We start from the raw sequence: 144,179 nt of genomic DNA, 5'->3' as shown, positions 1-144,179 counted from the left end.
TGTTCTATGTTTAGTTCTGACGGTCAACTTCTCCTTTCCCTGATGAGAGTCGCGGTTTCCGGCCGGAACTGTGGCTCATTTGGTAAGCGGTGGAGGTTGGGGGGATTTGTCTGTCAGGTTAGGATTATAAATTGGGGTATTTTTTTTTTTCTTTTTTTTTTTTTTTTTTGTATGTTTTATTATTACTCTTGTTTTGAGCGGTTTTGTGTTTATTGTGAGAACGGTAGTCAGCCTTTGTTGGTCCGTTAGGGGTCCAGTGAATGAAGTAAGGTTTCTTGTTTAGTTAGACATTTAAAATTTATTATATGGCTAGGTTTCTTGTTTAGATCAGCCATTTAAACTTTTATTATATAAATATGGTTTCTCGTTTAGTTAGACGTTCACATTTTCTTGGTTATATGATTTGGGTGGGACTAGGGATAGCCCCAAATGGGGGAATGTTGGGGAAAATGTGTATGGGGTGGACTAGTTTAATATAGGTCAACTAGCAGTGCTGAAAGACGGTCTGGCTGACGTTCTTAAAACAACTTGGACAGAGGGACATTTCAGTACGGCACGTTGTGTGCTGGTAATCTCGGACATCGTATCGCTTTCATATCTTGTTCTTTTCTCTCTTTCATACATACACAGCACACACACACAGACACAGCACACACACACAGACACACGGACACACACATACACAGCACACACACACAGACACAGCACACACACACAGACACACAGACACACACAGTCACACAGACACACACACACACACACACAGACACACACAGTCGCACAGACATACACACCGACACACACACACACACACATTCCCTGTGACACAATACACACATACAATACACATACGTCTGTACGCAGACGCACACACACACAGACACACACACACATACACACACACACACACACACACACACATCTCACTCTCTCTTCAATGTTCTTAAATGTTTTACATCATATCGTGTGTGTACATCATATCTTGTTTATCTCTCTTCATGTTCTTAATGTTCTTATCTCTCTCCGATGTTAAATCTACGTATCATCTTAATGTACGTCATGTCAGATCTGACATGATATGATACGTCATCATATCTGTCATGGGGGGGCAGGACTGAGAGGGGATTTAGGGGACAGGCAGAGGGATTGAGGGTGGAGTGTTTTTTGTTCAAGCTGTGGTGATCCTCTGCTCGACCCATAGCTCTTGCTGTTAAGAACTTCTTTTCTTAAATAAATTACCTACTTGTTACAATTGGAAATATCGTCTCCTGCTGTGTTAAACAACCTTCAGCCACAACAGTACCTTTACATACCAACATCCGTCTGGCCACACCCCCATCTGCTACCTACATAAGCAGGGGTGGGGCCCCACACTCATCTCCTTCTCAATCATATCACCACAAGGTAAGATCAAGGGCCGCAGTGGCGTCTAGACGCTGAGCGTCACTAATACTCATAGAAATCGTTCTATATCGTATTAGCTGCCGCTCAGCGTCAACTGCACAACGGGAGCTGAGCGGGAGCTGAAGCTCGAGCAACTCAACGCACAGGGTGAGCAGACCGTGGCTTGACCCCACGACTATGAACACGCACAACCCGCATGCCACCAGGGAACGAACGGAAGGAACAAACCTCGTTACCGCCCCCAAAATCACGAGGTCAAGAGCAAACTCAACCCGTGGCAAGGCCGTAGCAGCGGAGCGCGAAGGAAGACCCAGACCCAGAAGGGACTGGATCCCCCCGGAAAAAGGGGGCCCGGAGAGGCCAATGACGCCACAGCATTAAGACCTCACCAGGCGGTCACTAGTGACACTGCCCCCCACATCGCCTGCGTATTCGGACAGGGCCCATCCAAGAGCAGGCCCTTCCCCCCACTAACACGCCGCCTGGCACACTGACCCTGGCATACTCAGGCAGTCAGCATGGCTGTAACTCGAAGCACTCAAGAGGCTACACTACAGCGGGAGCAGGCAGCGCACCGGGGAGATGACCTCCAGAAGAGGCCGATCCCTCAATCCAGGCAGCAGGCACTTGACCCGAGCCTGGAGCACTGCGGACGAGACAGGCGCCAAAGGGGTCAACTGAAAACAGCACCCCGGCGGAAGGGGCGTATGCTGGCATTGTTGAGCACCATGTCAAAGCCTCCACCAAAAAATCCACAACGCTCTAGAGGGGCTGAGGCAGAAAAGGCTGACACGATTAGCAGACGTCATGAACGTGCAGGGGCACACTCAACCGGGTAACCCGGGAGTTGACTCCGCTCCAACACACCAGGGAATCAACCACCCTCTTGGTTCAACATGCGGTGGTTGTTCCTATAACCCCTCAGGAAAAAACTCCAAAACACACCTGCGGGTATACACTGGCTATACCGCAGTACAAGTGTTTCAGTTTTCAAAAAGGGGGTTATCCCAGGTGTTACGAAGGATCAGATTAAACCGAATATATATATTTATTGATTGATATATATTGCATAATATTTGTATATCGTTTGATATCCCTTGTGTATTCCTTGTACATATACACGGAATATCCCTTTAGCCTAGTACAGACCATAATATTTCACTCTCCTATTGGACAGCGGTCCACCAGGCGCCATAGCCATACCTCCAAGGTCTGGTTCAAAGTCACCGCCGGGGACTTGCCTGGACATGAACGGTTCTGCGCAAGGATATGAGACAGGAATAAAGCTGGTACTAGTTTGTTCACCTAACGTATAAATACGGCGCAGGTGAATACAGAAGCACTTAGTCAGAAGTCTAGAGTTACCCAATAAGTTGAAGCCTCACCCACGATACAACGTGCGGTGAAGTATGGCCTGTTTGGCCCCAAATAGAGCATTGAGACCGCGTGCGAATTAATAACTGAAGTATCAGAGTTTAACGCTGTACCGTCGAGTTCGACCTATTCTATTAAGTCAGTAATAGTCTATTTGTGTATAGTGTATCGTGCGGCTAAAGTTCTACAGTGACCAGCATCACCAACGTTTCCTCGTATCAGCTAGAGTGCTTATCCAGGCTGGGCTGCTTACCCTGGTGCTTTCACCCGAGGGGCCCTAGACGAGGACCGTGTGGATCATGTACACTGGATAACCTACCGACGACTGCATAGCCCTTTTCGGCTGGATTATATTTGCTTTTGGTCCTGTAATTGATGGAGCGGAGAATCGCCGACACCCACAATTGTGTGGGATTTACCCTGTGAGGAGCCACGTCGAGCCCGCCTCTCAGAAGTCTGAGGCCGGCTAGCTTTCTTCCATGCGGAGCTGCATGCTACGGAGAACAGCTGTATTCGTCTGCGGATCAAGATCTTATTGCACTGTCTCCTGTACTTGGAGTCTCTTTATCGTCGTTGACCCAGACTCTACTACCGACAAATCCTCTACCCTTGCTGGCTTACGACCGGAGGGACCCTACCAGTATCTCCCGCTATATTACTAGTGTACCATAGATATAATTCCTAAGATTCAGGTTGTATTATTATCTCCTGCGTAATATGAGAATGGACATACGTTATTGATTTGCCTACGCACATTCCTTTGCCTTATAAGCGCATCCAAAGTAAAGTATATTATGTACTATCATTGCTGCTAATAAATACTTAAATCCAGATTTGTGTGGAACCGAGTCATTGTGGGAAGTGTTCATCATTAGATACCTGTGTACTGTATGGCCAGTAGGAATGTACATAAGACGGTAGTGGTTGAATGATACCATACTTATCAATACAGTCAGGGAATTGTAACCCTCAGTTACAATTGGTCCTTCGAGCCGGATGGTAACTAGCGTAATATTAATATAGTGGTATTAATATTGACATGGCCAATGATGAACACTCCACAAAACGGTTCTCCTAAAATAGATCGCCCGCAGCGTAGACGGCAGACACCTCAGTACTTAGAGGATTACGTTGCCAGTATACCACCTAGCTTTCTACAGACGGTAAACGCGGAAAAAGTAGATAGTAAAATTATGTCCGACCCTACCGACCAGGCTACCCCGCCAGTAGAGACCCTAGTGGGTTCTAACGTAACTGACCAAGCTCACGGTGGGGACCAGGAGGGACCTGACATGACTTTACCCCCCGCCAAGACCGAAGAAGTAGTCCCCGGAGAGCTCCAGGACAAAGAAAGCCCTCCAGAGATGGAACTCGACCCACTACAAGAAGGGACGAGCACCCCGGAGATGGATCTCCTCGATACGTCACAGGAGAACGGATCTCCAACGAGTACTACCAGGAGCGGATCACCTCAACCAGCGTCCTCCCCCAGCGAGGCGGACAAGATGCTGGCGCAGGCCTTCCTCGCCAGCCTGGCAGCCTCAACCGAGCGCGATCGACTCCAAGCACAGACGCTTAGTGAGCGCGAACATTCTTCCATGGAAAGAGAACGCCTTCAAGCGCAGCAACGGAGTGACGAAGACCGCATACGCCTAGAGATTAGACGCCTCCAGACGGAAGAGAATATGGGAAGAGACCGCGCCGAAGCCCAGCGCGCCGCCGCCGAAGCCCAGCGCGCCGCTGCCGGTGCCCAAAGAGAAGCAGAGCGCGACCTCGCTCTCACCAAGCGCGAAGCCGAGCGCGACCGATTACAAGCGCAGATAATGGAGCAGCTGATTACCAGGGCAACCCCCCCTCCCTCCGCACGGGGCTCCAGGGCCTCGTCAAGACAAGGGTCAAGGGCACCCTCCCCTACCCGATCAAGCGACCCTGAGCCCGACCACCAGAGAGAGCCTATACCCCTCTCCGAACCCCTTCCCCGACCGGTCCAAGTGAGACCCAGCTACAGGGAAGAACCGGTCTATACCGCGGAGAGGCTAAATAGACGACTACAGGATCTAGATGACCTGCCAGAGGAAGAAGAAGAGGGAGAGGAGGAGAGTCAAGCCCAACAGCAGCACAGTACTCCACAGGACCAGGAGGTCCAGTACAGCCCAGGCTTTACCCCCGCGGCTCTGCGCTACAGACCCCCGACTCAATTCACAGGTGAGCTTGACGCACAACCAGCCCCGAGGAACAGCACCTGGGTACGCGGCCCAGCAGGTACCAGCCCACCACGACACGTAAGAGGAGACTCGCCTAGGAGGCCTCTCCTCCAACGCTCACCGATGTGCCAGCCATCCATGGCATCGTACCTTGGCACACCGACGTTCCCGGACTTCACACACGAGAACAGAGCACAGTACACAGAGCTACGAATGTGCTTAGAGACAATGATGTCCGATGTAGCTGATGAACCATACAAATATGCTATCCTACTCAAGCACCTCAAGGTGCCCCGAGCGCACAATATAGCGCTGGCATATTCCACCTCTACTACCCCATACACCGCGGCTCTAGCAGCACTCGACCAAAGATATGGACGCATATGGGACTACGTAATACAAGAGATAAGGAATATTGACCATCTACCCCCAGCCACAGACAATCGCTCACTAGATGACCTGTCTATCAAGGTACAATCCCTGGTAGGGATGCTAGGGGCGCAAAAGGAAAAGGGTATGTACGAACTGCACGCAAACTCTAATGTCGAGAGGATTTTAGAGAAGCTTCCGCCCGCCCGACAAGAGCGCTTCAGGCGGCAAAGAGACCACCGTGATCCTAACAGTCCCGAGCCATCCCTCCTAGACCTAGCCGACTTCCTGGCGAGAGAAGTCAACAGCCTACGGTTGGATACGTTCGTGCGGAGCACACCAAGCTCCAGAGAGGGATTTAGGAGAGCAAACGATGGCCGCAGATTGGTGACCGTCATGCACCAAGCAGAATCAGTACCGAGCAACAAGAACCACAGTACCCCCTCGATGAAAGAGAAGTGGAAGATGGTGTGCCCGTACTGCGAAAAGGAACACTGGCTGTCACACTGTGACACGTTCAAGAAGATGACCGCCGACGAGGTGAGTCAATGGATAAAGTCCAACCGACGCTGTTACCGATGTGCACGCAGTCACATGGCAGCCGATTGCCGCTTAAAGAAGAGGTGTAGTCGGTGTGACGGAGCCCACTTGGACGTCCTACATGACAGTAACAGAAGAAAGCCTGCACCCTCAAGCAGCACAAAGGCAAGTGTTATGTACATTGACCCCGCCAGCAGCGGGGGCGCCCGGGTGCTCTTGAAGGTGGTCCGCGTAACATTGAGTTACCAAGACAAGGTCATGGACACCTACGCCGTCCTTGACGACGGGTCAGAGAAGACCCTTCTACTCGCGTCCGCTGCGGCCCAGCTGGGGCTGCTGGGGAGCGAAGAAACGATGACGATTCGGACAATAAGAAGAGACCTAAAGACGATAAAGGGCGAGAATGTCTCCTTCACTATCGCAGCAAGCGGGCAGCCAGAGAGACGGTATAGGATCACTAACGCTTTCACCAGCCAAGACATAGGCCTGTCGCAGTACACCTACCCCATCGCCAAGCTGATGGATAAATATGTGCACCTGCGTCAACTACCTATACCGCAACAGGAAGATGGCGGCGTAGAGGAAGGACATAGTGGAACGGGCTCCTACACAAAAATCCTGAAAAACCTGATGTATCGAACATACTCCGCCTTACTTCAGTTTATGTTAACCCACGCTTATTAAGCACATAACCAACAAAGAAATGCCACCCAAAAGGACCGAACCGAGCAGGAAGACGGTGACATCGCCCACGTTAGCAATAGTGCTTGCGAGACCGCAAGGAGCTAACGCACCGGCTAACGGGGAAGCTAATGCAGCTAACGTCGAAGCTAACGATGAAACACCGCCGATATGGTTTACAGGGGAACTGGAGAAAGTATTCGACAGAATTCAAGCCATGATGGAACTTAAGATGAACTCTCTAAGCATCTCGGTGGAAAGACTTATCAGTGACAACCAGGCACTGGGGCAACGTGTTAAGGAAATGGAGGGAGTGCAAGCTAGCTTCGGTGATAGCCTCGACTACCTACAACAAGACCTCAGCGATCATAGGAAAGACACAGAGGAGGAGATCTGCGGTCTGAGGGAAAAGCTGGACGAATTGGAAAACAGAGGGAGAAGAAAGAATCTGCGACTGGTGGGATTCCCAGAAGGTGTGGAGGGGAAAAGCTCTATCGATTTCCTACAGGAATGGCCCCCAAAATACTGGAGCTGGACACCGGGCAAACCATTGAGATAGAGCGGGCTCACCGTACGCTCCAACGCCGTCCCGAAGAAGGCAGCCTCCCCCGAGCCATAGTGATCCAGCTACTCCGTTTCACCGATGTGACGAGAATCCTGGACGCGGCGTGGAAAAAGAAATCACTGGCATACGGTAATTCTACTATCAAGATCTTCAAGGATATGTCCACGGCCCTCTACAAGAAGAGAAAAGCTTTCATGCCGCTGAAGAAGAAGCTACACGAGAACAACGTATCCTTCAAGCTGCTCCATCCCACTAACTTGAGCGTGGAGCTACCGGAGGGCAGACGTACTTTTACTTCTCCGGGGTCGGCAGAGACGTATCTGAGTAAGCACCACCCGGCTATGCTGAAGTGATCCAGCGGTCGTCACTCAACCATAAAGGAGCGGTAAATAAAGACACATACCAGGCAATAAGCCTCATACTCTAATTACTTTTTGAAATGTTAACCGCCGGGTAATACATGTCGTTATTGGCGACACTGGACTTGAGATGTTGTTAAGCCTCACGGGACCTTTTGCTGTGAGTTCATATTACTAAGTTTAATTTCAAGACGGTTATGTGCTAATGGGTATATGTAGGTGTACATGTTTATTCATACATGTGTGCACATTACATTTATGCATTTTAAGCGTTGATATTACCCCTGGGAAAAAAAGATATTTAAAAAAAAAAAAAGAAGGGTGTGTATATATATATATACATGTTTTGAAATGCTTAAAGGAGATGTTCGTACCCACACCTTTAATTACTTAACCTAAACCTGGTAGGGAGCCCGGCTCCGCTTGGTAGGATAGGGTATGGTACTACGCAAGATTACGGGAGGATTTATAGGCCAGGGGGATTTTTTATTTATTTTTTTGGGAAGGGGGGGGGGGGGGGGGGGGGGCATTAAGGGGAAAAGGGAGGGGTTCAGACAGGACTGTTTTTGTGAATTGGTTTATAATGTTTACACATCTAGGTATTGTACACCATGTTTTCAGGTATCCCAGTGTCCTACTAAACAGCTATACCAACCACATGGGTGAATGACATACTCGTTTCTGAGTTGGAATATTAATGGTCTTAACCGGCAAGTTAAACGCCGTAAAGTGCTTAGCTTCATCAGAAGACATCAAATAGACGTGGCCTTCCTGCAAGAGTCTCACTTGGATGACGCAGAGCACAGTAAACTGGGGAAACAATGGCAAGGGCAAATATTTTTCTCCTCATTCACATCGTCAGCAAGGGGGGTGGCTATTCTGGTAAGAAGAGGGATCCCCTTCCAACCGAACCTAGTTGAAAAGGATAAAGGGGGAAGATATATTTTAGTCAGGGGATATATGGGAGACCAACTGGTCACTATGCTGAATGTATATGGTCCGAACCACGATGACCCTAACTTCTATGTGAACCTTTTTCTTAAAGTGACATGCGCCCCTTCAGAACTTATAATTGGTGGTGACTTTAACCTGGTATTAGACCCTGCTATGGACAGATCCTCCCCTACCCCTAAACCTTTGACCTCAGCGGCCAAGGCTCTTAAAAAAGAACTTATGGATCTTAATTTGTTGGATACATGGCGGGAGGGGCATGCATCTCGAAGGGAATACAGCTTCTACTCACACATGCACAATAGCTACTCTAGGATTGATACGTTCTTTATACATACAGCAAAACTCCATCTTGTTTCGTCCTGCGAATACTTAGCCATGACACACTCAGACCACGCCCCCCTTTTGACTAAAATAGCCTTAAGCGACTCTCACACAAACTCCAAACGCTGGAGGTTTCCTAATTTTCTAAATAACGATGAGGATTTTGTCAAATTAATTAACAAACAGTTGGACTGGTATTTATTGAGTAATAGGGGCTCGGCCTCACCAGCTATAGTCTGGGAGACCCTTAAAGCTTACATAAGAGGCTACATTATTAGTTATTCTTCCTGGAAAAAGAAACAATATCAAACCAAATTACGTTCACTAGAGTCTGATATAAAAGCGCTTGAAAATCAACACTCCCTATTACAATCACAGACCTTATTGGTTCAGATAACGGCAAAAAAGGCAGAATATAACACTATCACCTCGCGAGAGGTAGAAAACGCTATGTCAAGGTTGAAACATCGCTACTATGAGCAGGGTGACAAGGCAGGGAAACTACTAGCGTGGCAAATTAGAAGGGAGGATGCCGCTAGGTGTATTCCGGCCATTAGGGTAAGCGACAAAGGGGAGTTGACCCGGAACCCACTGCTCATAAATCGGGCCTTCTCAGACTTCTACAAGTCTCTCTACTCCTCGCAGGGGGAGAAGAGACAGGAGATGTGTGAGTTCTTGGACAACCTAGACATACCTACGATAACAAAAGGCACAAGGGGGGTCCTTGACGAGGCGATAACTAAGCAAGAAATACTAGATGCCTTATCAAAACTGACGCCAGGGAAAGCTCCAGGGCCGGACGGCTTCTCCATAGACTTCTACAAGGCATTTATTAGCAAATTGATAGACCCTCTCCTAGAAATGTTCAACTACTCTACTGAGAATGACCAACTACCTGATACCCTTGAGCAAGCTCTTATTATAGTCCTGCCAAAACCAGGGAAGGACCCTACCTTATGCGGGTCGTACAGACCAATTTCGATCCTTTCCAACGAATATAAAATATTTACTAAAATCATAGCCACTCGACTTGAGAGAGTAACCTCCTCACTTATTAATACGGACCAGACCGGTTTCATACAAAATCGCTCATTAATAGACAACGTGAGAAGATTTCTTAACTTGACGCATTGTGCCAAATCCATAGAAGACCCAGTCATAGCGATCTCGTTGGACGCGGAGAAGGCATTTGACCGAGTAGAGTGGCACTTTCTCTTCGCTGTTCTACAAAAAATGAACTTTGGCCCAAATATGCTAAGAATGATCCATATGCTGTACCTTAACCCTACAGCCAGGATACAGACCAACTCAGAGATTTCACCTTCTTTCCCTCTAAGGCGCGGTACTAGGCAGGGTTGCCCTCTTTCCCCGACACTTTTTGCGCTGGTAATCGAACCCCTGGCTATAGCAATAAGGTCACATAAAGCTATTAGTGGGATCAAGGTGGGTCCTGAGAGCCATGTCATCTCTTTATACGCGGACGACATAGTCCTGTTTCTAACCAATCTCGACTCATCCATGCCTGCCCTTATGGAAACACTGTCAAAGTATAATGTAATCTCAGGCTACAAGATTAATGCACAAAAAAGCGTGGCCATGCCACTTAACTCACTAGCCGAAAAAATGCCAAGGTCCAATTTCCCCTTCCAGTGGAACTCACAATTTGTAACATATTTGGGTCTAAAAATCCCGAACCAAATAGATACAATTTTCTTACTAAATCATGACCCACTACTTAAAAAGGTGGAGAAGGACCTAGATAGATGGATGCAGCTGCCTCTCTCGCTAATCGGACGTGTGAACTGCATTAAGATGAACATCCTACCTAAATTTCTCTATCTTTTTCAAACCCTCCCTATATCTATACATAAGAACTTCTTCAAGAAATTACAAAGGATAATATCTGCATTCATATGGAGAAGGAAGGTCCCTAGAATTAAAATTAAAACCCTATATAATTCCCCCCAGTGTGGTGGACTGAAACTCCCGGACTTCCAACGCTATTACTGGGCTGCACAGACAAGGGCTCTGTGGATTTGGCAGAATGAGTCGACTAATTCCCCTGCCTGGAGACAAATAGAACAATGCCATACGATGGACGTACCGCTGGCCGGAATTCCTTTTATCAGGAAGTACCACACCCTGAAGAATTGTTCAGATAACCCATTTATTAAACACACAGCAAGAACATGGTTTGAGATTCAGACACATCTTGGTAGCTTTATTGCATTTCACAGGAAGACCCCCTTCCACAACAACCTAGCTTTGCCAGAATCACTTAGAGATGGCATCACCAAGAAGTGGTACACTCAGGGAATTAAAACTTTTGGGGACCTATTTGATAATAACATACTTATGTCCTTTGAACAGTTACGTGCCGCCTTCCACCTTCCAACTACTAATTTCTTTAAATATCTACAGGTCAGACACTTCATAGGTACAGGTCAGGGAGGAAACGCCACTCTTCCAAAACCCCTCCTCATAGATGATATTCTAAAAGGAGTTATTCACACTAGAGGCATCCTATCATTAACATATGATAGAATCCTGACCAGTACAGAAATTATACCCCTAAATGCCAAGAACAAATGGGAGCGGGACCTGGACTGTACCTTTGATGAAGATGAATGGGAATCACTATGTGAGTCTGCACTATCTTTTTCATATAACACTCGACATAAACTTATGCAATTTAACATTCTCCATAGAACCTATTTTACGCCGGAAAGACTTCACAGGATGAATGAGGCTATCTCTGACCTTTGCCCTAGGTGCTCAACGGAAACAGGTAGCCTGCTCCACATGTTCTGGGAATGTAACAAACTGAGACCTTACTGGGGCTCAATTTGGGAGACTCTCGAAGAGGTCACAGGCCTTGAGATCCCATGTACACCTAAATTAGCATTATTAGGAGACATGTCTGACATTTCTCCAGATAAGAGAGGCAAGGTGCGGATCATTAAATTGGCCATGATTGCAGGGAACAAGTGTATTGCCATGCTGTGGAAAAGTGCTGAATCCCCCCCCATGTCTATGTGGCTTAGTGAAATCTCTTCGTACATGGCATCAGAGAAAATAATGTTCAATCTTAAGAAAAAACCACGTCTCTTTGATAAATGCTGGGCTGGGTTTAGGCAATACTTAGAACAGATTACATAGTAGGTTGATGATATAGGCTATTATTGAAGCTCCCTTTTGTCTTTCTGAAGGGTATATATTGCAATGAATGATACTGTAAATGTTATTAGTTGCTCTTTGAAGAGAAAAGATGTAATGGTAGACATTTATTTGTTTGGTGTAGTATGGGCACCTGTTAGACGGGTGTAACTGGGTTTACAAAACTCTCAAAATGTGTAAAAAAAGAAAAAACTGAATTTGTCGAGGTCCTAGTCTGGGGGGAGGGAGGGGGGGTCTGGCCGATTTTTTTTTTTTCAGGGGGGGGGGGGGGTTAATATGCATTTATTTTTCTGTAACTCGGGGAGGGGGGGGGGCAGTTGGCAGCATTTCCTTTTGTATGGTTGTTGAACTGATGCTGTTAAACTAAAAAAAAAAAAAGAAAATACCTATAAACATATTGTTTAAAAAAAAGAATGAAAAGGGAACAAGGGAACTATAAAATAAATTGAAATGTAAATAAACAAGGTAAAGATAGAATTGACCGTTGAACCCATGTCACCCCCTCTCTTTTATTTTTGTTTTCCTTTTTTTTTAGTGATGCACGATATATTGGCCGCTGACATAATATCGGCCGATATGGCCGTTTTTTTTTACACATCGGTATCGGCCCGATATCAAGATAGGGCCGATATGGGCCGATATAATTTTTTTTTTTTTTTATTAAAATGTAATATTATTTTTTCTTTTTACATGTTTTGGCCTTAAATTGTTTCAAAATATCAGTAATTTCTGAAAATAAGTTACAAAAGTAAAAAAAAAAGTATGCGTTTTGGAAAGTAGCTCTTTGTTTGATTATCATAAAAAAGTGTTTTCTGTGCAGAGATGTCGACCAGAACAGCAATATTAATGTCGGTTAGCGGTATCGGCCACCATTTTCACATCGATGCATCACTATTCTTTTGGATGTTATAATTTTTTCTTTATTGTTTCTGTCTGTTTAATTGTATTGTCTGAGATGTCTGTAAATCAAAAATGCAAATAAAAATATAAGTTAAAAAAAAAAAACTACCTATACCGCTCATAGACGGTGCCACCCCGACCCTGCTGATAGGCTCCGACCATGCACACCTCATCGTCCCGATGGACCGGGTCCACACAGGGCCCAGAGGCTGTCCTGCAGCAGTCGAGACCCGCCTAGGATGGACACTACAAGGCCCCCTCGCTAGGTCTCCTAACCGAACAGCAGCCACTAGCTGCCTCCACTCCAGAGTGACAGAAGAAGACACCACCCTCCTACAGCATGTCGAGAGGCTATGGACACTAGAGACAATGCCCTATAAGAACGAAAAGAAAGACATTCGTTCCAAGGAAGACATTTATGCTATAGCCCTCCTCGAGCGGGGGACAAAGAGAGTCAAAGTCAACGGAGTGATGAGATACGCAACTCCACTCCTGAGGCGAGAGGGTATGCCTACCTTCCACGCCCCAAAAGAAGTGACGGAGCGGTATCTATTGAACACAGAGCGGAGCCTAGCCAGAGACCCCGCTCAAGAGACTGTGTACCGCGCTGAGATTGACAAGCTAATCACAGCGGGACACATAAAGAAAATTGACATTAAAGAGGCCGATCAGACGACCGAATCATGGTACGTGCCGCACCACAAAGTCCACCACAACGGCAAGGATCGTATTGTGTTCAACTGCAGCTACCAGATCGGATCACAAAATCTGAATAAAGAGCTCTTGCCCGGCCCAACACTCGGCTCCTCTCTACTAGGCGTGTTACTACGTTTCCGCCAAGACAAGGTGGCCATCAGCGGCGACATCAAAGGGATGTTCCTGCAGGTGCGACTAGTGGAGGAGGACAAGCCCCTGCTGCGGTTCCTATGGAGAGAGAGGATCGGGGACGAGCAACCAGCCATCTATCAATGGGAAGTCCTCCCTTTCGGAACCACATGCAGCCCATGCTGTGCTACGTTTGCACTGCAAAAACACGTCGCAGAGGACCCAGCAGCTGATGAAGAGGTCCGACAAAGTGTAGGAAATAGTTTCTACGTGGACAACTGTCTGCAAAGCGTCTCGACGCCAGAAGAAGCCGAGGCCCTCCTACTCAAGCTCCGCGCCTCCCTGATCAAAGGCGGCTTTGATCTCCGGCAGTGGGCCAGCAGCGACCCTCAAGTATTGCGCAGCCTCTCCCCAGAGGACAAGGCAGCAAGCAGCGAGACCTGGATGGCGACCATCCCAGGAGAAGCCCAAGAAATGACATTAGGACTAGTCTGGCGCTTCAAAACAGACTTGCTCCATTATAAACACACACCCCTGACCAAGGAGCAGGGAAGGTCGACTGCACTACCGACCACAAGACGGAGTGTATACAGAACACTCGCCAGACAATATGACCCGTTGGGATGTATTCTACCTTACACCACCAGGGCAAAGATGATTGTAAGAGCGTTATGGGACAAGGACCAGGGCTGGGACGACCCCATACCCGAACACCTTGCCTCCACATGGAGAGAGTGGGAGACAGAACTCAGCTCACTCCCAGGTGTCAACATACGCCGCAGCTACTTCCCACCCACAGTGAGGCCGGAGACGTGCCAGATGGACCTGCACGTCTTCAGCGACGCCTCCGAAGTAGCCTACGGTTCGGTGGCCTACTTGCGTGCCCGAGAGGAGGGAGGAGAAATACATACTGCTTTCATCCTGGCTCGCTCAAGAATAGCCCCACGCAAGCAACAATCTATCCCGCGTCTAGAGCTCTGCGCAGCCCTAGCAGGAGCGCAACTCGCCACGTTAATCCAACGTGAACTCACCATCCCGGTGCAAAGAACAATCTTGTGGTCAGACTCCACGACCGTACTCACATGGATCCAGTCTGATTCGTGTAGATACAAGGTCTTCGTGGGAGTCAGAATCACAGAGATCCAAGATTTAACAGAAGCAGCAAGCTGGAGGTATGTGGACACAAAACACAACCCAGCTGACGTCATCACCCGGGGAATGTCCCTGGATGACCTCACCCGTCACAATCTATATAGTGACGGGCCAGAGTTCCTCAAGCTCCCGGAAGAAGAGTGGCCTACACCCACCCCACGGGAGGCGAGTGAAGAGGAGGCAGAGAACAAGAAATCTATGTTCTGTGGGTTGACACACACACTCGTCCCCACAGACCCCAACATAGACGACTGCCTCACCCTTGAGAGTGCGCAGCTAAAGACATTCCTGTGGCACCACCCAGAGGTTCAGCCCACTACTGACATTACTGCAGCTAACTACGAAGAAGCAGAACTTCTTCTCCTACAGCGAGCCCAGAGAGACTTGTTCCCCGACGAGCTAGACTGTCTACAGGGAGCAAAGCCCGTCCCGTCAGACAGCAGATTGCTCCACCTAGCCCCCGAGAGCGACGCCCATAATCTCATCAGAGTGGGTGGTCGTCTGAGGAGAGCTCCAGACTTACCGGATGACGTCAAGTACCCGATAGTCTTAAACAGCCGACACAAGGTCACAGAGCTTATCATAAAGAAATACGACGAGGACGTGCATCACGCCGGGGCAGAGAGAGTCTTCGCGGAGATCAGACGTCGTTATTGGATACTGCAAGGGAGAGAAGCAGTACGACGTTTCCAGCGGACTTCTCTAGACTGTCGTAAATGGCGAGCACAGCCCAGTATACCCCGGATGGCTGACCTACCCCCCTGTCGCCTCCGACTCGGCGACAAGCCTTTTCACTCCACCGGTATGGACTGTTTCGGCCCACTGTATGTAAAGAGAGGAAGAGGGACCGAGAAGCGGTGGGGTATTGTATTCAAATGCATGACCACCCGAGCGATGCACATAGAACTCCTTCCAACCATGAGCACAGACTCATTCCTTATGGCCTTCCGAAGATTCACATCGCGGAAAGGGAAACCGTCTATATTATTGTCAGATCACGGGACAAACTTCAAAGGCGGAGAAAGAGAGCTGAGAGAGAGCTTCCAAGCTATGGGCCCAGAACTTAAGACCCACCTCGCTCCATACCAGATTGATTTCCAGTTTAATCCCCCGAATGCACCTCACTTCGGTGGAACTTGGGAACGAGAAGTACGTTCAATAAAGACAGCCCTGTACGCCGTGCTTGGGGCCCAGACCGTGGCGGAAGAAGTCTTAACGACAGTCCTCACGGAGATCGAGGGAGTATTGAACTCAAAGCCCCTCGGTTACGTCTCAAGTGATGTAGCAGATGTCGACCCAGTCACCCCCAACACTCTCTTGATGGGGCGGCTGGACCCCGCGCTACCACAGACAGTGTACAGGCCTGAAGAAGCGAACGGCCGAAGAATGTGGAGGTACAGTCAAGTATTGGCTGACAAGTTTTGGAACAGTTTCCTACTCCACTATCTACCGTCTCTACAGACCCGCCAGAAATGGGTGAAAGAGAGAGACAATTTGACAGAAGGAACAGTCGTCATGATTATCGACCAGTCACTACCCCGAGCTAGGTGGCCGGCCGGCCGCGTAAGCAAAGTGATCACCGGTGCCGACGGAAAGGTCAGAGCAGCAGAAGTGCTCGTCCAAGGGCGGATCTACACCCGACCCGTGGCGAGGCTAATAGAGTTGCCAAGGCTCCCTGACACTATTGATGACGACCATGACCCCCTGACTTTGTGAACTGCCCTACCCTCCCAACAGACATTGAGTAGTGGACAGTGCGGTTAATCTGTCTCTGCTTATCTAATTAGGTGGGACTAATTAGGAGGCGGCTGTTACGAAGGATCAGATTAAACCCAATATATATATTTATTGATTGATATATATTGCATAATATTTGTATATCGTTTGATATCCCTTGTGTATTCCTTGTACATATACACGGAATATCCCTTTAGCCTAGTACAGACCATAATATTTCACTCTCCTATTGGACAGCGGTCCACCAGGCGCCATAGCCATACCTCCAAGGTCTGGTTCAAAGTCACCGCCGGGGACTTGCCTGGACATGAACGGTTCTGCGCAAGGATATGAGACAGGAATAAAGCTGGTACTAGTTTGTTCACCTAACGTATAAATACGGCGCAGGTGAATACAGAAGCACTTAGTCAGAAGTCTAGAGTTACCCAATAAGTTGAAGCCTCACCCACGATACAACGTGCGGTGAAGTATGGCCTGTTTGGCCCCAAATAGAGCATTGAGACCGCGTGCGAATTAATAACTGAAGTATCAGAGTTTAACGCTGTACCGTCGAGTTCGACCTATTCTATTAAGTCAGTAATAGTCTATTTGTGTATAGTGTATCGTGCGGCTAAAGTTCTACAGTGACCAGCATCACCAACGTTTCCTCGTATCAGCTAGAGTGCTTATCCAGGCTGGGCTGCTTACCCTGGCGCTTTCACCCGAGGGGCCCTAGACGAGGACCGTGTGGATCATGTACACTGGATAACCTACCGACGACTGCATAGCCCTTTTCGGCTGGATTATATTTGCTTTTGGTCCTGTAATTGATGGAGCGGAGAATCGCCGACACCCACAATTGTGTGGGATTTACCCTGTGAGGAGCCACGTCGAGCCCGCCTCTCAGAAGTCTGAGGCCGGCTAGCTTTCTTCCATGCGGAGCTGCATGCTACGGAGAACAGCTGTATTCGTCTGCGGATCAAGATCTTATTGCACTGTCTCCTGTACTTGGAGTCTCTTTATCGTCGTTGACCCAGACTCTACTACCGACAAATCCTCTACCCTTGCTGGCTTACGACCGGAGGGACCCTACCAGTATCTCCCGCTATATTACTAGTGTACCATAGATATAATTCCTAAGATTCAGGTTGTATTATTATCTCCTGCGTAATATGAGAATGGACATACGTTATTGATTTGCCTACGCACATTCCTTTGCCTTATAAGCGCATCCAAAGTAAAGTATATTATGTACTATCATTGCTGCTAATAAATACTTAAATCCAGATTTGTGTGGAACCGAGTCATTGTGGGAAGTGTTCATCATTAGATACCTGTGTACTGTATGGCCAGTAGGAATGTACATAAGACGGTAGTGGTTTAATGATACCATACTTATCAATACAGTCAGGGAATTGTACCCCTCAGTTACACCAGGCCTACGGGTCGACGAAAACAACTTCGGACCGGGCCCGGCGGACCGGGATGCACACAGGGATGCCAGAGGAGTTCTATAAAGACCACCTCAACAGCCCCCTCTCAGCCATGCGTAAGCGGGAGAAGAGAGGGGCGAAAAGAATGGAGAACCAGGCCCCTTCATGACAGCACAAGGTACAACGTGTACCAAACAACAGTGTCTCCATAACGCCCAACCCTGTGACACCCGGGCCGACCCGGCATTTTCCCCCCTGAAAAAAGCACAAGTCCCTCAGGGTACCAGAACAGAAGATCTGCGTCCCCGACGGACAACAGGTTAACTGACCTGGACCAGTGTGACCAGAACCAGTCCCGTGCCCTAATCACACCGACATCCCCAACTCCAGGAGGGGGGGTAGGTACGCGTGTCGATCTAAAACATTATAGAGGGCGCCACCCAGACGGTCCCATTCGTACCGCGCTCAGTGGCCCACCCCAAGGGCGTGAGACCCCTCTACCTATGCTTTGATCTATTCCGTTAACATCCCCCAGATATGAACGAGAATTCGTCGAGACAAACCTAGTAAACTGGCACTCGGAAGAGACAAACTCCATCCCAGTTGCCCTATAAAAACGCCGTTTTAATAACGAGCAACCAAGGCACACAAGCCTCATGCGTGATTCCTATCAGAAACACCCAGAGCCAGCACTATGTACACGTCGAGACCCAAAACACATCAATGGATAGTCTAACAAGACACCAGATACCGTTCCTCCAAGCCGCCTGGGGAACGACAAGAAGCCGCTTTTTTAATTTTAAATTTTTTCAGAAAAAAATAATAATACGGACATGGGTCCCATGCGACGCGGCTGAGGGAAACACCACCCCGTCAACCACACTTCATAAGAGGGGACGGTGAGCGACATACCCCTATGACGGGGGAAACCCATGACTCAATAGACCTGTAAGGCGAGGAGTCAGGGAAACCCTAAACAATACCCTGTCCACCTACTCCAAAAAGGAAAGGACGGGGAACCCCCAGAGAGACTTCCCACGCGAGCTGTATAGATTGAAAAGAAATATTGCAACATTGAGCTATGTAACACTTGGGTTAGGACTCTCCGAGGAGGAGGCTCTGAACCAATACACACTCAATAACCGAATTGAATCGAATACACATACAATAGAGCAGAACTCCTTTTTGAAGTTCTCTCTGACTCCCTCGACTCACTGGCACCCCTGAAAACCATCACTGTCTCATTCACCACCTCCTCCCCCTGGTACACTCCGGAACTCCGCTCCATGAAGCAGACCGGCCGTCAATTAGAACGCCTCTATAAAAAAAAACACCTCACCATCCACGCCGACCTCCACAAACAGCACGTCTCCTCCTACCGTGATGCACTCCAAGCTGCCAAATCTGCCCACTACTCCACCATCATCAACAGCAGCAACCGCAACCCCCGGACCCTCTTCTCCACTGTCAAGAAACTCCTACAACCCCCGGACAATAACTCACTCTCCTCCCCTGACCTCTGCAACTCGTTTCTCCTCTTCTTCAATAATAAAGTATCTCTAATCAACAGCTCACTGACTGCCCGCATCGCCAATTCCCCCACCCTCGCCCCCCCCACCAACATTTTCCCCCCACCTGACTCCATCCCTCCCACCCCTTTTACTGCCTTCGCCCCAGTCGACTCCTCCTTCATCATGGACCTCATGACCACCTCCAAGACCACTACCTGCTCCCTTGACCCCCTACCCACTACTCTCACCAAAGCCTGCCTCCCTGCTCTCATCCCCCACCTCACTGCCCTTTTCAACCAGTCACTATCCCTAGGCCACGTCCCCTCCCCCTATAAACTCGCCGCTGTCACCCCTGTCCTCAAAAAACCCACTCTTGACCCATCCAGCCTCTCCAACTACCGCCCCATATCCAATCTTCCTTTTTTCTCTAAAACACTGGAACGCATTGCTGCCTCCCAACTCCACTCCCATCTCCAGTCCAACACCCTCTATGAACCCCTTCAGTCTGGCTTCCGTCCCGCTCACAGCACCGAAACTGCACTGGTTAAGGTCATCAACGACCTCCTCATCTCCGCTGACTCCGGTGCCCTCAACATCCTGATCCTACTCGATCTCAGTGCAGCCTTTGACACAGTGTGTCACTCCATCCTCCTCCAAAGGCTGCACCAAGTGGGTGTTGAGGGCACAGCACTTTAATCTCAGGTTCTCCTCCTACCTCACAGACAGACACCAATTCATCTCCCTCTCCGGCCACACCTCCTCCCCCTCCCCAGTCACACAGGGGGTCCCCCAAGGCTCAGTCCTTGGCCCCCTGCTCTTCATCTGCTACATTCTCCCCCTTGGTCACATCATCCGTAAATACCACCTCAACTTCCACTGCTACGCTGACGACACCCAAATCTACATCATTACACAATCCCCCCACAGCCCACCCCTCAGTCACATCGAATCCTGCATCACCGAACTCCAAACTTGGATGACTCACAACTTCCTCAAACTGAAGAGTGACAAGACTGAACTTCTCATCATTGGCACCAAAACCACCCTCACCAGATCCGGACCCATCACACTCACCATCAACGACTCCATCATCACCCCCTCCCCCCTAGTCCGAAACCTTGGTGTCCTCCTTGACCCCACCCTCTCTTTTGACCCCCACGTCCGCTCCATCGTAAAAATATCCTACTTTCACCTCCGCAACATCGCAAAAATCCGTCACTGCCTCTCCCCCCCCGCTGCTGAATCCCTCATTCACGCCTTCATCTCCTCCCGCCTGGACTACTGCAACTCCCTCCTCACTGGTATCACCTCCCGCTCCCTCCATAAACTGCAAATGGTCCAAAATTCAGCCACCCGCCTCCTCACTAACACCCGGTCCCGCGAACACATCACTCCTGTCCTCCACTCCCTCCACTGGCTCCCGATAAAACACTGCATAAACTTTAAAACACTACTCCTCACCTTCAAAGCCCTCCACAGCCTGGCCCCCCCCTACCTGACTGATCTCCTTCTTCCCTACCGCCCCACCCGTTCCCTCCGGTCCTCCTCCACTGCCTCCCTCACTGTCCCGACATCCAAGCTTAAAAACTCGGGCCTTCTCTCATACTGCACCCCGACTCTGGAACTCCCTCCCCCAGTCCATCAGAGACTCCCCTACACTCTCCACCTTCAAAGCTCGCCTCAAAACCCACCTGTTCTCCCTTGCCTTCAACCCCCCCACCCTTAAACCCCCCCCTCCCCTCCAACCTGATTGATGTCTCATGTTCCTTTTGTTTTTGTTTCTTTGTTGTTTCTTTGTTTTTGTTTCTTTGCTTTCGTTTCTTTGTTTGTACTCTTGCTCCCGACTACTGTCAGCGACTTCGGGTTACTGAGAAGCGCTATATAAATTAAATGAATTATTATTATTATTGTTACTCACCTTGACAATCTGAGGAGGAGGCTGTGAAACTCTGAGGAGGCTCCCTCACTGGGAGGGAGGGTCCGAACTCACAGAAGGCTCTTCTCCCTGAGGAGGAGCTTCGTGAGGAGGAGGCTCTGAAAACTCCCTGAAACAGATCCATAACATGGAACCTGAACAACTCACGGAAGTCTTACCAATAGAAACGCGCTCAGTGACGTACTCTATGGCGGGGGAATTTCCACGGTGCACACGCTCAATCTTTCAGGGCGTGGGACCAGGAACCCCCCCTGTAACTGAGGGGTACAATTCCCTGACTGTATTGTTAAGTATGGTATTATTAAACCACTACCTCTTGTACTTTAACTTCTGGCCATCCAGTACATGATATAAATATGATGAACACTTTCCCACCTGATGAAACGAAGTCCACACAAATGTACAAATCGAATATTTAATATAGCAAAAGGTATATACAACGTTCACTTGTTTACACTTATGATTTGAAATGCACTTGTATGGCAAATGAGTATTCGTAGGTAAATCAACATTGAATGTCCAATCTCTGGTTACGCAGGGAGTAAGTATACAACCCGGTTCTTTAGGAAACTATAGCGATGGTACTTAAATGATTATAGCTGGATACACTAAGGGGGGGGGGGGGTCCCGCTGGTTGTAAGACAGTAGGAGGGGGGGGTTAGAGAAGCCGCTGGCGGTATCCCATCTGGCCGACGATTTCTTGGGAGAATTCAAAGTCTTGAACACGGTGCCCACAGAACCTCGGTCCGCAGACGAATACAGCTGGACCCTCTGGTGGACGGTAGCTGCCGGTCCACAACGGAGAGACGTGAGGCGACCTCACTGGTGTAGAGCGCCGTCTCACCTTGCTCCGCAGTGTTGGCCGTTATCCATGGAATAATCAAAGCACCCAAAGCATAATCCAAGCCGTGGAAGGCTCGCCGTCGTCCGGGTAGAGTAATCCAATATACAGGTCCAGTCGCCCTGGCCCGGAGCTCCTCGGATGCAAGCACCACTAGTGGTCTGCCCAGCCTGGGTAAGACTCCAGATAACGTCAGGAACGATGGTGGTGCTGCTCACTTTATAACTCTAACCGACGATGCACCATACATAATAGACTATTATTAGCTTAATAGAAATACGTCCAACTCGACGGTATAGTGCCAAACTATGACAATTCAACTATTAATCCACACGATATCTCAATGCCTATTCTGAGGCCAAGTAGGCCTTACTGCACCACACGTGCGTCGTTACTCGGTTGGAGGGTAAAGAACTGGACTAAAAAGAAAGTTCTACTTTACTTGCGCCATATATATATGCGCTGTGAACAAATAGTACCATTCGTATTTCGCCAGACGTATTCCTACGCGGAACCGGGCTTGCCACGACATGTTGGGCGGCACGATTGAACTTGAACCTAGGGGTATGGCTGCTGGCGCCAGGTTCTCGTCCAATGGTAGAATGAAACTATTATGGGCTGTTTAGTAGACTAAAGGGATATTCAGTGCATATTGTACAAGGAATATACAGGGGATATCAAACGATATACAAATACTATTTAAATATATATATATAAATAAACATATATATTCGGTTTAATCTGATCCTTCACAACAGCCGCCCCCTAATTAGTCCCACCTAATTAGCTAAGCAGAGACAGATTAACCGCACTGTCTACCACTCAAGGTCCGCTGTAAGGGTCAGTCAACTCACAAAGTCATGGGGTCATGGTCATCATCGATAGTATCTGGGAGTCGGGGCAGTTCTATTAGCCTCGCCACGGGTCGTGTGTAAGTTCGCCCTTGGACGAGTACTTCAGCTGCTCGGACCTTGCCATCGGCACCGGTGATCACTTTGCTTACGCGGCCAGCCGGCCACATAGCTCTGGGGAGTGACTGGTCGATAATCATGACGACTGTTCCTTCTGTCAAATTGTCTCTCTCTTTTACCCACTTCTGGCGGGTCTGTAGAGACGGTAGGTAGTGGAGTAGGAAGCTGCTCCAAAACTTGTCAGCTAGTACTTGACTGTACCTCCACATTCTTCGGCCGTTCGCTTCTTCAGGCCTGTACATTGTCTGGGGTAGCGCGGGGTCCAGCCGCCCCATTAAGAGTGTGTTGGGGGTGACTGGGTCGACATCTGCTACATCACTTGAGACGTAACCGAGGGGCTTTGAGTTCGATACTCCCTCGATCTCCGTGAGGACTGTCATTAGGACTTCCTCCGCCACAGTCTGGGCCCCAAGCACGGCGTACAGGGCTGTCTTTATAGAACGTACTTCTCGTTCCCAGGTTCCACCGAAGTGGGGTGCGTTCGGGGGATTAAACTGGAAGTCAATCTGGGATGGAGCGAGGTGGGTCTTAAGTTCTGGGCCCATAGCTTGGAAGCTCTCTCTCAGCTCTCTTTCTCCGCCTTTGAAGTTTGTCCCGTGATCAGACAACAATGTAGACGGTTTTCCTTTCCGTGATGTGAATCTTCGGAAGGCCATAAGGAATGAGTCTGTGCTCATGGTCGGAAGGAGCTCGATATGTATCGCTCTGGTGGTCATGCATTTGAATACAATACCCCACCGCTTCTCGGTTCCTCTTCCTCTCTTTATATACAACGGGCCAAAGCAGTCCATGCCTGTGGAGTGGAATGGCTTGTCGCCGAGTCGGAGGCGACAGGGAGGTATGTCGGCCATCCGTGGTATGCTGGGCTGCGCGCGCCACTTTCGGCAGTCTAGACAGGTTTGCTGGAAGCATCGCACCGCTTCTCTGCCTTGAAGTATCCAATAGCGGCGTCTGATCTCCGCGAAGACTCTCTCTGCTCCTGCGTGGTGTACATCCTCGTCGTATTTCTTTATGATCAGCTCTGTGACCTTGTGTCGGCTGTTCAAGACGATCGGGTACTTAATATCATCCGGTAGATCGGGGGCTCTCCGCAGGCGACCACCCACTCTGATGAGATTATGGGCGTCACTCTCGGGTGCCAGGTGGAGCAGTCTGCTGTCTGATGGGACGGGCTTTCCTCCCTGTAGACAGTCTAGCTCATCGGGGAACGAGTCTCTCTGGGCTCGTTGTAGTAGAAGAAGTTCTGCTTCTTCGTAGTCAGCTGCTGACATGTCAGTGGTGGACTGAATCTCTGGGTGGTGCCACAGGAATGTTCTCTGCTGCGCACTCTCTAGGGTAATGCAGTCATCTATGTTGGGGTCTGTGGAGGCGACTGTGCTCAGTCCACAGAACATAGGTTTCTTGTTCTCAGCCTCCTCGTTACTTGCTTCCCGTGGGGTGGGCGTAGGCCACTCTCCTTCCGGGAGCTTGAGGAATTCTGGTCCGTCACTGTAGATGTTGCGACGGGTGAGGTCATCCAGAGGCATTCCCCGGGTGATGACGTCAGCTGGGTTGTGTTTGGTGTCCACATACCGCCAGCTCGCTGCTTCGGTTAACTCTTGAATCTCAGTGACTCTGACTCCCACGAAGACTTTGTATCTGCATGAATCAGACTTGATCCATGTGAGTACTGTCGTGGAATCTGACCACAAGATTGTTCTGTGCACCGGAATGGTGAGTTCACGTTGGATTAACGTGGCTAGATGCGCTCCTGCTAGGGCTGCGCAGAGCTCTAGACGCGGGATAGATTGTTGCTTTCGTGGGGCTATTCTTGAGCGGGCCAGGATGAAAGCAGTGTGTATCTTTCCTTCCTTCTCTTGGGCACGCAAGTAGGCCACCGATCCATAGGCTACTTCGGAGGCGTCGCTGAAGACGTGTAGATCAATCTCGCATGTCTCTGGCCTCACTGTGGATGGGAAGTAGCTGCGGCGTATATTGACGCCTGGGAGTGAGCGGAGTTCCGTCTCCCACTCTCTCCATGTTGAGGCAAGGTGTGCGGGTATTGGGTCGTCCCAGCCCTGGTCCTTGTCCCATAGTGCTCGTACAATCATCTTTGCCCTGGTGGTGTAAGGTAGAATACATCCCAACGGGTCATATTGTCTGGCGAGTGTTCTGTACACACTCCGTCTGGTGGTCGGTGTCGCCGTCGACCTTCCCTGCTCTGGAGTCAAGGGTTTGTGTCTATAGTGGAGCGAGTCTGTTTTGAAGCGCCAGACTAGTCCTAGTGTCATTTCTTGGGCTTCTCCTGGGATGGTCGCCATCCAGGTCTCGCTGCTGGCAGCCTTGTCCGCGGGGGAGAGGCTGCGCAATACGTGCGGGTCACTGCTGGCCCACTGCCTGAGATCAAAGCCGCCTTTGATCAGGGAGGCGCGTAGCTTGATTAGGAGAGCCTCGGCTTCTTCTTGAGTCGAAACGCTTTGTAAACAGTTGTCCACGTAGAAACTGTTCTTCACACTGTGTCGGACCTCTTCATCTGCTGTGGGGTCCTCTGCGACGTGCTTCTGTAGTGCAAATGTAGCACAGCACGGGCTGCATGTGGTTCCGAAGGGGAGTACTTCCCACTGGTAGATGGCTGGGTTCTCATCTCCGATCCTCTCCCTCCATAGGAACCGCAGCAGGGGCTTGTCCTCCTCTACTAGTCTCACCTGCAGGAACATTCCTTTGATATCCCCGCTGATAGCCACCTTGTCCTGGCGGAAGCGCAGTAGCACGCCTAGTAGGGAGGGGCCGAGTGTGGGGCCGGGCAAGAGCTCTTTATTCAGATTTTGGGATCCGATCTGGTAGCTGCAGTTAAACACAATGCGATCCTTGCCGTTGTGATGGACCTTGTGATGCGGCACGTACCATGATTCGGTCGTCTGATCGGCCTCTTTAATGTCAATCTTTGTTACGTGTCCCGCTGTGATTAGCTTCTCAATCTCAGCGCGGTACACACGCTCTTGAGCGGGGTCTTTGGCTAGGCGCCGCTCCGTGTTCAATAGATAGCGCTCCGTGGCGTCTTTCTTTGCGTGAAAGGTGGGCATTCCCTCTCGCCTCAGGAGTGGAGTTGCGTATCTCATCACTCCGCCGACTGTGACTCTCTTTGTCCCCTGCTCGAGTAGGTTGATGGCGTAAATGTCTTCTTTAGAACGAATATCTTTCTTTTCGTTCTTAAAGGGCATTGTCTCTAGTGTCCATAGCCTCTCGACATGCTGCAGGAGAGTGGTGTCTTCTTCTGTCGTTCTGGAGTGGAAGCAGCTAGTGGCTGCTGTTCGGTTGAGAGATTTAGCGAGGGGGCCTTGTAGGGTCCACCCTAGGCGGGTCTCGACTGCTGCAGGACAGCCTCGGGGTCCTGTATGGACCCGGTCAATCGGGACTATGAGTTCTGCATGGTCGGAGCCTATCAGCAGGGTCGGGGTAGCGCCGTCTATGAGCGGGATAGGTAGTTGTCGCAGGTGCACATATTTATCCATCAACTTGGCGATAGGGTAGGTGTACTGCGATAGTCCTATTTCTTGGCTGGTGAAAGCATTTGTAATCTTATACCGTCGCTCTGGCTGCCCGTTTGCTGCGATAGTGAAGGAGACATTCTCGCCCTTTATCGTCTTTAAATCTCTTCTTATTGTCCGAATCGTCATTTCGTTCTTGCTCCCCCGCAGTCCCAGCTGGGCCGCAGCGGACGCGAGCAGAAGGGTCTTCTCTGACCCGTCATCAAGGACGGCGTAAGTGTCCATGACTTTATCTTGGTAGCTCAATGTCACACGGACTACCTTTAAGAGCACTTGGGCGCCGCTGCTGCTGGCGGGGTCAATGTACATGACACTTGCCTTGGTGCCGCTCGATGGTGCAGGTGGAGGCCGTCTTCTGTTACTGTCGTGTAGTATATCTAGATGGGCTCCATCGCACCGACTGCACCTTTTCTTTAGGCGGCATTCGGCTGCCATGTGTGGTCGCGCACATCGGTAACAGCGCCTGTTGGACTTTATCCATTGACTCACTTCTTCTGCATTCATCTTTGTGAATAGGTCACATTGTGACAGCCAGTGTTCTTTCTCACAGTAGGGGCAAACCATCTTCCACTTCTCCTTTCTCGAGGGGGTACTGTGGCTCTTACTGCTCGGTACTGACTCTGATTGGTGCATGACAGTCACCGATCTTCTTCCATCATTTATTCTCCTGGGTCCCTCTCTGGAGCTTGGCGTGCTCCGCCCGAATGTATCCAGTCGTAAGCTGCTGACTTCTCTCGCCAGGAAGTCGGCTAGATCAAGGAGGGATGGTTCGGGGCCGTTAGGATCCCGGTAGTCTCTCTGCCGCCTAAAACGCTCTTGTCTTGCGGGTGGCAGCTTCTCCAATATCCTCTCGACGTTAGAGTTGGCGTATAGCTCATGCATGCCCTTTTCCCGTTGCGCTCCCAGCATCCCTACCAGGGACTGCACTTTGATTGACAGGTCGTCTAATGAGCGATTGTCTGTTGCTGGGGGTAGGCGATCAATATGCCTTATCTCTTGGATTACGTAATCCCATATACGTCCATATCTCTGGTCCAGCGCTGCAAGGGCCGCTGTGTATGGGGTCGAAGAGGTGGCATAGGCTAGCGCTATATTGTGCGCTCGCGGTACTTTTAGGTGCTTCAGTAATATTGCATACTTGTGGCGTTCATCAGCGACATCCACCATCATTGTCTCTAAGCACATCCGTGTACTGTGCTCGACTCTCATAGGCGAAGTCTGGGAACGACGGCGTGGCAATGTATGACGCCGTGGATGGCTGATACATCGGCGAGCGTTGGGGGAGAGACCTCCTAGGCGAGTCCCCTCTTGCGCCTCTCTGTGGGCTGGTACCGACAGGGTACCATGGCCCGCTGGTCCAGGTGCTATTCCTCGGGGCTGGTCGTGCGTCGTGCTCACCCGTGAATAGAGTCGGGGGTCTGTAGCGCAGCGCCGCGGGGGTATAGCCTGGGCTGTACTGGACCTCCTGGTCCGGTGGAGTACTGTGCTGTCGTCGGGCTTGGTTCTCCTCCTCTCCCTCTTCTTCCTCTATCAGGTCTTCCAGATCCTGTAATCGTTTATTTAGCTTCTCCGCAGTGTATGCCGCTCCTTCCTTGTAGCTGGGTCTCGCTTGGACCGGTCTGGGAAGGGGGTCTGCGGGGGGTATAGGCTCGGTCTGTTGGTCAAGTTCAGGGTCGCTTGTTCGGTTAGGAGACGCTGCCCTTGACTGTTGTCTCGACGAGTTCCTTGAACCCCTGGCGGAGGGAGAGGGTGTTGCCTTACGGATCAGCTGCTCCATTAGCTGCGCTTGTAACTTGTCGCGCTCGACTTCGCGCTTGGTGAGATCTGCTTCTCTTTGGGCACCGGCAGCGGCGCGCTGGGCGTCGGCCCGGTCTCTTGCCATATTCTCTTCCGTCTGAAGGCGTCTCATCTCCAGGCGTGTGCGCTCTTCTTCGCTCCGTTGCTGCGCTTGGAGGCGTTCTCTTTCAATGGTAAAATGTTCGCGCTCGCTAAGCGTCTGTGCTTGGAGTCGATCGCGTTCGGTGGAGGCTGTCAGGCTGACGAGGAACGCCTGTTGTAGCATCCTCTCCGCTTCGCTGGGGGAAGGCGGTTGTGGAGGTGAGCCACTCCTGGGTGAGCCGCTCCTGGGTGTACTCGTTGGGGAGTCCTGGAGCTCTATTTCCTCGGCGCTCTCCTCCTCTTCTTCCGTGCAGAGTTCTCTCTCTGTAGGGTTGTCTTCCTCCCGGGGCTGGTTGGGGACTACTTCTTCGGTAGTGGCGGGGGGTAAAGGCATGTCAGCTCCCTCCTGGTTCCCACCGTGAGCTTGGTCAGTTACATTAGAACCTACTAGGGCCTCTGTGGTCGGGGAAACCTGGTCGTTAAGGTCAGACATAATTTTACTTTCTACTTTTACCGCGTTTACCGTTTGTCGAAGGCTAGGTAGTTGACTGACAGTGTAATCCTCTAAGTACTGAGGTGTCTGTCGTCTGCGCCGCGGGCGTTCTAGGTTAGGAGGACCGTTTCGTGGAGTGTTCATCATAGGCCATTTCAATATTAATAACACTATATTAATATTACACTAGTTACCCTCCGGCTCGAAGGACCAATTGTAACTGAGGGGTACAATTCCCTGACTGTATTGTTAAGTATGGTATTATTAAACCACTACCTCTTGTACTTTAACTTCTGGCCATCCAGTACATGATATAAATATGATGAACACTTTCCCACCTGATGAAACGAAGTCCACACAAATGTACAAATCGAATATTTAATATAGCAAAAGGTATATACAACGTTCACTTGTTTACACTTATGATTTGAAATGCACTTGTATGGCAAATGAGTATTCGTAGGTAAATCAACATTGAATGTCCAATCTCTGGTTACGCAGGGAGTAAGTATACAACCCGGTTCTTTAGGAAACTATAGCGATGGTACTTAAATGATTATAGCTGGATACACTAAGGGGGGGGGGGTCCCGCTGGTTGTAAGACAGTAGGAGGGGGGGGTTAGAGAAGCCGCTGGCGGTATCCCATCTGGCCGACGATTTCTTGGGAGAATTCAAAGTCTTGAACACGGTGCCCACAGAACCTCGGTCCGCAGACGAATACAGCTGGACCCTCTGGTGGACGGTAGCTGCCGGTCCACAACGGAGAGACGTGAGGCGACCTCACTGGTGTAGAGCGCCGTCTCACCTTGCTCCTCTCCGGGGGGTAGTTCCAACACTCCGCAGTGTTGGCCGTTATCCATGGAATAATCAAAGCACCCAAAGCATAATCCAAGCCGTGGAAGGCTCGCCGTCGTCCGGGTAGAGTAATCCAATATACAGGTCCAGTCGCCCTGGCCCGGAGCTCCTCGGATGCAAGCACCACTAGTGGTCTGCCCAGCCTGGGTAAGACTCCAGATAACGTCAGGAACGATGGTGGTGCTGCTCACTTTATAACTCTAACCGACGATGCACCATACATAATAGACTATTATTAGCTTAATAGAAATACATCCAACTCGACGGTATAGTGCCAAACTATGACAATTCAACTATTAATCCACACGATATCTCAATGCCTATTCTGAGGCCAAGTAGGCCTTACTGCACCACACGTGCGTCGTGGGTGAGGCTTCGCGTCTGTTACTCGGTTGGAGGGTAAAGAACTGGACTAAAAAGAAAGTTCTACTTTACTTGCGCCATATATATATGCGCTGTGAACAAATAGTACCATTCGTATTTCGCCAGACGTATTCCTACGCGGAACCGGGCTTTCCACGACATGTTGGGCGGCACGATTGAACTTGAACCTAGGGGTATGGCTGCTGGCGCCAGGTTCTCGTCCAATGGTAGAATGAAACTATTATGGGCTGTTTAGTAGACTAAAGGGATATTCAGTGCATATTGTACAAGGAATATACAGGGGATATCAAACGATATACAAATACTATTTAAATATATATATATAAATAAACATATATATTCGGTTTAATCTGATCCTTCACAACACCCCCCCTACCCTGTAACGTGCCGAAACAGCAACGTGACAGGAACCCTGAAGGACAGGGGGTTTTAACCCCTGACCAATCAGATAAGGGGAGGAAAGGTTTACCAGTTCACCCCTTTACGACCCCTCACCCCTGATACGATGTAATGACAAAGTAGAGCCATGACACCAGTCATAGCATGCTACATGAAGCATTTAACAGCTTCACATAGCTCATGTGCTAACCTGCTATCTAAATTTTACTAAGGAAAAAACACAGAACAGAGAGGGCCCCTTTAAGAGCCCCGGTACCAGACTTACACATGTGCTTCTGTGGGCCAAAACCTAACCCAGTTGTAGATCTCAACGACACACACAACCCTTCATCACAACAAAAAATGGCAAAAGTACACTCTTACTACAGAGGAACGCCGTTTTTCATAACGAGAGAAACATAAGTCCTCGATTACGTATTAGCCACAGGCCTTGCTAAGCACACATGATAGTGACCAAACAACCTTTTCCCTAGGAAAATAATCGTTTCTCAAGCAGAAGCACAACCCCAGCAGCTTAAGCTGAGGGTTACATCGTATCCCCACAAACACAGTGACACAATATATTGTAAACAAAACATGTCTGAGAGGAGGGGGGGGGGGAGTCCCAGGGAAACCGGGGGGGTCACCCCTCCCTACCTTACCCTTGATACGACCAGGTTGAACAGGTACCCCTGTTAATATGTGAACACGCTGTTCATTGTCATCACAGGCTGAGAAAAGGATTTATTCCTCAATCACATGTCACTAAGCATAGCTTCACAGGTTAATTAACCCACTTAGTTGTGAGTTCACCCACGTTACAAACGTTACATGAACACACATGTTCTCATCACAACTAACCAGTTCATTTTTACACATGTAAAAAACAACGCTGATTTTCTATGTAGAGAGAAGCTATACCAGTGACAAGACAATTCACACACAACACGCGTCGTATCCTCAATGTATTGCAGCAACACACGTTTACTGTCTATCTGTATGTCATATATGTTACGATGAATTGAAAATGGGGGACCCTGATGTAAACAAGACGAAAGTCTTTCTCTGGTCTGCATCCCCTTAACAATTGTATGTATTGAGCTGTACTGTACTGTACCCATTCTGCAATCTGTTAATAAAGTTTTCAATCAATCAATCAATTGGAAACATCGTTATTACAAAACATCTAGAAGGGAAGGAAAGAAGAAGTGTTTAAAGTCCGGTCAGGACTCCTACCTCCACCCTGAGCGCAGGCCGAGAGGACTGCAACACTGGTTAACGGGACAGCTGAAGTCGAACCCGGCGTCTCCTGCGTTGGTGACGAGGGTAATGTCCGCTACAGCCGCTCCCGACTGATAGCAACAAGCTAACGTTTCCTAGCCTAGTGAACACAACGAGCTAGCGCCGCAGCTAACAGCTGACTGGCTAACAGTAGGCCACAAACTAGCACGCAAGCTAAGCAGCTATCACCTGAACTGTACACTACGACATAACAAGCCACACTTCAGACAGGCCGCCGCCTGAAACCCTCCTCATCCTAAGAGAGAAGAGAAAAAGAAATGCCAACACAGTTTTCAACTGTGATTTACCAGACATACAGCGGAGTCGGCACAATTCCCATACGGGCTGCAGCCGACTTGAGCATCGAACTACAGATAAAGAAGATCCAGACCCACATTTCCTCGTGTTTAGGGTGTACTCTCACATTCATGTGAAAGATGGGGCCTTCACGGGACAGAGAAGCATCCGCTCGTCCAGAGTTTAATCCCGGGTTCAAACCAGATCTCGGTCGCGGCCCACTAGTTTGACCATCATGGGCGTCAGACCAGGACCCTCCGTCCGTCGCCTAAGAGGCCGAGCAGAGGACCCCAATCTGGGGCCGGCCTTCATAAAATTGTCAGCCAACCCCCATAGCATTAGCAGACAACTGGCGCTCGCAAGCAAAACATTACTCACCCAGCCCGGAAGCAACCAGTTTCTCACAACAGCCGGTGCGTCCCACAGTCCAGCTGTAGAACCGGAGGTTCAAAACCTATCCAGCCACAACAAGGAGGACTGCAGGTGGGGAGTATATCAGCGACGCGAGCCCCTAATACGAAAAAGCCGGTGGAGGTCAGAATGATCATCATCTTCCAGACACCCCAGTGACGAAGACATTATCGCCATATTTTCTCGAAAATAGTGAGAGAGAAAATAAAGATATAACGTCAACGTATCTCCTTGTTCTTCTGTTTTCCTTTCTTCAGCTAAATACTTTCTTTCCCACGTCAAGTGATTGGTATACAGGCACTCTCTTGGGGTGAAATTTGAGAAGGAGATGAGTGTGGGGCCCCACCCCTGCTTATGTAGGTAGCAGATGGGGGTGTGGCCAGACGGATGTTGGTATGTAAAGGTACATTGTGAAGTTTTTATTCAGTGCACATCACTGGAGTGAGATATGTGCAGTTGACGCTGAGCGGCAGCTAATACGATATAGAACCCCTAATTGCATGGTTGCCTCTGCTGTCTGTGTGTGAATGTGTGAGTTAATGGGTAAAATGTGAGGAACAAATTGTAAAGTACTTTGGATAAAAGTGCTATATAAATGCAGCCATTTACCATTCATATAAAAATCACATTCAATATGTCCTACTGCAATTAAAATTCTGTAACACCTGCCTGTCTATCTATTCCTCTATCTTACACCAGAGGTGAGCCCTGTACTGACCATGACGTCTAAAATAAAGAATTGTTTGGAGAAGTGCCCCTTTAAGTTTAGTGGTTGAGTATAAATCCTTTAGTTTACTTTCCATCACTGCCTTTCAGTGTGGGAATGGGAGCTGCTGCCTTTGACCTTCTCATCATCTGCTTCATCTGTTTTTCATGGTGGTCAAGACACATATGATCTGAGTCCCTTTGGAGACCGGTTGTGAGACATCTCTGGTAGTGATAGTCCTAGTAGCAATCTGATGAAGTACTGTACAATCTCTCTCTCTCTCTCTCTCTCTCTCTCTCTCTCTCTCTCTCTCTCACACACACGCGCGTGCACACACACACGCACGCACACACACACACACACACACACACACACACACACACACACACACACACACACACACACTGGGAAGTTGCATGCAGATCAGTGTCTTCATAGTGTATGTGAGAGAGGGGAATACAGACATATGTGACAAAGAATTGAGGCTGAAGTAAATCACATTGATGTCTATCGAATTAACCAGATAGGTTACATAAATATGACAGCCTGCTGCATGTATGGAGATGAAAAGTACTGGTAGCCTATTCCCTACTTAATCCAGAGGCTTCATGAACTGCACGTGTCCTAATAAACTAACCTACACTGTAGCACTCAACACTTTGATGAACATTGTTACTCAGCTGATAGAGTTGTGCCCTTCCTGATGACTTGAAAGGCACGTGGCGTAGTGGGCAAGGCGCTCGCCACGAATACTGGAGACGCTGGGCTCGCCTGTTCGAGCCCAGCGCTCCACATTGCTTTCAGTTTAGCTGGTCGTTCATACTAATACACATTGGCCGTATTAGGGGGTGGGAAACTGATGGGTGGGGATCGGGCGTTGTGGACAGCGACTCCTACAGGTCGGTTGGTGCGCCTGCGCAGTAGAATCAGGAAGTGTCGGGGGCAACGTGAGCCTCCCGCGCGTTACTCCTCGCCACTGAGAGATCGAGCTGCGCAGGTGAAAAGATGCGACTGCTGTTACCTCAAGTACCAGAGGGGACTTGTGCTATGTATGACTTAGTCCACATTGCAGCCGGCTTGTGGGAGGCAAGAAACAGCGTTCGTGACAGGGGAGGGTTGAATTGGATGATACGAAATTGGGATGGGAGAAAAAAATATAGAAAATGGGAGAAAAAGTGGATAAAAAAAAAAAAAAATTAACCCTTTCACTGCCACACTACAGAAGGTTAACCCGGTTACCGTCGGTAGTGTGGCAGTGAAAGGGTTTAAAAAAAAAACTCATACATCTCTAGTCTAGCCAGTGGCTGGGTGGCTGGGTGGCTGCTGGTGGTGGTGACGCTATCGCCTCCAAATGTTAAAAGACTACACGTTATTGCCGAATGACGTCATTAGCAAAGGACGGACCCGACACATGGACCAGAGGTTTCCTCTACGTGTTTGGTCTTATACAACAAACAACACACTTCATATCTCATATGTGATCGTGTATACAAAAATAAACTAATTTAAGAAGCCAGTAAAGAGAATACGATTCCATCTAGTTTATTAACTGTGTCGTTTAGAATGAAAATATTGCATCATCCACTGTGAAAAAGGACCTCATCTCTTACATTTGATGTCAGAAAAAAACATTGTCTCCATCCTTTGTCAATTAAAAACAAAAACGGGTTTGAACACATTTTCTTTCTTGACACATTTGAGTAACTATTGTTTTCATGAATTAAATGCAATTTAAAAACATTTGTGTCGCGTTAGGTGAGTCAGGCGTTCGCCGATGCCTCCCATCATTCCTTTTTCGTTCAAGATGGCGGGTGACGAGTTAGGAGTAACGCTGGGTCAGCCTCATCTTTCCAGACAAGATCTAAGTACACTGGTATGTGTTAATTTTACATGTATAGTTTCCGTTGATATATGTTGTTTGGTATCCGTTCAGTTGATCGAGAAATACGAGTTACTGTTATGAGTAACATTACCACCGGGCTATCGTGGACTGCGGGCATTGTACCAGCCGGCACATGACACCGCTGTACGTCCCTGTGCTGCTGACAGGCGTGGAGGGGAGGAGGGATGCGGATCTTTAGTTCTCTTTCAGCTACTGGCTGCTAGACAATAGCCTTTTCACAACGCAGTGTGGAAAATAAAACGGTTGACCGTTTTGCCTACGGACCATACCAGAAATGACGACAATATAACACTAAACAGCGAGTGACAAGTGTACAGGAAATGTCAGTAATGTGTCTCCCCTTCTTAACTCTATTTGCACGAATCGACCACCATTCCATTATGTTCGTAGCACTTGACAAAGTATCTTAACTGTAATGGGATACATGCTTGCAGGCAGTCATATTGCTGTACCACAGATGTCTGACTTGTTAAAGGGAGAATCACAATATCCAAACCATTATGTGTCTTCTTTTTCCAGGATGTGTCTACTCTGACCCCCCTTTCTCAAGAGATCATCAGCAGACAGGCCACCATCAATATTGGTGAGAAATCAACGATGAACTAAATCACCAATACAAATTACTTTACTAATATAGTAACAGTACTGTATATTTGAATACCGTATATGTCACAAATGTATCAGTACTAAATACCTATATGTCCCTATGCCATAAATGTCATGTATGTTGAGTGTCTTAAATGTCTATGAAATGAAAATGGGGGACCCTGATGTAAACAAGACAAACGTCTTTCTCTGGTCTGCATACCCTTAACAATTGTGTGTATTGAGCCATACTGTATTGTACCCATTCTGCAATCTGTTAAATAAAGTTTTCATCCATTCATTCATTTCATTTCATTCATTCACCCTGTCATCATACCACCACCTCAATTTTGTACCCACTCTTTTCTCATCTGCTTAAAGGGCCTATTTGCCCATTTTTAACCTGACTATATTTCTGTTGTGAAGAGGACACGTGATAATCCCACATAAAACATGATGCGGCCAGTATGGCCGAGCTCTCAAGACACGGAACATGTTGCTACGTTTTTTTTATATTTCATATGACATGTTCTGCTCACAACAGAGTGATAGGATTAAGGTTGAAAATTGGTGAAGTGGCCCTTTAACGACTCATTCAGCTATATCAGGCACGGCATGTCTTGTACCTTTCCTAACACATTGTACCCTACCCCTCTAGGCACTATTGGTCATGTGGCCCATGGCAAGTCCACAGTGGTAAAGGCCATCTCGGGTGTGCACACTGTTCGATTCAAGAATGAGCTGGAGAGGAATATTACCATCAAGCTAGGCTATGCCAACGCCAAGGTAAGCAATGGCAATCATGTTCATTTGACTGTTACTACTACTACCTACATATTACCTCTGCGTTTAGGCTGGGCAATATGGGGGGTATCATGATATTCAGAAGGTCTTATTTTGATATCTATATCACAATATCTGCTTGTTTGGGCATGGAAGATCACATGTTATCTAATCAATGTTGTTGTCATATTATGATATGATGACATCACTGTATGGTAATGAGAAGTGTGATACATTATCAAAATTAACCTCAGTTGACCCCACAATATATATGATAAATATTTATGTTGCCTTGCCCATCCCTACTTTGCTTCTTTAATAGTTTTAACAGTTGGTGACAAATGTATTTATTCAGACTGTAATAACCACCTCTGTCCTCTATCCTACCATCTTGTCTCTGTCTTGTCCTCTATCCTACCATCTTCTATCTGACTCTGTTTGTCCTATCCTGCCATCCTCTCTGTCTCTGTCTGTCGTCTATCCTACCATCCTCTCTGTCTCCGTCTGTCCTCTATCCTACCATCCTCTCTGTCTCTGTCTGTCCTCTATCCTACCATCCTCTTCTCTCTTCTCTCACATCTCTCCTCGCCTGCACGCCTCTCTACTCCTCTCCGTACCATCAGGTGTATAAGCTGGATGACCCCAGCTGTCCCAGGCCAGAATGCTACCGGTCGTGTGGCAGCAGCACCCCCGATGAGTTCCCCACAGACATCCCTGGCACCAAGGGCAACTTCAAGCTGGTCAGGTAGGACTGGATCCTATTCATCCCACACCGATGACACATGCTTTTATTCGCCAAGTACGCGTGGATAATCACTATAATAATCGGTCACTATAGTGATCTGTCGATATATCTTGTGAAAGACCATGTAAGATGTTATCTGGTCTGTCATGATTTTATTGTAGACCTATATATTACCATAGAAGTTGCTCATGAATCGCTTGTTTAATTAGGCGTTGAAGACAATTGTGGGTAAATGTGGCGTAGCCTATATACATTAGATGGGGAAAAAACGTCAGACGCCTGAACACAGTGATTGAGATGTGCATGCGTTAACAACAGCAGAGACCCAAGAACGGCAACAAAGTCATTTAGGAGGCTGGTGATAGACAAGACATACAGTAGGAATGTCCAATATGGGTCAGAGGTCAAGACCCTTGGGAGTATGTTTGTTGTTACGAAGCAGAGAGGAGGCAGCCGATGACTCCGTGGCTGTTCTGGACAAATTAACAGGAAGGTGGACAAGCAATATTATTGTATTGCAATTCTCTGTCTGATGATCGATAAGGAGACTTATTGTGATGAAGATGAGTATGGCATAGGCCAATGAAGGGGGGAAGTCAATCCCCCAAATAGATGGACTGTATGCTGGCAAGTGGTGTAACCAGAGACACTAGAAACTAATGTTTAATGTGTTTAATGTTAATGCTCGTTGCCGTTGGTGTCTAAATATCGTGGTATATTACAGCGTAAGCCAGGGGGTTTGTGGGCAGGGGAGTGAGTACACTATGGCCAGTGAAAACCTAGCCGGTAGACCAGTCTCTGGCCAAATGGGTCCTCTGGGATGAATCCAAAGGGAAATCTTTAGGTCCAGAGATTGAAGATGCTGTGCAACGTAGATGCAATCTGTTTAGGTCGGACTGTAGATATATGTAGTTGTGAATTTCCCTGCGCAGATGAGTCTTTAAAAATAAATATAATCACTTTTATTGTCTCCTTTGAAGTACCGCTGTGACGTGTAGTTACTTGTCAATACGACACAGGTGGCTTTTATTATTCATGTTACGCGACACAGCTTCTGTTTTTGAAAATATACTGATTAGAGCCAAGTGGAGACACATGTGTTTGGGACTCTCTCTCACATGCTAGAAATAACCAATGCACGATGCACCTGTGTCATATTGACAGGGAGCCATAGCTACACACAGCATAACTTAATATGTGGCAAAGAATAAAATAGAGCAAATTGATTGACAAGAATCCAAGTAGCTAAATGTATAAGGTTGTTACCTCGTACATCTGGAGACCTAAACGAATTGTAAGTATGTTGCACGACGCCTGCAATGTCTGGACCGGCTAAAGATTTCTCTGGATTTGTTGGCGACTGTATTATTCAGGGTGGTCTGACGAGAACTTGTAATATATGTCTCCTCTCCGTGGGCACATGTGTCGCCTACAACTAGGCTCCGTTGACATGGAAGATGCTACAGCATTGGATGCATACAGTGCTGCACAGTCACAGCAGCATTCTTGTTTCATGTCAGCAGCACAGAGGTCTGAGGTTTTAATGTGTTCCGTTGACTTGCTCCCCCTGACTCACCACATCAGCACCCTGTCTGCAATTAAGACGAGCAAACGGCATCAAACACACATGTTGACTAAGCAAAGATGCAAAAGGAAACAAAGCAATGAAATAGAGGAGGAATTCATATCCAATGCAAGCAGCTGATAGTAATGGCAGAAATGCTCTGATGCCTACTGCAGGCAACGACACTTGTGCCATTCATACTGTGTGCTTCAACAATGGGCAGCTAGCCAGCCAACCAACCAACCAGTCAGTCAGTCAGTCAGTCAGTCAGTAAGGGGCATGGGTCCCCCCGGGTCTGGCAACAAGGATCTTGACTAGTTATTTAGTGTCCAGTCCACACATACAAGACTTCACATCAAGCACAGGTGAACAGTGCAAGACGTACAGTGAGAAGAGTGCAGCTCCACAGTTGCTTGCATTCAATGTCAGTTAATTGTGATCGAATTGATATTATGCGTATCTGCTGCAAGTGTTCCAAGCTCCAGTGGGATGGACTAGGCTCAGCGTTTTGACACATCACTGTAGTAGTACGAGGATCCATAATGGCAGACTTGTCATTCAGATGTTGATATAATGTCCTAATGCAGTGGTTCTCTCAACCCAAATTGATATGAATTAAAGGATAACTTTGCTATTTTGAACCTTAGACCCTATCCGCTAGGGGTGGGGGAAAAATCGATACGTAGTAGTATCGCGATACTTTGCGTGGCGATACTGTATCGATACAGGGACGCCAAGTATCGATATTTAATTATTCATAATATATATATTTTTTTTTGTATAAGGAAGTTGCATTGTTCATTTCAATACCTGTAATAGTACAGTAGTCCACACACACACACACCCATGTGCATTCAGTTAAGTTGGAATATGACTGTAATACAAACAGTTCAGTTCGTCAGGTACATGCAACACACATTACAGTGTTTACATCTGTCTGCTTGAGAAAATACCATGTTCTGCAATAAAAATGATTCAAGTGAGATGAACAGACTGAACTTTATTTTATTAGATAAAACATGTTGACAAAGTAAGTCGCAAGTATCGCGATAGTATCGTATCGTGAGGTCTCTGGTGATTCCCACCCCTACTATCCGCTGTCTGTCTACCATGTACCTGACACATAGAGACCATAATTTCACTGATCTGTCCAGTATTAAGCTTCAATTTCCCTGCAGGCTCTCACTGGGCTACACAACAGCAGATAATGGGTAAATCCTTTGCAAAAACAACGATAAATGTTACAAATAGTTCTGCTGCAGGCTACTAGCTAGTAAAATCCAACGTGAGGTCAGGATTTGTGAAGTGCTTGCTTTTCCAGCGGGCCCACCCCTCTCTACCACTAGCTAGTGCAGAGGTTTACAGTGCGTAGTAGGGTCGTGAAATAGTTCTGTTTCAAATTGAACTGTTGTTTCAACTAGAGATGTTCCGATACCATTTTTCCCTTTCCGATCCGATTCCGATACCTAAGCTTTGGGTATCAGCCGATACCGATATTTATCCGATACCAGTGCATAAAAAAAAAAAAAAAAAAAATATATATATATATATATATTTTTTTTTTTAACAGATACTGTTATACTGTTTTTAGTAATAACTGGAAAGTAATGGTATTTATTCAACAACAGGTGATTGTATAGATTTGTATTAGTATCATTAATCAATGAGTATGGGCTGCAGCACTGCAGATATACCCTACTCCAATGATCCACACGGACATTAAACGGTGTTGCACTCGCTACTCCGTGGCTCTGCAGATATACCCTATTCAGTCTGTAAGCTAGTGGCAGATAGAACGTTCATGTTGTGATTTTTGATGCAAAATAAATATTCAACATTCTCTTTTGAAACTCCGCCTCAGACTCTTATCCTTTGGCACTTGCTGTACTTTGCTTGCAGGTCTGCAGCCATTATTGCTGGATTATAAATAGCACCAACTTTAGACACGGTAACGTTATCAAGCTAAGCTAACTGACCTAGCTCGTCTTCCCGCATTGACATTTGATAACGTTAGTAATAGTCAGCTAACGCTAGTCAGTAGCTACTTAACTTAAATACAATTCACCGTGGGTGCATTATTGTTGATAGACGGTCACGGACAGTGTTAGGTCCTGGAGAAAGGACAGGCGATCATCTGATTTGATGTAACGTTAAAGCGGATGTTGTTCCAACTAGCTATCTTTCCAGCTAATGCTATCATAACACCAGCAAAACACATCCCGTCCGAGCTCCCCGTCACACCGCACTGTCGGGGACAATGGAATTTAAGAAAGTGTATCTGCTGTTAAAATGACACAGCATCACACTTTAAAACATGTTCATTTTATAATCCTCACTCTCCGCAGGACTCGGCAGGAGATAAATTACATCATGGGATCGGAGGCTAGAATTTACGTGTACTCGCCGATACCGATACCAGCATTTTAGGCAGTATCGGCGGCATTTCCGATACTGGTATCGGTATCGGAACAACTCTAGTTTTTAACATACAGGATTGTGAAACATTTCACAGGAGAGCATACTGAGACCGGTAAGAAATTAATGCACCCTGAGCTTCCTGTCTCGGAAAAGCACATTTGTCGTTGTTTTTGCAAAGGATTTACGATTTCCCATGCCCATTGTTTGCTATTGTAGTGTGAACTAAATACAAATGAAAGGCATGCATGCGTGTACACACACACACACAGAAAACACCTCACTTTAGCATCTCTTTCTACCGCAGCTTTCACTTATTTTGCGCAAAACCGATAATTTACACGGTTTTGATCTCAGAGTAGGTATGATGAATTATCAACAATCCACTTGATAAAGTAAAATTGGATGCAACTGAATAACAGCACGGCTTGAGTAGAGTGAAAACGGATGACTGACAAGCTTTTAAAAGAGAAAGTAATTAAAAACATAAGGTACAATTGAAGGCTATATATTGGGTCCTCCAGTGGTCCACTATTCAATAAAAACACGATTTCTGGGCACAGTGAAATGGTGCACTTGATTTATATCACAGGGCAACTGCGGGAGTTGCGTTCTGTGTCACGCTTGTTTGTTATTCCAGCACATGTGCCCAGGGTCGGGAATTAAGTAAAATACTAATGTAAAGCAATTCTGCTGCTTTTTTGCGACGATAGCAATAGAAACTAAAATATCTGCCAATAGAAATGTTTGTCTCATCCCACGATATATCTCGTCATATCAAACAGCCCTCAATACTGGACAGAGTGTAATTATGGTCTCTGTGTCAGGTGGACATGGTAGACGGACTGCGAATAGGGTCTAAGGTCCAAAATAGCGAAGTTATCTTTTAAGCTTTGCAATTTAAATATCTTGTCTCTGGATCCACATCCGAGAAGATTTGTGTTGTTGGATATGATCAAGTCCAGAATTCTGTAGCTGAGATTGAGATCAGAATAGTGACTTTATACCATTCTCTTATTGGGCTGTTGACCATATTTTTCCTGGGACCCTCTGGAACTCCCTCAAGGACATATAAGGGTCCCTGGACCCCTGGTTGAGAACCACCATCCGAATGGACCATGCTATTAACAGTTTGAGTGCCAGCCATTAACATGGGAAACATGGTTAAATACCAGGACCCACTTCAATGATAGCGTTGTGAACGCATAATTTCTCTTAAATTATGGCTATGTGTCTAATCTGCCTGTCGTTTATCAATGACTTGTTTGCAGTCAACATTGTCGAAACGGATCGTTTTTTAATCGGTTCATTTTCGTTTTATAGCATTTTGAAAAGCCCTCGTTTTTCAGGAAAATGTATAGATTCCGTGATAAAAGGCATTTACTGGAATATTCTAGCATACACAAACGTTGTCATTTTTCGGCCTATTTATGAATAGTTTTCAAATAAACGCTAGATTATCGATAGTATATGTGTACTTATGCACGCTATAGTGGTGGGCTGAAAAATCTATTCTCTCATTTCCTATCAGCGTTCACAGCCACACACACGCATAGGGCAAACGCTGATATATAGGTGAAAACAGCTCTGATTATCCTAAGACTGGTAAAATAAATTCCTTACCTGAGATCAGATGTTATCCAAAAAGATTATTCCAATTCCTGATCGCCATTCCAAATATCGATCACGCTTATTGATTAGTGTTGGGTCCTGTAAATACATAATCCACGCGTTTTCCGGGCCGGCGAGCACAATCGATCCTTCAGTTGGCATTGACGGAAAAGTAAAATGAGGAAACTGGCCACCCCCCCTGCATCAGTGTAAAGTAATGGGGTGCAGTTACACAGGGAGAGACGATAGGGGGCGGTATCTTCCCAATTGAGCTCAGAGAGACTCTGCAGCACTAACCCGAGGCTCGATTGATGAAATATGAATTCAAATCGCCAATAATAAAAGAAAAAGACAAACAAACGCTATATAGCGTCGGGGGCACTCAAAGGTCGGCATGAACTAACGACAAAACGTGTCCGTGGCACTCAATGTGTTAAAGATGTGTTCCCCGTGGTTGGTTGACATAATTTGGGCATCCTGCTATACCCCACAGTGCAATGCAGCGCAGCTAGCTGTTCAGCTTGCAAATGAATCTTTCAGCTTGCAAATACTAAATAATATACCAGAGCAAGGAAATGTAACGCATGAAGAAAATATTCATATATTTTCTTTATTCATTAAATCTTAATGCTTGCTAACTTCATGATTTTTCATAGTGTGGCATTTGGTAACTAACATTAGCTCTAATGCTTGGTGGCTAATGTTGGCACTAACACTAGCTAAACGGCAAAAGCAGTGTTGGACACGTTGCACTTTGGGCTAGACCAGAGGGTCTGAATAATGTACCGTTGTATGTTGACCGTGACAGTAACTGCATACTGGCATCTCTCTCTCTCCCTCTTCTCTCTTGCACTCAAGACATGTGTCGTTTGTGGATTGTCCCGGTCACGACATCTTGATGGCCACCATGTTGAACGGAGCCGCCGTCATGGACGCAGCCCTCCTGTTGATCGGTGAGTAAAACACACAGTAAACAGTTGGTATTATTGCTCTTCTGCGATAATCCCTGTAGAATTCTAACAAACCTGAACTTCACTGGTATTCTGTCGAACATGTAAACATACCATCGTTGTTGTCCTCTGTTCCAGCGGGGAACGAGTCGTGTCCTCAGCCCCAGACGTCGGAGCATTTGGCAGCCATAGAGATCATGAAGCTGAAGCACATTCTGATCCTTCAGAACAAGATCGATCTGGTCAAGGAGAGCCAGGCCAAAGAGCAGTATGAGCAGATTCTCGCCTTCGTTCAGGGTTAGTGGGCTCTTCTGTTGTGTGGGTGTGTGTGGGAAGGAGATGAAGAGGGCAACGGTAAAGAGAGTGACTCAACCTGGCTGGTCTTAATTTTTCATGACAGTCGGGCATTAAAGCGTTCCGTCTTGAGACGGAATTCCGTCAATTTGATTCGGAGTCTGACGGATTTCCCGTCAATTGGCTACCTGGTATAATATGATTTGTAGATGCATACAGATTGAAACTAAATTGAGCCAATCGGAGGCGTCGAATATCATGAAAAAGGGCATTTCTTTTTACTACCGCGGCTGCGCCAATCAGTCATGGCGAGCAATAATGGCAGGACACACGCAGCGACTCGAGAGAAATGTATAATAATCGCAAGATACATTCAGACTGTTGGATCTAAATAAATGGATTTATGGAAACATTTATGCCCGGACCACAAAGCTTATTGAAGGGTTAGCGGAGGCGCGGCGGCTCTACCGGAGTCCGTCAGCCTGTTATATGAAAATGTAATAATACTTAATAGTAGAAACGCATGTCAGAGTCTTACGACAGTCACCTTTTTTGCAGCCCTCGCGCGTCAATTCTCTCCTTGTCTACCGACGTCACATCCACCACCTGCTTGCACTAACGTTACGCACGCCTGCTATACAGATTAGCTAACGTTAGCATAATAACGTTAATGGAAGGAGTAAGCCGGCCACTAAAAAGAAAACCCACCACGGTGTTCTCAGACGAAAAGGATGAGCGGCACCACCCAACAAAAGAAAGTTTCGAGAGGAATGGAAGTTTGAAGATAGCAGTGTTTCAAGAGACTGGCTAGGCTACAGTATGATGCGGGGGCTGTAGACAGTGGTGAGTTGTTAACTTGTTCCGTGTTCCGCAACTATGTCAAAAAGAAAAACAGAAACGACACATTTGTCATTGTCGTGTTACTTCACAGTACAAATACGTGAGTCCTCTGCTGTGGTTGTGACGAGTATCCTTTATTAGCTTAACTCCGTAGCAACATCACACAGGTGTATCTGTAGACCGTCTCCTCCCCACCGTATATTCTCTCCCCACCGTATATCTTTTTTCTCCCACCCACCCACCCCCCCCTAATGTACAGTCTCCTCCCCATCATAATGTATATAATCTCTGTTAGGATCTATGGGTAACAGTACTGTATATTTGCATATCGTATATATGTCACAAATGTAACATTACTATATACCTGTAGTATGTCATGTATGTCCCTATGCCATAAATGTTGTTTATGTCATAAATGTCACTATGAATTGAAAATGGGTGACCCTGATGTAAACAAGACAAATTTCTTTCTCTGGTCTGCATCCCCTTAACAATTGTGTGTATTGAGCCGTACCGTATTGTACCCATTCTGCAATCTGTTAAATATTGATTGATTGATTGTTATTAACAGATTGCAGAATGGGTACAATACAGTACAGCTCAATGCACAATTGTTAAGGGGATGCAGACCAGAGAAAGACTTTCCTCTTGTTTACATCAGGCTCCCCCATTTTCAATTCATCATAACATATGACATACATGACATACAGATAGACAGTACTGCTACATCTATACATTTATGACATACCAGATTTACAAATACAGTATTGTTTGTGATACAATAAGAGTCTAAAAAATAGAGTATATACATTTGACGAAGAAACTGTACATTGGAGGAGGTTGGGTAGGTTGGGTGGAGGGGGGGCGGACTGTACATTGGAGGTGGTTGGGGGGGGTTGGGTAGGCAGGTGGGGGGTAACTGTACATTGGATTATCGACGAAACCGAAACAAGTAGGCTCCCTTAAAACGCTAACGCTATTAGGGCGGCTACGTGGCGTAGTGGGCAAGGCGCTCGCCACGAATACTGGAGACGCTGGGCTCGCCTGTTCGAGCCCAGCGCTCCACATTGCTTTCAGTTTAGCTGGTCGTCCGTACTAATACACATTGGCCGTATTAGGGGGTGGGAAACTGATGGGTGGGGATCGGGCGTTGTGGACAGCGACTCCTACAGGTCGGTTGGTGCGCCTGCGCAGTAGAATCAGGAAGTGTCGGGGGCAGCGTGAGCCTCCCACGCGTTACTCCTCGCCACTGAGAGATCGAGCTGCGCAGGTGAAAAGATGCGACTGCTGTTACCTCAAGTACCGGAGGGGACTTGTGCTATGTATGACTTCGTCCACATTGCAGCCGGCTTGTGGGAGGCAAGAAACAGCGTTCGTGACAGGGGAGGGTTGAATTGGATGATACGAAATTGGGATGGGAGAAAATATAGAAAATGGGAGAAAAAGTGGATAAAAAAAAAAAAAACGCTAACGCTATTAGAAAAAATAAATACAGTGGAGGTTAAAATAAGAATATGACTTGGCCTGAAAAAAAGTCAGGAGATTTTTTTTTGCTTTAATCCCTGCATAGTAGACATCACTTCAGATGCGAGCAATAACATAACTCCACACGCGTCATGTCCCATTTCTGAAAAGCCAAGACCAAATTGAGTTGATTTGATTGAACTTTCCTAGGCTACATTGGAATTGACCTGTCTCAAGCCCCGTCCTCTTTCCTTGATCATCCAATCGATATATACAGATAGATATAGTATATACGGGTATGTAAACAGGTATGTAAATTAACTAATTCACCTCACAATTGTCTGTAATCTAGATTCATATGTAAGGGATAATGTATAGCTACGAGGTCATTGTCGTTGCCCATGACCGGTGAATTATCGAGAAATAATTGACCGCTGTCAGGGGCAACCGAGCGCTATTGACTAATCACAATCAAGCATTTTGGAGAATGTTAAAACGCCATGTAATAATTAATTAATATTAAATGACCATCAGGTGTTCCAAGCCAAGGAGTTGATCTGTGGGTGTGACCGTACATCAAACAGCCCACCTGTGTATGTGTGTGTGTGTACATGTGTCTGAGACTTTATTTTCATCGTTGGCTCCCTCCCACACACGACAGAGAAACAAGAAAGAAACAAAAGTAGTTCCTCCAGCTTTTGCAGTTTGGCAAGCTCCTGTTCAGTCTCCATGGCATTGGCAATCTTGCTCTTTTGCTGTGACAGTGTAGTGGTCAGTGGAGACTTGTTTCTCCCGATCCGCTTGACCATCTCCAGGGTGGAATTCCATCTTGTTGCAACGTCCTGGGCGAGTGATTCTTGCTTATGTCCGTGTGCAACTTGCAATCATTATTCACAGAAGTCCAGTGGTCACCTGTGAGAGCGATGGCCGCTGCTTCCTCAAGCATGTTCCTCCGCCGAGCCCTCTCATCCTCATACAAAGTGTGTATTCTTGACAGTATGGTTCCTCTCGAGGGTGGAATATAAGAGGTATCTCCCGATGCTGCTCGAATAACCTCTCTCAGTCCGTCGTCTTCAACTATGTTAATTGGGCGGCAGTTTTTTGCTATCCACATAACCATGGAGTCGGTTACCTTCTCACTTGCATGTTTAGTTATCCGCCCACGAGCACCACACTCCAGCAGCGTAGATTGGCGAGGCCCCGTGGAGGTAACTTCAGCAGGGTGTTTTGCTTTGAGATGATACGCCAAAGACGTACTACTTCTATGGTAGTTGAATTCGGCTTTGCACAAATTACTTTACATTTCTCCAATGAGCTGTCGGGCAACTTTTTAAAGTGAAACCTTCCGCCTAAAAGTCTGCCTTTGTCCATCTTCGCGCCAGTGACTGTCCTCTAAACAGGCGGCTCGCTTTATCTAGTTTGGCTGCACACGTTATGGGTCAGGCGTGACAGGAAGTAAACAAAACTGCGTAATTTTTTTTGTAACGCGTTACATAATTTAAATGAATCAAATTAAAGCGTTAACTTTGACAGCACTAATATATATATATATATATATATGGTATATACAGTATTATTGTACATGCTATCATACAGAGTTATATGCATTGGGTAGTTAATTTGGGTGGTGTTCCCCTTTTTTATTTAGGAACTTCAATTTGGCCCGTTCTCTGTGTCCCTGTTGGTCACATTGTTAGTGTGTATGTGTGGTGTGTGTATAACCCACGTGTCCCTGGTGGTGGTGTCTCTACAGGGACAGTGGCCGAGGGCGCTCCTATCATTCCTATCTCTGCCCAGCTGAAGTACAACATCGAGGTGGTGTGTGAGTACATCGTCAAGAAGATCCCAGTGCCCATCAGAGACTTCATCTCCGAGCCCAGACTCATCGGTAAGAACCAACAGACACACACACAGACACACAGACATATAGACATATAAACACACACTGCTGCACCTAAGCACAGGTGAAGTCTCACTCTCGCCACACGGAATGCAGGAATGAAAACAAGGAAATTATAAGAAATAAAAGACCCAAGACACATTTTAAAGAAAAGTTAAAAATACTTTTATTTCAATAATGCATGACAACCATATGCATTTACCGGTAGAACTGATTCCGAGTACAACATTTTTAGGTATCAGCTGATGCCAAGTACCGATGCAATCCCTCGCTTTTATTGAACAGGATTGACTTACACCATCAGTTTTACTGAACAGTATAGACTTATGAACAGTATGGACCTAGACAAAGATGACTGAGATATGTAATACCTCTTTCTCCAATAGAGATAGATGATTCTATGTGTTAAATGCAGCAAATCAAGTCACTTAACTTTGCCTATAAAATCAAATCTAATTTCTGGCATGTTACACTTTTCTTGGTATCAGATTTTAGTATCAGGGAAATTCTCTACCGCAGTATTTTAGCCTGGTATCAGACCGATATCCCATACCAGTATCCTATTGGTGCATCCCTAGTTAAGATTAGATACGACTTTATTTGTCCCCATGGGGATATTTGTGAGTACCTTGGATCTTTTCTATTTGTCCTACTGTGACACCAATAGCATTAAATCGCATCGGCGACCCTGAGAAAAAGACAATGCGTGTGTGTGTATTCCTGTGTGTGTGTGCCGCCCGTTGCATGTCCCATGTTGTTGCATGCCAAATAAAGACCTCTCTAAAGAGGTCCTGCATTATATTATTATTATAAGCATACCTCTATGAGGTGCTTCAGCCATAGCAGCATTCACATGTTAACACTCAAGAAAAACACGCAAGAAGACTCTCCCCTCTTGAGAGTTTTAATTGGTATTTGATGTTTTCTGTGTCTCCAGTGATCAGATCATTTGATGTGAACAAGCCGGGTTGTGAAGTGGACGACCTTAAAGGTGGTGTGGCAGGAGGCAGTATTCTGAAGGGTGTGCTCAAGGTAAGACTTCTTTTCTCCACACATCCCTGCTCCCCTGTCAGTCTTTTAGTTTTTTCTATGCCACAAAATATTCCTCCAAAACAGAACCGGTGGATGTGGTTTATGATCACATGTTAGTGCATTGGCAACATTTTGTTATCTTTTTAATTTAATTAAATTTTTTATTTCTTGACTGTTGATACAAGCCAACATGAACTGTTCGAGCCTTGAGGTGGAGGATTATTCTCCTCCTCTGTTGCCTGGAGAAGGAAATGGGTCAGAGCATGTAGTAATTAGATCTTATTTATTAGTGGAGGAGACACTGTCTGAACCTGCTGCTGCTTGTGTTTAGGGAAGTCCCAATCAGAACGGAATTGGAGCCTTTTAATTAATCAGTATTGATCGTTATGGGCTATATTCAACTCTGGGATTTAAAAAAAAATTAAAATTAAAACTATTAACTCTTTGACGGCCACAAGCTTTCCCCATCTACACTGGCTAGGGCCAGCGTTATTGAACATTTTAGCGATGTTTGCAGACCCATCTTGTGTTCTGTATTATAGCTATGGAGACAATAGTATGGCTCATTTGACAGGCATTGTTCATAGTCCATTACTGACTAATTAGTTCATTTCTACACACTGTAGTTTGTTACACGCTAAACATCGCCCCTTTCCAAAATAATCCAGTCTTTTACCATAGATCGTGAGATATGACGCGTTATATGCAATAAGCCAAAATCGTTCTGGTTGAAATCCTGAAACCCCAAATACTCCAAAATCAAAGGTATATACCATGTACATATGTGCCATGACAAAATCATCATGGGGGGGGGGGGGGGGGGGGGTCGTTTCAACTAGAAACTGCGATCGTGTTTGTCGAGCATGTTTTACGTCCGGTAAAACACAAAACTGTGATCATTACAAAAACATGTTTCAGGTTCGGTAAAATAGACATAGAATATACCTTACCTTAGCCAGAAGGTATTCCAAAAAGAATAATTCCAAGTGATTGCATCGCCATCGCGATTACCTGTGTATATGTCAATACTCGTTTATATGGGAAATAGACTTTAGGCAACAAAATCTCGAGGCGATCGCTGTGTCACTCTGTCCAGGCAGGAGGAGGAGCCCTTGCAAAAAAAAGGAAAAGTGTATCCACACCAAGCCATTCCAGTTCAAAAGATAGGCGATACTGCCACCTGATAGATTCAATCGTCATTGCAATTCCAACGTAGGTAGATTAATTACAGACACCTAGAGGGCTCCGGCTGACCGTATAGAACGGGGATCAAAGGAAAATATCAAAGGATCAAAACCTGAGTATACTCAGGTTTTGGCTCTCAACGCATGGCGAGATAACCCGACTTTACTCTGGTTTGGCCGTCAAAGAGTTAAGGGAAAGTTGTGATGTTGGCAAATTTTTATTACCAGACATATCTTGCCTACCTTGGACAATATCACATTGGGACTCAGTATTGGCAGATACTCTAATAAATATGAATACAAATATTTGATTGGGATTTGATATATCACTTAAAGTTCTATTTTCAACCCCTCCCCTCTTTATAAAAATGTTAAATGCATTGGTACTAGACATATTTTCTGAAAATTCGCCTAAAAATACATACCTAAGTAAATGGAAGATTGCTCCACTTCTACAAGGGCCATTTGCATGTTCTTTGTATCTAGATGGCATCTATGGAACTCAGGGAATGTATTCCCAGTGCCAGAAATATTCCATCTGTTACTAGGCTTGAGTAAATTTGAATGAACCAAAGGAGAAAATCTATTTATTTTTTCATTCTTGACGGTGAATAACACCATGCTAACATTGACCAGACATGAACAATTTAGCATTCAGCACCTTCTTGAGATCAAGTGTACAAAAAATTCATTAAATGAATAAAGGGCAGATGATTTACAGATTGTAGATGCAGTACTGAATTTTGCCATCCGGACACATGCAATTTGAAATACCGTAATTCCTCTAATAGTAACCCCGGCTTGTATTTGTTTAAACTGTAGCGGATACCAGGCTTGTATTAGGAGGAGGCATGTAAAATAATAATAATAATTATTATTATTGTGTCAGTTTGAACCCAGTAAAATGTACTGGGTTCATTTATTGAAACCAAGTACTGTATGAAATATGGTAGTAAACAGTGCAATTACAGTTGGTCAAAAAAAGTTAAATAAAGTAAAATAGTGCAATCACAATACTGGTATAATAATAATAATAACTTCGTTTTATACAATTCTGAGGTAGGCTTACTCTCTTGTTAAACATTAACACCATACCATTATATGGTATTTACTGCACAGCCAGGCCAGCATATAACAACAATAACAAAATATATTACCTATTGTAACTGAGGGGTACAATTCCCTGACTGTATTAAATAAGTATGGTATCATTAAACCACTACTGTCTTATGTACATTACTACTGGCCATACAGTACACAGGTATATGAGATGAACACCTCCACAATGACACGGTTCCACACAAATCTTGGTTAGAATAATATTTATTAGCAGCAATAATAGTAGATTACATTACTTTACTTAGAGTCGCGCTTGTAAGGCGAAGAATGTGCGTGAATAAATCAAGAGCGTAAGTCCATTATAATATTACGCAGGAGATAATGAATACCACCTGTATCTTAGGAATTATATCTATGGTACACTAGTAGGGCAGCGGGAGATACTAGTAGGGTCCCTCCAGTTGTAGGCCAGCAAGGGGAGAGGATTTGTCGGTAACAAAAGTCTGGGTCAACGAAGAATAAGGAGACTCCAGGTACAGGAGACGGTGCAATAATCTCTTGATCCGCAGACGAATAACAGCTATTCTCCGGCATGCAGCTCCGCATGGAAGAAAGCTAGCCAGCCTCAGGCGTCTTAGAGGCGGGCTCGACGTTGCTCCTCACAGGGTAAATCCCACACAATTGTGGGTGTAGACGATTCTCCGCTCCATCAGCTACAGGACCAAAGCAAATATAATCCAGCCGAAAAGGGCTATGTAGTCGTCGGGTAGGTTATCCAGTGTACATATCCACACGGTCCTCGTCTAGGGCTCCTCGGATGAAGGCGCCAGGTTAAGCTGCCCAGCCTGGATAAGCACACTAGCTGGTACGAGGAAACGTTGGTAATGCTGGTCACTGTAGAACGGTAGCCGCACAATACACTATACATAAATAGACTATTACTGAATTAATAGAATAGGTCGAACTCGACGGTACAGCGTTAAACTCTGATACTTCAGCTATCAATTCGCACGCGGTCTCAATGCTCTATTTTGGGGCCAAACAGGCCCTACTTCACAGCACGTTGTATCGTGGTGTGAGGCTTCACTTGGGTAACTCGAACTACTTCTGTATTCACCTGCGCCGTATTTATACGTTAGGTGAACAAACTAGTACCAGCCTTATTCCTGTCTCGTATTCTTGCGCAGAGCCGGTCATGTCCAGGCATGTCTTTGGCGGTGACTTTGAACTAGACCTTGGGGGTATGGCAGTGGCGCCTAGTGGATCGCTATCCAATAGAAGAACGAAATATTATGGTCTGTACTAGGTAAAGGGATATTCCGTGTATATGTACAAAGAATACACAAGGGATATCAGACGATATACAAATACTATACAATATATATCAAGTAATAAATATATATATTCGGTTTAATCTGATCCTTCGTAACAGCCGCCTCCTAATTAGTCCCACCTAATTAGATAAGCAGAGACAGATTAACCGCACTGTCCACTACTCAATGTCAGTTGTGAGGGTAGGGCAGTTCACAAAGTCAGGGGGTCATGGTCGTCATCAAAAGTGTCGGGGAGCCTTGGCAACTCTATCAGCCTCGCCACGGGTCTGGTATATGTCCGCCCTTGGACGAGCACTTCTGCCGCTCTGACCTTTCCGTCGGCACCAGTGATCACTTTGCTTACGCGGCCGGCCGGCCACATAGCTCGGGGTAGTGACTGGTCGATAATCATGACGACTGTTCCTTCTGTCAAATTGTCTCTTTCTTTCACCCATTTCTGGCGGGTCTGTAGAGACGGTAGATAGTGGAGGAGGAAACTGTTCCAAAACTTGTCAGCCAATACTTGACTGTACCTCCACATTCTTCGGCCATTCGCTTCTTCAGGCCTGTACACTGTCTGTGGGAGCGCGGGGTCCAGCCGCCCCATCAAGAGAGTGTTGGGGGTGACTGGGTCGACATCTGCTACATCACTTGAGACGTAACCGAGGGGCTTTGAGTTCAATACTCCCTCGATCTCCGTGAGGACTGTGGTGAGGACTTTTTCCGCCACGGTCTGGGCCCCAAGCACGGCGTACAGGGCTGTCTTTATTGAACGTACTTCTCGTTCCCAAGTTCCACCGAAGTGAGGTGCACTCGGGGGATTAAACTGGAAATCAATCTGAGAGGGAGCGAGGTGGGTCTTAAGTTCTGGGCCCATAGCTTGGAAGCTCTCTCTCAGCTCTCTTTCTCCGCCTTTGAAGTTTGTCCCGTGATCAGACAATAATATAGACTGTTTCCCTTTCCGCAATGTGAATCTCCGGAAGGCCATAAGGAATGAGTCCGTACTCATGGTGGGAAGGAGTTCTATGTGTATCGCTCGGGTGGTCATGCATTTGAATACAATACCCCACCGCTTCTCCGTCCCTCTTCCTTTCTTTACATACAGCGGGCCGAAACAGTCCATACCGGTGGAGTGAAAAGGCTTGTCGCCGAGTCGGAGGCGACAGGGGGGTAGGTCAGCCATCCGGGGTATACTGGGCTGTGCTCGCCATTTACGACAGTCTAGACAGGTCCGCTGGAAGCGTCGTACTGCTTCTCTTCCTTGCAGTATCCAATAACGACGTCTGATCTCCGCGAAGACTCTCTCTGCCCCGGCGTGGTGCACGTCCTCGTCGTATTTCTTTATGATGAGCTCTGTGACCTTGTGTCGGCTGTTGAGAACTATCGGGAACTTGACGTCATCCGGTAAGTCTGGGGCTCTACTCAGACGACCACCCACTCTGATGAGATTATGGGCGTCGCTCTCAGGGGCTAAGTGGAGCAGTCTGCTGTCTGACGGGACTGGCTTTGATCCCTGCAGACAGTCTAGCTCGTCGGGGAACGAGTCTCTCTGGGCTCGCTGTAGCAGAAGGAGTTCTGCTTCTTCGTAGTTAGCTGCAGTAATGTCAGTAGTGGGCTGAACCTCTGGGTGGTGCCACAGGAATGTCTTTAGCTGCGCACTCTCAAGGGTGAGGCAGTCGTCTATGTTGGGATCTGTGGGGACGATTGTGTGTGTCAACCCACAGAACATAGATTTCTTCTTCTCTGCCTCCTCTTCACTCGCCTCCCGTGGGGTGGGTGTAGGCCACTCTTCTTCCGGGAGCTTGAGGAACTCGGGACCGTCACTATATAGATTGTGACGGGTGAGGTCATCCAGGGACATTCCCCGTGTGATGACATCAGCTGGGTTCTGTTTTGTGTCCACATACCTCCAGCATGCTGCTTCTGTTAAATCTTGGATCTCTGTGATTCTGACTCCCACGAAGACCTTGTATCTACACGAATCGGACTGGATCCATGTGAGTACGGTCATGGAGTCTGACCACAGGATTGTTCTTTGCACCGGGATGGTGAGTTCACGTTGGATTAACGTGGCGAGTTGCGCTCCTGCTAGGGCTGCGCAGAGCTCTAGACGCGGGATAGATTGTTGCTTGCGGGGGGCTATTCTTGAGCGAGCCAGGATGAAGGCAGTATGTATTTCTCCTCCCTCCTCTCGGGCCTGCAAGTAGGCCACCGAACCGTAGGCTACTTCGGAGGCGTCGCTGAAGACGTGCAGGTCCATCTGGCACGTCTCCGGCCTCACTGTGGGTGGGAAGTAGCTGCGGCGTATGTTGACACCTGGGAGCGAGCTGAGTTCTATCTCCCACTCTCTCCATGTGGAGGCAAGGTGTTCGGGTATGGGGTCGTCCCAGCCCTGGTCCTTGTCCCATAACGCTCTTACAATCATCTTTGCCCTGGTGGTGTAAGGTAGAATACATCCCAACGGGTCATATTGTCTGGCGAGTGTTCTGTATACACTCCGTCTTGTGGTCGGTAGTGAAGTCGACCTTCCCTGCTCCTTGGTCAGGGGTGTGTGTTTATAATGGAGCGAGTCTGTTTTGAAGCACCAGACTAGTCCTAATGTCATTTCTTGGGCTTCTCCTGGGATGGTCGCCATCCAGGTCTCGCTGCTTGCTGCCTTGTCCTCTGGGGAGAGGCTGCGCAATACTTGAGGGTCGCTGCTGGCCCACTGCCGGAGATCAAAGCCGCCTTTGATCAGGGAGGCGCGGAGCTTGAGTAGGAGGGCCTCGGCTTCTTCTGGCGTCGAGACGCTTTGCAGACAGTTGTCCACGTAGAAACTATTTCCTACACTTTGTCGGACCTCTTCATCAGCTGCTGGGTCTTCTACGACGTGTTTTTGCAGTGCGAACGTAGCACAGCATGGGCTGCATGTGGTTCCGAAAGGGAGGACTTCCCATTGATAGATGGATGATTGCTCATCCCCGATCCTCTCTCTCCATAAGAACCGCAGCAGGGGCTTGTCCTCTTCCACTAGTCGCACCTGCAGGAACATCCCTTTGATGTCGCCGCTGATGGCCACCTTGTCTTGGCGGAAACGTAGCAACACGCCTAGTAGAGAGGGGCCGTGTGTTGGGCCGGGCAAGAGCTCTTTATTCAGATTTTGTGATCCGATCTGGTAGCTGCAGTTAAACACAATACGATCCTTGCCGTTGTGGTGGACTTTGTGGTGTGGCACGTACCATGATTCGGTCGTCTGATCGGCCTCTTTAATGTCAATTTTCTTTATGTGTCCCGCTGTGATTAGCTTGTCAATCTCAGCGCGGTACACAGTAGCTTGAGCGGGGTCTCTGGCTAGGCGCCGCTCTGTGTTCGATAGATACCGCTCCGTCGCTTCTTTTGGGGCGTGGAAGGTAGGCATACCCTCTCGCCTCAGGAGTGGAGTTGCGTATCTCATCACTCCGTTGACTTTGACTCTCTTTGTCCCCCGCTCGAGGAGGGCTATGGCATAAATGTCTTCCTTGGAACGAATGTGTTCTTTTCGTTCTTAAAGGGCATTGTCTCTAGTGTCCATAGCCTCTCGACGTGCTGTAGGAGGGTGGTGTCTTCTTCTGTCACTCTGGAGTGGAGGCAGCTAGTGGCTGCTGTTCGGTTGGGAGACCTGGAGAGGGGGCCTTGTAGTGTCCATCCTAGGCGGGTCTCGACTGCTGCTGGACAGCCTCTGGGCCCAGTGTGGACCCGGTCCATCGGGACGATGAGGTGTGCATGGTCGGATCCTATCAGCAGGGTCGGGGTGGCACCGTCTATGAGCGGTATAGGTAGTTGACGCAGGTGCACATATTTATCCATCAGCTTGGCGATGGGGTAGGTGTACTGCGACAGGCCTATGTCTTGGCTGGTGAAAGTGTTAGTGATCCTATACCGTCTCTCTGGCTGCCCGCTTGCTGCGATAGTGAAGGAGACGTTCTCGCCCTTGATCGTCTTCAGGTCTCTTCTTATTGTCCGAATCGTCATCGTTTCTTCGCTCCCCAGCTGGGCCGCAGTGGACGCGAGGAGAAGGGTCTTCTCTGACCCGTCGTCAAGGACGGCGTAGGTGTCCATGACCTTGTCTTCGTAACTCAATGTTACGCGGACCACCTTCAAGAGCACCCGGGCGCCCCCGCTGCTGGCGGGGTCAATGTACATAACACTTGCCTTTGTGCTGCTTGAGGGTGCAGGCTTTCTTCTGTTACTGTCATGTAGGACGTCCAAGTGGGCTCCGTCACACCGACTGCACCTCTTCTTTAAGCGGCACTCGGCTGCCATGTGACTGCGCGCACATCGGTAACAGCGTCGGTTGGACTTTATCCATTGACTCACCTCGTCGGCGGTCATCTTCTTGAACGTGTCACATTGTGACAGCCAGTGTTCCTTTTCGCAGTACGGGCATACAATCTTCCACTTCTCTTTCATCGAGGGGGTCCTGTGGTTCTTGTTGCTCGGTACTGATTCGGCTTGGTGCATGACGGTCACCAGCCTGTGGCCATCGTTTGCTCTCCTAGGTCCCTCTCTGGAGCTTGGCGTGCTCCGCACGAACGTATCCAACCATAGGCTGTTGACTTCTCTCGCCAGGAAGTCGGCTAGGTCTAGGAGGGATGGCTCGGGACCGTTAGGATCACGGTGGTCTCTTTGCCGCCTGAAGCGCTCTTGTCGGGCGGGCGGAAGCTTCTCTAAAATCCTCAACATTAGAGTTCGCGTACAGTTCGTGCATACCCTTTTCCTTTTGTGCCCCCAGCATCCCTACCAGGGATTGTACCTTGATCGACAGGTCATCTAGTGAGCGATTGTCTGTGGCTGGGGGTAGACTGTCAATATTCCTTATCTCTTGTATTACGTAGTCCCATATGCGTCCATAACGTTGGTCGAGGGCTGCTAGAGCCGCTGTGTATGGGGTAGTAGAGGTGGAATATGCCAGCGCTATATTGTGTGCTCTGGGCACCTTCAGGTGCTTGAGTAGGATAGCATACTTGTACGGTTCATCTGTTACATCGGACATCATTGTCTCTAAGCACATTCGTAGCTCTGTGTACTGTGCTCTGTTCTCGTGTGTGAAGTCCGGGAACGTCGGTGTGCCAAGGTACGATGCCATGGATGGCTGGCACATCGGTGAGCGTTGGAGGAGAGGCCTCCTAGGCGAGTCTCCTCTTACGTGTCGTGGTGGGCTGGTACCTGTCGGGTACCAAGGCCCGCGTACCCAGGTGCTGTTCCTCGGGGCTGGTTGTGCGTCAAGCTCCCCCGTGAATTGAGTCGGGGGTCTGTAGCGCAGAGCCGCGGGGGTAAAGTCTGGGCTGTACTGGACCTCCTGGTCCTGTGGAGTACGGTGATGCTGTTGGGCTTGACTCTCCTCCTCTCCCTCTTCTTCTTCCTCTGCCAGGTCATCTAGATCCTGTAGTCGTCTATTTAGTCTCTCCGCGGCATAGGCCGGTTCTTCCCTGTTGCTGGGTCTCGCTTGGACCGGTCGGGGAAGGGGTTCGGAGAGGGGTATAGGCTCTCTCTGTTGGCCGGGCTCAGGGTCGCTTGATCGGGTAGGGGAGGGTGCCCTAGACCCTTGTCTTGACGAGGCCCTTGAGCCCCGTGCGGAGGGAGGGGGGGTTGCCCTGGCAATCAGTTGCTCCATTATCTGCGCTTGTAATCGGTCGCGCTCGGCTTCGCGCTTGGTGTGAGCGAGGTCGCGCTCTGTTTCGCGTTGGGCACCGGCGGCGGCGCGCTGGGCTTCGCCGCGGTCTCTTTCCATATTCTCTTCCGTCTGGAGGAGTCTAGTCTAGGCGTATGCGGTCTTCGTCACTCCGTTGCTGCGCCTGGAAGCGCTCTCGCTCGGTCGCAGAGTGTTCGCGTTCACTAAGGGCTTGCGCTTGGAGTTTCGCGTGGAAGCGTTCTTGTTCCATGGAAGAATGTTCGCGCTCGCTAAGCATCTGTGCTTGGAGTCGATCGCGTTCGGTTGAGGCTGCCAGGGTGGCGATAAAGGCCTGCGCCAGCATCTTGTCCGCCTCGCTGGGGGAAGACACTGGTAGAGGTGATCGGCTTCTGGTAGTACTCGTTGGAGATCCGTTCTCCTGTCGCGTACCGAGGAGGTCTATCTCCTGGGTGCGCGTCTCTTCTGGTCGTGGGTCAGGTTCCGTCCCTGGAGGGCTTTCTTTATCCTGGAGCTCTCCGGGGACTACCTCGTTGACGTTGGCGGGGGGTAAAGTCATGTCAGGTCCCTCCTGGTCCCCCCCGTGAGCTTGGTCAGTTACGTTAGAACCCACTAGGGTCTCTACTGGCGGGGTCGCCTGGTCGGTAGGGTTTGGCATACTTTTACTATCCGCTTTTTCCGCGTTTAACGTCTGTAGAAAGCTAGGTAGTATACTGGCAGCATAGTCCTCTAGGTACTGAGGTGGCTGCCGTCTGCGCTGCGGGCGATCTATTTTAGGAGAACCGTTTGTGGAGTGTTCATCATTGGCCATGTCAATATTAATACTATATTAATATTACGCTAGTTAGCCTCCGGCTCGAAGGACCAATTGTAACTGAGGGGTACAATTCCCTGACTGTATTAAATAAGTATGGTATCATTAAACCACTACTGTCTTATGTACATTACTACTGGCCATACAGTACACAGGTATATGAGATGAACACCTCCACAATGACACGGTTCCACACAAATCTTGGTTAGAATAATATTTATTAGCAGCAATAATAGTAGATTACATTACTTTACTTAGAGTCGCGCTTGTAAGGCGAAGAATGTGCGTGAATAAATCAAGAGCGTAAGTCCATTATAATACGCAGGAGATAATGAATACCACCTGTATCTTAGGAATTATATCTATGGTACACTAGTAGGGCAGCGGGAGATACTAGTAGGGTCCCTCCAGTTGTAGGCCAGCAAGGGGAGAGGATTTGTCGGTAACGAAAGTCTGGGTCAACGAAGAATAAGGAGACTCCAGGTACAGGAGACGGTGCAATAATCTCTTGATCCGCAGACGAATAACAGCTATTCTCCGGCATGCAGCTCCGCATGGAAGAAAGCTAGCCAGCCTCAGGCGTCTTAGAGGCGGGCTCGACGTTGCTCCTCACAGGGTAAATCCCACACAATTGTGGGTGTAGACGATTCTCCGCTCCATCGGCTACAGGACCAAAGCAAATATAATCCAGCCGAAAAGGGCTATGTAGTCGTCGGGTAGGTTATCCAGTGTACATATCCACACGGTCCTCGTCTAGGGCTCCTCGGATGAAGGTGCCAGGTTAAGCTGCCCAGCCTGGATAAGCACACTAGCTGGTACGAGGAAACGTTGGTAATGCTGGTCTCCGTAGAACGGTAGCCGCACGATACACTATACATAAATAGACTATTACTGAATTAATAGAATAGGTCGAACTTGATGGTACAGCGTTAAACTCTGATACTTCAGCTATCAATTCGCACGCGGTCTCAATGCTCTATTTTGGGGCCAAACAGGCCCTACTTCACAGCACGTTGTATCGTGGTGTGAGGCTTCACTTGGGTAACTCGAACTACTTCTGTATTCACCTGCGCCGTATTTATACGTTAGGTGAACAAACTAGTACCAGCCTTATTCCTGTCTCGTATTCTTGCGCAGAGCCGGTCATGTCCAGGCATGTCTTTGGCGGTGACTTTGAACTAGACCTTGGGGGTATGGCAGTGGCGCCTAGTGGATCGCTATCCAATAGAAGAACGAATTTTTTTTTTTTTTATCCACTTTTTCTCCCATTTTTCTATATTTTCTCCCATCCCAATTTCGTATCATCCAATTCAACCCTCCCCTGTCACGAACGCTGTTTCTTGCCTCCCACAAGCCGGCTGCAATGTGGACTAAGTCATACATAGCACAAGTCCCCTCCGGTACTTGAGGTAACAGCAGTCGCATCTTTTCACCTGCGCAGCTCGATCTCTGTGTCGAGGAGTAACGCGTGGGAGGCTCACGCTGCCCCCGACACTTCCTGATTCTACTGCGCAGGCGCACCAACCGACTTGTAGGAGTCGCTTGTTCACAACGTTCGATCCCCACCCTTCAGTTTTCCCTCCCCGTAATACGGCCAATGTGTATTACTGCAGACGACCAGCTAAACTGAAAACAATGTGGAGAGCTGGATTCGAACACGCGAATCCTAGCGTCTCCACACTGGTGGCGAGTGCCTTGCCCACTACACCACCTAGCCGCCCTAGAAGAACGAAATATTATGGTCTGTACTAGGTAAAGGGATATTCCGTGTATATGTACAAAGAATACACAAGGGATATCAGACGATATACAAATACTATACAATATATATCAAGTAATAAATATATATATTCGGTTTAATCTGATCCTTCGTAACACCTATGGTAAATCCGTTGAGGGAAATACCGTAATTCCTCTAATATACATGAAACCCGGCTTGTATTAGGAGGCCGGCTTATAATTGCTTAGCTCAACAGCGCACCCGGTCATTAATAGAGACCCGGTTTTTAATTGAATACCGGTTACTATTAGAGGAATTAAGTTCAAGTTCTTTAATAGTTGTCATACAGAAGTACAGAATACTTTCATACAAAATGCTTCTTACTGTTACGCTCCAGAGACTGTGCTAGACAAGATAGTATCAAATAACATAATATAGCATGTAATTTAGAAGAAGAAAAATGAGGTCACAGTGTTCGGTATAGACATATGTACAATGTTCTGAGTTACCATATAATATACAATACTATGCAGTGTACTAATGTACAGTACTATCTAGTGCAAAGCAGAAATGGGATGAGGTACAATTTTAGGTACAATTTACAGTAAGGTGTACGAGTTGTAGTGCAATCCTTCATCAATAAATATAAAGTGTGGGGGGTGGGTGCTACAGTGTGTTTGTTTAAAGTGGGTGTGTGCTATAAAGTGTGTGGAGTGGGTGCTACAGTGTGTTTGTTTAAAGTGAGTGTGTGCGTGTGGATGTGTGTGCTATGTGTGTTTGGTGGTTGTTGTTGTGTAGTGTTCATTCATTGTTCGTTTAGCAGCCTGATGGCCTGGGGATAGAAGCTTCTTCTGAGTCTTTCTGTGCTCGCCTTGAGACTCCGGTATCGCTTGCCTGACCGCAGCAGTTCAAAGAGGCAGTTGTTCGGGTGACTGGAGTCTTTAATGATTCTCTTAGCCTTGCCCTTGCAACGCTTGTTGTAAATGTTCTGGAGGGTGGGGAGCCCCCCTCCAATTGTGCGTTCGGCTGAACGTGTCACTCTTTGTAGTCTGCTTCGGTCTTGTGCAGTGCTATTCCCAAACCAGGAGGTGATGTTGCCGGTCAAGATGCTCTCTATTGTACATGAGTAGAAGTTCTTAAGGATCTTCTGACTGACTTGGAACTTCCTTAGGCGTCTGAGGAAGTAGAGGCGTTGTCGTGCCTTCTTCACAACACTGTCAATGTGTGTGGTCCATGTCAAGTCCTCGGATATGTAGGCTCCGAGGTACTTAAAGCTGTTGACTCTCTCAACCGGTGCCCCGTCGATGCTGAGGGGGCTGTAGTCCTTGACTATAGACTGTATGAATATAGAATATCAGGTCTATAAATTACCCTATTATGGCCAAGTCACACATCTATGGATCAGGCCAAATCTCCTCTTTCCAATGGCAGAGTTCAATCTGGATTTAGTACCACCAGGTGCCCCTGACAGGGTAGCAAAAACCGTGAATGAAATCTACTGTAAGTACAGTAACTTTTTTTGTAATGCAAAATGTGGCACCATTTTTTATCTGATTGCGCCGTGTTTTTTTCCCTAGACGTTCACAGAAAGGTAAATAAACGAACTACTTCTATTTAATGGCAATAACGTTCAGGTTTGTTCGACCCGTGAGACATAATCATGAAAAATAACGATGAAAAATTATTTCACGTCAGACGGCTCCAAGTTTGACAGGAGCTGGCGTGAGCTGGGTAGTGTAGTTTTTTTTATTTGAAAGCCCTGGGTCTCTCCTTTTAAAAGACTACACTCAATTTTGGCTGCACCACTTCCTCGCGTCATGCGCCGGTTTCCGACTCAATGCGTTGAGATTTCTATAAACTCATATTTCACCAACACTTGCCCTGTAAACAAACGTAGTGCTGAAAATATATACTTTGACTGCTGTTTTGACAGTTAGGGTCTTTACTCTTGTCTACATTTGAAAAAAAGACATGCAACATTAATTAAATTAAATCTGTATGATCGATTTATGGCGTGATATGAATCTCGGCCCTGTACCGGGCCTGTTGGGCTTAAGGATGTCAAATCAAATTGACCCCTGTTCAACCCCCATAGGTTGCATTCAGAAATATGTCAAATTGTGGAAGTTGGCGATGTCATACATTTTTTATTCAGTCAAATATCAGAAATGAATTTGTCTGCTTAGTTCTGCTACCAATCTCTAACCCCCCCCCCCCCCCTTTTCTCTATTCCTCCTCTCAGGTGGGCCAGGAGCTGGAGGTGCGTCCTGGCATTGTGTCCAAAGACCAGGAAGGAAAGCTGATGTGCAAACCCATCTTCTCCAAGATCGTCTCTCTGTTTGCCGAACACAACGACCTGCAGTACGCTGCCCCAGGAGGCCTTATCGGTAGGACTTAATTTGTACACGCATGTGATCTTGGATGTTTTTAATCTTAGTGTCGTGTTGTTTTAATCATTCATATGACATGCACTGAGGAAGGAGATGAGGAGAGAAGACGGCGGAATCGCTCAAAGACTTTTGAAAGGATTTTGATGTACTGGTAACTGAAAGTTGTGGGAGGCAACGGCCACCACATGGTTTAATGTAGAGAAGATGATCTTATTATCCCAAGGGGTTGTGTCGTTGTAAAACAGTATGAAACATCTGGTGAATAAGAACATAAAAATGTATGAGTAATAGAGACAATATATGAAAATATATACCAAATGTATACATTATTTTATAAAATAAGAGATTAACACATTCCTCGCCAACCACATATATATACGTGATTGGGAGCCGACGCTTGACGGCCAACCACATATATATACGCGTTTAACTCGTTATTTCTTTTATTCGCTATTGCCATTCATAATTCATCGAGGCACCTTGTGCATACTGTTCTGAGTGTGTGTGCGATTGCAGACGGTCAATACCGCCCCCTAACGCATTGTGGCAGCAATTGCACTACATTAGAAACGCTGTGGTTTGTTATCTGGGCCGAGCTGAGCCGTGCAGGCGGGGTTTAAATACTCCCGCGAGGTAACCTGTTTCAACTATACATCTGCGAGGAAAAAAATCTAATCTACGAATTCCAATCTGGCTTCAGAACATCCCACTCCACTGACGCATGCCTTCTCTATTTAAACGACCACATCAAACAAGAGGTGGACGCGGGCAAATACTGAGGCATGGTCATGCTGGACCTACAAAAGGCCTTCGACACTGTCAATCACACCATTCTGATTGACAAGCTAAAAGCAATTGGTTTTGATAGTCTTGTTATCAGTGAGCTGGATGCAATCCTACCTGGAGGGGAGAGAACAGATGGTGGAGGTAAACTGTACCCTATCCCCCCCCCTCCCAGTGAGCTGTGGTGTTCCACAAGGAAGCATACTAGGACCGCTACTGTTCCTAATTTATGCAAATGACATGTCGTCAGCTTGTGACTGCAACTTGTTCCTGTTCGCGGATGACTCAGCCCTGCTGGTCTCTGACAAGAACAAGTTACAGGTTGAAAAAACCCTCGGCTCGGAACTAGGCAAAATCTGCATATGATTATCTGCTCGCTGATAACAAACTATCATTACACCTGGGCAAAACAGAGTCCATTCTCTTCGGTTCAAATAACAAACTCAGCAAGACCGACGGCTTCTCAGTTACAGTGGGTGACAATATTGTCACAAGGAAAGATGAAATTACATACCTAGGTTCCATCCTAGAGGCAAATCTTTCCTGTGACAAAATGGCATCCAATGTAATAAAAAAAAGTCAACCAACGAACTAGATTTTTGTACCGGATCTCCTTTCTGGTAAACAAGAATACCCTGAAGACTCTGGCAGGAGCACTCATTCAAGGGTACTACGACTATGCTTGCACCTCATGGTACCAAAGCACCTCAAAGGCGCTAAAAACAAAATTAGAAACATCTCAAAACAAACTGGTCAGACTACTGCTTGACCTTACTCCTAGAACCCACCTCACCCCTGCCCACTTTGACAAACTAGGATGGCTTAGAGTAGACGACAGAGTACAGCAACTTGCAATGGGCCTGGTCTACAAGATACACTCCACGACCAAGGTACCCATGTACATGTCAAAATACTTCCCAAAGGTCAGTGAATACCACGATCACAACACCAGAGGGAGCTCCACAAATCATGTTAAACCCAGATTCGGCTCAAACGAGACTAAACACGTTTCGCAATTATGCCACATCAATGTGGAACGCCCTACCCAAAGCTGTAAAGGAATGTGAATCACTACCCACTTTCAAAACCACTCTCAAAGAACACCTACGGGAGACTGCAATTCGAAACTGGCCCCTGTAAATGTTCTAACCCAACCCCCTCCAATATACAGTAAATGACCAAGTATGGTTTCGTCAATATTCCAATGTACAGTTTTGCTTGTACAGTGTCCCCCACGCGCCTCGCTCCAGGGCCCTTTTCATTCTTGCATGAGGAAGGATAGTAACGATAATCTAGCGTTGATTTCAGGATGATTAGATAATCAGGCGAAAAATGGCAACGTGTTTAGTGGATTCCACTAAAACGCTATTATCGCGTCTTTTCCTGGGATTACTAAGCATCACCAAAACTGTAGTCCTATTCAAAACGGAAATGTACGGATGAAAAAACAATGTGTTTTGTGCATGTTGACTGGAAGCAACTCACTGACAATCGACGGGTGTATTAGACCCATAGCTATAATATAAGATATATTTTAAGCACTCGCAAGTGAACAAAGCGCCCCTTTGACTTACAGCACTGGCGTTCTATACAGAAGGTAAACAGCGACCCCTGGCCGTGAATGTGTTAAAGGAGTAGAACGGGTTTAAAGGACCATACCAGTCTAAATATGAGTTTTTGCCCATTTACTAATGAGCACATATTTTACGTTACTGCTGACAATTTTCTTTACTTAAAGTTTTTGCTTTGTTTACCTTTTTTTTTGTTTTTATAATTTTTTTATTTAAATTCTAACATTATGTTGATGAACCATATAATTATATTGAAGAAACCTACCCGATGAGCAGGTTGGCACCTTGCATGGTTGCCTCTGCCGTCGGTGTGTGAATGTGAGGAACAAATTGTAAAGCGCTTTGGATAAAAGTGCTATATAAATTTACCATTTATAAACAAAGTAATTTACACGATTGAGTTTGGATCATATCATTGTACAGAAATATACACATGTGATACTATTGTATGAAGACATACAACACTGTACCTCTGTCTGTGTGTTCCGTGACTCATATGACTCTTTGTCTCGTCGTAGGTGTGGGAACTAAAATCGATCCCACACTGTGCCGAGCGGATCGTATGGTGGGCCAGGTGCTGGGTGCAGTCGGAGCGCTGCCAGAGATCTTCACGGAGTTGGAAATCTCCTACTTCCTGCTCAGGAGGCTACTGGGAGTCCGCACGGAAGGAGACAAGAAGGCTGCGAAGGTGAGCAGCGCATCGCCGCAGGACCTGTAGTCAGTCTGTCTCGTCGGGTCTCCTGAAAACTGTATGGGAGACATGATATGGGAAAATTATTTGTGTATGTGAGTTTGTTAAAAAGGAGTGAGAGAGAGAGAGGATGGACGGACAAGACTAGACATGACATTTTTTTTAAAGCAGAAATGATGAGTAAGAGACATTAAACGAGAAATTAAAGTGAAAACCAAAGCCCAAATACTACATGTTTCAAACTGAAGTTTCATTATTTCTTGGATGCAAAGCACCTACTGGTAATGTCAGTCACTGACCGCTCTGCCCATAATGGTCACTCACAGGCATTGCACTTTGTAAGACGAAGACTCACAGACATGGCGCTTGGCATGAACTGTAGATGGGGTCAAAGGGCAAAGATACTCCACTCTTGTATTATAGATAAGACTTTAAACCTGTTAAACCCAGTGTCTTTAGAAATTACTACGATACAATCATATGCACAACGGTGGTGTTCTGATTCAACACAGAACCAAATGAGGACATGTGATCTCATCCTGTTGTACTTTCTTTTTTGTTCTACCCCTACAGGTCCAGAAGCTGTCGAAGAACGAAGTGTTGATGGTGAACATTGGTTCTCTCTCAACGGGCGGCCGTGTCAGTGCCGTGAAGGCTGATCTGGCCAAGATAGTGCTGACCAACCCTGTCTGCACGGAGGTCGGGGAGAAGATCGCACTCAGCCGTCGTGTGGAGAAACATTGGCGGTAAGGAGGGGAGAGAGAATTTACCTATCTCAAGCTCCGCCCTCTTTTTGTCCGAGGGAAGCGACCAGTTGCGATTGGAGGATCAAGGGCAGGGCTTGAGATAGGTCAATTCATTCACTAAGGACATAATGTACAATATGAATGTACAGACACTTTCCCATCAGCAAATCGTCGCTGTCTGATGATAACCACTTATCTCAATATTTTTCTTAATTTTTATTCTCTAAATTAATGTTTAGTAATGTTGTTTCTCTATCATGTGAGCCAGTTTTATGACCCTAGGACATATGAAACACATTGAAAACCCAATCTATGACTTTAAAAATACATGGGTGGATCAGAAAATTACGCTATTTTTCGGAATTCCTAAAAAGTTTTGGAGATTAGTTGTTTTCATCCAACAGCGACTAAATGGATGTTAGACATAAGGCTTGTTTGAGATGAGCTAGGCCTGCCCACGGCCTTGCCGAGCGTGTTGCATGGCGGTTAGAATGTTGTCCGACTTGCTCTGGAAATCTGACTGTGCGAGCCGCGGAAATCTCACGGTAGCGAGGCGCTCGCAGTTTTCAGGGCTAGGCGACGCAGTTGCTCTCCACCGACTGCTCAACCTCATGCATGATGGGAAACGACTTGCTCTGGTTTGCGCAAAGCGCCCATTGGCTCAGAAAAGTTGTAACCACCCACAAGGAAGTTATGAGACGTCTATCTTATCGTCTTAGTGTTATAGTATTTCTACCTGTTCTACCTCTCATAGACCCCCCACATAAAATCCAAAGGATAATTAGCTGGCCAAACATCAGTGCTCTCGAAATTATAATTAGCCGAAACTATTATATATAGGCCTATATCTCGTTGCACACATCTTACATGATAAAGCGTCTGCTGAATAATTCTGTTTTGCCTATATATATATATATATATATATATATATATGTGTGTGTGTGTGTGTGTGAGAACGCGATATCTGCCATTGCGAGGCGAGCAGGCTAGTCAACTCAAGAAGTGTTCGACTTTTTGACTCCTCTCCCGGCTGTAATCGGCTACTCTCGCTTGCTTTCGAGGCGAGCCGAAAGTAATCTCAAACAAGCCTATAGACTCGTGATAGATGGTTTTATTGCTTACCTGCTTTTATTGATTGATATCGATATTTGTCTAAATTGGTTCTATCCTTTCTTCTTCAGTCTGATTGGCTGGGGCCAGATCAGGAGGGGCGTGACCATCACGCCCACAGTGGACGATGACTGAAGAACGAACCAGGAAGTTTGTCACTATGGCGACGCTCCCATCAACCTGGAAAACACACCCATCACACTGTTTTTCATACATCAGGAAGGACTGAGGGGGAAAGAAGGAAACTAAAGAGGAGACGTCTCAGTAGTTACAAGATGCTTCCTCGCTCTGTCCCCTCTCCTTCCTCTGCACTCTTCCACATAGGACAGGTGAAAGCAAGCAGATTTGGCTTCAGCCATACATATTACTGTCACCTGCCCTTTATTTTACTGCAGAGGAGGAACTGGAGATGGGGAGATGAGGCCCCTTTAGACTATTAAGATTTATTCCAATGGGGGGGGGGGGGGGGGTGATATAAGGGCAACTCGATGCCAAGCGTCTTTCAAAGCAGGACTAGGGGCTTATTCATTTGTTTGCAATCCTCACACGACATTTAGAAATAAAAATGCATACATGCAGAGCGTACGGACTCATCAGTATCGAGGGGGAATTTTATGCCTATTCTATGTTGGATATTTTTTATTTGATGAGCGTTGATTTGTGTTGCAGCCTTCTGAATAAGCACCTGGTCTGGTTTCTAAATGCCACAGGGGGCGGGGGGGGGGGGGGGGGGGGGCAGTACAGTTAATGCTGTGTGTATGCTGTGCTGTTTACAATGGAATCTAATAAAAATACATTTGGAAGAAATGTGCCCATCTTTATTTTTTCTTATTATTATAAGAATGACAAAGTAGGCCTACATATGCCTACTACTTGATATATGTTGTATTTAATATTGATGCATAGGTTTATTACTGTTTTGTAACAAATAACTTATGGTTAAAAACTGTTTGGGAAGCTATTCTGAAAGCTACCAATTACTCAGGAGAAATATAGTTTGTGTAACTGAAGCTACCTAGAAAAAGTAGTTGAAACTATAAAAAATTTAAAAGGTCAAATGCACATAATGAAATGTTATAAAATTGTATACAGTCACATAACTAGCACACCACTCAATTGAGTTTATTTAAAAGTGTGCACTTATCTCAGATGTGAACCAACACCAAATAACCCTATCTGGGTTCTTCACAGACAAAAAGGACAAGGAACATTAACTTTCTGTTGTAAGTGCTTTGCACAATTTTAGCAGTTAAAACGGTCAACAAAACTGTTGAACTTACACATTTTTAGGTAATTTGCCAATATTATTATAGCAATGGGCCTGTCATCTTATTTGTGAGAGCAGAATCTCTGTTTAATATAGGACACATGAGCAGTCTCAAAGTTCTTGTTCTACAATAGCAAAAAAGTTATAACTACAACCACTATTCAAATTGAGAAAGCTACTGTAAACAAAAAAGTGAAACAACTACCCCAACTCTGGTTTAATCTGTATGCGTTGTAGGCTTGTAGCCCGTAGCAATGACAATGTAAATGTTTACCAAAGGTGTTGTTAACTTTGAGCACTTCCGGGATGATCCAGCTGAGAACCACGGGACTACTCGCGTCACTACAGGGTGTCAAAAGTACAGTTGTCTACATCTGCCACCGACTCCTTGGTTACACGGACATTAATTTTGTTGTACCTACGGATTCCTAATTTACAGGTGAATTGTTGCATTTTATTGTTGCACAATATGTGTAATTTGTAAATATCTAAATTAACGAACCTGTGCCTATTAGATCGCTAATCAGTTTAATCAAATATACTGACCAGTGGTGCGTTCCTGAAATCAACTGGGATTGCACTCGCTATTTGTTACAGTGTGCGTGCTTCAGTTAAAGCCAAGGTAAGTTGCTAACTTATGTGCGAAATGATCAATGAACTAATTTCATTTATTTTCTTTTGGACATTAGACAACTGAGCTCATTACAGTGGCTGCTTGCCAAAATCTTCAATGGAGTCTCCAGGTATGCTATGGTCGGAGTTCTTATAGCACATCTGCAGCGACGTAATACGCGTGTGTGTGTGGGGGGGGGGGGACTGACTATTCCTGAATTTCCAATAAAGGAATACCTTATCTTATCTTATTTACTATGCCAACCAGTGTGTTGTGTTACTGTTTGTGCATTTTATTTCTGCCAACTAAAAACATTTTATCACAAAAAGCGTTGGAACACTAATTTCTAGTGAAAGGTAATGCCAGGGTTGCCATACACATTGCTTCAGTATTGAATGAATGAATGAATGAAAACTTTATTAACAGATTGCAGAATGGGTACAGTACAGTACAGCTCAATACATACAATTGTTAAGGGGATGCAGACCAGAGAAAGACTTTCGTCTTGTTTACATCAGGGTCCCCCATTTTCAATTCATCGTAACATATATGACATACATGACATACAGATAGACAGTACTGCTCCATCTATACATTTATGACATACCAGATTTGCAATTACAGTACTGTTTGTGATACAAAAAGAGTCCAGAAAGAAAAGAGTATATACATTAGGCGTGGAAACTGTACATTGGATTGGGTAGGTGGGGGTGGGGGGGGACTGTACATTGGAGGTGGTTGGGTGGGGGGGGTTGGTTAGGAGTGGGGGGGGGGGGGGGGGTTGGGTGGGGGGGGGGGGGGGGTTGGGTAGGAGGGGTGGGTGGGGGACACTGTACAACTGTACAAACAACACTGTACATTGGATTATTGACAAGACCATACTTGGTAATTTACTGTACATTGGAGGGGGTTGTGTTCGGACATTTACAGGGGCCAGTTTCGGGTTGCAGTCTCCCTTAGGTGTTTTTTGAGAGTGTTTTTGAAAGTGGGTAGTGATTCACATTCCTTTTTTCCTATTACATTGAATCCTCCCACAGATTCAATATGCAATACAAGATTGCATGAACGCAAGTCAATGGACTAGTCTATACACACATACACACATCACCAAGGCAAATAGCATCATATAAGATAACGTGACTCAAGCAACAACATAACCACACAACAACTATGCCTTGCAACAGAATCCACACCCCAAGTGACTATGGGTATTCTTTGGCAAAATAAGAGAAAACACTATGACTGATCTTTTTATGTATTCATGTTTGTGAATAAATTGTTTGCACATTCAATAAAAGGACAAAAAAATTATAATTGTGACATACATCATTTAGAAAAACATTTTCCATACCCCCCCACCAGTTCCAGTTGAAGTGCTGGATATTGCTACCCTGACCTCCACCCCAGGGCTGGGTGCTCTATTCTTGGCCTTGATTACAATCAAAGAGACGGGTGCTGCTTCCACCTCGAATAGCTGGGTGTTCCATTCTGAGCCTTGACTCCACTCAAAGAGTTGGACACTGCTATCGCTATTGGATAAGCCCTGACGGAGGTCTGCACTCTACTGAGTGCATTCCTTGAGTTTTAAAAATGCCCTCTTTCCCAATTTGTTAGCATCATTTTTTTTATTACACCTATTGCACATGTTCGCCAAATGGAAATGCATATTCCCAGTAGAAATAATGTTAATGTTCACAAATTCTCCAGATTGTATTTTTAAATTCTTGAATCCTCTAAATATGAATTAGGCAGTAAAACTAAACTACAAGTGATGATTAGTTTAGACCTTTGTCTGAGTTTGTCACTTGAGACATGCACACGCTTTCTTCTTCTTTATTGGTCAGATGGCCAGCGGGGGCGGGACGCGGGCCAGAGGCGCTCTCCCCTCGACCTCATCATGAACCAGATTCGCAGGAAACGCACGACTGTGGACAGGAAGCCGTCTGGTAGTTTCCTGTCTCACACCTCGCACAGGGGAGGGATCCTGGAGGAGAGAGAGACCGATGAGAGGGAGGAGAGAGAGAGGGGAGATGGCTCAGGTGAGGGGCACTTACAAGAAGAATGATAAAAAATCAACGCTAGAGACTGATGGATGGATGCTGCATATATGTTTCATGAAACATTGTTTCTCTATCTGTGTGGCAGCAGGTGCTGTTGACCCAGCGGAGACGGAGCGTGACGTGGGCTGGGGACGTCTGTGTGTGTTTGTTCAGAGGCTCGGGAAGAAAGCAGACAGCAGGAGCCTGAGTTTGTCTCACTGTGATCTCACCGCTACAGACATGCTAGAACTAGGTCATCACACACACACACACACACACACACACACACACACACACACACACACACACAAATACATCCATACACACACACATACTGTATATACACTCATAGAGTATGTAGCCTCACATACATAGTATACACTCAGTATGTACCCTCATATACTAGTATACACTCATAGAGTATGAACCCCCCTTGTCTGGTCTCCCCTATTCCTTCTCTCCTATCAGGTACATTGCTCCAATACTTGCCCCAACTGGAGGAGATGGATCTGTCTTGGAACGATCTGATTGGCGGTTCTCTCCGGGCACTGACTTCCTACCTCCAAAATGTGGGCGGGATCAGAACTGTGAGGCTCTGCAGCTGTAGGCTGAACACTGATGACATCACCGCTCTTGGTGGGGCTAAAGACTATGATTGCACCAACACACTCAAGTCAACTCTGTAGAATGACTGTTATTCACAATTAACTTTGATTGTCGGACCGTAAAAACTGCGTGTGTGATTGTGTTTGTTCAGGTGAGGCTCTTGAGTGTGTTCCCCTTTTGGAGATCTTGGACTTGTCCTGGAATGTTGGCGTTGGGGCTTTGCAAGGCCTGCTTGGTAAACTCCACCCACCTCTGAGGGAGCTGCATCTCGTTGGCTGCCAGCTTACTGCCGCTGACGCCACTGCACTGGGTAATGTAGTTAATTTAGGGCTGTCAGTTTATCGCGTTCATTAGATTAATTAATTACACAGCAAATTATCGCGTTATGAAAATTTACAAAAAATGTATAATACTTTTTTTTAAATTTTTTATATTTTTAAATCTCATTCATTCCATAAGAACGTAGAATACGGGGAGCTCCAGTAGCTCACCACGTACCGCGAGTGCTATTTCACCGCCGTGGACAACCGTGCTCGTCACGGATCTGGGGCTGAGCGCGTTCGAATCCCGGACGGCAGCCGTGCCTTTCCCAGAGTGTCTTCCCCCCCATCTGAACCCTTTCAGCCTGCTTCTGTCGGTCGAACTTGACCAAGTATGAATGCGATGAAAAAGCGATAAACGCTAAAAAGAACCAGCTGACTGGTCAAAGTTAAAAAAAATAAAAATAACGTAGAATACACATTTACAGAAGTTTTTTTTAATATGGTCCATTTGCATGTTCTTGGTATCTGATTCTAGGGACATCTATGGATCTCAGGGAATGTATTCCCAGTAGTGTCAGAAATACTGTGTCTGTTACTAGGCTTGAGTAAATTGTAATGAACCAAATGAGAATATCAATAATTTTTTTTAATCTTTGACTGTGAATAACACCATGCTAAAATTGACCAGACCTGAAAAATCTGCCATCCGGACACATGCAATTTGAAATATGATTATAGAATATCAGGCCTAAAATGGTTATGCGATTAAAATGCGATTAATTAGATTAATTAATTACAAATCCTGTAATTAATTAGATAAAAAAAAATTATCGCCTGACAGCAGTAGTATACTGTATGTATTAGCTATTTATTCACAGATAGAAAACGGGTCATGATAAGGGTTCATATAGGCTTCAGAGTGGAATGCCATCCTAACTAAGAAGTCACATGCTGTCCCTGTGCCCCGTGACTACTAGTCAGTATTAGTGAACGTGTAGGCTACCATCAGCCTTGAATCTGTGATGTCACCTGGATGTAAAACATAGGCTCCTCCATAGATGTGGCACACCAATGTGGGCCCATAACATGTGTATATGAGCTCCCAAGTGAGGTTTAAATTTTGCTTCAAACTTGCTTCAAATAATAATTAAGATGTGATAACTCCCCTTAACAAAATGGGCCTACAAAGTCAATTCCCCAGTCATTGTCTATGGAGCGGCCTAAGTGTTAGAAGAGATTGATTGATTGATTGAACATTTTATTAACAGATTGCAGAATGGGTACAATACAGTACAGCTCAATACACACAATTGTTAAGGGGATGCAGACCAGAGAAAGACGTTTGTCTTGTTTACATCAGGGTCCCCCATTTTCAATTCATCATAACATATATGACATACATGACATACAGATAGACAGTACTGCTACATCTAGACATTTATGACATACCAGATCTACAAATATACAGTACTGTTTATGAGTACAAAAGTAGTCTAAAAAGAGGGTATATACATTTGAGGGGGAAGAAACTGTACATTGGAGGAGGGTGGGTAGGTGGGTGGGGATGGGGGGGAAACTGTACATTGGAGGGGGTTGGGTTTGGACATTTACAGGGGCCAGTTTCGAATTGCAGTGTCCCGTAGGTGCTCTTTGAGAGTGGTTTTGAAAGTGGGTAGTGATTCACATTCCTTTACAGCTGTGGGTAGGGCGTTCCATATTGATGTGACATAATTGTGAAACGTGTTTAGTCCCTTGTTTGAGCCGAATATGGGTTTAACATGATTTGTGGAGCTCCCTCTGGTGTTGTGATCGTGGTATTCACTGACCTTTGGGAAGTATTTTGACATGTACATGGGTACCTTGGTCGTGTAGTGTATCTTGTAGACCAGGCCTATTGCAAGTTGCTGTACTCTGTCGTCTACTCTAAGCCATCCTAGGTTGTCAAAGTGGGCAGGGGTGAGGTGGGTTCTAGGAGTAAGGTCAAGCAGTAGTCTGACCAGTTTGTTTTGAGATGTTTGTAATTTTGTTTTTAGCGCCTTTGAGGTGCTTTGGTACCATGAGGTGCAAGCATAGTCGTAGTACCCTTGAATGAGTGCTCCTGCCAGAGTCTTCAGGGTATTCTTGTTTACCAGTGAGGAGATCCGGTACAAGAATCGAGTTCGTTTGTTGACTTTTTTTATTACATTGGATGCCATTTTGTCACAGGAAAGATTTGCCTCTAGGATGGAACCCAGGTAGGTAATATATTCTTTCCTTGTGACAATATTGTCACCCACTGTAACTGAGAAGCCGTCGGTCTTGCTGAGTTTGTTATTTGAACCGAAGAGAATGGACTCTGTTTTGCCCATGTGTAATGATAGTTTGTTATCAGTGAGCCATATGCAGATTGTTGAAGAACTGTGATTTGCCTAACCTTGCTACCTCTCTATCTCTTTGTATTTACATTTTTAATTTTTATGCTCGCTTATGCCTGTATTTTTTACTGTTGTGAAGCACTTTGAACTGCAACCTCTGTATGAAAAGTGCTATACAAATAAAGTTATTATTATTATTATTATTATTACAAAGTAACAAGTCAGACGCCAGGATTCTGGAATTCAAGCATCTGCTTGTGGTGTGAAATATCCCATTTTCTCAAGTTCTATTTTTAGTTTCAGAACAAAATCAAAACAACAGAAAACAGCCCTTTATTGGTTTTGATTTAGGATTCTAAATCGGAAATGTTAAATGACAAATATGACAAATGACAAATACATTTTCTTATGTTCTATTTTTAAATAAACAATGAAAAACAGCCCTCTATTGGTCTTCTGATTTAGGATTCTAAATCGGATATGAAATCATCTTATCATTTCCCTTTAGCCCCATTCCTAGTCTAGCGCGTCTCTCTAACGGTCTCTCTGTGGTCTCTCTCTCCTCCCGTCAGGAGGTATAGTGAGTGGACTTCCCAGACTGTGTGTGCTGGATGTGTCATGTAATCCTCTCCTGACGGAGGTCGATTCAGGGGGGATCGAGGAGCTGGCCTCCGCCCTCTCCCACACCACCTCACTGGCCGTACTCCGAATGCAGGCCTGCGGACTGGCGTCTCACAACCTTGACGCCCTTGGTAGGTGTCTGTAGTGTGGTAGTGAAAGGTAACCTTCTGCAGTGTGGTAGTGAAAGGGTTAATTGAACATGCTTCGATGCAAGACATTCGACACAAGACGTGTAACTAGAATAAACATCACACCTTGACATTTAGCCTTTATATTATTTTCATACTAGCGCTCGTTCCTCTATGCTTTTTCTTTTGTTGTTGTTGTTCTTAGCTCTATTCTATTTCAATCTTTCAAAATGTTGTTATGTACCCCAGTTGCTACTGCATGTACATATATGCATCTCTTTTATTACACGTATATCTACATACATCCTAACTATTTGCCTGTTTATTCTCCACTCATCGATCATCCATAGCAACACTATATTATCACGACATCCAAGTTGGGGGATCCCCCTTTGAACGGCCCTTCTAAGGTTTCTCTCCTCCACATTGCCTGTGGTGCTTTTTTCCTATTGCTAGGTTTTTAGTGCGTTTTTCCTTACCTTTCGCTGGGAGTGTTGCATATTTGGATTTTATGGTGGTTTGTGTTCTTGATTTATTGTGATGTTTCTTCTTGACTTGTTTAAAGAAGACTTGTCAAGCCCATGGGGGCATTACCTTGTGATCTCGGGCTTTACAAATACATTTGATTTTATCATATTAATTCAGAAGCCAACGTTACAGATTTTCCCTAAAAGTCATTGAATATTTAAGTTATTATTATGTATTTTTTTGTTGTGTTAATTAGCCTTTACTATATTCATTGCTGTGTGGTGCTGCAGACAATGTCAGTTTTCTTTCTGGGACAATCAAGCTTGCATCTATTTAATAGATATCTATGAAAGCCTTTCATCCATTGTGTAGTGTGTTGTGTGCCTGGTGCCAGTGTATGGCAGCCATTGAGCCCATGTAGCCCAAGGTTGGGTGCTACACAGCGGTCAAGGAGGCAATTTTCATCCTCCATTGTAAAGTGCTTTGAGTGTCTAGAAAAGTGTTATTTAAATGCAATTCATTCATATTGTATAAAGCCATTCCAATTAAATTTTATTCCAAATTGACTTTAAATGTAATAGTGTTATTATCATGATCTACAACCACAATTAACCTTGATCTCAAATGAATCCCAAAAGTATATATAACCTAATAACTTTTAAATTTTTTTTTACAGTAACTGTGACAAATTTGTATTGCAATCAGATTAGTGTAATCCGTTAGACCCAAACGACCCTGGTCTCACTCTAACCCCTCCCAACCTGTAGGTGGCTCACTCCGGTACCTACCGTCAGTGCGGGAGGTGGACCTGGTCTCACTCTAACCCCTCCCAACCTGTAGGTGGCTCACTCCGGTACCTACCGTCAGTGCGGGAGGTGGACCTGGTCTCACTCTAACCCCTCCCAGCCTGTAGGTGGTTCACTCCGGTACCTACCGTCAGTGCGGGAGGTGGACCTGGTCTCACTCTAACCCCTCCCAACCTGTAGGTGGCTCACTCCGGTACCTACCGTCAGTGCGGGAGCTGGACCTGTCTTGTAACAAAGGCCTGGCTGGGGGACTGTTGCACCTCACTTTCCACCTCGCTCACCTCGCGCACCTCGAGAGCCTCGACCTGCACCTGTGCTGTCTAACACACGCCGACTTGGAATCCCTAGGTACGTCTGTGTTTGTTTTGAGAGAGGGACTGAAAGAGGACTTGGTCCTTGTGTGTGTGCACGTGCAAGTAAAGTGTCTCGTTTTGTCTCCAGTCAAGGTGCTCCCCTCTATTCCTGAGTTAACAGAGCTGGACGTGTCATCCAATAAGGAGGTTGGGGGCGTGGTCCATTCTCTAGTCTCCTCCCTGCCACTGTCACAGATGAGGCGTCTGCCACTCAACAGCTGCAGTCTGAATGAGGAATCGTTCACTGCACTCGGTACATAGATACTAAAGCGTGTAAACACCTTGCATGTACAACTTAACTCTTTGGGGGCCAAAAACGTAATATCTCGTGTTTCACCGCCAAGCATTGGGTGCCAAAAACGTAATAACTAGTTTTTAGATCCTTTGATCTTTTCCCTTTGATCTCCGTTCTATACGGTCAGCCGGAGCCCTCTAGGTATCCCTGGCTCATCTGCCTACGTTGGAATTGCAATGACGATCGAATCTCACCAGGTGGCAGTATCGCCTACCTTTTGAACTGGAATGGTTTGGTGTGGATACACCTTTTCTCTTTATTTATTTTTTTTGCAAGGGCTCCTCCTTCTCGGACACAGAGCGACAGCAATCGCCTCGAGATTTTTTTGCCTGAAGCCTATTTCCTGTATACACGAGTATAGACATATACACGGGTAATCACGAGGGCCAATGCGATCACTGGGAATTATTCTTTTTGGAATACCTTCTGGCTAAAGTAAGGTATATTTTATGTCTATTTACCGAACCTGAAACATTTTGTAACGATCACAGTGTCGTGTTTTACCGGACGTAAAACATGCTCGACAAACACGATCGCAGTTTCTAGTTGAAATGACCCCCCCCCCTGATGATTTTGTGAAGGCACATATGTACATGGTATATACCTTTGATTTGGGAGTATTTGGGGTTTCAGGCGATCAACCAGAATGATTTGGGCTTATTGCATATAACGCGTCATATGTTGCGATCTATGGAAAGACTGGATTATTTTGGAAATGGGCGATGTTTAGCTTGTAATAGTCACACAAACTACAGTGTGTAGAAATTAACTGATTAGTCAGTAATGGACTATGTGCGGGAGCTTAGAGGACTGTATATAAATTTCACCTTAGGGGGTTTGGTAGGATGCCTTAACTGTTAAACTAATTGTACCAAATTACACAACTGAGTGAATAACTTAAAATGGAGTCACCTAAACTAGAAAGAGCGAGAAAACTGTTTGAATCATAATGCCATCTTGCAAAAGGGGGGAAAAAACATACATACAAATATTATTATCACTTTACACAATGCCTAATTAAATACTATAACTAAATTTAGATGGGCGCCCAAATGGTTCTATTAAAGTGTTCTGGTCAAACGTTGCCGCGGTTACCACTGCAGCAGAGAAACAATTCCCTCTGCAGTACGAGAGAGGTGGAGAGAGTTAGTAATCCTGGTGGTGAGAAAGAACCCGGATGGGTTCTGTAACGAGGAGTAGTTGACCGCTGCGTGGTGATGAGGGCGGGAAGACGCTGCCCGGTCCGATTGGCGCCACCAGTCTGCTCCTGCTGTGGTGGATCCGAGTGTCTCGCTCCACTCCGTAGTGCTGCACGCCGACAGCTACTGAAGACACGCTGGTCCCTCTGTACAACAGGCTACTGCTAGTGGCTACTACATAGGACTGGTTGTGTCCTTTTACAGAGTCCCTTCGACACAGACCCTATCTAAATGTCCTCTGGTCTGTGCTATATATCGTCTGATATGTCCAGTATAGAGCAGCTATCAACGCATGAGCTGGATCTACGTTAGGTATTAGCTCCGAGCTAGCTAGCTTCGGCTAACTGCTAACGATAAATGGGGAATACTATAGTCCGCTGTAATGTGCTAATCCCAGACGTTTGGTAAGCAACTTTACATCCTTGGTCACCGTCAAACTATAACGTTACGAGACCAACGCTGGATGCATTTCTCCCGTCTGTTCTCTAACAAGTCTGGGCAAGTTCAACCTCAGTTCAACGTCTCCTACAGGAAGTGACGCACTTGCGCTAAACACTACCACCTCTGGCCCACTAGATGGCAGCACTGTCATATAACCTGAGATGCCAGCAGTAGGCAGACAGTAAACATTATGTGGTAAATAAATAACTTAACTCCCACATATTAAACAGGTTGGTGAACTTAAAGGGGGATAATCTTAGGTCTAATTTTACCTAATTGCAGACCCTTCAGCACAGCCGCCCCCTGATTTGCGGCGCTAATCAGTACTGAGGTCTGCTGAATGTCTAGTAGTCACTCAGGCTGGTCAGAGTCAGAGTCAGAGTACGGGGGTAGTCGAATCAGTCGAGCCACTGGTCTGTGGTATGTTCTTCCTCCGACATCCACGATAGCCGAGCGGACTCTTCCGTCTTGCCCTTTTACCACACTCTTCACCCCTCCGGTGAGCCAGCGGGCTCGGGGGAGCGCCTGATCCACGATCATGACTGGGGTTCCTGGTTCTAGGTTGCCTCTTTCAGTGATCCACTTGCGGCGGCCTTGCAGCGATGGGAGATATTCGGTGGTGAACCTCTTCCAGAATTGGTCGGCTAAAGCCTGACTATACCTCCATTGTCTTCTGCCGATGATCTCGGTGGAGGCGTAGACCGCAAAGGGAAGGGCCGCGTCTCGCCGCCCCATCAAAAGGCTGTTGGGTGTTATGGGGTCGAGATCGGCTGCGTCGCTACTGACGTACCCCAGTGGCTTGGAATTCAGAATGGCTTCAATCTCCACCAGCACGGTGTTGAAGACCTCTGCCTTAGGAACCTGTCCTCTGAGCGCGGCTGCCAGAGCAGCCTTTACTGACTTGACCTCTCTCTCCCACGTTCCACCGAAGTGGGGTGCATTTGGAGGGTTGTAGGAGAAGGTGACCTGTTGGGAGGCCAGCTCGTCCCTCAACTCCTCACTCATCTGGTGGTAACTCTTGATGAGTTCAGCTTCTCCTCCCTTGAAGTTCGTCCCGTGATCAGACCATAAGGTATGGGGTCGCCCTCTCCTTCCAGTAAATCGACGGAATGACTGGAGGAAGCTGTCTGTTGTCATTTCAGCCAGCACCTCGAGATGGACGGCTCTCGTGGTGAGGCACTTGAAGATGATTCCCCATCTCTTAGCAGTTGCTCTCCCGATCTCCGCCTTGATGGTGAAGGGCCCGAAGCAGTCCATGCCCGTGTTGTGGAAGGGCGCTTCTTGGAGACGGAGGCGGCAGGATGGGAGGTCAGCCATTCGTGGCATGATGGGTTGGGCTCTGAGCTTCTGGCAGGCTGTGCATGACCGTTGGTAACGCCGCACAGCCTCCCGGCCGCGAAGTATCCAGAACCTTCTCCTGAGCTCCGCGAAGAGCCGCTCCGCTCCAGGGTGATACAATTTGGTGTCATAGTGACGAATCACCAAGTTAGTCACCGGATGCTTCGAGGGGAGTAGGATGGGGTGTTTGCTGTCCTCGGTGAGGCCCTGAGCCCGTCGTAGGCGGCCTCCGACACGTATGAGGTCTTTCTCGTCCAGTTCGGGGGCCAGTAGCCTCAGCTTGCTGTCTCTTGGTAGCTCCATCTTCCGTCCCAAACACGCCATCTCGATCTGTAAGACCTCCCGCTGCACCCTCTGCAGCAACATGATCTCAGCTGCGGCGTAGTCGTCGGCACTGAGGGGGGTCGGGTCTCCGGGACCGGGGTTCCGGTGGTGGAAGGTACGTACTTGGAGCTCTTCTAGGGTCTGGCAATCCTCAACCTTGGGACCGTCGGTGGTTGAAGGGTCTTGGAGTCCGGTGAGGCCGCAGAAGATGGACTTCTTAAGTTCCACCTCCACCTCTGCGTTCTCCAAGTTCGGAAAAGAAGGCCAGTCTTCTTCTGGCTTGCGTAGGTAGTCGGGTCCACGGTGGTAGAGGTTGGGACGTGCCAATTCCTCGAGGGTCGCACCTCTGGTGCCGGGTTGACATCTGTCGAAACGTATCGCCAGCAGCTGATCCCCACAAGCTCTTGGATCTCGGTCACCCTTGTTCCCACGAATACTTTATATCTGCACAAAGTCGACTGGATCCACTGGATGACTGTTGTGGAGTCGGACCACATCGACACCGCGTGAAGGGGGAGGTGCAGCTCTTCCTTCAGCATCTTTCCCAACTGGGCTCCACTTAGAGCAGCGCAGAGCTCCAGCCGGGGAATGGATTGCTGCTTCTTGGGTGCAACTCTTGAGCGTGCAAGAATGAAGGACACGTGGACTGTGTCGTCGGGCTCTACCGCGCGCAGGTACGCTACTGCACCATATGCCTTCTCAGACGCGTCACAGAATACATGAAGGGAGAGCTGGCTGCCGTTCAGAGGGAAAGTAGCTCCTGGGGAACTCGATCTGTTGGCGGGTGGGGAGCTCTTCTTCCCACTTCTTCCACTTCGCCCCAAGTGTCTCTGGTAGGGGGTCATCCCATCCCTTCGCCTCAGTCCAGAGCTCGCTGACCAGAGCCTTGGCACGAGTCGTGTAGGGGTTGATGTAACCCAACGGGTCATATTGACTCGCCAGAGTACTGTAGATCGACCTCCTGGTTACGTAATGGCGAGTTTCGATTTTCTTTTGCCGGTAACACAGGGTGTCTGACTTGAAACGCCAGAGGAGACCCAGAGTCATTTCCTGGGCGTCCTCACTTGACTGGGAGAGCCAGGTCTCGCTGCTGTCAGCCTTCGCTTCATCTGGGAGGTCTCGGACGACCTCAGGGTCGTTGGTGGCCCACTGGCGGACCTCAAAGCCAGCGGTGGCCAGGAAGGTGCATATGTCATGCACCAGCTTGTAGGCCTCTTCCGCGGTCTCCACGCTGTGGAGGCAGTTGTCCACATAGAAACTGTGGTGGACAGCATCGGAGACTCCGGGGGGTGCGGCGCCGTCGTCGACATGAAGCTGCAGGGCGTAGGTGGCGCAACACGGGCTGCAGGTCGTCCCGAAGGGCAGCACCTCCCACTGATATATGGACGGTTCCGGGTCGTCTGGGTTTTCTCTCCACAAGAACCTCATGAGTGGCTTATCTTCGTCGAGCAAACACACCTGGTGGAACATGCGTTTGATGTCGCCACTGATGGCGGTCTTCTGTCGTCGGAAGCGCACCATGACTCCGAGGAGAGGAGGGGTCAGAGTCGGACCGGGCAGGAGATAGCGGTTGAGGTTCTGCTGGCGCACTTGAAAGCTGCAATTAAACACCACTCTGTTCTTTCCGTTGTGCTTAACGTTATGGTGGGGAAGGTACCATGACTCGGTACTCCTTTCCGCCTCCTTAGGCTTCAGCCTCCTGACGAGTCCAGACTATATGAGCTTGCTCATTTCTGTGGCGTAGGCGGCAGCCGTCTCGGGGTCTCTGCTGAGTCTTCTTTCAGTGCTAAGCAGACACGGCTTCGCTACTCCTGGGGGAACCTTGAAGGTCGGCATGGGCTCTCTTCTCAAGAGCGGTGTGGCGTATCTGAGGACACCGCGCACGCAGACACGCTTGGTCTTGGCTTGGAGAAGATCCATCGCCTCCTTATCTTCCTTGGAGCGAGTGTGTATCTTCTCGTTTTTGTATGGAGCAATGTCCAGCTGCCATAACCTCTGAACATTCTCCAGCAGTGCCTCGTCTTCGTGCCCCGCTCCAATGAAGAGGCAGTGGGTCTGACGGGCATTCAGATTTCTTAGACTGATGGGGCCCTGCAGGGTCCAGCCCAGCGGAGTCTCCAGGGCGACGGGACATCCGGGTGGACCCTGGATGATGTGCTTGGGTAAAGTGAGGTTCACATTATCGGAGCCGAGCAGTAGGGTGGGCTTCACCTCCATTGCAGCGTTTATCCCCAGATTACAGAGATGTGGGTACCTCTTCATGAGGGACTCCATGGGGTAGCCGTAACTGGAGAGGCACAACCCGGCAGCTGTGAATACGCGGCTCACCTTGAAGACTTCCTTCGGCCGTCCGGCCGGTGTGAGGGTGAGGGCCACACTTTCTCCTTGAATAGTGGTGCGCCCTGGTTGGATGGTGAGGAGATCCAGCTCCTCTGCGTCGCCCACGAGTCCAAGGGCGATGGCAGCCTCACGCATCAGCAGCGTGCGCTCCGAGCCATCGTCAATAACCGCGTAGGTCTCCAGAGTCTTGTCGCGGTTCCGCAGGACCACCGGCACAATCTTCAACAGCACGCGGGGAGTGCTGCCCCTCATGGGGCCCACATAGTAGTTGCGTAGCTCTCTAGAGGGCTCATCATGGACTTTTGCCACGTAAGGCTTAGCCTTGTCATCTCTATTGTTGAGGTCGTGGAGGGCCGTGAGGTGGATCTTCCCGCACCCGCTCTGTCTGCAGGGTCCCTTGAGGGTGCAGTCCTTTGCTCTGTGCTCAGCAGTCCTTTGCTCTGTGCTCACGGGCGCACTTCCAGCAACGCTTATTCTCTATTATCCACTGTTTCTTTTCTTCTGTAGTCTTCTCTTTGAACACAGGACAGTTGTCTAGCCAGTGGACCTCTGTGCAGCACTGGCATGGCGGCGGAGTCTTCTTCTCTCCTTTCTTCTGGGAGGAGAAGCCTTGTTGGCCTTTCGGGGGCCCTTGGTGCTCCTTTGATGTGGTTTCATGTGTCACTTGTCTCGTCCACTGCGTCCATTGCCTCTCGGCTCTTCCCGCTTGGGGAGGCGGATGTGCCTCATCTCCGACTTCAGGAACTCTGAGAGCTCCATCAGGGTAGACAGTGGCTGTTGGGGGTGGAGACGCTCGTGTTCCCGTCGGAACCTCTCTTCCCTTTCCTTTGGAAGCTTCCTGACGAAGCGTTCTACGTTGGAGCCTGCATAGAGCTCAGTGCGGCCGGCGGCTCCTTGAAACGTCAACAGGCTCACCAGAGCCTGTACCTTCAAGGAGTATGCGTCCAGGGCCTGGTCGTCCTTTATGTCTGCCCCAGCGCTCGTCCAGGGCCTGGATAGACGAAGTATAGGGGGTGGGGGAGTATGCGTTGGCAGTGCATATGAGCTTGGCCGCAGGCAGCGTACAGTGCATAGACAGCTCGAGGAACTTCTGTTGCTCGCTGTGGTTGGCGGCGCCCAGGAGGAACTCCAGACACATCCTCATGTCATGGTACTGGCTTCTAGAATTGTCTTTGAAGAATGGGATGGCGCTCCCTGGTGGGCGCTGTGGGAGCGGGTCGTACCTAGGGGCCGGTGTAGTTTCGGGCCAATGTTGATGGGATCTGGAGGTTGCTCTGTGTGTGGCGGGTAGCCGCTCACATTGAGAGGGGGGTGGCACCTCTCCTGGTGCCATATATTCCTCCTGCAGACGAGCCAGTCGCCTTTCCAGGTCTTCGGAGTCGGCCTTGTCCCCTCTTCGGGGTCGGGGATACGTAGCCGGGTGCTCCTCCCTTTCAGGCTGGCGGCCCTGGGGTGAGTTATTCCTAGTGGATGCTCTTGATGATTGCCTGGAGGCAGAGGCCGATTGCAGTTGGGCGGTAGCGAGCCGGGTGTACTCCAAGGCCTGGGCTGCCGCTCTATCGCGCTCCCGCTCCAGTGCTTCCGCGGTTCTTCTCTCTCTGTCGAGCGCATCTCGTTGGAGCCACTCCTCTCTTGCGAGTGCATCTTGGCGTCGTTGAGCCTCTCTTGCGAGCGCATCTTCGCGTTGTTGTTGCATGCATTGGAACATGAGTTCTGTTTGGCTTGTAACGCTCCCTCTGCTTTGTGATCTGCTGGGGGGCCTACCAGTTCTGCGAGTGTCTAGGAAGTGATTGAAGTCCTGCCCGCCGCGTGGCTCCACTCTGTCTGGGGGATTGATATCCTCTCCAGGTTGCGAGTCGTTTTCAGCGGAGTCACACTCCTCTTCTTCATCAGGCTCATCTTGATCAGACTCATCTTGGTTGGCGGTATTCAGTGGCGAGAAGGTAGTTATGTCTTTACTACACGGGACTGCCACCTGGTGTCTCTTCTTCTCTTCAGGCCGCTGGGGGGTGTCAGTCGGGTCTGACTCTGTTCTCAGAGTCTAATCTTACTGCGGTGTGGCAGCAGCACCCTCTACTAGCTGGGGTGTGCCTGCCATCTGATCTAACTGCGGTGTGGCAGCAGCACCCTCTACTAGCTGGGGTGTGCCTGCCGTCTGGGTTGTAAAGTCCCCTACTGTCCGGTCAGCTGATGTGTTTAGCACATGCTGATTGCTCTCCGAACTAGGGCTACTGGGTGTACCCAGGACACAGTCATCTAGTCGGGAGGGTAATCTACGCTCTCTAGGAGCACGTGTCTTCCCTTCAGGGAGGGGGGGGGGGGGGGGAAACCTTTTGAACCTGCCTCGCTCTTTCGTGACATCCTATCTGGTTTACTCCGGCTCGAAGGACCAAAATTGTGCGGGAGCTTAGAGGACTGTATATAAATTTCACCTTAGGGGGTTTGGTAGGATGCCTTAACTGTTAAACTAATTGTACCAAATTACACAACTGAGTGAATAACTTAAAATGGAGTCACCTAAACTAGAAAGAGCGAGGAAACTGTTTGAATCATAATGGGCGCCCAAATGGTTCTATTAAAGTGTTCTGGCCAAACGTTGCCGCGGTTACCACTGCAGCAGAGAAACAATTCCCTCTGCAGTACGAGAGAGGTGGAGAGAGTTAGTAATCCTGGTGGTGAGAAAGAACCCGGATGGGTTCTGTAACGAGGAGTAGTCGACCGCTGCGTGGTGATGAGGGCGGAAAGACGCTGCCCGGTCCGATTGGCGCCACCAGTCTGCTCCTGCAGACCAGATGCTCCGCTGTGGTGGATCCGAGTGTCTCGCTCCACTCCGTAGTGCTGCACGCCGACAGCTACTGAAGACACGCTGGTCCCTCTGTACAACAGGCTACTGCTAGTGGCTACTACATAGGACTGGTTGTGTCCTTTTACAGAGTCCCTTCGACACAGACCCTATCTAAATGTCCTCTGGTCTGTGCTATATATCGTCTGATATGTCCAGTATAGAGCAGCTATCAACGCATGAGCTGGAGCTACGTTAGGTATTAGCTCCGAGCTAGCTAGCTTCGGCTAACTGCTAACGATAAATTGGGAATACTATAGTCCGCTGTAATGTGCTAATCCCAGACGTTTACTAAACATCGAATTAGCTGGTTACTAAAAACTCACTCTCTCTTGATGGTATAATGTCCGCTTGGTAAGCAACTTTACATCCTTGGTCACCGTCAAACTATAACGTTACGAGACCAACGCTGGATGCATTTCTCCCGTCTGTTCTCTAACAAGTCTGGGCAAGTTCAACCTCAGTTCGACGTCTCCTACAGGAAGTGACGCACTTGCGCTAAACACTACCACCTCTGGCCCACTAGATGGCAGCACTGTCATATAACCTGAGATGCCAGCAGTAGGCAGACAGTAAACATTATGTGGTAAATAAATAACTTAACTCCCACATATTAAACAGGTTGGTGAACTTAAAGGGGGATAATCTTAGGTCTAATTTTACCTAATTGCAGACCCTTCAGCACAGACTATGAACAATGCCTGTCAAATGAGCCATACTATTGTCTCCATAGCTATAATACAGAACACCCGATGGGTCTGCAAACATCGCTAAAATGGTCAATAACGCTGGCGCAAGGCCGCGGTACAGATCGGGAAAGGGCGTGGCACTCAAAGAGTTAATGTACACATCATCAAGCATCTACTAAAGTTTCTTATACCATAACACCACTGCGGCAAAAGTTTACTAAATGCTTTATAATGTGTGTGTGTGTTTGTGTCTGTCAGCCTTGGCTGTGCCATACCTCAGGAGTGTGAATGTTTCCTGGTGTAAGGTGGTGGGTGGTCACCTAGCGCTCCTATTGGATGCTCTGCAGCCGTCAGTCATCCGGGAGCTCCACCTCAGCAGCTGCCAGCTCAGCACCGATGACCTGCATCACCTAGGTAACCCCCCACCACACATGACCTGCATCACCTAGGTAACCCCCCACCACACACCAGTGTTGGGCAAGTTACTCAGGAAGTGTAATTAGTTACTTATTACTGATTACTCCTTTAGTAAGTAAATTAGTAATTAGTTACGTTACTAATTATGTTACTTGTTATTTTCGCTTACCCCCCCCCCAGCTGTGGTGGAAACAAAGTCTACCTCTCTGAGCCAGCAAACAAACGTCTCTCTGTTGGCAGCTTGACATTGTCCTTTATGGGTATTTTCTCTATAATGCGTCGAAAAGTAACATCTCCTCTGCGATATACCCAGCAGCAAGCTTCTTTAGACCTTTTTAATTTTTTTATGCATCAAGTTTCACATTGTCATGCTACCGTGTCAGATGCTTCATCAAATTAGAAGTTGTATTTTTCGCAGTTGCATCTTTTTGTCATCTAAAACACATTGCATCACTCACTCACTCACTCACTCACTCACTCACTCACTCACTCACTCACTCACTCACTCACTCACTCACTCACTCACTCACTCACTCACTCACTCATTCAAGTTGTCCCTTCTCCAATCTTCTTCTGATCCTCCTCTTCTAGCTGCAGTGTGTACTCGTGGATGTCTGTCCTCTCTACGGGTGCTGGATCTGTCCTACAACGGCCAAGTAGGGGAGGAGGGCTGGACAGCGTTGTTTAAGGCTGGAGGCCTGGGGTCACTGGAGGACATTGACCTCAGCCTACGACCCTCGACCTCTGCTCCCTCCGCGGCCTGGCTGCCCGCCCTACTCTCCGCTCTGCCACGATGGCCAGCCCTGACTCGCCTGGCCGCACTGCGATGGACCCTCACTGCCCAGGGCAGAGACCGGCTGAACCACGCTCTCAGGAAGAGGAATGTCCTGTTAGAGTGGGACATGCCCTCTAAGCCTGCTACCTCATCAAGCAATCTGGCCAATCAGGACAGACCAGAGGAGACACATCCTGAGGAGTAGAGATAGTGACACTGAAATAGCCACAGAAAAGACTGCTGGGTTGAGATCCGTTTGGAAAGATATCTCAGTCATGATGACTTACATTTATCGACATTGTTTTAATTATTGCACTTAAAATCACTAGTCTAGTCAATCCTAATGACAAGCTACGTAGATTGTGAATGAAATGACTGTTTGTATAGATTTTAGTTCACAGTAATTAATAATGTGCCACCCGTGTTTGATCACACACTATGTGTAAATAAATTAGATTAATATAACCAATGTACGGTAAGTGCATGAGAGATACTTGATCTGACAACTTGTTTGTATGCATACTGCTCGATTATGACAAAAATCATAATCACGATTATTTATATTGAAATCATGATTATTAAACATTGATTACTCATTGAATTGAGAACATCATATGACAACGATTTAGATTTGTTTGACTTTTCTTCTGCCTTCCTGTCATCTTCTATAAGTTACCAAAAACTTCTCAAAATGCCTGGAGAAACACGCCCCTCCTGCAGGTGCACTGCATTTACAACACATGACAAAACGAAACCAACATGGCATGCAGCACAATAATCGTCTTATCTTGATTCTTTTGTTTTCATGATCGTAGGAAGCCAAAATCGTAATTGAAATTGAAACTTGATTAAATGCCCAGTCAATTGAGACAGTCTATATAGGTTGGAGACGGGCAGACAGGATGAGGACAGCCTCCATTCTCTTATGTTCATGTTTATTTACATGTCACCTTTGGGGAAATAAACTCAGAAATGCAACAGAATTCCTTTATAATACGATTTATTTTCTTTCGTTCAGAGAAAATAAATCAATCGAAGGCGAACTGTTTAAAATAGTTCTATCACTTTAGAATAAGATTAAGTACAGAATACCTTCATCCACACAAGATGGGGAAACCGACTTTGGACTCATGAATGAAAAACATACTCATCATTGTACAACATATGAAATATATAAAAAAAAACATGCATAAGTATAGATAAGCCGTTGGGTAATAGAACGTGAGGAGTGGGTGAATGGACAGGATGAGTTGCTAGCAGGCCTGTAAGGGAGAGACAGCCTGGTCCTCTGTGTCGGAGACGAGGGCGAGGTCAGTGGGTGTGTCTGCCGCCATCAGAGCCGGGCCGGCGTTTGCGACGGGGCATCCGTCGTGGCCGGGCGTCCAGTAGTAGTGCCTCCTCAGACCGTGGGAGAGCTCAGCCAGACACACGCGGCCGTCCACCTCGTACGCTCTCACATCCGTCCGCTCTGCGGGAAGCCGGCCGCTGGCCGTTAGCTCTTTGAAGGCCTGCAGGGAAGATTGAAGACGGGAGAGTTAGTGAGTCACGTGTGAGGGAGAGTAGATATGTGAAAAACCCATTATGAATTATGTGTGTGTGCGTGTGTGTGTGTGTGTGTCAAGAATCAAGAATCAAGAGGTTTATTTATCACATACATACCATGGCATACAGTGAAATGCGGGTGGTCATGCCCGCATCGATTGTGCAATAATAGAATAATAAAATAGACATGGAAAAAAAAATAGGTAAGACACAAGATGTGCATGATAAAAAAAAGACATGCTAAGTTCCTGAGAAACTGGTTCCTATGTACACTACTATACAATATACAATATACAATTTAAACTGTCATTTTTATACCTGGCACACAGGCTCCTCTAGGTGGTTTCCCCAGATGTAGAGGTGTGTGAGAGTGGCGCTCATCTTCATGGCCTGAGCCAGACCCACCAGACCCACACTTCCTATGTTGTTACCGGTGATGGACAATCTGTGTGTGAGAGAGAGAGAGTGAGTGAGTGAGTGAGAGTGAGTGAGTGAGTGAGTGAGTGAGTGAGTGAGTGAGTGAGTGAGTGTGAGTGAGTGAGTGAGTGAGTGAGTGAGGTGTGAGTGAGTGAGTGAGTGAGAAGTGAGTGAGTGAGTGTGAGTGAGTGAGTGAGTGAGTGAGTGAGTGAGTGAGTGAGTGAGTGAGTGAGTGAGTGAGTGAGTGAGTGAGTGAGTGAGTGAGAGAGAGAGAGAGAGAGAATGAGAGAGAATGAGAATAAATTACTATGGATTAGTTGTTGTAGAGGGATCGATGGTGTGAGCGACTCACGCTTTCAGGCCACAGTTTGGCTGAGCGACAGCCTCACTCAGGTACACGGCGCCTTCGTCCTCAATCCGGTTGAAGGACAGGTCTACTATCTCCAAGGCTGCGTTCTCCTTTAGCACGTCGGCGAGACACTGAGCGCCGTCACGGGTCACGCGGTTGCTGCGACAAGGACACGACAGTCAGGCAAAGCGCCACACATGTGAGCCGCCACCAGGGGGCAGAGTGGCTAACCACAAGTGAGTGAATGACTGAGTGGGTTAGTGACATTGTAGATTTAGAGGGGCTTTGCATCTAAAAATAGGAACTATGTGAACAAGACAAAGGTTGGGTGTATAGGCTGTATGTGTGCACATTAATTTAGTATACTTATGAGGACCAGCTTGAGTTCTGGATATTAGAAGTTAGAGCTTTTGGGGGGAAAGGAGAACATTCTGGCCTGTCTTCACTTAGAATTTGGATTAAAAATCAAATGATGGTTCTGGGGCAAAGTGTCTGCGATATTTTGTTTGCGATGGTTGTGGGGGTGCAGACAGTTTATAGCTCTGCATATGTGCATAGCAAGACAGTCGGAACATTGGGACAACTAGACATTGTTGTAATTGTATTCCATCTCCTGGTTTAATATTGGGAGACAGCCAGGAGGAAACAAATGAGGAGCAGTATCCCCCCCCCCCCCCTGTTGCATCCCAATTGTCTCTAGCAGTTCCTCTCTGCTGCTCGTCTCCAGCAGTTCATTCCATCTGAACGTTTTTTACATTTTTGCACACATTCCGAGGTGTCCACACTCCACACCAATGTTCCGGTCTATCTCTCACAATAAATTGTGTGGCACCCTGCAATCTTTATAAACACTGTATATGAGTAGTGGACTTTCTTTGCTAATCTCTCCTCCACACGAAAGCAATGCCGTCCTCCTCGCATATCAAGGTAAATACGCGGCTCAATTAGCAAGCGGGGAAAGTTGCTCCTGGGCAATGAATTCAAGTCATATGCCTTGTTGTGTGCATGTACAGTGTATGTACAGTGTGTCTGTGTGTATGTTACCAGCGCAGATCCAGGTAACGTAGGCTGTAGTTGAACCGCAGGCCCTCGGTCAGCCTCTCCAGACCAGTGTCAGTCATTCCCATCAGCCCCAGGTGCAGCTCCCTCAGTGTCTGGTTCAGAACTAACATCTTAGACACGTGCACCGCAGACTCCTCCTGAAGACAGAGGAATTGATTGATTGAAAAGTTTATTAACAGATTGCAGAATGGGTACAGTACAGTACAGCTCAATACATACAATTGTTAAGGGGATGCAGACCAGAGAAAGACTTTCGTCTTGTTTACATCAGGGTCCCCCATTTTCAATTCATCATAACATATATGACATACACGACATACAGATAGACAGTACTGCTACATCTATACATTTATGACATACCAGATTTGCAAATACAGTACTGTTTGTGATACAAAAAGTGTCCAGAAAAGAGTGTATATACATTTGACGTAGAAACTGTACATTGGAGGAGGTTGGGTAGGTGGGGTGGGGTTGGGTGGGTGCCTGGTGGGGGGGGGGGCTGTACATTGGAGGTGGGGGGGGGTTGGGTAGGGGACACTGCACACTGTACATTGGAATACTGACAAAGCCATACTTGGTCATTTACTGTCCAACTGGTTTAGGACATTTGTAGGGGCCAGTTTCGAATTGCAGTCTCCCGTAGGTGTTCTTTGAGTGTTTTTGAAAGTGGGTAGTGATTCAGATTCCTTTACAGCTTTGGGTAGGGCGTTCCACATTGATGTGGCATAATTGCGTTTAGTCCCTTGTTTGAGCCGAATCTGGGTTTAACATGATTTGTGGAGCTCCCTCTGGTGTTGTGATCGTGGTATTCACTGACCTTTGGGAAGTATTTTGACATGTACATGGGTACCTTGGTCGCGTAGTGTATCTTGTAGACCAGGCCCATTGCAAGTTGCTGTACTCTGTCGTCTACTCTAAGCCATCCTAGGTTGTCAAAGTGTGCAGGGGTGAGGTGGGTTCTAGGAGTCAGGTCAAGCAGTAGTCTGACCAGTTTGTTTTGAGATGTTTGTAATTTGGTTTTTAATGCCTTTGAGGTGCTTTGGTACCATGAGGTGCAAGCATAGTCGTAGTAGTGAATGAGTGCTCCTGCCAGAGTATTCAGGGTATTCTTGTTTACCAGAGGAGATCCGGTACAAGAATCGAGTTTGTTGGTTGACTTTTTTTATTACATTGGATGCCATTTTGTCACAGGAAAGATTAGCCTCTAGGATGGAACCCAGGTAGGTAATTTCATCTTTCCTTGTGACAATATTGTCACCCACTGTAACTGAGAAGCCGTCGGTCTTGCTGAGTTTGTTATTTGAACCGAAGAGAATGGACTCTGTTTTGCCCATGTGTAATGATAGTTTGTTATCGGCGAGCCATATGCAGATTTTGCCTAGTTCCGAGCTGAGGGTTTTTTCAACCTGTAACTTGTTCTTGTCAGAGACCAGCAGGGCTGAGTCGTCCGCAAACAGGAACAAGTTGCAGTAACAAGCTGTCGATATGTCATTTGCATAAATTAGGAACAGTAGCGGTCCTAGTATGCTTCCTTGTGGAACACCACAGCTCACTGGGATGGGGGGGGGATAGGGTACCGTTTACCTCCACCATCTGTTCTCTCCCCTCCAGGTAGGATTGTATCCAGCTCACTGATAGACTATCAAAAGCAATTGCTTTTAGCTTGTCAATCAGAATGGTGTGATTGACAGTGTCGAAGGCCTTTTGTAGGTCCAGCATGACCATGCCGCAGTATTTGCCCGCGTCCACCACTTGTTTGATGTGGTCGTTCAAATAGAGAAGGCATGTGTCAGTGGAGTGGGATGTTCTGAAGCCAGGAAGAGGGACGGAGTGATAGAGAAAATGAACAAGAGAGGGAGAAAGGCACGGCCGACAGAAGAGAAGAGATATATTGACAACATATGTGACAGGAATTGAAGAGATGTACTGTGTGTCTGTGTGCACACCCTGTGGCTGAAGAGCAGGGGCCTACTGATGTCGACCGAGCGAAGACTCCTGTTGTTGTTCAGTACACTGGTAAATGCAATCACACCTTGAGCGCCCTGCAGACACACACACACACCAGAGAACACTGCATATATGGCATACTCCATGTTTGTGTACTCCAAATGACAGTACATGCTAAGACAGTACAGCACATATTTATGCTTGAAGTATTATGTGTGTTTGTAGGGTTTTCCCCATTAAAATCCAAGGAGATTTTCACAATCACTAACGTATTAATGTGTAATATCCATAGTTTTAAAATAATTTCTTTCCCCTCGTGTCTACAGATTCTAAACGAGTCCCAGAGGTCTTCAACCCTGTCATCCACATTAAACCTCTCTATAGAAGCCAGAGAGAATGCTGTTACCAGGTCACAGTCAGACACATCTATCTCCTGTAGCGTGTTGTTAATCTGCAGCATACTGGCCAAACACATGGCTCCCCGATTGCCTATTTTATTGCCAGTCAACCTCAAGGAGAGGAGGGCATCGTTATGCTGGGGGGGGGGGGAGGGAGAGAGAGAGAGAGAGAGAGAGAGAGAGAGAGAGAGAGAGAGAGAGAGAGAGAGAGAGAGAGAGGTCATTACATTGCAACAGCTGGATTGTGAAGGAAAGCCTTGAAGTAAGATGTGTGTGTACTATGTAGTGTATACTGTACGAACATGTAAACTCTTGGCGAGGACTTCAGCTCCTTTAGTCTGTATGCTGTTGCCCATCAGGTCCAGAGAGTGCAGGGTAGTGTTCTCCTGCTTAACAAAACATCACTTCAGCTGAACCCATCAATCATAGGACGAATTATGGGGGACGACGAATTGACTCTAACCTGTTCGCACAATTATGGTATTTACCTGTAAGAGGACAGCAAGGTATTCGGCCCCCACGTCTGTGATGTCATTATACCTGACATCAAGCCCTATTAAAAAAGTAGCTGGTGTTAATCATGCCAGTCCACTTAACGTTAGATGTAATAACTTGTCCGAGTACAATTCTAATGTTACATTACCTGTCACACACGTGTCATTTCGCAGATATCTCGAAATAGCCGGAATGTCCTCGTTATTTAGTTTTTGTACCCGTCTGAGCCGGTCGTTTCCACTCAGCGTTATGGTGCCATTTCTATTACAACACACAACCATTATATTCCTTTATCACCAACGTTGTCGTTAGGGGTAAATAACAGTTGAAATGACTGAAATGAAATATTCTAGCCCCTTTCGTGACTGCGATGCAAGCATACGAAACCTATTTATTCGATGTATTACCGGGAATAATTAAAGCATTTCTGTAAGATCAACTTGTGAGACTGTATTCGAAAGTCACTTCGGTTAATTACAGCAGCTTCCCGTGGTTGTTTTAATGCATTACCGTAAACCTGGAACTAATCGCGCACTACCACGCAAAAGTGAAAGACGGCTGGCTTGACCGCAGTGAAAGGGGCTAGAAGTCTTCCAAAAAATGTCAATCAACTCCAGGCGCATATTCAAAACGATCAGCTTACCTTAGATTCTTGGGCTCTTGCAAAATGTCTAATATATATGGATTCATTTGAAGTTTAAGTTCTGAACAGACTTCAATGTAGGCTTCAAATAAGTTACATGGCGAAATGGACGACAAGCAAAGTTTCAGTTGCTATGGGAACACCAGGGCGCGTCTAGGTGGAAAAGCCAGGACAAAAGGAGATAACGTTACTTAGGGAAAAAAACTACTTTAAAAATAATTGAAAAAAATACTTAAATGTTGTATCTACTGTAGCTATACACAGAATGCATAATGATATCTAAAACTATATAAAAATAAAATAAAATAACAACTAGACAATTCCGCTCGGGGAAATTGTGGGTGATGCCTGTGCACCGCGGCCAACGGGAGAGGGTCTGTATTGTCTCTTTCCACAGCAAAACGGTAGGCAAGGCACCTTGGTTGAGAAATGCAGGCTTCAATCTATGTTGTTTAGTCTATCTGTCCAGTACTGTTTCAAGATCCACAATGAGATCTTCTGAGAGAATTGTTGAATATATACACAAATGTTCTAGAATGTTTGATTATGACATCATACTGTGACATCACAAATGTTCTGACATAATACTGTGACATCACAACGGAACATGTTTGAGTTCCATTTGAATAATACAAATATTGAGATCACTGTCACAATTTACAAAAGGTGATGGTAAAACAAAAAAATGCAGCTTCTACACTCTAGTTCTGCCATTCATTCCTTATGGACCAAAATGTCCTGTTTAAAGTCGATTTGTAGCCCAACGGTGCCGTGAAACTTTCCGAAAAGTAATAGCAACTCGAGTTGGACCAAGCCGGTCGTTTTGATACCTTACACTTGTGTGTGGTGTGAAAGCTCTGGCAGGAGTTACTGGACAGAAATCGGCGGAATAAATAATAAATAGTATAGATTACAATAGTGTGGGTGGTCAGGGGTGCAGTCGTGCACACACGCGGTTACACGCCGTGTTACTAGATCACTGAGGCAGAAGTACACGCGATCGCGCACGGATGTGTACTCGCGTGTACGCGCACACAAAAATGCGCTCTATCCATTTGTTGTGCGCCAAGTACCCGGCCACCCATAACAAAAGCGCGTCTTCAACCACGCCCCCGCCCGCAAATACAAACAGATATAAACAGATCATTGCAGCTTCAGAAGAATCAGCTTATCCAAAGCAAACTTAGTTTCGCTATACAACCTCCAACGCCCGCGCCCCCCACAACAGAGACAGCTGTCCTGCCACTCCACAACAAGGCAAGTAACCGCATTTAAAACAGCTTTTCTTTTTTTCTAGTCTATAGGCCCTAATGTATTTGTCCAGATTGACTAAGGTAGGCTATTTGCCTGTTTGTTTCTCTTGAAATAAATAATCGTGGCACTGGAAATAATCATGTTTTAATTCAATGTGATCACTGATTAATCTAGTACTGACAAAATGCAGATATATTCTTACAAAGAAATGTATTTGCCACGCAATCACATTGGAAGAATAATAATACAATCATTCAGTACATTGGAATACTGACAAAGCCATACTTGGTAATTTACTGTACAACTGGGTTAGGACATTTGTAGGGGCCAGTTTCGAATTGCAGTCTCCCGTAGTTGTTTTTTGAGTGTTTTTGAAAGTGGGTAGTGATTCACATTCCTTTACAGCTTTGGGTAGAGCGTTCCACATTGAATCCCTGATTCCCTGCCCCCTCATCAAGTTTGGTGTGAACGATGGGCTGTGTCTATGATTGCCATGGAATGCCATTTATCCATAGAGGCCATTAGTGACAGTGTCATTGTCTTTTAACCATATAATTTCTTTATATATTGAAGGCTACATCCTGCTACCTTTTTCAGCTTCGCTATTTATAAAAAAAAAAAAAAATCTGTTCTGTGCGCATGCACGTACCCGCGCGCACACGGCGTGTTACCAGTTCCCATATTACCACTGCACCCCTGGGTCACCCTAAAAGAAGAAGAGACCACAAATTAAACCCACAAACACTTATTGGTATCAAATTAAAACACAAACAACAATTGATATAGCATTTAAAATAGCTATTTCAGTTTTTAATAATAAAGCCATCACATGTTCATCATTTAGGCTACAGAAATCTTGTTATTGTACAAAACGAATTGATCAAGTATATGACAGGCAGCAGGCGCACAGCCAATTACAGTAGGCCTACACTCAACTTAATAAAATAGGATCAATATAATTATAAATAAAGCTAAAATATCTCTTGAAACTGAACAAGCTCATTGGTGGGAAATTACATATCTAACTTTTCCTTATTATGCTGTGTCAATGGGCCGATCTCAAACCCGCCCTCTTTTCTTGATCCTCCAACCCCAACAGTTTTTTTTTTTTTTTTATTTATTGGTCTTTTTCCCCCTCCATTTTTCCTCCGATTTTCTCCCATCCCAATGTTAGTCGTATGCCAATTCCCAGTCCCTTCCTGGTCGCTGCGCTTTACCCCCCACAGTCAGATCATTTTGGGAGAGTGGAGGCTACCACGTGCTTCCTCCGACACACGTCCAGCCAATCACCGCTTCTTTTCACCTGGCAGCGCGGATTCTCATTGAGAGGGCGTAGCACGTCCAATCCGCGCTTAGCAGGCGCCCGACCGAACTGTAGGAGTCGCTGTTTACAACGACCCGGACCCACCCCGCCAGCTTCTCCCACCCTCTGATACAGCCAATTGTATCAGTGCAGACGGCCAGCCAAGCTGGTGACAACCCCGGAGCTGTGAGCTGGATTCGAACAGGCGAACCAAGCTCACAGCTCCGGGGCTGGTGACGAACGCAATCTCCGCTCGACCACCTAACCGCCAACCCCAACTGTTGTGATTGGATGATCAAGAAAAGAGGGCAGGTTTGAGAAAAGTCAATGATCCAATGTAGCCAGCCAGCACTGCTAAAATTGTGATAGAGGGGAATCCTCAGAATGAACTGTACAGCTCCATCAGGTCTCAGGTTGCTGAGCTCAGCCTATTGACCGTATTAACACAGCAGCCATTTTGCTCTCACGTCATGCTCAGGTTGGGATTTCTTTCCACCCTGTTCCCACCTTGAGAACCAATAGCCTAATGTGTGACAAACGATGAGCCTCTCAGCTAATTCAAAAGCAACTATTTCTTCTTTTACACACAACGCAACAGAGGGGGAGGGGGGTTCATTGTTGAGCAGGACTGGGCTCTTCTGCTTCCACCTCTTCGATGATGACTAGCTGCACATGCTCCGTGGAGGTGGCGGGTCGCAGCTGCTCCACCAGAGCATGGAGGGTGTCGGAGCTGATGGCAGCCTCCGGGTCAGGTTCAAAGGTCACTGGGTTAGGGGCGGAGACCGCTGGATCAGTGGGCTCTGTCTTAAAGACCTGGGGAGAGATTGTGGTCATGGCCGAGGCTTTAGCGCTTGGAGTGGCTGGTTCAGGGTTATGTGGCTCTGCCCGTTTCTTTGGCATCTTGCTCCGGATGATGCCCACTGGCACTGGTTGAAGAGTGGATGCCAGAAGGAGAACTACACACACACACACACACACACACATATAAAGTCAGTCAAGTGGAAGGAGGTGGCACAAGGTATTATAATTAGTATTTAGGTATTTATCTTGTACATCATAATACTCTCCCTCTCTCTTTTATGTTAGGTATTAATTACTGTCAGAGAATAAAAGTAAGATGCCAATTTTATTTCTGGAGCAAGCAAAAATGGTAATTGACATGACTAGGTAGAATGACAGGGGACAAGTGTGGTGGGGGGCAAAGGGTTTTTAAGTAGCTGATGAGAGCGACACTTAAAAATAGACTATCAGTACTATCTGCCAATGAGGGAGTTAAAGGAGTTGGACAAGCTGTGGGCTTATAGGGGTTCTCTCTGTAGAGCTGTGGGCTTATAGGGGTGCTCTCTGTAGAGCTGTGGGCTTATAGGGGTGCTCTCTGTAGAGCTGTGGGCTTATAGGGGTGCTCTCTGTAGAGCTGTGGGCTTATAGGGGTGCTCTCTGTAGAGCTGTGGGCTTATAGGGGTGCTCTCTGTAGAGCTGTGGGCTTATAGGGGTGCTCTCTGTAGAGTTGTGAGCTTATAGGGGTGCTCTCTGTAGAGCTGTGGGCTTATAGGGGTGCTCTCTGTAGAGCTGTGGGCTTATAGGGGTGCTCTCTGTAGAGCTGTGGGCTTATAGGGGTGCTCTCTGTAGAGTTGTGGGCTTATAGGGGTGCTCTCTGTAGAGTTGTGGGCTTATAGGGGTGCTCTCTGTAGAGTTGTGAGCTTATAGGGGTGCTCTCTGTAGAGTTGTGAGCTTATAGGGGTGCTCTCTGTAGAGTTGTGGGCTTATAGGGGTGCTCTCTGTAGAGTTGTGGGCTTATAGGGGTGCTCTCTGTAGAGTTGTGAGCTTATAGGGGTGCTCTCTGTAGAGTTGTGGGCTTATAGGGGTGCTCTCTGTAGAGTTGTGGGCTTATAGGGGTGCTCTCTGTAGAGTTGTGAGCTTATAGGGGTGCTCTCTGTAGAGTTGTGGGCTTATAGGGCTGCTCTCTGTAGAGTTGTGAGCTTATAGGGGTGCTCTCTGTAGAGTTGTGGGCTTATAGGGGTGCTCTCTGTAGAGTTGTGGGCTTATAGGGGTGCTCTCTGTAGAGTTGTGGGCTTATAGGGGTGCTCTCTGTAGAGTTGTGGGCTTATAGGGGTGCTCTCTGTAGAGTTGTGGGCTTATAGGGGTGCTCTCTGTAGAGTTGTGAGCTTATAGGGGTGCTCTCTGTAGAGTTGTGGGCTTATAGGGGTGCTCTCTGTTTGATTGATTGAGTGAACATTTTATTAACAGATTGCAGAATGGGTACAATACAGTACAGCTCAATACACACAATTGTTAAGGGGTTGCAGACCAGAGAAAGACTTTCATCTCGTTTACATCAGGGTCCCCCATTTTTTTTCTTTTTTTATATTATCTTTTTCCCCCCTTCTTTTTCCGTTTTTCTCCCATCCCAATGTTAGTCGTTATGCCAATTCCCACTCCCCTTCCTGGTCGTTGCGCACTCTACCCCCTACCGTCGGTCTGGGAGGGCGGAGACTATCACATGCTTCCTCCGACACATGTGTAGCCAGCCCACCGCTTCTTTTCACCTGGCAGCACGGACTCTCACCGGGAGAGTGTAACGTGTGGAAGGTCACACTACCTCTCCCAGATCCTTCCCTTGCTGTGCAGGCGCCCCGACCGAATTGTAGGAGTCGCTGTTTACAACGACCCGGACCCACCCACGCCGGCTTCCCACCCGCTAACACTGCCAATTGTGTTAGTGTGGACGGTCGGCCAAGCCGGAGGCACCACAGCCGGATTCGATCCCACTGGCTCTGTGATGGTAGACAGACGCTTAGTCCGCTGCGCTACCCGGCCGCCCAGGGTCCCCCATTTTCAATCCATCATAACATATATGACATACATGACATACAGATAGACAGTACTGCTACATCTATACATTTATGACATACCAGATTTACAAATACAGTACGGTTTGTGATACAAAAAGAGTTAAAAAAAAACTGTACATTGGATTATCGACGAAACCTTACTTGGTCCCAAGAAGAGGCTCTCGTGTATTACTGGGTTAGGACATTTACTGTACATTGGAGGGGGTTGGGTTAGGACATTTACAGGGGCCAGTTTCGAATTGCAGTCTCCCGTAGGTGCTCCTTGAGAGTGGTTTTAAAAGTGGGTAGTGATTCACATTCCTCTCTAGCTCTCTGTAGAGTTGTGGGCTTATAGGGGTGCTTTCTGTAGAGTTGTGGGCTTATAGGGGTGCTCTCTGTAGAGTTGTGGGCTTATAGGGGTGCTCTCTGTAGAGCTGTGGGCTTATAGGGGTGCTCTCTGTAGAGCTGTGGGCTTATAGGGGTGCTCTCTGTAGAGCTGTGGGCTTATAGGGGTGCTTTATGTAGAGTTGTGGGCTTATAGGGGTGCTCTCTGTAGAGTTATGGGCTTATAGGGTCGCTGTAGACTTGTGGGCTTACAGGGATGTAAGTTCTTATTTTTGTGGATCTATTGCAGTAGATTTATTTCAATTGTGCTTGTAAAACTCACTCTCTCACTCCTGCACGCAAGCACACACACTCCTGCACGCAAGCGCAAGCGCAAGCACACACACACACAGCTCACCAGCCTGTGCTCTCTCCTTGTGGTGGCGCAGTTCATCAGCATGGGCCTTCTTCTGGTGTCTGATCATGTTCTTCACACTGATGAACCTGTTCCCACACAGCAGACACTGCACGCCCATGCTCCCCTCTGCAGACACAGCCATACAATTTGACACGTTGAAAGAGGCATTTCGCCAATTTCTAACACAAATCCTATCGTTCTGTTGCGAGGAGGTCACGTGATGATTGAACATAAAACTCACCAACATGTTCTGTGTCTCGAGAGCTCTGAGAAACTCTGCCAGATGAGGTCACCCGACAGAGAGCAGACCTTTAGTGAATTGCAGACAGTTTCCTCAACTACTTCTTCAACTTGGGCCTAATACAGTTGAAAATAGATGAGGAAATAGCACCCAGGCATTGCAGCTGAGCTCTCGAGACACATTTTATGTCCACGATCTCACATGTCCTTCTCACAACAGAAGGATAGGAGTAAGGTAGAAAACCAGCGAAGTGGCCCTAACTCACAGCAAGAAGGCAATGCCACAGAGGCAGGAACATTACTGAAACAGACTTCTCACGCGTTGTCGTCATTGACAAACCAAGTCTGGTTCGAATTAACGAGACTGAATCAGCGTTCGAGGAACAGGGAAAGCCTGGATTCAAACATCGGGTTAATTGAATCTGGATAATGGGACTTTTGATCGACTTAGTTGAACCAGGTACGGGGAATAGGGCCCTGTTGCTTCCCTCACTTTGTTTGTTCGAGGGAAACAACAGTTGTGATTGGAGGGTCAAGAAAATAAGGCGGGTTTTAGATAGGTCAACTCAACTGTATTTGCTGGATTTTGTGGTTCCGTGTTTGTTTGTTTTATTAGGATCCCCATTAGCTGTCAAATTAATGACCGCTAGTCCTCTTGGGGTCCTCACACACAAATATATAACAGAATACAAATACAGTCATAATTTGTTGTGAAAGGTTTGTTTTACGTTACATTGCTCCGTTGTTAAGAGCCAGACAAGCATGTTTGTGTGCTCATTCTCCAGGGGGAATGCCCATTGTACAGTAAATGTTTTTGGATGACAAGCAAATTTTTTTTTAAATCTCCATTATTATTGAATAAAAGCTGACCTAAAGCCAACAAATTATGACCACTTAATAATCATTTCATACAGGTTAAAAGTCACTGCGAGACGCACATATCTTTTGTATAAATGTACGGCTTTGATACAGTCTCGCTCTCCCCACCCCAGGTGTGCACTTCCCCACTGTCCCTTCTGGAGCGCTCAAATTCTGATGAGACAAATGCCTTGTGTGTATCCTTGGTCGGGATACATTTTATCCACAACTCACACATTTTTATTTCATCATCAGTGGGAAAAGGCCAACTGTACGGAACATTGTTTACGGAACACAGTTAGTGTTGTGAAGGATCAGATTAAACCGAATATATATATTTATTTATGGATATATATTTAATAGTATTTGTATATCGTTTGATATCCCTTGTATATTCTTTGTACATATACACTGAATATCCCTTTAGTCTACTACAGCCCATAATAGTTCATTCTCTCATTGGACAAGAACCTGGCGCCAGCAGACAGGCCCCTTGAGTCAAGTTCAATAGTGCCGACGAACATGTCCCAACTAGCCCCGGTTCCGCGTAGGAATACGGCTACCGAAATACGAATGGTACTATTTGTTCACCGTGCATATAAATAGGGCGCAAGTAAAGTAGAACTTTCTTTTAGTCCATTAGTCCTTTACCCTCCAACCTAGTAACAGACGTGAAGCCTCACCCACGACCCACGTGTGGTGCAGTATGGCCTATTTTGGCCCCAGAATAGGCATTGAGACCTCGTGTAAATTCATAGCTGAATTGTCATAGTTTGGCACTGTACCGTCGAGTGGGACGTATTTCTATTAAGTAATAATAGTCTATTATGTATGGTGCATCGTTCGGTCAAAGTTCTAAAGTGAGCAGCACCCCCATCGTTCCTCGCGTTATCTAGAGTCTTAACCAGGCTGGGCAGACCACGCGTGGTGCTTTCATCCGAGGAGTTCTGGGCGAGGACGAGTGGACCTGCACATTGGATTACCTACCCGGACGACTGCTGAGCCTATACGGCATGGAATATCTATTTGCTTTGGGTGCTTTGATTTGTGGAGCGGATAACAGCCAACGCCAGTGAGTGTTGGAATTACCCCCGAGAGGAGCCCAGGTGAGACGGCGCTCAACCCAGACCGAGGCCGCCTCGCTTCTCCTTCGTTGTGGACCTACAGCTACCGTCTACAAGAGGGCCTAAGTGTATTCATCTGTGGATCAAGATCCTGCGGGCACTGTTTTCTGTACCTGAATTCTCCCCAGGAATCGTTGGCCAGATGGGATGCAGCTGACGGCTCTCCAAACCCCCCCCCCCCTTACTGACTTACAACCAGCAGGACCCCTTTAGTATCCTGCTATAATCCTTAAGTACCATCGCTATAGTTTCCCTAAAGAACCAGGTTGTATACTTGCTTCCTGCGTAACCAGAGATTGGACATTCAGTGTTGATTTGCCTACGAATACTCATTTGCCTTACAAGTGCATTCAAATCATAAATGTAATTAAGTGAATGTTGTATATACCTTTTGCTATATTAAACCTTCGGCTGTTATATTTGTGTGGACCTGATTTCATATGTGGGAAAGTGTTCATCATACTTAGATATCGTGTACTGGATGGCCAGAAGTTAAAGTACATCAAGCGGTAGTGGTTTAATGATACCATACTTATCAATACAGTCAGGGAATTGTACCCCTCAGTTACAATTGGTCCTTCGAGCCGGAGGGTAACTAGTGTAATATTAATATAGTGTTATTAATATTGAAATGGCCTATGATGAACACTCCACGAAACGGTCCTCCTAACGTAGAACGCCCGCGGCGCAGACGACAGACACCTCAGTACTTAGAGGATTACGCTGTCAGTCAACTACCTAGCCTTCTACAGACGGTAAACGCGGTAAAAGTAGAAAGTAAAATTATGTCTGACCTTAACGACCAGGTTACCCCGACCACAGAGGCCCTAGTGGGTTCTAATGTAACTGACCAAGCTCACGGTGGGGACCAGGAGGGAACAGACATGCCTTTACCCCCCGCCAATACCGAAGAAGTAGTCCCCGACCAGCTCCGGGAGGAAGACAACCCTCCAGAGGTGGAACCCTGCACGGAACAAGATGAGGAGAGCGCCGAGGAGATAGAGCTCCAGGACTCCCCAACGAGTACAGCCAGGAGCGGCTCACCTCTACAAGCGTCTTCCCCCAGCGAGGCGGAGAGGATGCTGTCACAGGCGTTCCTCGTCAGCCTGACAGCCTCTACCGAACGCGATCGACTCCAGGGTGAACGCGATCGACTTCAGGGTGAACGCGATCGACTCCAAACACAGCAACGGAGCGAAGAAGAGCACATACGCCTGGAGATGAGACGCCTTCAGACTAGGGCTGGGCGATATGACGATATTATATAAATATCGGGTACAGTTCATTAACGATACACTTTTTCAACGTATCGTGGATATCGTGATGTTTTGCCCAAGAGGATTGTGTCGCGTCAATCTGTCCACACGTTACTCGTTCATATCTCAGCCCGTGCTGAGATATGCCCATTCCGCGGTCTGTTAATAAAGTTTTCAATCAGACAGATGTATGGAAAGGCTTTTATTATAACATTCGTTGTAGTAAAATCATTATGCCTCATTTAGTCATCCTGTCTCCTACTCGACGGCCGCGGGGAGCTAACGTTAGTAGCTTTGTTGACGTTGTTCAGCCACAGGACATTCAGGAAGTAAAAAACTAGGAGCTTGCCGATTGGTGCTAAGAACAGCAGGGCGGGTGCAAGCGCTGTGACGTAATTGGCAGACTCGACTGTCAATCAAAATTATATGTTTCCGTCAGAATGAATGAGTGAAGACTTTGTTAAAGGGTTGCAGAATGGGTACAATACAGTACAGGAGGATGAAGACCAGAAAAAGACTTTCGACTTTTTTACATAAGGGTCCTCCATTTTCAATTCATCAAAACATTTAGAGACATACATATATACAGTAGTTTCATTAAAATGCTATTGATTGATTGATTGATTGATTGATTTAAAACTTTATTAACATATTGCAGAATGGGTACAGTACAGCTCAATACATACAATTGTTAAGGGGATGCAGACCAGAGAAAGACTTTAGTCTTGTTTACATCAGGGTCCCCCATTTTCAATTCATCATATTTCATATCTAAATCATATAATATCTCATTGCTAAATATATGCAATATATAATCTAATAATCTAAATCTAATATATAATATAAAAATGCTAAATGCATGGGTATTTTATTTTGTCTTTAATGTTAGCTTGCAAAATCAAATACTGTCTTGGTAAGCCTCATAATGAATTGTTTGGGGTAAAAAAGAAAAACATTGTGATGTGTATCGTGTATCGCCGAAAGGTCAGAAAATATCGTGATATCATATTTAGGCCATATCGCCCAGCCCTACTTCAGACGGAAGAGAATATGGCAAGAGACCGGTCCGACGCCCAGCGCGCCGCTGACGGTGCCCAAAGAGAAGCAGAGCGCGACATCGCTCTCATCCAGCGCGAAGCCGAGCGGGACAGACTACAAGCGCAGCTAATGGAGCAGCTGATCACCAGGGCAACACCCTCTCCCTCCACCAGGGGTTCAAGGGCCTCGTCGAGACAACAGTCAAGGGCAGCATCCCCTAACCGACCAAGCGACCCTGAACTTGACCACCAGAGAGAGCCTATACCCCCCGCAGACCCCCTTCCCCGACCGGTCCAAGCGAGACCCAGCTACAAGGAAGGAGCAGCATACACTGCGGAGAGGCTAAATAAACGACTACAGGATCTAGAGGACCTGACCGAAGAAGAAGAGGGAGAGGAGGAGAACCAAGCCCGACGACAGCACAGTACTCCACCGGACCAGGAGGTCCAGTACAGCCCAGGCTATACCCCCGCGGCGCTGCGCTACAGACCCCCGACTCTATTCACGGGTGAGCATGACGCACGACCAGCCCCGAGGAACAGCACCTGGACCAGCGGGCCATGGTACCCTGCCGGTACCAGCCCACAGAGAGGCGCAAGAGGAGACTCGCCTAGGAGGCCTCTCTCCCAACGCTCACCGATGTGCCAGCCATCCACGGCGTCATACATTGGCACACCGACGTTTCCACCCATGAGAATCGAGCACAGTACACGGAGCTCCGGATGTGCTTAGAGACAATGATGGTGGATGTCGTTGACGAACGCCACAAGTATGCAATATTACTGAAGCACCTGAAAGTACCCCGAGCGCACAATATAGCGCTAGCCTATGCCACCTCTACGACCCCATACACCGCGGCTCTAGCAGCGCTGGACCAGAGATATGGACGTATATGGGATTACGTAATCCAAGAGATAAGGCATATTGACCGCCTACCCCCAGCAACAGACAATCGCTCACTAGACGACCTGTCTATAAAAGTGCAGTCCCTGGTAGGGATGCTGGGAGCGCAACGAGAAAAGGGTATGCACGAGCTATACGCCAACTCTAACGTCGAGAGGATTTTAGAGAAGCTGCCGCCCGCCAGACAAGAGCGCTTTAGGCGGCAAAGAGACCACCGTGATCCTAACGGTCCCGAACCATCCCTCCTCGATTTAGCCGACTTCCTGACGAGAGAAGTCAGCAGCCTACGCTTGGATACATTCGTGCGGAGCACACCAAGCTCCAGAGAGGGACCTAGGAGAGTAAACGATGGAAGAAGATCAGTGACTGTCATGCACCAATCAGAATCAGTACCGAGCAGTAAGAACCACAGTACCCCCTCGAGAAAAGAGAAGTGGAAGATGGTGTGCCCGTACTGCGAGAAGGAACACTGGCTGTCACAATGTGACCTGTTCAAGAAGATGAATGCAGAAGAAGTGAGTCAATGGATAAAGTCCAACAGGCGCTGTTACCGATGTGCGCGCAGTCACATGGCAGCCGAGTGCCGCCTAAAGAAGAGGTGCAGTCGGTGTGACGGAGCCCACCTAGATGTCCTACACGACAGTAACAGAAGAAAGCCTGCACCTGCACCATCGAGCAGCACAAAGGCAAGTGTCATGTACATTGACCCCGCCAGCAGCAGCGGCGCCCAGGTGCTCTTAAAGGTAGTCCGTGTAACATTGAGCCACCAAGATAAAGTCATGGACACTTACGCCGTCCTTGATGACGGGTCAGAGAAGACCCTTCTCCTCGCATCCGCTGCGGCCCAGCTGGGACTGCGGGGGAGCGAGAACCAGATGACGATTCGGACAATAAGAAGAGATTTAAAGACGATAAAAGGCGAGAATGTCTCCTTCACTATCGCAGCAAGCGGGCAGCCAGAGAGACGGTATAGGATTACAAATGCTTTCACCAGCCAAGAAATAGGAGAGCCCCCGACCTACCGGATGACGTTAAGTACCCGATAGTCTTGAACAGCCGACACAAGGTCACAGAGCTGATCATAAAGAAATACGACGAGGATGTGCACCACGCAGGAGCAGAGAGAGTCTTCGCGGAGGTCAGACGTCGCTATTGGATACTTCAAGGGAGAGAAGCAGTGCGACGCTTCCAGCGAACCTGTCTAGACTGCCGAAAGTGGCGCGCGCAGCCCAGCATACCCCGGATGGCTGACCTACCTCCCTGTCGCCTCCGACTCGGCGACAAGCCCTTTCACTCCACAGGCATGGACTGTTTTGGCCCGTTGTATATAAAGAAAGGAAGAGGAACCGAGAAGCGGTGGGGTATTGTATTCAAATGCATGACCACCAGAGCATGACCAGAGCATGACCAGATCGCATGGAATACTTTTTGCGACGCCGAATTCATTATGCAGTAAAGGAATATGGCATCAGCCAATGGACATTATGATCTAGCAGATGGCGATCAGATAAGTGGAAAATTATTTTTGGAATCCAACCGGCCACAGGTAAGAGCAATTTGACGTCAATTTCAGCTTGATCGTGCAAGGATTTAATAGCCATCCCCCTGCCCATTCTATGTTGTGGTAATAACGAATGCCGTTATTGGTAATCAATAATCAGAAATGACTTCCCCCGCACCCCCCTTTCATGCATTCATGATGGAACATAATACCGATCATATGCATTTGGATTTTTAACTCTAGCTTGTGTAGGGACGAAACGCCAATCGATTTAACGTTATTAGCTTAGCGCCTTATAAATAGCTTTGCAGGAATTATCTCAGATCATTCCGATATAACACTCATATTCACCACGGTATAAAACGGGAAAGTATTGATGAAAAAATTATTTCTTTATGGCATATTGAACGGAAGGTTCATACTGTCAATTGACAATGACATTGGACCCATAGCTATAATATAAAATATAGATTTAGCTCTACAAACAACATGACGCACAGTGAACGTTTGTAATGGAAAGGTGGCCTTCCTAGAGTGGGGCCGGGAATGTGTTAAAAGCAAATGTAAACTTAAAAGGTGTTATAGATAAAAAATGTTATGTAGAGTAATTATGGATTAATGAATTTATAATTTAAAAAAGGTTTGCGGGTCCAAAATGTATGTTGTTGTTTACATGTTGGCATGTATCCCCTCCTACTTCCCATTTCCCCATGTGGAATGCAACTGATTGGATAAATGACATGCTGGTGCTCTAGTGCGACATCTAGTGGCCGAATGTTATCTATAGCACCTTCAACGGTCTCAGAAGTGCTTTAATGGCTCATCGTCGTCTCTAGCTGACGAGTCTGCATGTGTCTGCGATGAGGAAACTCACCTGAATGGAGGGTGCGGAGATGTTTCTTCAGTTCCGAGGACGTAGCGAAACCTGAGTCACAGTGCTTACACTTGTACGGGATCTCACCTGGAACACAAAGCACACAAGTCTTGTGAACAATCTCACACACACACACACACACACACACACACACACACACACACCCACACCCACACACTTAACCCTTTAACTACCACACTACCAAACGGTTAACACTTTCACTGCGACAATACAGAAGGTTAACCCTTTCACTGCCACACGACAAAGGGTTAAGAGGTGAATGCATACAAAGTCAATTGAAAGACGCAAATAGGGGCGAACCGACGCAGCTTTGCTCTAGAAATTCGCTAGGCAAGATGGAGCAAATATTATAGGTATATCTTAACAATGAATATTAAATAGACTGCTACGAATGCTCTGTGGCACATAGATATTGAATAGGTTACATTTAAAAATAGGTCTAGTTTTTGTCACCCGTTTTAAGAATTCACATGATGTTCTTTCTGTGGCCCAGGACAGTTCAGTCAGTATTTATGAACACACACCACTCTCTCCTGAAGCCAGAAACCACAGAGAGAACCCACCAATTGGTGATGTAACTGGGATGCTCTTTGCTCCACAGTCAAAGAGCTCTGACTTTATGAGGCCACCAAATGAGTTGTTTGTGTGAGCTCATACACCCAAACGAGTCATTCTGGTTCAGACCTTCTGCTAGAATACAAACCTTGTTTAGGAGCTGTGGGGGTGAATGTCTTACCTGTGTGTTTACGTGTGTGTGTGATGAGAGTGGAAGAGACGGAAAAGGACATGCCACAGGTTTCACACTGGTAGGGTTTCTCCCCGGTGTGCCGTCGCTTGTGATAGGTCAACGTGCTTGACTGGGCAAACGATTGGCCGCAAGTATCACACTTGTGAGGTTTCTCCCCACTGTGCAGTCTGTAGAACACACATGCAAAACACTGTCAGGAATGTGCATGCACTCAAAAAACACACACGTCTGTCCACACACACAGCGTCATATGTAGCACCACACTCACACGCAGACTTACTAAGAGCATGTATCGACGTGCAAAGAGATCAACAGTTAAGCACTCGCCTACCACCGCAGGGTTCAATTCCCAGCAGCGGTACCTCAGACTTGGTCAGTCGTCCCTACGAACACAATTGACAATGTTCGCAGGGTCGGAAGCCGGTGGTGTATGAGTCATAGTCGTTGCAATAGCGACTCCTTACTGGTCGGCCTGTTCAGCAGGGAGGGGATCTGGGGGAGATAACGTGAACCTCTGTGCGAGTTATGCTCTCCCAGTGAAACTCCTCACTGTCAGGTGAAAAGAAGCGGCTGGCGATTCCACATGTATCAGAGGAGGCATGTGGTAGTTCTACACCCTCCCCAGACCGACAGTAGGGCAGCGTAACGACCGGGAAGGGAATTGGCATAACGCAAAAAAGTTATAATAATAGGATTCAATTAAAAAAACAAGGTAACAGAATAGAGTGAGATATCTGTCAGTTTGTCCATTGGTAGCGATATCTCCGACGCCACTGAACGAATTTTGAGGAAACCTGAGGGAATGCATCTCACCGCTGCATGCCTGCATTTAGTTTTTTATTGACTTTTCATCTTTTCCACATTCCCCAATTTTGTTGTTATGCCAATTCCCTTCCTGGTTGTGGCGCTACCCTACTGTGGGTCTGGAGAGGGTGTAGACTAGACTACCACATGCCTCCTCTGATACATGTGGAGTCGCCAGCCACTTTTTCACTGGGAGAACGTAACACGCACAGAGGTTCACACCATCTCCTCCAGATCCCCTCCCTGCTGAGAAGGTACCTCAACCGACCAGTAGGAGTCACTGTTGCAACGACCAGGACTCACACCCCACCTTCCCACCCGTGAACACTGCCAGTTGATTGATGACTGGAGGTACCACTGCCAGGAATTTTACCCGGGTCTCTGCTGTGGTAGGCGAGTGCTTAGACCTTTACACTACCCAGCCGCACCTGCCTGCATTTTCTAAATAATGGGATCATAATAATAATGGGACAAAGTCTGACATTTTGATGTTTAATTATAGAGCCCCCATCAGGGCATTTATTTCGATGCTGGAACACAGTGGCAAGATGCATCATCCCTCCACATGTTGTTAGAATGTGACCAGTGGCGTCTGACAGGTTACGTGTGACTTACGGCTGGAGATCCATCCCTAGCCAAACAACAAATTAATGTACACACCTGACGTGTATCTTGTAGTTGGAGGAGGTAGCAAATTTGAGACCACAAAGCTCACAGGTATATGGCTTCTCCTCCCCGTGGTGCATTCTGCAGTGGGCAACAAGCTGACATTTCTGAGCAAAACACTTTTCACATCCAGAGCAGCCAAATGGCTTCTCTCCTGCAAGAGAGAGAGAGAGAGAGAGAGAGAGAGAGAGAGAGAGAGAGAGAGAGAGAGAGAGAGAGAGAGAGAGAGAGAGATTGTGAACTGAAATTATAGTATCAAAAAGGTATGTCAAAGCATCAACATTTTAGGAATTTCAGAGCATGCAATCTCCATATTACACACAGCAAGATAGGAATTATTTAGTTGGGAATTATTTCCACACATGTCCCTCTTGAGGCACACAGTGTCTTCAACAACAACAAAAAACAAAAAAAACAACAAACCCATGTGACCTTCTAGCCATGGTACCTCCTCTCTAGCTACCAGGCCACCCTGTTGCCCCCTTAACTCATTGGACGCCACTCACGTATGAAGTCGGGTTAACTCGCCATCGCTTGAGCGCCAAACCTGAGAAAAGTTGGGTTTTCTATCGTTATTTCTTTTATTCGATATTCCCATTCATAATCCATCGAGGGAGCCTCTGTTATCATTGGGAATGAGTCTGAGATTGCAAACGTCCAATACCGTAGCCTGCCGCCTTGCGGCCGGTATTGCACATCCTTGGAAACTCTCTGGCTTGGGCTGTACGTCGATCTAAAAAGTCCGGTCCGGGTTTTCCTAGTCTGGCATGGCGAGCGGTTATAACTAAGGCTGTCAAAGTTAACGCGGTATTAACCCGTTATCGCCCGATTCTATTAACGCCACTATTTTCTTTAACTCACAATTAACTTTTAAGATTATTTTCTTTTTTTGTATTTTTTTTGACTTCACTCAGGTGTATTATTGATGCTCTCATTGATACTATGTTTGATTTGCAATGCATGAGGGTCATCCTTTTGTGTTAAATGGCTGCATAAAGCAAGCATTTGTTGACTTGCATGTTGATAAGAGTATTAAAACTTGGAACTTGAAAAAGATCCGTTTAAGGTAGGGGAAAAAAAACGATTCATTTGCGATTAATCGCGATTAATCCAGTTAAATATTTTAATTGATTGACAGCACTAGTTATAACACATGGATTGAGGATAATCAAGCACTCCCGGTTCATGTTTGTTGGTGGATTATGTTGGCAACATGATTGACATCAATACTTGGAATAGCGATCAGATAATTGGAATATTGTGGAATATGTGTTGATAGAAGAATCCCTTCCCCTCGATCCGAACATATATGTGTATAATGTCTGTGTGTAAGGTATTCCGTTGCTGACGATCGAAGCATAGAAAAACGACCCCCAAGAGACATAAATAGGGTGAGGAGCGGGTGAGCAGCTGCAGACCAGAGCTCCCGGTCCAAAATTCAAGAAAGGTAAAAAAAAGTTATAAAACACGATAAAAAGTAACAACTAGAAGATAAAAGAAAGATGACAAGACCCAGTGCACAAAACTCAAGGAGAAGTGAGAGAAGAGTGACCCCCGACAAAGAAAATACGACGAAAGGAAAGGTACAACGCGAGGAGATGACGCAGCAAGTATAACGTTAGGCCACAGCGAGGTCTGGCTGGAGACGGAGCTACAAGCTAACATGGAAGCTAACACGATGAATAGGCAAGTTAGCATTCGGATCAGGCTAGAAGCAATACAGAATGCTAACGATGCTAACATGCAAATCAACACGCAGGCTGGACTCGATGAAATACAGAATATTCAGAGGAACATGGAGGCTAATTCAAAAGAAATAAAAACGTTAGACAGCGAGGCTGGAGACGAAGCTACAAGCTAACATGGAAGCTAACACGAGGAATATGCATTATGCAAGCTAGCATTCGGATCAGGCTAGAAGCAATACAGAATGCTAACGATGCTAACGTGCAAACCAACACGCAGACTGGACTCGATGCAATACAGAATATTCAGAGGAGCATGGAGGCTAATTCAAAGGAGGTAAAACAAACTACCCCCAAAAGAGGGACAAAGAGACGCTGGATACAACCGGACCAACCAGGACTCGGGCACCGAGGTTGGCCGGACCACCCGGGGTGCGGGCACAGGGGTCGCCTGGGCCGGCCAGGATGCGAGCATTAAGGCCACACACACCAACCGGGAGCCGAGCGCCGAGATCAACCAGACCAGCCAAGATTCAAATAACGAGATCTCACACACCAAACAGGACTCGAGCACTGAGGTCACACACACTGACCAAGATTCAATACGACATATTATTTTATAGTGAATGGATGTTATGATTCGAGACACACTGCAGATAACACACAGCCCACTGGGAATACAGACAAGGTAAACACATTAGTTGGGAAATTGGGACATGATTCGGGACATATAATATAAATAACACGTACTAGACAAAACTGTAGTCACTAACACACTTGACGCACAACTAAGACGACGGGGAACATGGGGAAAAACATTCGGAGACCTGACCCATTGGGGAATCTCCGTCGTTATAGGAGGGGCCCTCTCCAGGAGAGCCTTACCCCTCCAGCCTGCCAACGGGGGTTAAACAGGGTTAAAAATAATTACCTGGGAAGTGCCAATTGTCTTTCGTTTTTTTTCTTTCTCTGAGTTATGTTAGAATAGCAGTTGCTTTGAATGTGCACATGGACAATTGTGAAGGACAATAATTCAAAATGTTGGACATGAAGAGGCTTGGAGAATCTCCTTTGGGGGATATCTCCGTCTCTAGGGGGGGGGGGGCTTCTTCAACAGGAGAGCTGATTCCCCTCCAAACCGCCAACGGGGGAAAGAGTGCTAAACATATGGCTTATTTTATCATCGTTTCTTATGGTGTTGTCAGTGCTATTTTTTCATAAAAGTATATAGTGATATATCGGCGGATCGACCCGGGAGAGGGGGGCCTTGCGTGTTGCGGGGTCGGTATCTGTGACATGGGAGGTAACGGGCTGAGCTCGGTGGGGGGGAGCCCCCTGCACTCTCCTCTATTGGACCTGGCCCAATCAATTCAAGGGACCCGTGTTGCAGGTGCCCGGCTCCGTGTGTAGCGGTCCTGGGATATGGGGGAGTCCTACTAGTGGGCCTGGGATATGGGGGTGCTCTGATTCTTGGGGAGGCCTATTGGGGGGCTCAGAGCGGATGCGCTTTGCCCAGGGGGGCCTTGTGTGTTGTGGGATCGGTGTGCGTGGGGTGGGGTTCTTGGGGACATGGGAGGTAACGGGCTTGGCTTGGTGGGGGGGGGGGGAGTCCCCTATCCTCTCCTCTATTGAGCCTGGCCCAATCAATTCAAGGGACCCGTGTTGCTGGGGCCTGGCTCCGTGTATAGAGGTCCTGGGATATGGGGGAGCCCTATCTCTCGGGGTGGATGGCGGGAGGGGGGGGATATGTCTTTATCATTTCTGTTATTTGAATGTATTGTCTGATGTATGTTTGTAAACTAAAGCTAAAACTGCAAATAAAAAAGTTTAAAAAAATAAAACGATCCCCCCCCCACCCTTTCACGCATTCATGATGAAACATAATACCGATAATATAGCGTTGATTTCAGATTGATTGTTGATATATGCGAGAAACTCCACGGTTTCTAGTGAAATGCACTAAACGCTGCATAGCGAAGTTTTCTGGGATTACACAGGATTACTCTAAAACTATACTCATATTCACCACGGTATCAAACGGGAATGTATGGATGATTTATTAATTTTTTTTTCACAAATTGAACGATAGATACTCGATGTCAAATGGGCAATCGTTTTATATCCATTGCTATGATATAAAATATAGTTTGAGCCCTGCAAACACCGCCATGTATCCCTATTCTTTAAAGCGGTGGCGTTCTTACCACATGGTAAACAGTGACCTCTAGGCGCTGATTGAGTTAATAACATCTGTGTAATCTCAATAATAATAATAAATTGTATTTGTATTGCACTTTTCGTTCACTAGGATCCCAAAGTGCAAAGTGCTCTCAAGTGTCAAAGTCACACATACACAAAACCGCAGTGCAGTTATGCACCCAAACTCCTGTTCTCCATGTGTTTCACCTGTGTGTACGCGCAGGTGGATCTTCAGCTGGGTGGCTTGTCTGAAGGTCTTGGAGCAGAAGGTACACTGGAACGGCTTCAGGCCTTTATGGATATTCATGTGTCGACGCAAACTACTGATCTCCGCAAACACTTTGTTGCACTCACTGCACTCTGATGTTTTCTTGCTATTTGGGCTTCCCGACAAACTTGGATCTTCTCCCTCTCCCTCCTCCTCCTCCTCCACTTCCTCTCCTTCCCAGTCCTTATCCTCCTCCTCCTCCTTCTCCCTCTCTCTCTCTCTCTCTCTCTCCTCCTCATTTTTCTGTCCCTCATCACCTTCTCCGTCGCCCAAGGGGCTTTCCGTGGGTTTACTCCTTCCTCGTCCTCTCCCTCGTCCTCGGCCCCGTCCTCTCCCCCTCCTCACCTCCCCGCTGCTCCGTCTCGCTCTCTTGGCGGAAGGACTCTGCGACGAAGGACTCTGGTCGGCGGATGCTTCTCTGTCCTCCTCTGTGGCCAATTCGGATCCCCCCGGCACGCGCTCCTCATCGATTCTGTCTCCCCCTCTACCCCGCCCTCTCCCCCGCCCCCTCCCTCTTCCCCTCACCCTCCCTCTCCCTCTCCCTCTGTAAACCTGGGTGCTCTCCAGAGCTTCTTCAGGTGTGCTGCTGCTTGTGGCCGACTCACTGCCGGCACCCTGAGGCTTCCTGCCTCTCCTCCTGCCCGGTCCTCTTAGAGCACTGCTGGGGGCGACAGGGGTGTATTCTGTGTCGTTCATATCTTCCTCTTCCCCCTCGCCATCTCCCTCCTTCTTCTCCTCCTCCTCCTGTTCTCCCTCCTCCTCCTCATTTACCACAGAGGCGATGGAGAGAGGCGTGTACCCCATAGGGGTGCCGGGGGTGAGGGGAGAGGCGGGGCTGGCGGGGGAAGGGGGGCTGTGCGGGGCAGAGGGCGAGGAGGCCGAGCCCGTCTTTGTTCCCGATTTGGCCGCGCCACTCGACCTCGTTGGACGGGGGTTGTCCTCCAGATGCTGCGTCGCCTCCGACATTCCCAGGAACACCGCCGCCTTGCGCACCGCCGGCAGTCTGTTGCTGATACCAAATGCATGGACAAGAGCAGCAGATGAAAGAAATCGCACAATAAATCAACTTCCTTTTCATATAAACAGTGTGATGTGATGAGATGAGTGTGAAAATAATGTCAAACACAACAGACAACAGACAGAAAAGTGTGGTTGAATGAAATCCATTCTTCAAACCATTCACCTGGTCGCCATCTCAAATGGAAACCCGAGGCTGGGGTAGCAAAGTCAGGAAGTGTTCCTGAGAACTGCATTGACTCCCGATTAATTTAAAAAGGTAGCAACTTGAGTATCACTATGAACACATGTCAGTGAGCGGGGGACTAATTCACAACAGCTGTTAAAAACAATCAAGAATCTGGTAATCATGGGTTGGTAATCATTATGATAAGTGTGTTCTGCCTGCTGGTTTGATTATTCTTCTTGACATTGTATTTTTATAGGCCGTTTCAAACTTCAACAACATAAGCATTCTAAATTGATCCAAGTTTATTTCCAGTTGCATTATTTGCTAATACAATAGCTGACGGGGAAATAAACGTCGACCACGGCTGTCCCCTAGCAACGCAATTCCACTGAGAATTTCTATAGCAAAGTTTTAAGACTTAAAGGAACACGCCAACATTTTGGGAAATTAGCTCTTTCTCCAGAGAGAGACAAGAAGATAGATGCCAGTTTCATCTCTGTGCATTCAGTAGAAAGCTATCTGGCTGCACGTTTACAGCCTAACTTAGCACAATGAATGGAAGCGGACATGACCGGTTAGCCTAGGCATTGTCCAACTAACACCTCTCCCGAAGGCTAACCGGCCATGTCCGCTTCCATTCATTGTGCTAAGCTAGGCTAACGTGCAGCCAGATATAGCTTCCTACTGAACGCACAGAGAGGAAACTGGTATCTATCTTATTGTCTCTCTCTGGAGAAGATGATACGCTAATTTCCCAAAATGTTGGCGTGTTCCTTTAACCCTTTCACTGCCGCACTACCAAAACGGTTAACCCTTTCACTGCGACAATACACAGACGGTTAACCCTTTCACTGCCACGCGACAGCAGGTTAACCCTTTCACTGCGACAATACACAGAAGGTTAACCCTTTCACTGCCACACAACAGCCCGACCGTCGGTTGTGTGATAGTAATGGGTTAACCTTCTGTCGTGTGGCAGTGAAAGGGTTAAGTGAATGGACGTTTCTGCATCCATGTGGCAGATTTGTGAATACAGTGAAGTTTACAGGCCTAGTGTTGTGGTCGAGGTCTTTACCTGCTGATCTTCATCTCTCCTGTGTAGATAAACTAACATAGCTAACATAATAACTAACATAGTGTTGTGGTCGATGTCTTTACCGGCTGATCATAGTGTTGTGGTCTAGGTGTTTACCTGCTGATCTTCATCTCTCCTGTGTAGATAAACTCCAGGAGCTTTTCCAGTGCATACCGGCTGACTTTCTCGGGGTCCAACGGCGTGACCTCTTGACCCTTGTTGGCGAGGGTGGAGAAGTACTCGCTGAACGCAGCCAGGATGTTCCGGTGTGCTCGGAACTCCACGTCTCTCACCGCGATGGTGATGTCACACAGGAAGTCCATCTCTCGCTGCTGGTGCAGGCGCTCCAACAGGAGCTTTCCGTGACTCGCTATGTGCTGCGCCATCGCTGCTGCCAGGTTCTAATGCTGAGAGGGAGGGGGTGACATCATGATAAGTGATACGTGCTTAGAGGTGGTGAGGTAAGGGAGTATGTTTTATTTCTCAAGCACATTTAAAACAACTGTAGTTGCATCTGTAAGTTGTACATATAAATGGCACTATAATAAAAACGGTAAAAACATGGTAAAGAAAGCAATACAAATGACAAATATAACAACAAATAATGAAAAAAGTAGTTTTCTAATGAGCTAGTTTTCATCCATAGTCCCTGCCTAACAAGCATGTCTTTTGGTGTGGGAGGAAACCGGAGTACCCAGAGGAAAAACCCGGGGAGAACATGCTAACTCCACACAGAAAGGCCTCCTGCTGGGGTTCTTGCTGTGAGGCAGCAGTGCTCAGTGCTCGCCGTAAACTGCCTCTGGATAGTCTGGCAGGTGTGAGACCCAGACTATCCAGAGATCCAGAGGTGGCTAAGGGAACACTCGACAATACACTTATTTGCCACCAGAGCCAAGACGAGAAGATTGATATGAGTTTCATCTCTGTGTGTCCAGGAGGCCCTGAGAGAGAGAGGTCCAGGTGCATGCTAGCCTAGCTTAGCACAAGTACTGGAAGCAGCTGGCCTAGCTCTGTTCAAAGTGAAAGACATACAACTTCCAACAACTCCAAAACGGATTCACAGAGATTAATCTCTTCGTCCGACTCTAGAGAAAATGGCAAATAATAAGTGTGTTTCGCAAAACGTTGGGAGACAGTGTTCCTTTAACACTTTCAGTGCCCAGAAGGGGGCGCACATTTAGTGCTTGAATGCCCACCATCCACTTCAATGTTAGCATTAATATCACCTAATCTATGTTTTTGTTTTTTTTGCGTTTTATCGCTTTATTGCTACTGGGCAGTCCAGTAGAGAGAGACAGAGGAGGAACGGGAGACAGAGTGGGGGGAAGACATTCGGCAAATAACGACGGGTTCGGGAGTCGAACCCGGGTCGGCCGTGTCGCGGCTGAGCGCGCTATGTGGTTCGCCACTAGGGCGCCCCACCTAATCTATGTTTTAAATTATGGCTATGTGTCTAATCTGCCCGTCGCTTATCAATGACTCATTTTCCAGTCAACATTGTCGAAGCGGATTGTTTTTTTTATCGGTTAATTTCCGTTTTATAGCATTTTGAAAAGCCCTCGTTTTCAAGGGGGGAAAAAAGAATCCGTGATAAACGCCCTGTACTGTAATATTCTAGAACATTGTCATTTTTCGGCCTATTTATGAATCGTTTTCAAATAAACGCTAGATTATCGATAGTATATGTGTACGTATGCACGCTGGTGCCGCGAGCTGAAAATCGATTCTCTTAGTTCCTGATCGCTCGCACAGTCAAACAGCCATATCACATATAGGGGAAAAGCTTATATCTCCGTGAAAACAGGTCTGATTATCCTAAGACTGGTAAAATAGATTCCTTACCCGAGATCAGATGGTATCCAAATGGATTATTCCAATTCCTGATCACCATTCCAAAAATCTATCCTTTTATTGATCCAACGCGTATACTGTAAAACACATTACACGCTGTGCTGAGGGTCCACAATGAATCTGATCGGCTCCGGTTACATGCGTGAGAAGTAAAATGTGGATTCCGGAGTTTTTTTTTCTCATCCATTTTCATTGAGTCCAATCCAAAAGGGTGCATTACCATCTGGGAGACAATAGGGGGCGCCTTTTTCCACATCTGAGCGCCTGATGAGGCTGGTTTACCAACGGTAGACTCGGTTGATGAAATATGAATTCAGATTGCTAATAAAAGAGATTTCGTGATGGGCATTCAGGGGGCGGGCTGATAACCCGAGATATCTCGTGATGGGCATTCAAAGTGTTAAGAGCGCTGTAACCACATGCACACCCTGCTGGCTTAGGATCAAATACCGCCAGCCGAGAACCCTCTCTATTCCCTCTCAGCCGTCCTGAGTAAAGACCAAATACTAAGGGGAGTGGATTGCTCATTGTTACTACCCTGCTGTGTCTATGACTTACCCGATATTTCCTCATTGTTACTACCCTGCTGTGTCTATGACTTACCTGATATTTCCATATTGTTTACTACCCTGCTGTGTCTATGACTTACTGTACTTACTGCCATCTGAAGAATACTACTACAAGTACAAGGTGACTATGACTTTATATGTGAAAATATTTCTGTTACTCACCTCTCCAACCAAATATCCAATGTCTGGGCTAGCCTGTATGATGAAAACATATCCAAGTATGTTTCGTCAATTCAAAAGATCTAACCTTGGAAGGCCAAAAGCAACAATATTCTTTCCTACAAACATAAATCTCATTTATCATAAATCTCACATCTTTAAATTGGTCATTGTGTGAATAGACATAAGATCAACCATTTTTCATCTTTTCATTCCTCATGTATGTATGCAATGTATTTTGTTTTACTGTGTATTTTTGGTTCTTACATGTCCAGTACTCTTGTGGTTCTGATTAAAGTTTGTAGAATATGAAGTTCCAAATATTTGTTCATTGTTGGCAAGTCACCCACCCTATCCAGAGGTCAGACACTTTGGCGTAGAGATATAATCGTAAATTTCAGGAGGCAGCGATCTATCTTCCCTCATAGGTTGGTCAATGACAAACTCCTAGAACCCACCTCACCCCTGCCCACTTTGACTACCTAGGATGGCTTAGAGTAGAAGACAGAGTACAGCAACTTGCAATGGGCCTGGTCTACAAGATACACTACACACAACTAAGATACCCATGTACATGTCAAAATACTTCCCAAAGGTCAGTGAATACCACAACCATAACACCAGACCGAGCTCCACAAATCATGTTAAACCCAGATTCGGCTCAAACAAGGGACTAAACACGTTTCGCAATTATGCCACATCAATGTGGAACACCCTACCCAAAGCTGTAAAGGAATGTGAATCACTACCCACTTTCAAAACCACGCTCAAAGAACACCTACGGGAGACTGCAATTCGAAACTGGCCCCTGTAAATGTCCTAACCCAACCCCCTCCCATGTACAGTAAATGACCTAACCCAAGAATACACGAGACCCTCCTCTTGGAACCAAGTATGGTTTTGTCGATATTCCAATGTACAGTTTTGCTTGTACAGTTGTACAGTTTCCCCCACCCCACCCACCTCCAATGTACAGTCCCCCCCCACCCCACATACCCAACCTCCTCCAATGTACAGTTTCTACGTCAAATGTATATACTCTCTTTTTTTAACTATTTTTGTATCACAAACAGTACCGTATTTGCAAATCTGGTATGTCATAAATGTATAGATGTAGCAGTACTGTCTATCTGTATGTCGTGTATGTCATATTATGTTATGATGAATTGAAAATGGGGGACCCTGATGTAAACAAGACTAAAGTCTTTCTCTGGTCTGCATCCCCTTAACAATTGTGTGTATTGAGCTGTACTGTACCCATTCTGTAATCTGTTAATAAAGTTTTCAATCAATAAATCAAACCAAAGGCAAGTAGTGTGGTTTTTACAGTTTTTCAAAGTAAAATATTGTTACGTTTAGTTTGATTGTAGGGATTTCTGCAAGATCACATGACCCGGAAGAAAATAGTTACATTTATTTAGAATGTTATGGTAGTGGTTAAGGTTAGAGGATAGGTTTATAAAACGTTTAAGGTTAAAATGATGACGACTTACGGCTTTGCATCTTAGCCAAAAAACGGACTACTCCCAATAAAACGCAGATGATCTATCATCAATCTTTATTATTTTATCATCCGGATGACCACGGACACCTGCCATGGTAGTGTGTGTATGATAATAACGTTATAGCGATATATATATATATCAGTGCACCGGTCTTTGCAATGAATGACTTGATTGATTGAAAACTTTATTAACAGATTCCAGAATGGGTACAGTACAGCTCAATGCACACAATTGTTAAGGGGATGCAGACCAGAGAAAGACTTTCGTCTTGTTTACATCAGGGTCCCCCATTTTCAATTCATCATAACATATATGACACACACGACATACAGATAGTTGTGTAGAAATCCACACTTTAAAACAAACAAAATAATGTTCATATTTTCAATATTTCTAGAGGAGAACTGAGTATGACTGGTGAGAAGACCAGTGTTTGAAAATAAAAGCTCCTTCCTGCTCTCTGTGAAGGATTAACTTCACTCGCTGACCTGCCGTTAACGCATTGCTAGTACCGTCCGTTGTCCGTTGCTAACTGCTAACGTCAACTATCATTCATGGACGAATGAAAGCGCACTTTTAACCAGAAGCATTCGGTATTTAAGAAGACGAGTAAAGCGTTTTAAAAAGCCATAACTCGCTGGCTGAATACGTATCTGATGCTAAATATGTTCGAAGTCACCCATAAAAGCGCGCAAAACATTGTGCTCTTATTTCGAAAAGGTTGGACGAGGTTTTGTAGGCTACTGTCGGCGGGGGCCGTGTGTGGAGCTAACGACGTTAACGTTACATGTTGAACACCGCTTGAACAAACAGGTGCACATACGAACAATTTAACACTGGGATGCAATAAATGCAGAATATTGACCCCACTGAATTATTAGAAAAGCAGAAAAAGTACCTTTTAATATCCTCCTTAGGCAGCCATTATCCGATGACGTCATGTAAATACAATTCTCGCGAGGTTCGCCTGTTAAAGATACAGTACACTCAAAATACACATCGTGAAGGGCCAAGCAAGTTTTTGATTGATTGATTGAACATTTTATTAACAGATTGCAGAATGGGTACAATACAGTACAGCTCAATACACACAATTGTTAAGGGGATGCAGACCAGAGAAAGACTCGTCTTGTTTACATCAGGGTCCCCCATTTTCAATTCATCACAACATATATGACATACATGACATACAGATAGACAGTAGGCTACTGCTACATGATCTATACATTTATGAAATACCAGATTTACAAATACAGTACTGTTTGTGATACAAAAAGACTAAAAAAGTATATACATTTGACGAAGAAACTGTACATTGGAGGAGGTGGGGGGGGGGGGGGGGGGGGGTTGGGTAGGTGGGGTGGAGGGGGGAACTGTACATTGGAGGTGGTTGGGTGGGTGGGGATGGGTAGGCGGGGTGGGGGTAACTGTACATTGGATTATCGACGAAACCTTACTTGTTCCAAGAAGAGGGTCTCGTGTATTACTGGGTTAGGACATTTACTGTACATTGGAGGGGGTTGCGTTAGGACATTTACAGGGGCCAGTTTCTAATTGCAGTCTCCCATAGGTGCTCCTTGAGAGTGGTTTTAAAAGTGGGTAGTGATTCACATTCCTTTACAGCTGTGGGTAGGGCGTTCCACATTGATGTGGCATAATTGCGAAACATGTTTAGTCCCTTGTTTGAGCCGAATCCTACACACACACACACACACACACACACACACACACACACACACACACACACACACACACACACACACACACACACACACACACACACACACACACACACACACACACACACACACACACACACACACACACACACACACACAGAAAAGGGCAGGTAGTCTACGTGTGTGTGTGTGTGTGTGTGTGTGTGTGTGTGTGTGTGTGTGTGTGTGTGTGTGTGTGTGTGTAACTCACCTCTGCGATTCAGCGAAGGTGTGGCCAAAAGCCAAAGATCTATCCCAAACTATAATTCTGAACCCTATAGTGAGACTCGTGAACCTTAACTTCAGTTGTATCCCATATCCCTTGCCTTCTTCTAAGACCAGGGTATAACAATCATTTTACACCGACCGAGCCCTCTGGAAAAAGACTTCTGCTCTGTGGACTTTTTTCCTGAAATCGGAAATCACACAGGTAAGAACATATTATCATATAGATACAATAAATACGTTCTGGCTGACACTGACATATTTACAGACATTTTCATTAATGTGCATTGTCCCCGTCAAATAAACACATGAATACAATTAAATTAATGAAATACAAGACAAAATACAAGATAATAATATGAAGTAAAAACGTCCGGATAGGGGCTCACTTTATCTGAGTAGTCCATACATTATCCAAATTAAGGTATTTTACAGTAGTGTTCCATCTCACACCTGGATCAAATAATATCTGTAAACAATTCTTAGATTTAGTTTTTAACCCACTTTGGAGTTCCAGAAGGGTGCTGTTTGCCACATCAGGACAACTGTGCAGGACAATCAAGTATCAGGCCATGCAGTTTACTCATAAAAGTAGGCCAAACTGATTTTCAAATAGTTCAAAATCATGTCTACTAAAGAGTGGACTACTGTTTTATCCAAGTGGGATTCACTGGAGAACACGTACAGTTTAAGCCTTTATTTCTGGTAAAATTTACTAAAGACATTTCACATTTTCATAATAATCCAATAGCAAAACATTGCAATGTCCTGCTCCTGAGAGGCACTGAGCTGCCTATTTCAAAAGAGGCTGGTGCAAGCTGGAATATCTCCCTGTTACTATTTCATCCAGGTATGTTGATTTATTTATATCATATTAAATATCAATATCAATAAGAGATATATTAATGAAAGAATACAATTATTATTTGAATTACGTGTCATGCCACATAAGTGGCATCCCATACAACATTACAAGACACTGATACAAATAATAGACAATATTTCAACTTCCAGTACCAATACTATAAACAATAAACAAAACAGTAAATTATTCCATAAGACTAGGACAAATAAACACCCACAAAAATAATACAAATAATAGTAAATATCCGGTAAGTCAGCAATAAAAAAAAGTGTATGTTCAAACAACCATATACTATAAGCATATCAGTACCCTGCATACTAAGTAGGTATTTTTTCATCATTATTATTATTATTATTATTATTATTATTATTATTATTATTATTATTATTATTATTATTATTATTATTATTATTATTATTATTATTATTATTATTATTATTATTATTATTATTATTATTATTATTATTATTATTATTATTATTATTATTATTATTATTATTATTATTATTATTATTATTATTCAGTTTATTTAAAAAGGACAGTACACATTAATAAACATTTCTGTAAATGTGTCAGTTGAAGTTTTTATTTATTTTTTATTTTACTTCAACTTTATTAAACAGTCTCAATATTATATCATTATAATATGGGCAGTACAAAACAAAATGGATTTCACCTTCAGTTTCATTGAGATCACACACAAAATCTATCCTCACTATAGTACCCATCCAGCGGTCTATTTCATTATGAAAAGGGAGTATGTCTGACGGACACAGACCTTTTTTATTTCTTTGAAAATTATACTGCACATCATTTTCTGTACCAAAATCATAGGATTCACAGATGTACAAAGTCTTGGTTCCTGATGTGTGTTTAGTAACTTATTATACTGTGAATATCTTCAGACCTCTCTTGGTAGAGCCTGAGGTGTGGCCAGCAGTAGCAACCCCTCGCCTATACGCACTGAAATCCAACCCAAACATCAAAAACTGTAAACAAAGCACAGTACCATATTTTCATATTTTGCCTAGAGGTTGCTGTTTGACGACATAACAGATTCTACCTTACCAGATTATTATACACATCCTCACAAGCGAATCTCACGCACAGACCCTGAGATACTGTAGATGGGGATGGCGATGCATGGAAGGTTGCTTCTGTCCCTAGGGATTCCGTAATTGGAACACTGGGTTAGGTGTGTCATTGTACTGAAACCATCTGGTGAGATCTGAACCTAGTAAGCCTACTTATTAGAGTATAGCAAGGTGATCATGTTCACTTCCACACCCATCATAATGCGTGTGCAGACCTGTGTGAATATGGCTCAAACTAAGATACCAAGATAACAGTAGGATGGGATCAACTTGGGAAAATACAAAAAAAGCTTGACAAAAGTGGTGTATTAGATGCCATGGCGTGCTGTAGGGGTATCAGATGACAAGACAATATTCTATTCATAGCCATTGCTAAAGGGTTTGATTTCACTATTGTACCTGGTTTATGACGTGTAACCCTAAACGTGTCAAAAGTCCTTTTCATGGCTGTCCTCTGCTACATTGCAATATTATGATGCTGTTTTTCTAATGCGCACACAACTAACCCTTCATGTTTTAACAGTTGTGTCCTCTCTGTTCAAGGGACGATGTCTCCAGTTTGTCTTATTTTGCTGGTTTTCCCCCTGGTCTCGGCTCAGTGCTTCGGCTGGGGATCTTGTCCTACACCCAGCGTCATGGCCAACTTCACCCTTGAGCAGGTAACACACGCACGCACGCACGCACGCACGCACGCACGCACGCACGCACGCACACACACACACACAAAACAAAAACAAAACAAGGACATTTCCTGTGAATGAATGTATACCTACAGTGGGGAAAAAAAATGGAAATGATCTGTTATTTAATGATGTACCTGCAATCTAACCTCTCCAACACATCCTTTCTGCCAACAGTACATGGGTAGGTGGTACGTGATCGAGAGTCTTCCATTTTGGCTTATGAAACCAAAGTGCATTGATGTTAACTTTGCCCAGAGGAGCGACGGCAGTACGAGCTTCGTTTTCACCAAGATAGTGTGAGTGCTTTGCGAATAGCAATATGGCTAACAATAATGTATCACAATATTTGCTATATATATATATTTTTGCGATACAAATCACTCTGACAAAAAAACTATATTCCAGAGCACACCAATCTCAGTATCCTGGTGTGCGCTGGAATATTGCCCCTGCAACCAGCAAGCACCCAGGAAAGAAGGCAAAAACTAGACGTTTTTGGACAACAAATTACTCTGTATTGTGATGTCTTGATAAAAAAATTAAATATTTGCATTTCTTTAAAACATTTCAAAATTGTCATGGTGTGGTGTTAATGTTTCAACAACATTCTCTGCAATACTGCTGCAATGATGTTTAAAAAAAATGATGATGGTATGTTAAAGAGGCATAGCCTATACCAGGGGTCAGCAACCTTTACTATCAAAAGAGCCACTTTTCCCCCGTCCCACAAAATAAAATGCTCAGGGAGCCGCACAACCTATTTACCCTTAAAATGAAGATAACACAGTGTATAACGTTTTATATATCCCCAAGCATACCCCACATTTAGCATAAAACGCCTGACAATTGCATACCCAAAGTAATTTGCGATTTATTATACTTTATACCTATAGCACACAGTTTGTTGCATTAATGGGATTATAAAGCAACAAAAAGAAACATTTTGACTTTTTAATAGCTGTTTTTACCTGTTATAACAAAGGAAAACCTCAAACTCTTATGAAGAGGAGAAAAAATACTGGCTCTGTAGACCTATTTTTTTATAAAACACAGAAGAGGAGACAAAACACTGGTGTCTGTAGACCGACTTTGAAATAAAACCCTGAACTATTCAGGTATATTTGAGTCCTTCCCTTATTTGTGGAACATTTATAAAATAGAAAGTAGTCCACTTTGAAAAAAGAATACCATGTGTAGACCTACTTTGAAATAAAACACAGAAAAGGAGAAAAAACACTGGCATCTGTAGACCTACTTTGAAATAAAACCCTGAACTATGCAGCTCTATTAGAGTCCTTCCCTTATTTGTGGAAAATCTATCAAATAAAAAGTTAATTTTTCATTGTTCGCAAATTTCGCACCACATATCAGGCATACAGGTAAGCCTTTTGTTGACTAAATATCTTAGTTGATGAAATGTTTTTTCATTTCAGTGTCACAGTATGACATCGATCTCCAAAATAAGAAAAATTAAATAAAAAAGTATAAAAAAAAAAAAAAAAAAAAAAATTTGGGGGGCCAGGGAGCCGCAGCTGATTGGCTAAAGAGCCGCATGCGGCCTCGAGGCCGCAGGTTGCCGACCCCTGGCCTATACCTTTGTGTAAATCATGGCAATATACTATATACTAAAGGGATAGTTCAGAATTTGTTTAACCTCATCCCTATTCCCTACTTACTAATGTCCAACCAGAGTCCTTTCTCAACACAACCCATGCTGTTGAGACATTATACTATGTCAAAGTCAAGTCAAAGTCAAAGTCAGCTTTATTGTCGCTTCGCATAATGTGCAAGACATACAGAGAAATTTAATTGCGTTCTCCCTTCCCACGGTGTATATATATATATATATGTAACGGTTGTGACAACGTCACCTCAAACTTTGATGCCCCGAATGGGAGTCGAACCCCGGTCTCCCACACCGCGGGCAGCAACACAGACCGCTATACCAAGAGGTGAATTCACTTCTTTGTACCGTGTCTATGCATCTTTTGAGGATGTGCGAGTGAGTTTAACCCATAGCACCGCTACTCACCCCAGCCCTTCTTGACTGCGCTTCACGATACCATCCGTTACATATATATAAAATTAAAAAGCTCTAATATAAACATAAAGTAACATATATAGGACAAGAGTAGGGGGCTGAGCATGCATCGTTGGGGGGCCCCATGTGTTCAGGATGATGGTCCAGTTTCACTATCAGCTGTTGGTATTGGGGGATGATAGTGTTGAATGCTGAACTAAAGTCTATGAACAGCATCCTGGCATATAAGTCCTTAGTGTCCAGATGGGTGAGAGTTGACTATGTCTGGCTACTTAGCCTCAAACCAAGGCAAAGTCAATGGGGTCATGCCCCTGTCTGTACAAGCTTGCATTCGCTGACTTTGCATTTAGTTTGTGGCTAACTAGCTTGGAACTAGAGGGACAGCGTTGATTGTGCTGAGAAAGCATTCGATAACATCATTTGGTAAGTAGGAAATACTGTAGAGCTGGGGAAAATCTTGGATAATCTTTAAAATTTTTATTTACATTGATATACTGTAGCCTATTTTCTATCTGTAAGCCCTCTGTGAGTGTCTGTCTTACTGTATCTACCAGTATCTAATGTAATAACTTGCTTCCCCACCATATCCTCTTTCTAACAGTGATGACAATGTGAAGGTAAAGGAAGGAACAATATACCAAGACCCCCAAGTACCAGCCAAAATGGAGATGCACTTCCCCTCTTCTTTACTACCCAGCTACTGTAAGCTCCCCCTCTTTACATCAGATATGTTGGCAACACTTTATATTAAGGTATACATCCACCATTAATATGTTGCTTATTAGCATGTATATTAGTAGCGTATTGGTTCTTTATTATTATAAAGGTATATTAGCCATTATTATGCACATATTCTACAACCACATACCAGTAGCTAAGAGCTTCCCCTCAATAACCTCCTAATTAGTGCATACTAAAATGTAACAAAGCTGTAAATTATGAATTAGGCTCTTAGTATTATTTGCTCATATCCCATCGTTATTCCCCCTAATAAGTAGTTTTTATTCTTGTGTAATGAGACCCAAACTACAAGTGTTGAAGGTGCCCAAATACATTTACATTTAGTCATTTAGTTGACGCTTTTATCCAAAGCGATTTACAAGTTCTGTAAGAGTCAGCAGGAAGGGTACAACTCTGACAGCTAAGGCTAAGGCTAACATTGTTCGTCAAACAGTGTCAAACTTGAGTGATACAGACTTGAGTGCATATTAGCATAGTAGGTAATAATATAGGCGAAGTAGATTCCTTAGTAGCAGAGTGCATACTAGTGAAAGACAGTACAAAGGTTGTTATTATTATTTTTTCATTTCAGATATTGATTGAAGAAGTGTGCGCCGCTATTAAGTCTTTGTCACTCTGAATTAAGGTCTTGTTTCCTCTCCTTATTCCACCTTTAGTGACTCCCAAATTCCCCTTGTTGGTGCTGAGTACAGACTACAAAACCATGTCAGTAGTCTATACTTGCATGGAGCACAAGTTAAGCACTTGGTCTTACCACATAGCCCATGCTTCGATCCTCAGCCGTGAGCGCTCCTTGACCCCAGACGCAGTGGAGGAGGCCAAAAGGGTGTTTCTGGAGGCGGGAATCAACGTTAGTAAGATGACGGTTTCCGACCAAACAGGCTGTGGTGATGAGTAGAATGAAATGTGAATGTCATGGAATCATTGCATACGATTCTATATTGACTTTGCTATGTAGAACAATGATGTAGCCTAACTTAGAACTGGGGAGAGGGGATTTGTAATTGAAGTGGGTACGATTAATTATGAAGGATGATGACATTTCACCCTTATGTAAACAAGATGAAAGTATTTTTCTGGTCTGCATCCTCTTAGCAGTTGTTAGTATTGAGCTGTACTGTATTGTACCCATTCTGCAATCTGATAATAAAGTTTTCAATCAATCAAACAATCTGAACTGTTTTGACCAATATGCAATAATTATTTTCTGACCACTAGAGGGCAGCAAATAGCCATTATAAACATAGCACTAGCTCTCTTTCTCAAGCCTCATCTTATTTGGCCAAAGTCATCATTGTAATGTAAATACATCACATATAAACTTAAACATAACGTTGCCTTGCTGCCACAATCGTGTTGTAACTAAAATATTTGGTTTAAATATTTTTTTTTAAATAGTTTCCGTGCATGGATTACTAGATTTCAACTACAAATACATACAACTTTATCTTGGGACAGAGTTTTGACAAAAAAACAAAGAAAATAAATGATGGAAAAACAACGGCAGGGGTTGTTTGAGTACGACACCACGACGAGACCTTCTCATAGCAGGTGGTCATAAGAAATGTGAAAAATGTGTCAGAAAATTATTATTGCAGATTTAATGTCCTAGTAGGCTACAATGAAAACTGTGTTTTGCTATCCCCTTGCATTTTTTAACAGAAGGCAGGTCAATGTAAAGTTACCAAACATGTTATAACAAAGAAACTATCCTCCTGCTGCTTCTGATCATAATCAAACCATTTCAGATCGCTAATCCATTTCCTGTAAAAGATTGCATAATCTATTCTGTTAGCCTGATTTGCCCATCAGTCAGTTTGTCAGTTTGTCAGTGTGACCAGGGAAGTCACTGACTGTAACTGAAATGGTACTGTGTATGCATACAGTTGTCCTACTCACTACGCTCACATGTTGGTTTTTATGACTTACAATTTATTCTCATAGCAATACATCAGCACGTTGTTGTCAATGTTGGAATCTGTGATTTTGGTTTTTGGAAATTAAAGTTCATAAGCAGATAATCAATATGTGTCCTTTAATTCTACTGGTAGTTTGGTTGGAACCAGCATGAAAATAACCACGAAAGAGACAAGGTGCAAATGGCATAATGGAATCTTAGCTGTGTAGAACACATTAATCTGAGGATGATCATTTTGGATAAATAAATAAAATATTAAATAAATGTATTAGATAAATAAAAACAAACTTGAAACTTGGATGGTCACTGTGTTGTTCCAAAGGATCCTATGTAATGGGGACATGTGCATTGATCGACTGCACTGAAGTTTGATCGTAACAGGGATTATTCTGCCCCCACTGGGCATTTACTGAAACATCAGTTCAGACATGCTGTCACTCAGATCATACCATACAAAGTATCCCAAATAATATCATCATCATAAAAAAAAAATGTATTCTATTTATTTTGGGGCTTTTCTGTATTTTCTTTTCACCCATCCCAATTTAGTCGTTATGCCAATTCCCTTCCTGGTCGTTGCACGCATTGCCCCACTGTCGGCCTGGGGAGGGTGTAGAACTACCACATGCCTCCACCGATACATGTGGAGTCACCAGCTGCTTCTTTTCACCTGACATCGAGTTTCACTGGGGGAACGTAACGCGTGCAGAGGTTCACGCTATTTCCCCCAGATCCCCTCTCTGCTGAACAGGAGCCCCGACCGACCAGTAGGAGTTGCAGTTTACAACGACCAGGACACATACCCCACCGGCTTCCCTACCACCAGGGCCGGACTGGGGAAATAATTCAGGCCGGGAAATATAGTGCGAAATATAGTCTCAGTCAGGCCACTTTTTAAGCGGGGGGTCTGGGGGTCCCCCACCAGGAATTATTTTTGTTACAAAGACTTAATTTCCTGCATTCTGGTGCAGGGATTTGCCAGTGTTTGTGATGGCATCACAAATGATTGTAAAAAGAAAAACACAAAAATGTAAATATCTTCAATATATCAAATGCAAAGTGGATTTTTATGGGGGGGATTATTACAGGCTATATCATAATGTCAATGATTAGCAACAACACTGATTTAGATGGATTTTTAGTTTTTTGTAATGTCAAATTGGAAGAAATACTCACTCTTACCATTAGGGAACTAAATTGTCCTCTTCAAAAACGCCATAAAAATATGATATGCTTTTTCTTTCATAAATCTTTTATTCAACTTCAGCCCTGATCATAACCACCAGTCCACCACATATTCAATACATCTTCGAATTTTAACCCTTTAAATGCCAGTGTGTGTGATGTGATGGCATCACAAATTATTGTTAAAAAAACACAGATTTTTCTGGGGGGGATTATTACAGGCTAGCATGTGCCAATGATTAGCAACAACACTGATTTTGATTGAGTTTTTTGTAATGTCAGATTTATAACAACTCTTTTCAGAAAAGTGGGAGTATTTCATTTTTAATCTGACATTACAAAAAAAAACATCTAAAAATAAAAATGGTTATGATCAGGACTGAAGTTGAATAAAATATGTATAACTGTTTAGACTGCGTTACTCTCTGTCTGTTTACTCTCTGTACTCTGTCTATTTTTTATACTTTAGGAGCACTTTTTTTGGCTATGTGACTTACTGTGAAGCACTTTGGTTGACAAGTGTCATGTCTAAATGTGCTATAAATTTTTTTTTGATCCACTTTTTCTCCCATTTTTTCTATATTTTCTCCCATCCCAATTTCGTATCATCCAATTCAACCCTCCCCTGTCACGAACACTGTTTCTTGCCTCCCACAAGCCGGCTGCAATGTGGACTAAGTCATACATAGCACAAGTCCCCTCCGGTACTTGGTAACAGCAGTCGCATCTTTTCACCTGCGCAGCTCGATCTCTCAGTGGCGAGGAGTAACGCGTGGGAGGCTCACGCTGCCCCGACACTTCCTGATTCTACTGCGCAGGCGCACCAACCGACCTGTAGGAGTCGCTGTCCACAACGCCCGATCCCCACCCATCAGTTTCCCACCCCCTAATACGGCCAATGTGTATTAGTACGGACGACCAGCTAAACTGAAAGCAAATGTGGAGCGCTGGGCTCGAACTGACGAGCCCAGCGTCTCCAGCATTTCGTGGCGAGCGCCTTGCCCACTACGCCACGTAGCCGCCCAAATGTGCTATACAATTAAATTAGATTGATTGATTGATTGTCACAGTGATCTCCTGGTTGTTCCCCACTTAGGTTATCTAACTATCGCAGCGCCGCAACTAGAAACACTGGCCTGGCCTGCTTCTAAGTTATGTGGCCTGACTGCAAAAAAGAAAAAAAGAAAAAGAAAAAAGGATTATATAATCTTAATTTTTTTAAATTTTATTATCAGCACATGCCAGACCACTGGGAAAACTCCCGGTGCTCCCGATGGCCAGTCCGGGCCTGCCTACCACTAACATACTTAGAAGCCCCCTCATCAAGCTCACTTTACAGTCTTACTTTCCTAACGTAAGGTTATGTATATAACCAAGTTCTGTGAGTTATGGTGACGCTCAGCATCAAACTGCACTGTACTTCACTTCGTGCACGTGCACTGAATAAAAAATTCCACCATGTACCTTTACATCCCAACATTCGTCTGGCCACACCCCCATCCGCTTACCTTCATAAGCAGGTGTGTGGTCACCTACTCGCCTCCTTCCCAAACTTTCACCACAAGGCGAGATCAAGGGCCGCAGCGGCGTCTGATGCTGAGCGTCACCATAACTCACAGAACTTGGTTATATACATAACCTTACGTTCTGTTTCGTTATGGATCTCGCTCAGCATCAAACTGCACAAGGGAGGCTGAGCGAGAGCCATAGCCCGACAAATGTACCCTGCTGAGGCCCCCCACAACCATCAGACCGGGGAGGACCGAGCCCCCCGACCCTCCCTAATGGAGGATACCCCCCCTATTGGAGGCTTACGGGAGGGAGACGGATCCGGCCGTGCGAAGAGGAACTCAAGCAACTCAACGCACAGGGTGAGCAGACCGTGGCTTGACCCCACGACTACACACACGCACAACCCGCATGCCACCCGGGAACGAACGGAAGGAACAAACCTCGTTACTGCCCCCAAAATCACGGGGTCAAGAGCAACCCAACCCCATGGCAAGGCTGTAGCAGCGGAGCGCGAAGGAAGACCCAGACCCACCGAAGGGACTGGATCCCCTGGAAAAAGGGGGCCCGGAGAGGTCAATGACGCCAGGCATCAAGACCCCACCAGGCGGTCACTTAGTGACACCGCCCCCCACAGGTCCAGAAGACCACCCCAACAGCCCCCTCTTCGCCTATGCGTGAGAGAGGAGCGAAGAAAAGAGAACCATCCCCTTATGATAGTGCAGAGTACAACATGTACCCAACAAGGGTCTCCATAACGCCTAACCTTGTGACACCCCGGGCCGACCCGGCATTTTTCCCCCTGAAAAAACCCAAGTCCCTCAGGGTACCAGAACAGCAGATCTGCATCCCCGGCGGACAAACGGGTTAACTGACCTGGACCAGCGTGACCAGAACCAGTCCCGTGCCCTAACCACGCCGACATGCCTACTCCAGGAGAAGGGGCAGATATGCGTGTTGATCTAAAACATGAAAAGAGGGCGCCACCCAGACGGGCCGGTGTGAACCGTACTCGGTGGCCCACCCCAAGGGCGTGAGACCCCTCTACCTATGTTCTGATCTATTCCGTTAACATCCCCCAGATATGAACGAGAATCCGTCGAGACCCAGTAACAGGCTCCCGGAAGAGAAAAAAAAAAAGAAAAAAACCCATCCCAGTTGCTTTATAAAAACGCTGTTTCAATAACAAGCAACCAAGGCATACTAGCTACCCGCATGATTCTTATCAGAAACACCCCGAGCTAGCACCATGCATGCGTCGGGACACAAACCACATCAATGAACAGTCTAACCAGACCCCCCATTGAATCCTCAAGGCGCCTGGGAGAATGACAAGAAGGGTGTGGTGCTTCATATACTCCACACTATTTTATTAAAAAAGAAAAGAAACACCGACTGACATGAATCCCACTTGACACAGCTGAGGATACAAACTGTTTACATTTTTATATCCCGTCATCCCCACCACAGAGGATAGACGGAACTCCCCAGAGAGACTTCCCACATGAGTCATAGAGTGAAAAAGCCATGGTAATCTTGAGTCATGTGACCAACCGACCCAAGTTACACATATATAGAGCGTAGTGGAACCGTAATTCCTACGCTCTATCCCGACACTTTGACAATAACAGACCTTACATACAGGTCTAACTCACGGAAGCCATCGTCAATAGCAACGTGCGTAGTGACGTGTGCTATGACGGGGGAAACCCAAGACTCAACGCCTGTTAATAGGTGCAGAGTCAGGGAAACCCTTCCCCCCCCCCCCTCCCTGCCAAGCCGCCTAACAGCTTGGCCCCGACTGGACTGACAAGAGAGGAATAAACCCCCTGACCAATCAGAAGAGGGAAGGAGGGGTTTATCCGGTACCCCCTCACAAGCCCTTTCCTTGCATACAACAACAACTTTAGCCATATGATACCTTTAGTAGCAATGCTAATGAATAGCGCAAGCTAATACAATGCATGCTAACCACAGACAATCTGTGAACAGGGTTTACAACAAGACCAAGTCGTGTGTGTGTGTGAATCCTACACCCGCATCCATGTTGTAACAGAAAAAACACTGATAGAGAGAGAGAGAACGGCTGAGCCGTGGTACGTGTTCATACGAGCATTACTGCAAACCCAACACAACAGTGTTGTAGCTCAACATCACTGGGTAAGCAACAGAACATACAAGTAGCCTCTACCTTTATGTGGAGACTCAGGCTGAGGCAGAAAAAAACCTTTTTCAACCGATTGTAGGCTGCAGGCCTTGCTTAAGCTCTTAACATGAACGTAACCCTCCTATCAACCTATACTAGTGAAGATTCACATGTTGCAATCCCATCATATGTTTGGTGAAGAAACACACAGTTTGTTAACAAAAAATACAGTCCCCCTTTAGAGGGGACTCTTTATTTTTGAACAAAATCATAATATGGTGGGCCGGGAAGGGAAACAGAGGGGATCGCAGGGGAAAAAAGTCACTGGGTCTAGCGATGCCTGCCACTTTGAGCCGCTCGGGATTTGCCACCCCGGGGAGCACCGGAGGGACGGTAAACAATCGGCGGCTGGTCTCGACGGTCCCTACCGTCGCCTCCGGGCGTAGATGGGCTGGCTGTAGCGGAGGCGCCCTCTCTCCTCCTGGCCTTCTTCTTCGAAGGACCAGCAGTGGCGGTGGTGGCAGCAGCGGCCACGGCGGAAGTTGATCGACGACGTGGCAGCCGTCTGACTCCACCGGCGACATCGGGAGGGGGAAAATGAGGCTGGAGCACGGAGCGCTCCTGCATCTCTCTGCACGTCGAGGTCATCAACTGCAGGGCCTTCCCGAATAGTCCAGCATCGGAGAAGGGTGCCATCAGAAGTGGAAGTCTCTTCTTCTCCGGCACACGAGCCTGCTCCAGCCAAAGGTGGTGCTGGACCAGAGTTGCCAGGGCGCGCACTTTCCCAGCGGCTATAGCCTGCGGCTGAGTCAGATGCAGGATAGCTCCTGCCGCCTGGGCGAGCTGGTCATGTTGTACATCACTCAGCTCCATGCCGCCCGTCAATATCCCGGACATGAATCTTGCCAGCTGCGCGATGTTAGACGCGGCAGCTAGAGATTGTGTTCCGGAAATAAATTACTGGTCACTCCAGTATGCCAACCGCCTCGCCGATTTCCCTTGGGGAACCGGCTTCCGTAACGGTTCCCACACCACCTCCGGACAAAGGAGTGCGGCCATCGGCCTATCAAGCCATGGCACGCCCTCCCTCATACCGTCGACCAAACCCGCTACCCGCGTGACTGGCACGTAGGCGGGGGTGAGGCCTATGATGTGGGAGACCACCTGACCCTGACGAACATAGGCCGCCATTGAGGGGAAAAATGGGTAGACAACGTCCACCCCTCTCACCGGGCGACGCTGCCATAGATGACCTATGAGATCATCAGGGACAGGAACAGGCAGTGGCTGCGGCAGCGGCACGCCGTTTGCGACTGCCGCCACCGCCATGAGCTCGGGAAACAAAGCCTGCAGTTCCCCCTGCAGACTTTCCTCCACCGAGCCCGCATCCCTCACATACAGCAGGCTACCACTGGTCAAGGAGCCACACTCCGATGTGGCTGATAGCAGGGCATCCCGCTGACGAGTCAGAGGTTCTTCCCCAACGTCTTCGAACGAGGCGCCCCAAGGAGACATCTCACCCCCCTCCAGTGTTACCTGGGCGGGCGGGAGAGCTGTCTCCACCGGGCCTTCAAATAAGAACCCGTCCGCCTCTATCATGTAGTCCTCTGTTTCCATCGGGCATGTAGAGACCGACGCATCCTCACTTGGCTCCAGCAACTCACCAAAACCGGGCCGTTCGCGTCTGCAAGCCACCATCTTGCGACGGGAGCGAGCCGACGCAAAAAGTTTGCGTCTCAAATCCCCTGCAACCAAGGGAACCGGCCGCCCAACAGCGGACGATTCCTCGGAAACAGAGGAACCAGAGCCGGAACCAGGCCATCGCACAGGCGACGGCACCGGTGCACCAGCTCCTTGGAGAGGCAAGCTACCCATCGGACGCCTACCGGGCGTGGCTGTCAACCACGAGAGAGGTAACAGCCCCGCTCCATGACGTATGATGGAGGCGGAAATGGAGAACCGCTGGTGAAGAGTAGCGTTGCGAACACGACTCTCCGGAGTAGACATTATGACTTAGTTTTTTCTATCGAAAATATGAGAGAAGAAAAAAATAAGCATAATGTAAACACGTCTCAACTTTCTTCAGCTAACAACCTCGTCAAGTGGGGATCTACCGAAGGCACTTCCTTGTGGTGAAAGTGAAGAAGGAGGCGAGTAGTTGACCACACACCTGCTTATGAAGGTAAGTGGATGGGGCTGTGGCCAGACGAATGTTGGGATGTAAAGGTACATGGTGTAATTTTTTATTCAGTGCACGTGCACGAAGTGAAGTACAGTGCAGTTTGATGCTGAGCGAGATCCATAACGAAACAGAACCTTTCTTGCAGCAAAGTCATCTACAGTGGTTCCCAAAGTCGGGGTCGCGACCCAAAGGTGGGCCGCGAGCAGCCACGGGTGGGCCGCGAGATGATTTAAAAAAAATAAAAAAAAAATAAAAAAAAATATAAAAATATATTTTTTTTATTTTATTTTTTTTTATTTTTAATTTTTTTATTTACATTTTTTTTGTCAGGCCACTGAACTTAGAAGCAGGCCAGGACAGTGTTTCTAGTTGTATTCTAAAATTCTATTCTATTGTATTCTAAAATGTGACTATATGGTTTTATTTATATGGTTTGTTAACTTAATAAATAAACAAAAACGAAAAATCTACTTATTTCAACGAACATTTCAAACTAAATAACAGATTATGCACATAAAACGCTGAAAACAACCGAAGCAACAATAGTATTTTAATGAGGCTATTATTATTATCATTATTATTTTGCAACAAGTTAGCCCTCTCATAAATAGCACATATAAATGAATAACTAACTTGAACTAACTTAATAGGATTGAAGTGATATTAGGCTTAAAAAATCGGTCGCCTGGCAAAAAAAAAAAAAAAAAAAAGCCAGACGATGTGCATTGGGCCGCGGCTCTCTGACGCCTTATTTTCTGGGCCCCGGCCTGAAAAGTTTGGGAACCCCTGATCTATGACATCATCATAAGACAACTGTTTTGAGACCACATGATTTATGCTTATGATGGAAAGTCCACAGAGACATTCTTGCACCATAGTAGATCTCAGGTAAGTTTTGGTGAGCTTGAGCTTAGAGAAGCTTCTTTCAGCAGCAGCCACTGTAACAGGAAGAGCCACAGATATTCTCAGAGCAACCCACATGTTGGGGTACATTTCTGTCAGCTTATTCTCATGCAGAATGGTCAAGAGTTCCATTAATGGAAATTGAATTAAACATTGTCATTACAATGAAATGTAGATTTACATTTACAGAGTCCAATAAAGGAGTAAACTGCAGTGCAATACTAATATAGCATAATGGGAAATTTATTTGGCATTAACAATAATGATAACTAACTATATAAACTCACTTTAGAGACTATGAACGGTAACACAACAAACCAAAGGCTTACTACAACAATTAATTATAAAGGAGATTAACACATTCCCTGCCACGCACTTTCAGCATCTTATACCATTCTCTGCCAGTACTGTAAGTCTATGGAGATGTTCACCTTCTTTGCAGGGCTATAACTTTTTAAATTGTATTGCTAAATTGACATTACTATGGCCCATTCAACATCGATTATCTATCGTTCAGGATGTAGGAACGTTTTACTTTTTCATGCATACATTCATACGAAAATACCGTCTAGAATATAAATATGTTTTTATCGTTTTCTGCAGTAATTCCTAGAATGTGAGATATCTGGCATAAACGCATATATAGATTATCAAATGCCGTTTGTTGTCGATCCACGCTATATTAAAAATTTCAACTGTACATGATCCTAAACGTTATGACTGATCATGCGCGGATGAACGGAGGGGGGGGTCGTTTATAATTCTGTGATCGTCGTTAAATGCTTTATGTAGTATGGGTGATATATAGATCAGAGCAGTTTGCATGGATAATAATAAACAAACAGGCTGAAAGTAACGTCAACGTCCTCTTACCGTTGGGCGATGAGACTGGAGCAAAAAGATCCCACTTATTTGACGGCGATCGAGTCGATCCATTTCCGGTTTGTATAATAATAATACACGCCCAAATCATGTTGATTATTGAGTTATGGCAGCGATCCATATCCACGGTGTGTGGCTAGAGTCCCGCAACAATATGCGAGTGGCCGGACGCATTTCGGAGACGCACCGAGATCCAACCGGCCATTTCCGGTTTGGCAACTGGCCGATCATCCACCAGGGGGCAGTATTGAAGCGTTGCAGAGTTGTGCCAAGTCCCACTGCATAAGACCAGGCTCCGTGAGGGAAATATGAATAACATGGCGAAAATATGAAATATGATCTCAATAACGTTGTACGCCGTGGATTGGCAGAATTCGCATGAACTTGAAACACGTCGTACAACGGTATTGGCGCAGGATGTGTTAAAAGGAATAGCATTTTTTTATTACAGGGTAAACAGATGTCAATAAAAATGTAGCCTACGGTATGACACAGGACTGTAACACCTGCTGAATATACCTAATTTCCCTGATGATGACTGGTACTAGTTTTCTTATTTTTATTAGTTGTTAATTATGTGTAACGGTCCCAGACAGGACAATGTGAACAGTGGCCACAATATGAACAGTGGTGACAGTATCCTACCTCCTTCCAGTGGTCTCATGGCTCCATCTGGCGGTGCCCGCAGGCAACCATTTTGGTTTGGTTACATGTTATTGAATTAATTTCCACATGTTTGTTATCCTGGGCTTTTCCTTCCTTTGTTTAAATGTCGTCCTCCTGTCTGGTTGTTGGTTGTGATATTGCTTTGGTTGTTGTTGTGTTATTGCTTTTGTGTCTAGTTGGTGTTGATTGTTTCTGTGTTTTAGACCTGCCAGGTGTTTTCAATTGTAATTAGTCTGTGTATACGTTCTTCCCCAACGTCTTCGAACGAGGCGCCCCAAGGAGACATCTCACCCCCCTCCAGTGTTACCTGGGCGGGCGGGAGAGCTGTCTCCACCGGGCCTTCAAATAAGAACCCGTCCGCCTCTATCATGTAGTCCTCTGTTTCCATCGGGCATGTAGAGACCGACGCATCCTCACTTGGCTCCAGCAACTCACCAAAACCGGGCCGTTCGCGTCTGCAAGCCACCATCTTGCGACGGGAGCGAGCCGACGCAAAAAGTTTGCGTCTCAAATCCCCTGCAACCAAGGGAACCGGCCGCCCAACAGCGGACGATTCCTCGGAAACAGAGGAACCAGAGCCGGAACCAGGCCATCGCACAGGCGACGGCACCGGTGCACCAGCTCCTTGGAGAGGCAAGCTACCCATCGGACGCCTACCGGGCGTGGCTGTCAACCACGAGAGAGGTAACAGCCCCGCTCCATGACGTACGACGGAGGCGGAAATGGAGAACCGCTGGTGAAGAGTAGCGTTGCGAACACGACTCTCCGGAGTAGACATTATGACTTAGTTTTTTCTATCGAAAATATGAGAGAAGAAAAAAATAAGCATAATGTAAACACGTCTCAACTTTCTTCAGCTAACAACCTCGTCAAGTGGGGATCTACCGAAGGCACTTCCTTGTGGTGAAAGTGAAGAAGGAGGCGAGTAGTTGACCACACACCTGCTTATGAAGGTAAGCGGATGGGGCTGTGGCCAGACGAATGTTGGGATGTAAAGGTACATGGTGTAATTTTTTATTCAGTGCACGTGCACGAAGTGAAGTACAGTGCAGTTTGATGCTGAGCGAGATCCATAACGAAACAGAACCTTTCTTGCAGCAAAGTCATCTATGACATCATCATAAGACAACTGTTTTGAGACCACATGATTTATGCTTATGATGGAAAGTCCACAGAGACATTCTTGCACCATAGTAGATCTCAGGTAAGTTTTGGTGAGCTTGAGCTTAGAGAAGCTTCTTTCAGCAGCAGCCACTGTAACAGGAAGAGCCACAGAGATTCTCAGAGCAACCCACATGTTGGGGTACATTTCTGTCAGCTTATTCTCATGCAGAATGGTCAAGAGTTCCATTAATGGAAATTGAATTAAACATTGTCATTACAATGAAATGTAGATTTACATTTACAGAGTCCAATAAAGGAGTAAACTGCAGTGCAATACTAATATAGCATAATGGGAAATTTATTTGGCATTAACAATAATGATAACTAACTATATAAACTCACTTTAGAGACTATGAACGGTAACACAACAAACCAAAGGCTTACTACAACAATTAATTATAAAGGAGATTAACACATTCCCTGCCACGCACTTTCAGCATCTTATACCATTCTCTGCCAGTACTGTAAGTCTATGGAGATGTTCACCTTCTTTGCAGGGCTATAACTTTTTAAATTGTATTGCTAAATTGACATTACTATGGCCCATTCAACATCGATTATCTATCGTTCAGGATGTAGGAACGTTTTACTTTTTCATGCATACATTCATACGAAAATACCGTCTAGAATATAAATATGTTTTTATCGTTTTCTGCAGTAATTCCTAGAACGTGAGATATCTGGCATAAACGCATATATAGATTATCAAATGTCGTTTGTTGTCGATCCACGCTATATTAAAAATTTCAACTGTACATGATCCTAAACGTTATGACTGATCATGCGCGGATGAACGGAGGGGGGGGTCGTTTATAATTCTGTGATCGTCGTTAAATGCTTTATGTAGTATGGGTGATATATAGATCAGAGCAGTTTGCATGGATAATAATAAACAAACAGGCTGAAAGTAACGTCAACGTCCTCTTACCGTTGGGCGATGAGACTGGAGCAAAAAGATCCCACTTATTTGACGGCGATCGAGTCGATCCATTTCCGGTTTGTATAATAATAATACACGCCCAAATCATGTTGATTATTGAGTTATGGCAGCGATCCATATCCACGGTGTGTGGCTAGAGTCCCGCAACAATATGCGAGTGGCCGGACGCATTTCGGAGACGCACCGAGATCCAACCGGCCATTTCCGGTTTGGCAACTGGCCGATCATCCACCAGGGGGCAGTATTGAAGCGTTGCAGAGTTGTGCCAAGTCCCACTGCATAAGACCAGGCTCCGTGAGGGAAATATGAATAACATGGCGAAAATATGAAATATGATCTCAATAACGTTGTACGCCGTGGATTGGCAGAATTCGCATGAACTTGAAACACGTTGTACAACGGTATTGGCGCAGGATGTGTTAAAAGGAATAGCATTTTTTTATTACAGGGTAAACAGATGTCAATAAAAATGTAGCCTACGGTATGACACAGGACTGTAACACCTGCTGAATATACCTAATTTCCCTGATGATGACTGGTACTAGTTTTCTTATTTTTATTAGTTGTTAATTATGTGTAACGGTCCCAGACAGGACAATGTGAACAGTGGCCACAATATGAACAGTGGTGACAGTATCCTACCTCCTTCCAGTGGTCTCATGGCTCCATCTGGCGGTGCCCGCAGGCAACCATTTTGGTTTGGTTACATGTTATTGAATTAATTTCCACATGTTTGTTATCCTGGGCTTTTCCTTCCTTTGTTTAAATGTCGTCCTCCTGTCTGGTTGTTGGTTGTGATATTGCTTTGGTTGTTGTTGTGTTATTGCTTTTGTGTCTAGTTGGTGTTGATTGTTTCTGTGTTTTAGACCTGCCAGGTGTTTTCAATTGTAATTAGTCTGTGTATATTAGTGTGTCCTGTTCTCACTTCCTGTGTGGCGTCATACCTCTGTGTTCCCGTTCCTGTTTGTTCACTGCTGTCGTCTGCCTTGCCCTGCTGTATGTTGAGTCTTAGTACGTTTTATTAGTATTCCGTTTTGTTCATCTTTGTTTTCGTGATAACAGTTTGTGT

General features: G+C 46.2%; 5 protein-coding genes across 7 annotated transcripts; 3 read left to right on the top strand and 2 right to left on the bottom strand.

The window, feature by feature from the left end:
* Positions 1–35,222: 35,222 nt before the first annotated feature.
* LOC311238201 (eukaryotic translation initiation factor 2 subunit 3) lies at positions 35,223–69,265 on the top strand. Its single transcript, XM_084326223.1, has 12 exons — positions 35,223–35,316; positions 35,866–35,929; positions 36,590–36,717; positions 37,338–37,459; positions 43,908–44,002; positions 44,138–44,296; positions 48,351–48,485; positions 49,435–49,529; positions 63,509–63,653; positions 66,529–66,698; positions 67,275–67,447; positions 68,629–69,265. Exons 1-12 carry the CDS (start codon positions 35,248–35,250, stop codon positions 68,690–68,692), a joined length of 1,419 nt encoding a protein of 472 aa, XP_084182349.1. The 5' UTR covers positions 35,223–35,247; the 3' UTR covers positions 68,693–69,265.
* A 913-nt stretch (positions 69,266–70,178) lies between these two features.
* lrrc31 (leucine rich repeat containing 31) lies at positions 70,179–89,303 on the top strand. 2 transcript variants are annotated; one of them, XM_084325699.1, is made up of 11 exons: positions 70,179–70,263; positions 70,514–70,567; positions 72,282–72,476; positions 72,586–72,729; positions 72,945–73,112; positions 73,234–73,392; positions 76,272–76,451; positions 77,903–78,070; positions 78,164–78,328; positions 87,802–87,957; positions 88,552–89,303. In XM_084325699.1, the coding sequence occupies exons 2-11, from the start codon at positions 70,555–70,557 to the stop codon at positions 88,938–88,940; spliced, it is 1,737 nt and encodes a 578-aa protein (XP_084181825.1). In that variant the 5' UTR covers positions 70,179–70,263; positions 70,514–70,554; the 3' UTR covers positions 88,941–89,303. The 2 variants fall into 2 exon arrangements, with proteins under 2 accessions (XP_084181825.1, XP_084181824.1); XM_084325698.1 differs by having other exon boundaries at positions 72,583–72,729.
* A 475-nt stretch (positions 89,304–89,778) lies between these two features.
* lrrc34 (leucine rich repeat containing 34) lies at positions 89,779–95,410 on the bottom strand. Of its 2 annotated transcripts, none has more exons than XM_084325660.1 (9): positions 95,094–95,410; positions 94,939–95,003; positions 94,753–94,839; positions 94,459–94,587; positions 94,052–94,147; positions 92,088–92,242; positions 91,047–91,202; positions 90,596–90,722; positions 89,779–90,243 (listed from the first exon to the last, which is right to left on the bottom strand). In XM_084325660.1, the coding sequence occupies exons 1-9, from the start codon at positions 95,224–95,226 to the stop codon at positions 89,989–89,991; spliced, it is 1,203 nt and encodes a 400-aa protein (XP_084181786.1). In that variant the 5' UTR covers positions 95,227–95,410; the 3' UTR covers positions 89,779–89,988. The 2 variants fall into 2 exon arrangements, with proteins under 2 accessions (XP_084181786.1, XP_084181787.1); XM_084325661.1 differs by having other exon boundaries at positions 94,753–94,836.
* A 2,890-nt stretch (positions 95,411–98,300) lies between these two features.
* mynn (myoneurin) lies at positions 98,301–123,172 on the bottom strand. Its single transcript, XM_084325873.1, has 9 exons — positions 123,147–123,172; positions 118,282–118,571; positions 116,429–116,912; positions 115,843–116,059; positions 111,746–111,905; positions 110,270–110,448; positions 109,513–109,599; positions 101,719–101,844; positions 98,301–99,101 (listed from the first exon to the last, which is right to left on the bottom strand). The coding sequence occupies exons 2-9, from the start codon at positions 118,548–118,550 to the stop codon at positions 98,758–98,760; spliced, it is 1,866 nt and encodes a 621-aa protein (XP_084181999.1). The 5' UTR covers positions 118,551–118,571; positions 123,147–123,172; the 3' UTR covers positions 98,301–98,757.
* A 1,130-nt stretch (positions 123,173–124,302) lies between these two features.
* On the top strand, positions 124,303–131,514 carry LOC311237695 (apolipoprotein D-like). The gene is made up of 5 exons (XM_084325665.1): positions 124,303–124,396; positions 126,694–126,809; positions 127,008–127,129; positions 129,476–129,576; positions 130,272–131,514. Exons 2-5 carry the CDS (start codon positions 126,699–126,701, stop codon positions 130,511–130,513), a joined length of 576 nt encoding a protein of 191 aa, XP_084181791.1. The 5' UTR covers positions 124,303–124,396; positions 126,694–126,698; the 3' UTR covers positions 130,514–131,514.
* The last annotated feature ends 12,665 nt before the right edge of the window (positions 131,515–144,179 follow it).

This window comes from Notolepis coatsorum, assembly GCF_963971535.1.
Source record: "Notolepis coatsorum genome assembly, chromosome: 12".
Lineage (NCBI taxonomy): Eukaryota > Metazoa > Chordata > Actinopteri > Aulopiformes > Paralepididae > Notolepis > Notolepis coatsorum.
The sequence above is the reverse complement of the archived record's forward strand: the minus strand, read 5'-3'. Positions and strand labels throughout refer to the sequence as shown.

What these genes read in the sequence shown, in the direction of transcription:
- LOC311238201 (XM_084326223.1), top strand. Translation starts at nt 35,248, where the DNA reads ATGGCGGGTGACGAGTTAGGAGTAACGCTGGGTCAGCCTCATCTTTCC. An exon ending in TTCTGAAGGGTGTGCTCAAG is followed by an intron (nt 49,530 to 63,508) that starts GTAAGACTTCTT and finishes TCCTCCTCTCAG; the next exon opens with GTGGGCCAGGAGCTGGAGGT. An exon ending in CGTGTGGAGAAACATTGGCG is followed by an intron (nt 67,448 to 68,628) that starts GTAAGGAGGGGA and finishes TTTCTTCTTCAG; the next exon opens with TCTGATTGGCTGGGGCCAGA.
- lrrc31 (XM_084325698.1), top strand. An exon ending in CGCCGACTTGGAATCCCTAG is followed by an intron (nt 78,071 to 78,163) that starts GTACGTCTGTGT and finishes TTTTGTCTCCAG; the next exon opens with TCAAGGTGCTCCCCTCTATT. An exon ending in CGATGACCTGCATCACCTAG is followed by an intron (nt 87,958 to 88,551) that starts GTAACCCCCCAC and finishes CTCCTCTTCTAG; the next exon opens with CTGCAGTGTGTACTCGTGGA.
- lrrc34 (XM_084325660.1), bottom strand. Translation starts at nt 95,226, where the DNA reads ATGGTTGTGTGTTGTAATAGAAATGGCACCATAACGCTGAGTGGAAAC. An exon ending in CGTTACCTGGATCTGCGCTG is followed by an intron (nt 91,203 to 92,087) that starts GTAACATACACA and finishes TCCTTGTCGCAG; the next exon opens with CAACCGCGTGACCCGTGACG. An exon ending in TAGAGGAGCCTGTGTGCCAG is followed by an intron (nt 90,244 to 90,595) that starts GTATAAAAATGA and finishes TCTTCCCTGCAG; the next exon opens with GCCTTCAAAGAGCTAACGGC.
- mynn (XM_084325873.1), bottom strand. Translation starts at nt 118,550, where the DNA reads ATGGCGCAGCACATAGCGAGTCACGGAAAGCTCCTGTTGGAGCGCCTG. An exon ending in GAGGGAGAGGGAGAGGGAGG is followed by an intron (nt 116,060 to 116,428) that starts GTGAGGGGAAGA and finishes GAAGTGGAGGAG; the next exon opens with GAGGAGGAGGGAGAGGGAGA. An exon ending in CAAGGAGAGAGCACAGGCTG is followed by an intron (nt 99,102 to 101,718) that starts GTGAGCTGTGTG and finishes GTGTGTGTGTAG; the next exon opens with TTCTCCTTCTGGCATCCACT.
- LOC311237695 (XM_084325665.1), top strand. Translation starts at nt 126,699, where the DNA reads ATGTCTCCAGTTTGTCTTATTTTGCTGGTTTTCCCCCTGGTCTCGGCT. An exon ending in CCAACTTCACCCTTGAGCAG is followed by an intron (nt 126,810 to 127,007) that starts GTAACACACGCA and finishes TTCTGCCAACAG; the next exon opens with TACATGGGTAGGTGGTACGT. An exon ending in TTCGTTTTCACCAAGATAGT is followed by an intron (nt 127,130 to 129,475) that starts GTGAGTGCTTTG and finishes TCTTTCTAACAG; the next exon opens with TGATGACAATGTGAAGGTAA.